The sequence below is a fragment of the Melanaphis sacchari genome, unplaced genomic scaffold, assembly GCF_002803265.2.
Source record: "Melanaphis sacchari strain LSU unplaced genomic scaffold, SCAv2.0 Contig1_pilon_pilon, whole genome shotgun sequence".
NCBI classification, from domain to species: Eukaryota; Metazoa; Arthropoda; class Insecta; order Hemiptera; family Aphididae; genus Melanaphis; species Melanaphis sacchari.
This window is the reverse complement of record NW_020270976.1, coordinates 1,072,783-1,216,961: the sequence shown is the minus strand read 5'-3', so window position 1 is coordinate 1,216,961 and position 144,179 is coordinate 1,072,783. Positions and strand designations below refer to the sequence as shown.

The 144,179-nt window shown below is 25.8% G+C and overlaps 8 protein-coding genes and 1 long non-coding RNA gene across 15 annotated transcripts; 5 read left to right on the top strand and 4 right to left on the bottom strand.

Annotated features, from left to right (window-relative positions):
* Window positions 1-34,360: 34,360 nt before the first annotated feature.
* On the bottom strand, window positions 34,361-60,216 carry LOC112593191 (nuclear migration protein nudC). Its single transcript, XM_025337532.1, has 7 exons — window positions 59,984-60,216; window positions 58,763-58,843; window positions 58,486-58,677; window positions 53,813-53,986; window positions 41,226-41,420; window positions 34,489-34,691; window positions 34,361-34,433 (listed from the first exon to the last, which is right to left on the bottom strand). The coding sequence occupies exons 1-7, from the start codon at window positions 60,059-60,061 to the stop codon at window positions 34,382-34,384; spliced, it is 975 nt and encodes a 324-aa protein (XP_025193317.1). The 5' UTR covers window positions 60,062-60,216; the 3' UTR covers window positions 34,361-34,381.
* LOC112593192 lies at window positions 47,198-53,509 on the top strand. The gene is made up of 4 exons (XM_025337533.1): window positions 47,198-47,396; window positions 51,568-51,678; window positions 52,477-52,744; window positions 53,346-53,509. The coding sequence occupies exons 1-4, from the start codon at window positions 47,346-47,348 to the stop codon at window positions 53,378-53,380; spliced, it is 465 nt and encodes a 154-aa protein (XP_025193318.1). The 5' UTR covers window positions 47,198-47,345; the 3' UTR covers window positions 53,381-53,509.
* A 2,628-nt stretch (window positions 60,217-62,844) lies between the features above and the next one.
* Window positions 62,845-67,952, bottom strand: LOC112593329 (zinc finger protein 354A-like). Of its 4 annotated transcripts, none has more exons than XM_025337711.1 (11): window positions 67,816-67,952; window positions 66,082-66,414; window positions 65,496-66,015; window positions 65,261-65,415; window positions 64,921-65,091; window positions 64,612-64,853; window positions 64,161-64,341; window positions 63,855-64,092; window positions 63,475-63,771; window positions 63,273-63,407; window positions 62,889-63,200 (listed from the first exon to the last, which is right to left on the bottom strand). In XM_025337711.1, the coding sequence occupies exons 2-11, from the start codon at window positions 66,387-66,389 to the stop codon at window positions 62,889-62,891; spliced, it is 2,559 nt and encodes an 852-aa protein (XP_025193496.1). In that variant the 5' UTR covers window positions 66,390-66,414; window positions 67,816-67,952. The 4 variants fall into 4 exon arrangements, with proteins under 4 accessions (XP_025193500.1, XP_025193496.1, XP_025193499.1 ...); XM_025337714.1 differs by lacking the exon at window positions 67,816-67,952 and adding an exon at window positions 67,229-67,630; XM_025337712.1 differs by lacking the exon at window positions 67,816-67,952 and adding an exon at window positions 67,244-67,630.
* Window positions 67,953-68,196: 244 nt separating this feature from the next.
* On the top strand, window positions 68,197-70,468 carry LOC112593330 (transcription factor Dp-1-like). Its single transcript, XM_025337716.1, has 2 exons — window positions 68,197-68,465; window positions 68,925-70,468. The coding sequence occupies exon 2, from the start codon at window positions 68,951-68,953 to the stop codon at window positions 70,352-70,354; it is 1,404 nt and encodes a 467-aa protein (XP_025193501.1). The 5' UTR covers window positions 68,197-68,465; window positions 68,925-68,950; the 3' UTR covers window positions 70,355-70,468.
* Window positions 70,469-71,620: 1,152 nt separating this feature from the next.
* Window positions 71,621-72,753, bottom strand: LOC112593331 (cytochrome c oxidase assembly factor 7 homolog). Its single transcript, XM_025337717.1, has 4 exons — window positions 72,549-72,753; window positions 72,299-72,468; window positions 72,051-72,179; window positions 71,621-71,984 (listed from the first exon to the last, which is right to left on the bottom strand). Exons 1-4 carry the CDS (start codon window positions 72,646-72,648, stop codon window positions 71,685-71,687), a joined length of 699 nt encoding a protein of 232 aa, XP_025193502.1. The 5' UTR covers window positions 72,649-72,753; the 3' UTR covers window positions 71,621-71,684.
* Window positions 72,754-74,394: 1,641 nt separating this feature from the next.
* Window positions 74,395-87,396, top strand: LOC112593089 (uncharacterized protein CG7065). Of its 4 annotated transcripts, XM_025337355.1 has the most exons (12): window positions 74,395-74,647; window positions 76,220-76,283; window positions 78,917-79,220; window positions 82,044-82,287; window positions 82,364-82,632; window positions 82,700-82,908; window positions 83,788-83,867; window positions 83,983-84,055; window positions 84,140-84,279; window positions 84,354-84,540; window positions 84,608-84,847; window positions 84,983-87,329. In XM_025337355.1, the coding sequence occupies exons 3-12, from the start codon at window positions 79,077-79,079 to the stop codon at window positions 87,327-87,329; spliced, it is 3,933 nt and encodes a 1,310-aa protein (XP_025193140.1). In that variant the 5' UTR covers window positions 74,395-74,647; window positions 76,220-76,283; window positions 78,917-79,076. The 4 variants fall into 4 exon arrangements, with proteins under 4 accessions (XP_025193140.1, XP_025193142.1, XP_025193139.1 ...); XM_025337357.1 differs by lacking the exon at window positions 76,220-76,283 and having other exon boundaries at window positions 84,611-84,847; window positions 84,983-87,396; XM_025337354.1 differs by lacking the exon at window positions 76,220-76,283.
* A 20,460-nt stretch (window positions 87,397-107,856) lies between these two features.
* LOC112593178 (F-box only protein 33) lies at window positions 107,857-111,323 on the top strand. Its single transcript, XM_025337513.1, has 7 exons — window positions 107,857-108,594; window positions 108,688-108,952; window positions 109,037-109,185; window positions 109,270-109,390; window positions 109,496-109,697; window positions 109,918-110,054; window positions 111,132-111,323. Exons 1-7 carry the CDS (start codon window positions 108,218-108,220, stop codon window positions 111,258-111,260), a joined length of 1,380 nt encoding a protein of 459 aa, XP_025193298.1. The 5' UTR covers window positions 107,857-108,217; the 3' UTR covers window positions 111,261-111,323.
* Window positions 111,324-126,173: 14,850 nt separating this feature from the next.
* On the top strand, window positions 126,174-133,158 carry LOC112593130 (transcriptional repressor p66-beta). The gene is made up of 8 exons (XM_025337432.1): window positions 126,174-127,134; window positions 130,003-130,058; window positions 130,570-130,744; window positions 130,811-131,095; window positions 131,157-131,378; window positions 131,460-131,555; window positions 131,632-131,842; window positions 131,918-133,158. The coding sequence occupies exons 2-8, from the start codon at window positions 130,006-130,008 to the stop codon at window positions 132,505-132,507; spliced, it is 1,632 nt and encodes a 543-aa protein (XP_025193217.1). The 5' UTR covers window positions 126,174-127,134; window positions 130,003-130,005; the 3' UTR covers window positions 132,508-133,158.
* A 208-nt stretch (window positions 133,159-133,366) lies between these two features.
* LOC112593129 lies at window positions 133,367-137,870 on the bottom strand. Its single transcript, XR_003114581.1, has 2 exons — window positions 137,395-137,870; window positions 133,367-133,876 (listed from the first exon to the last, which is right to left on the bottom strand). It is a non-coding gene; the product is annotated as an uncharacterized LOC112593129 (long non-coding RNA).
* Between the last annotated feature and the right edge of the window lie 6,309 nt (window positions 137,871-144,179).

Below are 144,179 nucleotides of genomic sequence, written 5' to 3'. Positions count from 1 at the left end.
AGCATGCAACACAATAAAATGTCTATTCATAAACCATATTCATGGTAAACTATAAAGGATTACAAAGGTTTCGTTTTGTCACCGCATATACAGTCAAGATAGTAATCTCAAATCTCCGGACAACCTTTGTGAGGCCTTTCTATAATAACCGTTTATTTAACATTATTGACAAATCGATACGACATTTAGATGAATCTATAAAAGCTACCGGTTATTGCGTGTAAGTCATAATATTATCATCGTTGAAGGAAAAATATTCGTTAATCATGAGTTAAACAACAAAATCTATTAACTGATATTTACATTATCTAAAAACAACTTTTCCAAATGTTATTAAAATTAACTCAAGTAACGGTGGTTATTTTTGAAACTACCGACTCGTGAAACTTGGTATATGTGAAATTGCTAAAATAAACCACGGTTTATACGATATATCAGTGACATAATAATAGTAATCATTTTTAATATAATTAACAGTACATATAATATTATTTTGCATCGTCAGACTGTTGTGCAGCTGAATAAATTACAAGGAAAAAATAATAATGATAACAAATACCTACCTACTTGAATATTGACGTGTCACAGAGTTGTGTCTATATACGTATACATATTGCAAATAGACTCATCGATGATTTATTTTTATTTACATGTCCTGTGCAATGAAAACACGGACGGACTGCGTGCCGCCGCTTCTTGTTAAGTGTACTCGATGACCTCCTCCCATCCACTCACGGATAGGATTGGTGCTCATCCAAACAATGACAGTATTATTACGCGATTGACGACAAAAAGGTAATGAGTCCTATTACTCTTTGTTCATCCGCGTTAAGCGGAGGGCAAACAACAATGAACGGATTGATGGATGGATCGTATTTCCGAAACGAATGTGCGGCGCCGAGTTTTATCTGGACAAAGGACATTCGTCCTATGCAAACGGATTGATCGATTGAAATTGTACGCGTTCCGTTTTCGAGCAAAGATATATTCCGAAAAGTATATCTTGTTCACACAAAAAAGGTTAGCGATATAGCTAGTTAATTTTCTAACGCTCGAAACCTTTAGCAATACGCAAAAACATTATAAACCGCGGTAGCCACCTGCGTTACTGCACCAAGTATACGGATAATAACCAATTATAGAGGCGAATGATAATTATGCAATAGGTACCGAGTTCCGAATGCATACGTAAATAATAATATTATTTTATGTGCACTTGTCCTGAAACATAAAACAAATTACGCAAGTTTACTATTATTTTGATGAGCACTAAGCTGTAATATACTTTCAGCAGACACGAGATTACGTCGTGTATTTTATTATCCAAACTGTGAATTGTTTTTATATTTACACGACATATTCAAACGACTATCATAAAATAAATGTGATTATTTAAACCATTTTGAATTAATATTTAAGATAGACGATCAAACGTGCAATACAGATAACGCGTTGAAAGACGGATTTTGAGCGTTAGACTTACATAAAGGTCGCGGCGTTTTACATTTTAGTTAAGCCACAACAAACGTTACAATTAAACGCCGGATAAGTACGATTGCTCACAATTTATCATATTATTACAATATTATTAATATTCATATTATACATTTTAACTCTCGTTACAAGATTGAAGCTACAAGTATTGTGTAATAACAATAATATAGACTTAAATCAATAATCTTTAATCTTTATATCATTTAAATGGAAATAAATATAAATATAAAAGCATTCTTTAGACTTCTAACTGAAATAACGCTTTTAAATTACGTTGTGTTTATACTTTCAACATCAAAATAATTATACATTCATAATCCACACGAGTGGTGTCTACACAATTATATGATAACTGATTCTTAATACGCGCTTATAACGACTTCATATGCACTACAAATTGCAACCTAACCTTTTATCCATGCATTTTACATGTCAATGATTGGTTGTATTTTCAATTTTCTTACTCGGTGGTGCCGTCGATATGCTCAATAATTAATCGATAATACCCATCAAATTATTTTATGCCATGGCACGTAGGGTAAGTCACAGAGTAAACATAATTGTATTTAGTGTAAATTAGCAAAATTAAAAGCATCATTATAATTTATAGAACACGACACTCATTTAATTAATATTTTTTTTCGTGATTTAACTTATGCATTCATTTTTTTAGAAAAATCTTGTTTAATGTGAACAAAATAAATAATGTAATTTAAATTACTATATTGTATGTTCAAATAAGAAATACCATCTTCTTATTTTATCGCCGTATTATCAAGGCATAAATAATTCCACCGTATGCATAAACAATTGTTAAACTTTATTAACCAATGATATTTTTTTAATATTTGACGAGTTATTTATACATTTATAACCTAACGATTAATTTAAAAATAAATACATCTAAATATTATTATATCAAACCTGAAATTTAATTTATTTGAATCATCCAAAATCATACAAAAAATTAGTTTCAAAACTTTTAGTTCATTGCTTAAGTTTTCTTCCTTTGGCCTTTATTGACATTTAATATCAATCACTCGTACTTACTCGAATGATTTCAACAAATTTTGTAGAAACATTACCGCATTTATTTTACTTCAGTTAACACAAATAATATAACTGTAACAAGAAACTTAAGAAAGATTTTTAATAATACGTCATTACCTATACATTACATTTAACATTTAAATAAATAAAGTAACGAAAAGTACCTAAGGGATTTAAGTGTTATTAAATTTAGGGATGCATTTCGTAAACTTAAAAATTCAATATTATAAATTTAAAGAAAAAAATGTATTTAATTCTACAAACAATTATATTATAAATACATCTATGCCATGCAATAATGTAGGCATAATATCATTCATACTTTTAAATTGTTTATGTGTACTAGTATACTACAGAATATCTTACAACGTTATGTAATCGTAATTTAATTATTAAAATAAATTAAAAAAAAAAAAAAATTGTATTGTGAAATATTGTGAAAATAGCCCTAGTCGGTAATATGCGTAGCTAAATAGCCTATTTAAGACGCCGTGAGTTCTTAATTTTACTCTCAACATAAATAACAATATTACCTATACATGACGTGTCTTACGTAGGAACAAAATCCAAAATTGTACATTTCGCTATGTTTACAGTAAATATTTTTCACATTCTAAAATGTAAAATATTTCTTTACAAAGTATATAATTTTACAAATTATATTTTAATCTCATTGAACAGTTTTTCGAAGCATAAAAAAGAAATAAACATTTTTTTTTTTTAAATACCCATGAATATTTTTATTTTACAAATTTAAGAGTAATTTAATATAAATGTGCACCAATTTTCATTACAAGACGACTATATGTCAATTAAATTCACTTGTAGCAGGCATTTATTTCATTAAAGACCATAAGTTTTATAATTACATATTTTTTTTTTCAAACACGTTTTACAACTATTTAATAATGATTGAATAATAAATTAACATAATCATTTTATAATATATAAATCATTTTATACAGTCCAACACGCTATATTTTTTTTTTTTTTGTTTTTTTTTTTTTTTTAATTATCTATCAAACATTTTATGATTATGTACATAGTATTTAATTTTATTATTTTTGGATCTATGTCGTGAATGAAAAAATTTAAATGTCTACGGTCCAATTACATTTTATTTTACCAATGTAAATATATAATTTATAATGAGTACCTGCTTCTTTAAATATATTATTTTAAAATATTTACAAATTTGACAAAAGAAATACTTCAAAACAATAACAAATAACTCGTAAAATTTTCAATAAAGCATTACTGAAAAAAAAATGAATAATTAAAAATTAAAAACTATAACAATTAATTCTATGTAATAAAGAAAATATATATATTTGAAGGATATATATATTTAGGTACTATATCAATATATTATAACGTACATGCTTATAGGACAAGGAACTATTTGAAGATATCTTAAAAGGACACGAGAACAGGAAATTATCTATTAAATATTAACGAATAAGAAAGAATTCATATAAAACCATTCAATTCTATTGTTGTCAAAAATATATATTATGTATGGAAATTGTATAAAATGATTTAAGTATTTTATATTTATAAACATATTATATACATTATATACATATTATAATAAACTTTAAAATATGTGTGTACCTAACAAATAATATGAAATATCCAGACGGAATAAAGTATAATAATTACGTATTAATACTTTTCTCGCTTTACTCGCCTTGACTTAAGGTAAAAAATTATCACATTTGGAAAAATAAATATTTAGTAGAGTTTAGTATTTTTAGTATTTTTTATAGTATCTATAGATACTATAAAAAATAATTTCAAAATGTTTTCGACATTTTTAATAACATGTAAAACAGTTTATGACTTTCAACATACTATATTTTATAAAATTATGTTATACTTATATTGTTGACTTATATATATATATATATTTTTTTTTTTTGTATGTTCATATTTATTGCTAAACCAATTACGAATAAATATTAATTATATACTAATAAAATATAATATTAATTTTAATTTATTAAAAATAAATTTACTATTTTTATTTTACAATTTATAATTTTAGGCTTTTAAAATATATTTTTAATTAATTCAATAAAAATTTAGTTTAATTCCATACATTTTCAAACAATTTTTAATTTTAAATATTATTTTTTTTTTTTTTGAAATTTTTAGGTCGTAAATGTATTTTTTTAATACATCCATAACAATCTCTAATAATGAGTATAGGATACAATTTTTTATAAAATAATACTATGTTTCATTTTTATTTTCCAAAAATGGAAAAAATATATTATAAAAAACATATACTAACTTCTTAATACAATAGGTTTTTTGTTATAAATCTATCAATCTTCATATTTAATTTGATAATATTAAATAAATAAATTAGTTAAATTTATATTTATGTATAAGATGAAAAAATACTATCAATGTCATGCTGAAAAATATATTTTATGAAAAATTTAAATTATCAATTTTACAATATCGTATATTTGTGAATGTATTATATTAATATTGTTAATATCATTATTTTATTAACAATTTTAAATTTTTCGGTTTTAAAAACATGTTTTTTAGCATTATACTAACCAAATTATTATAAATCTGACATTTAGTTAATATGATTAAGGCTTTTTTATCAATGTATCTATACAACTATATCAATTGAACTTTTCAATATTTTATTGAACGTTGGTCAATATAACCGATTAAGCCATTTAATAATACCAAATTACACAACAAAAGTATATTACCTATGCGATAAAATTTAAAATTTATAATTAAAATTATTAGAATTTTCTAATTTTGTATGACACTGTAAAAAATGAGTATATTGTGATCCATAGGATTCATTTTTACTCTGTGTGACATACTGATATACTAAAAACATTTTTTTTAATTAATATTAATATTTCCTTGAAATATGAATATTTTAATATACAAAACATCTTGTAATTAGAACTTCCCGTTGTAATAATAGCCTCAGTCAATGCATAAATCAAACCCAATGGTAAACTATTATGTTATATATACTAGAATTTCTATGATGAAGAGATATACTCAGTCTTACATAAACGTAACTACTAACTATTGTTTTACATAATAATTTAGTTTCAAAGTAACCCAACATTGCATATAGTTAAAATAATATATAATTATATCACTAGGTACAATTAACGAGTGTCAAATACGAAAACATTTAAACACTTAAGACTTGACTGAATAATATGCATATCGTGTAGCTAGATATACGTATTGCATAATGATGGAGAGGATAGTTATAAAAAATAAGGATAATAGACAAAATAAAGCATAACATACATATTATTTAACATAAATATTTATATTTTCAAGAATAATTAGCATTAATTAATAGCTATATTGTAAAAGAACATATTTTTTACCATTTTATATTATATACTTATAAAAAAAACCCATAGTACCTGGTGTAACTACATCTGAAACACCGCCGATTTCTTCATGGCTACGCCAAAAGCACATATAATAATATAATATTATAATAATACTATATGTAAAAATATATGACCTTGATAAAATCAAAATAATAATTTAAATTTCAAGCTATTTTTACAAATATATTTTTTAACAAAAACTATTATACTACTGAGAAAAATACTCAAGCACTTGAAATTAATGTAACACTTATTTTTATCAGAATTTTTTTTTTAACGAGTCACTGTTTGAATTTATGAAAGGACCAAGGATTGAAATACAGTGTATTTTATATATTTTAAACTTTTTAAAGCATTTTATACACTTATATTTATATAATTTTAGAACATCTTATTTCAGTATAATTGTAAATCTCTTACAATTATATTTTTTTTCAATTTAAAATAACAACTTCTAACTTAATATTTTTATAATAAATAATAAATTTATTGGTACATTTGATAATATACAAAGCATCTTTCAAATTTCTATGTATATTATATAGTTTCATATTTATTATACGTGGACTGTTTTTATGAATTATAAATACTGATAGATTAATATATCATATAAGTAACATTTTTAAATTACCATAATCCCTTTATATTCCAAACCCATTAATTTTAATATATATTATCCTTAGTGCACAAAGTTAAAGAACTCAAAAATTATTCATTTAAATTTTGATTTTGATGGATCAACATTTTTGGTAAAATTTTTTGCTAAATAATTTTCAATGCAAAATCAGTGTTTGTACTCCTTAGGTAATACCAAAATTTTCATTAATTTAAAAACGTAGTCTTAAAATATACTTAAAAATATTACAAAAATCAAATTGTGAATTCATGTATTATTATTTAAGAAGAGAAAGGAAAAATAAACATGGGCGATAAATCACTCTGTATTCTATATAAAATAACTAAAATATAATTTTTGTTCCATTTATTATTTCATCTAAGAAAAATAAACCTTTTAAAAAAATAACATTCACAATAAGTACTAATGTTCTAAAATTAAAATTAATGTGTTAAACTTAGATTATTTAAGTTGAATAATATTTAGTTTTTATTAAACTTTGTTAATTTTTATTGAAAAATACCTAGGTACCTAGTTTAACATTTTGAATAAAAGTAATTTTTAGATAAAAATAACAAAATAATCATATACTATAATAGGTTAATCGTGCACATTCGTATTTAATTATATCTATATACATTATACATACAAGTATACAACCACTCTTTTATGGTTTTAAAATATTATCTGGTGTATATTCTTTCATAGGCACAATGCCAACATTTCAAAGATACCTATAAACATAAATTGTTTTTGCCAAAGTAAAATATACATATAATATATTTTTATACATAAACAATAAACATAATACCTACATAAAATATATAGGTAATTTTGACGCTTACAAAATATTTTATACTTATAAATAAACTTAAAATATAGAAGAACATATTATATTTTACTTATAAAAATAAGTACCACTTAATGAAAATATAAATTAATTGTAATTCAGACTAAGATTTTTTGACGGCTAATGTAAAATCTTTAATATTCACTGTACATACATACTCATATATACTGAAGAGCTTAGTATTTCACTACATTTAAAATTACATATATTTAATAAATAGTTAAGTGTATAATTATTTAAAATGCGCTATTATAATTATTGTGTTGTATACTTTACCCGTTAAATATGAAAATTAAATATCGAAAATCGACTTAATATATGACATTACCACTACACTATATTGCACAAGTATTATATCGACTGGTGTTAATTACTATAATTATTAAAATATTTAAAAATATTATCAACAATTTATTATTAACAATTTAAAAATTGAATACTGAACGTCTAAACGCATTATATTATATATAATATGTTACCGGAAAAGATGATCATCTAGGAATTGTCGTCATTCCCTTTTCATTGTTGAAAATTACTGGTTATGCTTGGCGTTGTTGAATATTTTGTAGTTGTATCTACATTTCTATATTATTTTAAGGAATTTTGTAAATTGATACGGCTGATAAAACAAACTATAGATAATCGTAACTCGGTTTTATGTTTACGACTTCTCGATATTTATTTTTATTGCGCATCATAATTGATTATTGTATATCAAACTCTGTGTATCGTTTCTTTCTAAACAGTCTATGAAAACAATGATAATGACAGTGATGTTTGTGCAGTGTTTAAGAAAAGTATTAATTTATATTTTCAAAAATAGATTTAAATTAAATGCAATTAAAATTTGACAACCAATTTCATTATTAATTGGAAAAAAAAACGTAATGAAAGTAACTTTTTTTTTCAATAATAACGAATATTAAGAACGAATCGCAGAAAAAAAGCAGTTTAAAATAACGCTATTCATAGTCGGAAAACAGAAGTATACAAAAAATTATAATAATATATGTAAGTATGACGTTATTTTTATCAGTCAGCTGCCTTAAACGGCATTTCTGGATCACAAGGTTTTACAAGATGCAACTGTAAAACACACATAATGTACAACTAATAGATGTACTTGTCGTGCCTCTAAATATTATATAACTCTAAGTGTCATAATAGTTTACCCTAATATAATAAATAATTATGAATTTATTTAAAATTTTAATATTATTTCAATATTTAGCATCATTGCCTTTTGTTTTTACGGACTAACGTCAATTACTAGTCATTTATGACAATTCCTTGCTAAATCAGGCATTGTGACGTTGTTAACTAGTCATTGTCGACATTAACTGATTATCATCTTTTCCGGTAACAATTTTAATGCTAACAAGACAACATGCTAATATTAAAATTTTAAAAAATAAGAACTAAATAATTTAAGTAAAACACTAATTTATAATGTTTGAACTGTAAAGAATTAAAATGTTTTAATCGCATTGCTATTCTACAATTTCTAGCATATTATCAGAGTTCAATGTAAGGGATACAAACTTAAAATAATTATTATAATATGTACAACGCATGCATAGTCTACATTAAAATATAAAATCGATAAATAAATAAGATTAAGCCAGTATATTAAAAACAAATAATTATAATCCTATTTTTATAACCTTATCGTTCAATAATGTTTAATTATTTTGAAAGTGATCTAAAAAGTATTTAAAATATTCTAGGTGAAAAAAATCATTTTAAGACTCAAAAATTCGGAGAAAGATATATTTAAAAAAATATAATTTATGTTCAACTTATCACACTTTAAATGATAAAATTTAATAAATGTAAATTTTAAAAATATATTGAATTTAAATGTTGTTGATTTTTAATTTACAAAAAAATGATGACAATATTCACTATGAATAAAATATATAAAAATGCATACTTATTAAAGATAACTGGGATCTAGCTTTAAAAATTAAAATTATGGAAGTTAATTGATTACCATAAATACTAGTCATATACATACTAGTTTTTGGTTAAAATCAATATGGAATTAGTAGTTAATTAATATTTTTTAAATACCTAAACTATAAAAATTCTGTACGATGAACATATATGCGAAAAGAAAAATAATAATTAACTATTCTAATATATAATATAATATACAGCTATAAGGACGTAGAAATATGAGGAGAGAAGTCACCCAGCAGTAACACTCAAATACGAACAATGACGTGATTAGGCTATATCATATATCATGTAAATTGTACGTACATATATATATATATATATATATATATATTACTGCTTTAATTTAAAGAGTCAAGTCACGACATCAGCGCCTTTTGAGCCTTCTTGGTGGATTTTCAGGGATGTTAGCTGAATTAAGTGCAGAAATCAATGGATTAGGATGGTTTGCTAGACGACAGCGGAAGCGCTTATAGTAGGATGAGGCCACTTCGGTGACGGTCGGTACATCGAGATCTGAATGCAGTGTATGATTTGTTACATAAAAGGGCACATTAGTAATTAATAATTATTCGTAGAGTTATAGATTGAAACGTTTGTATTTTATAAGCGTTGGATTTTTTTGCGGCGCCCCATTGTTGTGAAAACAATATGATATGAAAATATTAAAGTATTTAGGTATACTGCGTATACGAAGTTAAATAATTGCAAAAACTATTTATAACTATTATAAATATGCTTTTAAGCTTCTAGAAATTGAAGAAGAATAGATACCCATAAAATTATTTTTATTTTTTTAATGTCGGGAATCCTGCAGGTTAAATCATTTTTATGATTAGAAGCTTTTCCTGTTTAATTTAGCAAATATTATTGTTATATTATTATACTTCGTTCTTTATAATATTATAAATCATAAACAATAACTTATATTTTGTGCTCCTTCAATAATTCAATAAGTAATAAGTACCTTGCTATTAATATATAATATTGAATTTCAATAGTTAAGTAAAATTACAAATTCCAATGGAAAAAATAATAAAAGTATCATGGGCATCCCCAGGGGGGGGGGGGTCAAGACGGGGCACTTAGTATAGATGCAATTTATAATTTTGTATTAATACCTAAATTTATTTGTAAACTGTAATTTAAGTTTTAAACAGTCATACAATTGCAAATTGCAATTTCCAGAGTATATATTATTTAGAATAGCATATATTAAACTTAACCTTGAAAATTTTAAGTTTTCAAAATTAAAATTTTAATTAATGGTATGAAAGCATATTGCTATACAAATGATCGCGATAGTATGATTATAGGTATAGGTACGTAGTAATTTCCACGACAATCTTATAATGTGTTCAAATTATAAATATTATTATAAAAACGGAAAAAGTGGCTTGTATTACGACAAATACTGATTAACTTAAAGAAAAAAAATCCTCCATTGTACATAACTGATTCAAGCTATAAAAAAAAACCGTTTGACAAGGGATGGTAAACTATAAACATTATTGCAAACTCGGTATTAAATTCTATTTTTAAATATAATGATAGATAATTGATACATACACGAACAAACGGAATGTGCAAGTCGAGTATTTAACTCAACATACGAATGCTCCCACTCTAACAATCATGTGGGTGTGGATATTATTAATATTACAATATATATTTTTTTATTTACATTTTTTGTTCATAACCCAACATTTTATGAATTTACTTAAATGGTTTAATGATCTTTGATGATATAATTATAAACTATAATATTTTAATATCGATGAAAATCGTTGGTATTTATACAAAAGGTAATATTTATATTATACACATAATGCATGCATACAGTATAGTACCTACATAAATAGTGTTAAATATTATGTTTCGACATTCTCCAAACAAAACAAATTAGTTAATTTATTTATTTTAACAATCATACGACCAACATCAACATTTAGGTACCTATATACATTTAAATGTTGAGACATTTTTTAATAAAAAATCGAGAATTCTAAAATTGATTACAGTTTGCAAGTTACACTACTGTTGTGTCGATAAATAATGTAATAAAAATAAAATTATTTTCTGTCGCAACACTTCGTAATACAGATTCACTAAAGTTTTTTTTTATTTTTTCACTTTAATTTTAAAATAATTATTTTTAAATTGTACGTATACGTCATAAAAATAATTAGCTTACTAATATTCCTATAACAATATGAGTTTGTAATATCATACAATGATCAATAATCAACGAGGGTGAATATTATGATAGTTTTACACCTGGAAAATCAAAGACAGTATTTAAATGAATTTATTCAAATATTTTACAAAATAGTGTGGTATGTTTAGCTATATAATATTATAATTTCCATCTTAAAGAGAAGACCACAATAATCATTACTGCCTAATACCTAATGAAATAATAATTACATTTCGAAACTAATATTGTTATTCGACCTCAAAGTGTTCTGACTCTTATAGTCCTACGTAATATAATATTATATACTGTATAATAATATACAGAAATTAAACATTTATGACATTTAATCATAAACTTGTAGGACTAATAAATTGTAATTTCTATCGTAAAATTTTAAATATATAAGTAGGTATATGAATATAACCAATTTTCATATAGTGTGATTTTCAAAATGTATTTACGATGAAAGTATTATAATATGCGTTGTATAGGTATTAAGCTTATTATTATTAATTTTTTTTTTTTTTTTAGACACTTATATTATCTTTGAATTTGCATTTCCATCACGTTTCTCGACACGCGTGTTATTAAATCAATACTCGTATATTTTAATCAAATAAGCTATGCAAATTATTTGTTATACGATCCTATAGAAATGTAATCATTATTATGTTAGTCTATCTTTATATTATATAGACATTACCTAGGTATAATCAAACAATGCGTAGGTAATTAAATTTCAAACTTTAACGTTCATTGCTATAGACACATGGTGATTGGGTAATAATTTCTTATCTTCGAATTAAACTGTATTAATTTAAAGTTGAAATTACGGAGATTAAATACAGTTCGTTAAATAATTTATTCCCACTTTTACAGCGTACAGAATTTATTTCAAGATAGAATATCTTGTCATATTTCATCGCAATTAATAATAATAATAATAATAATGATAAAAAAAATGATATACATATTAGTTCGGTTTTTGAGTCGAAGAATGGAAAAGTTAATAAAATCCTCTCAAATTATTCAGCTCAATACAGCAGCTCACGCGCGATCAGTCACCAACAAATTCATACGATCTTGCACATTTTAATTCGATAACACAACAATAATAAAATTGTCTACCCGTGGTATAGTGTTTGTCAGAAACTGGATAGTTTATCTTTATTGTACTGAAAAACTATTATTTCATTGAAATAAAATGCAATTAAAATTAGATATAATACGAACAGAGATCGACAAAACACGGTTCCTAGAATTTCCGATTTATTGAGAATTAGCTACCCATTTTATGGTTTAAAATTTAATACAACAATAATTATTGACATTTTACGGATGCACTTAAGAACATATTGTATTCAATTAATTTTCTCGAATACGTTACGCCATTTGTAATCTAGAGTAATATTTATATTTATAATTTATAAATACCACGTATGTGTGTGCACTGTACGCGCATCTATTTTCTTGTAAAATATTAAATAATGAATACACACAACACACGACTTACAAACATCCATTAAATTAACTAATAAATAATAATTGTTAAATGCTATCAGTGTAAATTGAATAATATATGTGTCTATAATATAATCATTGGTTCAACTAGAAAAGGCTAGGGGATAAGAGGTCATAGGCTCCAATTAATGTATTTCAAGCAATCCTAAGAAAAAGTTCTCACAGAAATTTGGGGACTTACGTGAATCTAAATTTATTTGAGCGACTTTATCAAAATATATAAGTAAGATAATAGTCTTTATAATAACTATTATGATAAGAGATAGATTTAGTTATTTATCCATTTTAAACATTGAAACTCGAAAAAAATTCATCTAACAAAATTGAAAACTACAATATTTTAAATATATTTTCAGACATTCATATTAACTCGCAGTTATAATTAATATTAAATAAAATGCATTATGTTCAATATAATGTAATAACATTATCAAACATAATTTAAATTTAAAACAAAATGTAACATCTATTTGACATTTATTTTTTTAATTCTGTGGAAAAACTTAATTTATAGAATTATTTTTATATTTATATGTTTGTATGAATTGTTCTGGTCAATGGGTGAATCATTATTCTATAACATAATATCATGTTCAAAATTCAACATTCTAAAAAGATTTTAAAAAAAAAATAATAAAATCAATTATAAAATTTGTATATTATTATAGTATAAAATATTGTCAAGCATTCAGCGGTATTAAAGTTGCGGAAATATAACAATAACGTGCGAGTACATAAACGAAAATAGAATAGGATGTGTCACTAGGGCTTGGGGTGTTTTAAGGGTGTTGGGTGTTGTAGAGTTACAGGGCAGACGGAAGCGCGACTGGACATAAATCTGCAATGACCATAGAGCTTCTGGGTTACATAGCATGCTACGCGCGTATTATTGTTTTCGACGTCGACGTAGTGGAAAAAAATATTGCATGTTTGTTCTAGCACAAATTTAATTCCCTGGAACTTGTGCATGATCGTTGAAAGTTTAAGCTGGGACGGGACGGTGATTCAGGTCTTACCCGGTATAATATAGCATAATAAGTTTAATATAAGCAGGGTGTAGGACTTACATACCTAGCAGTTGTTACAGTTTATTATACGTATTATTATATTTGTATTTAGTTTCCGTAGATTAATATTTTACGAATACGTATATTAAAGTACTGAGAATTCTAATACGAAATTTTATTTTGCATATTAAAGAATTTTTCACGCTGGGTTAATAAGATACATATTTATTAGTTTATTTTGTTTTTGTTTTTTTTTTTTTTTTCATCGCATATTTATCTACGTGATATTATTTAATTAATTAAAAAATGAAATATTTTTATATTCTGTGCACGATGGATTAAAAATATTATAGGTATTAATCAGTCTTAAGGAAAATCTATGCAAAAAAATCTATGATCTTAACTAATATAGCTGTTTGGGTGGTTTTTTTCGCATATTGGAGTGAGTGCTAAATGCCAAAATAATATATAGAGCCAAGCCGTGTACTCTTAAGTTCTCTTCCGAATCAAATATTGCTGAAAACAGACAAAACAACGAATAAATAATTGCACAAACGTATGCAACATTTACGATGCTTGGACATATTTATTACGCCATGTTAACTAACGTAGCAATACCACTCAATATTCAAACTTCACAAATTGCAACCAATGAGTAGGTATAATATTACAGAAATAATAATGAGATCGCCGCAGGCAATACCACTGCATGTTCTGGTAGTGCCGTTGACATGTATTCTACATGTTTATTTTGTGTTTATTTAATGTATATATTAGTTTGTGTCGATTTTGAATGGCTGTTTGAAATTCGTCGGCATTAAGTAACATTATATTATACAAATAATATTATACCAACGGCACTAAAAACACATGTTTATGGCTAGTCAGTAGTCACTAAGTTGAGTCCATTGATGAGCTTCACAAAAAAAAAAGTACTCGATATGTTATAGATTTAGAAATATTTGAATTATCTAAATACTAAAATCTAAATATTGATAAAAAAAATTTAACTAAAAATGCAATCAAGACTTTACGGATTTTTATGAATTTTTTATTATTTAAAGTTCATCAATGCTAAAATTGGACCAAAATTATTATCATGTTCAACTATATTATGATCTTAACTCTCAATTCAAATAAAAGTTATTTAGTAAATCAGGGTAATAATAGATCAGAAATGCAAGAAAAACCCAATGTTGCGATCATCTTCTACCAAAACATCTTTCCCTTCCACTAAATTTGAAAATTTACTCAAATAATCAATTTAATATCTTTACTACCATATCAAAAATTACAACTTAATTTAGTATGTAATTAAATTTTTCCTGACCAAAAACCATGAAGCTTAAAATACGCCTATATATGATGATGATATAATTATATTTTCTTACAAAACTCACATGAATACAAATTTTTATAGTACGATATTTTTTATAAAAAGATCATCTCCGATATAATATATTTTAACTATTCCTTATCAAGTAGATCATTAGTTTAAGTCAATGAGTTGTAATTTATTATGAGATTTAAGTTTTTACAATTATGACTATATTAACTATACACTAATAGTGACATAAATTTTTTATTTTTTCATTCTTAATATCAGATAAATTGTTAAAATTATGAATACGATAAATAAAGAATTTATTCATACATTTTTTATTAACATTATCAGTTAAAATTTTCAAAATATTCTTTAAGTTGCATTATTTTTAATACCTATTGAGATATGCTATGTTATTGGCTTATAGCTAGAATATATAAAGTAATGATCATGCATAATTTCTTCGAGTGCATACAATATTTTTAAAACTTGGATCCCCGATAATATCAAAATTATTGGAATTCCAGGATCTAATAGTTCATCTTTATTACGAAAATTAATTTCAATACAATAATCATTATCAATATTATATTTATAATAAATGCGCATGTACAACAAAGTAGGTAAAATATATATCAAATTTATGTAAAAATGTCTAATAAAGAATACTACTATAATTTATGGAAAATGTATTAATACATAATAGTTGAATAAACCAATTACTTAATAACATGACAGACACGGACTGTTTAGTATTTTCATAACGAATTTCTAGTTCAAGTTCACAACAAAATATCATAACGTAATGAGAGCACGTGGTCGTTAATAGATACGACAATATGCCATGTAAATAATGTTGTCTATATAAGGTCTCTTCAACACGCTATAAAAAAAAAAAGTGTAGGTATATTTATTATATTGCATAAAACAATTAAAACATTATTATACAATATCTATATTTCTAAGTTCCAATCATTACTTCATAGTCTATTTTAAAACATGTATTACAATTATCATAGTTTGAAAAAAATACGAAATACTATTAATGTTGTTCTTTTCTGTTAATAGACTGTCGATAAATAATTTATACCCCAATCGGCATTATTATATATTATATAACATCCCTAACGTAATTTGTACCAAACTCTGTGACCTAAAGCCTAGTTTTTGATAATATAAATGGAATACAATCAAAATTTAAACGAGATATTTTGTTTTTGTAAAATTAACATACACGATAATTATTATTGTACAAAGAGACCATTTTATACATACGTGTTAACGCCTAATCGAGAACTCATTTTACAATACAATAAATCTTCCTGAAAACCATGTTTGAGTTAACGCTTAAATTATTTAGAATATATAACTAACTGGCATGAAAATCTATTTACAAACAGCACCGCAGTGGCCAATGATATTGCAGATAATACAAATCATTGATTTTAGTATTAGACGGCATTTCCTATAGGTATTCGACTCTCAAATAAATTCCGGAAAAGTCAATCAAGGGGCATTTTAATACCAAACAAATAGAATTTTCGTTGATACAAACAATAGATTTACAATCTGGTTTAGATAAAATAATTATTGAATATAAACACCGCACGGTATCCTAAAATGTCAATCATACAATCAACAAAATATATTTTCATAAAAAAATCCGCCTCCCCACCACACCCCACTAACCCTTGTAAAGGTTGAAACAAATATGACTTGAAATAATTGTTGGCCTTGGTGCAGGTAATTGACGAATTCAATCTGCTGACAATAGATGTATACATATACGTTTTAGACGTCCATAATAATTATAAATGTTTCGCCGACACGACAATATAATATTATATTATACTTCTCTGAACAGTTCTATAGTAATGTATTTAGGATTTTCTCGTAAGACGAGGAGGTAAAAAATACGGTAAATGTAATATAATATACTTACATACACAAGATACGAGTATAACAAGATCAATAGCGTAGAAGACAGTGATAAGACATCTACAACATCTTCGGGTGACACCAATATAATGTTATTAAGTTTACTCAGTATCTCATGAAATGTGAATTTTTGTCACTTATAATAAAATATATAATTTATAGATACACATAAATGGTCACGAGATTAAACAACTTTAGATATTATAATATAACGCACTTGGTACGTATATTTTAATAACTGTGGATGTTTTCTCATCCGTCAGTATATTGTAATAGTATATTTTTATGGCAAACAATGAGTTATATTCAATACAAGAGTGCATTTGTACGTTTACCGCTTAATAAAATATTGAAAAACACCCACTCATTTATCAAGACGTTTAATAAACGTTGAAAAATAACTTGGCGAAATTATTTTATCAAACCATTTTTTTGTTTCATTTAAATACCGATTAACGTCAATGTCGAACTCGATTTAGTGCCACATTTAATACTATATGCTGTTCGCTCAAACCCCTTTATTTACTCGTCGTGCTCAATAATTTAAATGTTCTAAACATCAAAACGTGTCCCATAATCTATAGACTTGCCGTGACCTGTGTAACCTACTCAAATAAATAACTATCGAGTAAATTGGAATAATAAATAATGAAGCAGAGCTACAAACCATCAAAATGATATCTTTCCCTATTTGACCAAATTTAAAAAAATTGGCTCGATTGACCAATTTCTTTTTCTACTAAATCAAAATTCGCAACTTAATATAATGTGAAATTATTTTTTGCCTTGCCAGTTCTTGATTATGAAGGTCCAAATACTCGTGAGCCGTGTATATTAATAAAATTATAGGTAAATTGCTAAAAAAACTACATGAACGTGATACAACAAATTTGATAATTTTTAAACTACGACATTTTTTATTATAATTTCATTCGAAATGATAGAAAATTATTACTGTGTTAAAAGTTTTAAGCGTAATGATTTTATTTTTAACAATTAGTTAAAAAATTATTTCTTATAAATTTGATCATACACTTCATTTTTTAACTGTTAATTATTTGTGATCAATATTAAGTTTGAGCTTTTATAAATAGGTATGAAGTGTAAGCTAATAACAGGTAAAATCACATATATTGATACAATTATATTTCCTAATGTATTTTTAATTAAATTTAGAAAAATAAAATACCATGAATTAAGAAAAAAAATTAGAATTTTAAATAACAGAACTGATAATATTTTTATTTTTTAAAATTATTTCAAATACATGTTTATTTTACAGATTTAGTTAAATAAAGATTGGTCTTTTTTTAAATTTCATCTTAAACATAAATGTACCAAAAAATGAATATACCCAAGACGATTATTCATTTAAGATTTTATTTTTTATTAAGTTTGTTTTAAATCAATATATTTATTTTTCACATCAAGAAACTACTGAATGCCATATTCTTATGTTTTTGTACATAAAAATAAACCCCGTATTTAAATTTTAAAATAACTCGATCGGTTCCATAGCATACCATTAAGGTTTTTTTTTAAACCCGAATATTATTCTCTTTTTATAAAGCATGTGTTCGACAGATTTATATCGTAAATTGAAAATAATAGTACCTACGGATACAAATATATGAATTTATTGATAATTATTTCAATCAAGATTTTATAAAATTTAAAATTTGAATATCACATTTTAATAATAAACCACTAGAGAAAATCGCGTCATTATTGTGTAATTGATGTTCTAGTTTAATATTATTATAAAATAAAAATATATTTACCGAATAAATCCATGCACATTCAAAATCAAGTGAAGTATAAAACAACAATAAATAATATTTAATGATTATAAGATATTTTAAGAATTAAAAATCTGAAATGGCACGCATTTATATCGAAAAGTGTTTGAAAACTTTTATTTCTAAAAGTTTAGATTAAAATATTTTTCTAAACTTGATAAGATTATATTTTTAAATTAACTATCATATACTGATAAAGAAAATGGACGGTCGCATGCAATTCCGCAATTATAACAATTAACAATAGTCAATATTTAGGTACTTATATAAAAAATGTTTTGGTTGATAATTTTAGCAGTAAATACACATTTCTAGGCTAAAATTTTTGAATAGTTTTCGAAGAGAAAAAATCAGAAAACTGTATAAAAACTAAAAGATATGTAATTAATCTAAAATGTCTAATCACTATCGACGGTATTAACTAAAATAAAATAAACATAATATGTAACATAGTATATTAACATAATCACACTTGAATAAAGAACTATATATATATTTAATAACTAGATTATTATTATTTTTTTTTTTTTTTTTGCAAAACATATATTGATTAAAAACGAGTTCATGATGTATAGTGAATGATTATAGTTAAACTACAGTGAAGGACGAAGGCTAACGAGATTGAAATACGACCCATTAACGTTGAATTCCATATTTGAATTAACTCAAAATTAAATAATGAAATAAAATCATAAATTATTATTAGTCTGTTATATTCTATGACATTATACGTACACTTAAAATATGCATTAAGAACCCTGCATTCAAGTATGCATCAAATACAAAGCTAAATTTTATTTTCGCATGATGAATTTAATTTAATTTAATAAATAATATAAACTTAATAATGTATATAATATTTAGAAATATTTATAAACTAAATAGGTAATTTAATGTTTTTGATTTAACCGTGGGAGGTAATTAATTATTATGCATGAGTTTCCTACTCACTAATTAAAAACTCTATTAACAGTAATAATATCATTTAGGTATATTTTGACGTATGAACGTTTAACCATATTTAACAGTGAAACAATTGGAAATTATATCATGGGTAACGCGAGTTAACTAACTCATAAATCATAATAAATAACGATAAATAATTATATATGGTTCAATACATTTTCATTATTTAATTTTAGAAAAATTATAAAAATCTATACATTTAATTAGCATTATGTTTTCTTTGTAAAATTTCAATCGTAACTTTTCCAAAAAAAAAAAAAAAATAAAAATAAAAATAAAAAAATATATTTTAGTTTTTAAGCTTCTAGTTATTAAACATATTTTTACCATTATTATTTTAGTGACATTCATATATTTTACATGTTTTTATCATATTATTCATATTCGTGCAAAATGCAACTTAATTTAGGTAGGTATATATTGTTTAAACTTTACTTTACTATTTCTTAAAATGTACTTCTGATGTATTCAAAACAAGGTATTACGTTCTATTATCATATCAATTTGAAATATGTATCTACTTATGTAAATGATACATATATATATTCTATTGGTGGAAAACAAAGAGAGATATTGTTATCGAATTCAATTGAAAAACCTAAAAAGAAGTCAAGTTTTAAATTGAGTTCGCGTCGTATTTCTAACTTCGAATAGTTCACACAACCGAACAAATTTAGATAGATATATATAATAAAATGAACTGAAAAAGTATTGATTTGTTGACGTTCCTCAACACCATAAGGTTTTTTCAATCAAAAGTAATTATTTTAGATTTAGCAGTGACTAAAAAAGTACTAATCCATGAAAAAAAAAAAAAAATTAACACATATGGCAGTACAGAATATAGTACGAAATAATACATCTTTCGCTCTACGAATAGAAGTGAACATAAAACATACATTATAATAATGTTGTATGTTATCCTAAGGACCCAAATTACATTGCAATCATGATAATAATTAAGTTGGATAAAGTATCTATGTATAGAACAGCAGCGAGGCGGAGGTGCAATTATTATCGTCTAGCGATAACGAATAAATAATGGATACGGCACGCCCCCGTCCATTAATTTTTGATCCCATATGTACCCCCGTGTTGTTGCGGCCTTAACCGTAACGATAATTGAGAAGAAAAAACATCCAATCGGTTTATATAGTATTATAATGAACATATTATATGTGTAGATCATTATTATAATAATTATTATGACGATGACGCGTGACGCGTCCACGACCCGGTGGAGAGGGTTTGATATTAAAATGCGGTGTGCATAATGTATAATATACATATAATGTGTATAATGAAGTTTGGTTACACTGTAAAGCTGGGTTATTACTTGTACCTACACTCACGTTAACGACTGTTTTTTTAGCGTTATAAAAATCAATCCTGTTATATTTACGTTGATTTTTCTGTTTGCACCCATTTGCCAATCTCAATTATTATCCGCTATTATGCAATATTACGTATTATGTGTTTATGTGACAATCGAACAAAAGAGGTGTGATAGGTTTTCGCACTAAACAAACTCGCTTTAATTTTACTGACACACGGTGAACAGAAACTCGATTACTGTTCGATGTCTCCACTATAAAATAGAGCATATTTAGTGAATCATTATGTATACTTATATATAGGTACAGGTGCAGTATATATATATTAAAAGCGGCCAAAAGGAAGTTCTCGTGACGTGTTGTATACTTCTACCCTTACTTTCTACTAGCCATAGTAAACTTTATTTTTCAATTGGATCAATCAAAAAGTAATCATACATTCATGATATTCGTAAATAAAGATGTGTACATAGATAATATTATGTCGTATTATACCTATCTCGTATTTTAATTGTTATAATTTATTATTTATGTACGGAAATAAATCCAATTTATTGATGATTGTATACATTTTTTACATTTTTCGTGGGTAGAGAGGAGTTAAAAAATCTATAAAATTCTTACATAATAAGCTTATAAGAGGTTAATTATATTTAGCTTAGTATACTGAGGAGAAAACCCGCCCACTGATGACACTCCTGGGGTGTGATTATAAGGTTAAGAACGGTTTACGGGAATAAGGTCGCGACACCATTTCCTTTTTAGTCTTTTGGGAGGATTGCCAGGATTTAGTCAAATTTTTTGTAAGAATATTTGTAATCAGAGTGTGAATTGTTGAATGTGTATGGTTTGATAGCAATTTCTAATAATTTATTCTTGAATTTTTATGTAGAATGTTTAATTTAAAATTTAGAAGAGGACCTTTTTTATAAAACGAAAATGCTAACAAATCCGTCTTTAATCGATTTGGGCTATAACAACATATTTTAATTTTAACGGTTCAAAAAACAATGATTTTGAAATTTCTCGACGTTTGTATCGATTATTTAATATTATGTTAGCCGAAAAATAATTTCTGAAACATTTTCATGAACAACATATTATTTTAAATAATATTTGTAGTTTTTTCAATCTTATAACCTAAATCTGTATAAATACAGAAATTATAGATAAAAATTTATGTTAAAACCTCTGTGTAAAGGAAAATCATTATCTATTTTTTATTAAATCTTATAACCTAAGTCCTAAACGTGTGTCGGTTAAAATCTAACTGCAATATGAGGATTTTATCTGTTAATAAATATTATATAGCAGGTAGTCGAAAAATGAAAAAAAAAGCAGGGACTATGCATACGGATATTTGTTTTACAACCCGTTTTCTGTATTAGATATCGAGTTTTGTTGAAAATGAAATTCGATTTATTTGACAGCAGTCGATGACGAAAAAAATGCAGTCTAAAAATAACCACCGTGATGGTTTATCTTTTTACATATGAAACATGAATGATACCTTTATATTTCTTTTCACAATTTTATACGATAATACAAATCGACTTGGTGATGTTTACAATCTTTTTCTCAAGAATAAGATTAGAGAAAAACTCAAAACTTGGTAGGCTATTATTTTAAGTATAATGTACAATGTTGAATACACACACTGGTAAAACTAGGACTTGTTTTTGAATTTAATAAATAAAATAACAAAAATATTCATAAATTATATAATTTAATACAAAACATTCTAATTTTTCCACTGTTGTTCTTTTTTCTTTTATTTTATTTTAAAAAAAAGACAAATTAACAAGTTCTTTTATTGTTTATTTATTTTGAATTTTAACTTTAAAATAATAATAATAATAATAATAATAAGCGATACATAAAATTTTTAATTTTATTATACAGCTATGTTTTATAGGTCTTAACTAAGAGTCTATGAGCCCATGTTCATTGATCAGCATCACAATGGTATGTTATATTTTAAACCATAATTAATAGGTATAATATTATATCATGTATACTATGTATTATATATAGTAATATATATTATAGTATATACTTTGCATACCAAGTTGCATGAAAATCGATACATAAAATTATAATTATTATTATTAAAATTATTTTATGGGTTCGATAAAATTTAATAGACCAATATCACGATTCATGAACCATTAAATCATGTTTAAGGGACCACTATATAACTCTGCACTATTAATTTAGGTACCTATTAAATGATTCTTCATTTAACCCAGAAATAATAGACTTTACCTATTATAAGCCCGTAGTATCGAAGCGTATCTATACAAACAGCGTATCAAAATAAATAATAACAAATGGTCATATTTTTTTTTATTTTTTTTTTTTTTATCTGAAAAACACAAAATTTGAATTTAAAATCGGAAAGATTTTTAAAATCAAATAAGACCCAATACATCTGTAATCTGCCGACAAACGAACGAAATGACGGTGAGTAGAGGGATTCGGCGAAATGCCCGTGACCCACTCTATCTGGGGCTATAGCCTATATTATGTACCATGGTATATAGACGCCGACGACAATCACGGTGTTATTGTGCGCGCCGATCACGTTCGCGGCTGTAGTGACAGTGGCGGCGGCAACAACAGCAGCAGCTCCGGAAGAGGAATAATAATAATAATAATAATAATAATAATGATGGTCGACACGGTAGAGAGATGCGTATACCGCCGGCCGCCCACCCACCACCCTCTGCGGATTTCTCCGCGCTGAAATTGGTCAGAAGTTTTCCCGGGCGCGAGGTAGAGACTGCCACTGAATCGGCAATGACCCGCGTGCCAAATCCTAAACAGCCCCATAACACACACACACACACATATATATATATATATATATACGTATATAGGGTGTACCTGTGCCGCAAGGTGTCCAATAATGATTTCAGGAACGTTTCGTACATATAACATGCTAGGTATTACCTAGTAGGTATACATTATATTATTGTGTACGCGTAGAATGTTTCCGAACATTAGAGCAACACTATGTACAGAGCGCTTGCGACTCGTTTGACTCGATTCGGACAGCATATTTTTCGTGGCCAAGTACCTACCTATAAAAAACATATTATTGTTATTGATATCGCCGTTTGATAGTAGTTACTATATATACAGTTGCAGTTTGAACGGTTCAAAATAAATTTTTACGGCCGTGCAGTGATACGTTGTCACCGGTCGCAGTTGGTTGTTACTTGTTACGAGTGAGTACACCGACTAAACGATATCGTATTGAAAACGCATCAGACATGTCGACACAGATAGACCGTTACTGTTTCTATTACGATTTCAGTGCTTAAACACTTGTTCTGGAAATGAAAACTTAGTAAGTTTTAGACAGCATCTCGTATTAGGTTTTCGCTACCTATGTTGTACATATATACCTCTATAATGTTACTCGTGATTTTCTAAATAATGTGTATGTATATTTTTGCTTTTAATCAATTCTTTGACTTTTGTTAAAATAATTTTCCAAAGTAAGCTCTAGAGACACTTTCCATAATGCTGTCGTCTTGGTTCTCGTAATAAGTTTTTCGTCACTGTAACATAACTCTAAAAGCAGTTATAGACTTAAATCCGATCATATAATATGTCATCTTGTTTACGTATACCGAAAATAATTTGTCAACGAGGCGTCCTCTCAAGCACATAATAATAATATCATAATACAAATAATATTATTTTTAGTGGAGGATGGGGATAATGATTTATTTTTAACCGTGTAAAATAAATACTTTAATGTTCGACCTAAAAATTTAAAATGGTTCCAAAAATCCAAATGGTATTGTCCGATTTAAAAGAATCGCTCTGTATAATAAAATCGTGTGTACACCGCACGCTAGAGAAATGTTTTGAGAGGAGAACACAATTATATTACTGCGATGGCCTCTCATGACACTCTCGCTTTATACGGCACACGCATAGTTGTGAGTAAATTGAATATTATGTATATTATTTTATTATGTAGTCGACGGAGCGAGACGAGTACGACATTCTATACACAATATAATATATATATATGTATATAATGTTCTCTGCGTATTAGTGTTAATACGCCCTGTACGTATGTATATATAAATGAAATATTATTATTATTATTATTATTATTATTATTATTATTGCGCATGAAACGTAATAGTCACGTAAAAAGTTGAAAAACAAAGACTGTTTCACGGGAATTAAACTTTACTTTCCTTTTTTTTTTCTCCCTGAAGACTATACGAAAGTTCATGTCCTGTCGCCGTCCTACGTTGCTCGGACAAACGGCCACATTATGAGTGTAATATAATAATAGCATGCTACAAAGTTGAACTGGCTAGGAGTGTTAGGGAAATATATCTCACTAAACAGGTAAAAGTAATAAGATTTTAGGCCGTGCCATTATTTGAGAAAACATTTATTAAAGTATTTTTCTTAAAATTTATGTTTACGTTAGTAAAATATAAAAACAGATCACTTTCATCTAACTCGATTGTAACGCTAACTTTTTTTATAAAAATCGCTTAAAGATTAAAACAAAAACTTTTGAAAATTTAATTAAATTCTGTCCAATGGGCGGCCTACTTACTAATTTTTGCTCCAAGGTGTGACCTATACATAGCTATTGACCTGCGTTAAATTATTAATGATGAAAACTTATACACACTTTTTATCCCGAGAATCATACTTACGTATCGTTGCATTAGCAGGTAATATTACATTCCGAAGTTCTTCATCAGAGAATTTTAATTCCGCAATTCCGAGGAACTGTTGTAACGTACTTATTAGAAGACGGAGATATTCGAATAATTCATAAATGACACCAACGATCCAGTAACTGTTATTTTATTTTCCATCTTTTATGTAGTTGAGTATTAACTATTAATTCTAATCTAACTTATTATTATTAATATAATTAAATGCATGAATAAAATTATGACGCGTATTGTAAAAATTTAAAAAATAAAACTCAACTAAGAAAATATATCATGTATAAAATCGTCAACAAAATATAAAAATAATCATTTATTACATTTCCGCTATCTCTCCCCTAAAAATAGCGTCAATATTACACAGCTGCGTAATTACGAAAACTTTTATCGTTGGAAAACAAAATATTGACGGTAGATACTTGTCAAACTGCATAATGATATTATTGTACACTCGCGTTCCCCTATATAGCGAGTTGTTAATTCCAAACTTCCCAAGCGAAAAACTCGATTTGGGCTCACTGCCATCAAACGTCATAATATTAGGTAACATCATCGTTACGATATAACAAGTTGTTATCATTTCATTAAAATATCATGCACACTGTTATAATATAGGTATATATGCGTAAATATCGTTATTCAATTTTCGCATTTGGCTGTCGGAGAGGCTATGATATCAATCGTATCCGCACCTATTGTTTTAAATTTTTTATTATTAAACATGCTACTATTTTAGTATTTATTTATTTTTTTTACATACAACAACAACCTGCATCGGCATAAAACAACAATAATTATTATATTGATTAATAAGTTGTACGTACGCGATAAACGATAAAATATATGTTGTGGTGACCATAAAATACTGTCGTGTACAATATACGCCACATATACGTTCGACGTCGGACCATTATAAATTTACGAAACAATAGAAAACGCACGTGCTTTATTTATTATATAATATAAAGTTATAAACCAATAGCTCGATGTTCGACAATCCGCGTCATCGTGTCGTCGTACAATAACCATGAGTAGTGGTATAGAGCACCAGCAACACACAGGTTACACACCTATTACAATACCCATTACTCTGTTTTATAATACGAGGTGATTTACCAATTAAGCACGTATTCACATTTATCTTTATGATTCGTATTTATTTAAATTTTAAATTTGAGAATTTTGAAGTATGCTTCAGACCATATTTTTAAATACTTTAAGATTTGTATATCATTTAAGGATAGTGACCAATAGCTAAATTTCTGTGGTGATAGAAACTACTGTAATTACCCAAATACCTACTCCTACTACTTAACCTAACCTTCATAGCTTTATTATGACCAATACCTTCAATAAAATCACTTTCTTAATAATTCACACTAAATAAGAATAGTTCTCTTCTAAATATATATATATATCAATTTATTGAGTTTCTTATTTTAATCATTATTAAGTCTTTGAAAATGTGGTTTTCAGTTAAAAATTTCAAAAATATAAATTTTAATTTATTCATTCTAAGGAGGTTAAAGTTGATTAAGGTCAGTGAATTAAGGTATACCTATACATATTATATAATATATGGTATATTATATTATATTGTATTATGTACGTGTAAATCTAACTTAATGTATATTATACGTGTCACACAACACTGAACGGCCAACGCGCGCAAACGGTTTTCGCAGTATAGTAAAAAATAAGACAAAGATAAGTGAGTGCACTTTCAAAACAAACTGTGTACTAATCTCGTCCCTTTGTGTCGCTTAGTTTTCACAATTTTGCGCCAAGACTCCGAGGATCCTGGTCGCACACGTTCATTTTGTTTATTATGCATCTAAACACTCACACTAGATAGTAGATACATATATAATACAATATATAGATGAAAGCGCATGGTCGATAATACATGCAAAACAACATCGTGTGAAGTACATATACCTAATACGACAATACGTAATATGTATATAAGTGTGTGTGTATAATGGATATATATGATATATCGGTGCAATTTTCTAAATGAAACTTTATAGCGGATTTCTTGGTCCGTTCACACCACTATATCGTTATGAATATTTATAGCAGGGTCTACCGAATGACACGTGTCGCGTTTTGCCAAAAAAGGCAACATTTCCGTTTACGAATACATTACCAACGATTTAACGAAACGTTCACAAACTAAATAGCATACATATTTATTTATACATAGTTTATAAAAGGTATATATATATTATTATAATACGTTCGGTTGCATCTTATTCTAAATTACAAAACACGATTTTCGGTTTAATCTGGTAAAAAGGGATGGAGAGCGCATATAAAATTATGAATACATGCATGTTTATCTATACAATAATATTGTAAACAGTGTCATGCAAAAATCCATAAAAATATACTTAAAGTATATTCTTGGAAAATATCAATATATTTAAATGTGATTTTTTCAACAATAATCTATAGATTAGGAATAATGGCACGCAATAATTTAATAATTATTGCTTTTTGAAATATAGGTGTGCAATTAAATTGTATTTATTTATGGATTACTGCTGAGCATCCCACACTTGGATGAATTGATTTTCATAATTTATGTGATATTAGACTATTGGGGCATACTTCATTTTATGACTTATAACATGAATAAATGTGTATCGTAAATTGCAATTCTAGGTACTTGCATTGAGCTTTAAAAAGATATATGAAACTGAATCGTTTTCGGCCAAATCCTGTCAAAATATTTATTGCCTTATATCTTTTTATGTGTTTATCCCTTTATTATTATTTTACAAATATTTGATATTTTACTAAATCTCAAATAATATTTTATTAAACACATTTTTCTGTTCGACTAATTACCGTCCAATGATGATATTATCATAGGTGATAAACCTATAATACGAGTCATGCAATACCTACCTCTTAAACTCATTTAATATTTTTTTTTCTATGGTAAGCTCGCAAGCTTATTTGAAATCTAACTTAAATGTGATTCAGTCACTTTTTTTATTCCGAAAACTTCGCCAAGTACTTACAGGTCCATTCGCTGTACGACCGGTCTCCAATGTAATCCAATTCGACAAACATATATTTTAACCCTCCGGTATTTTAGATTATACACGAAATACCTTACATGTATACTGTAAGGTTCCTGTGCGCGCATTGGTATTTAATTATTCGAATAGATGAACAATAATTTTGTCTACAACGATATTTATAGTAATTATGTAAATTTATGTTACCGACCCTAGTATAAATAACGAATATTTTCGTAGTTTTTAATTTTACCATCATGTCATACTAATAATAATGTGTATAACGTTGAACGATGAGAACATCGCAACACTGTAATTATTGAGCGTACGGCGTGCACACAATATTATAATTACGATCACTCGTCGTAATAATAATTCTTATTGTATTAAACAATATCGTCGATTATGTTGAGATTCAATCACATCGGAAAATCGCACTATGCTGCAGGTCTACAGCTCGCAGCTGCGACGGCCGCCCAGTTTGTTGACGTCTGTTGAAATGTTTCCGCGTACGTCGGAGCCACAATGTCGTGCCACTATGCCAGCTGTACTAACAATATACTTATACACCTCTTAATATTGTATAACGTACACACACCCGCACTAAGGACACAAAATCGCATTTTTCCGTAAAAGCAGACACGTGCGGATTCGTCTTGTCAGCCATTTCCCGATGTTAAGCCCACCATAAGCTTATACTAAAATCAAGGGAAAACCCTGAAAACACGCGCGCGCATAAACATCGTTATTATTTGCCACCTTAACGTGTTAGCTGTCAAGTCAGATTTCTCGTTACACCCATAAAGATTTTTCTCACATCTTTACCGGTGAAGCGACGCGTGCGTACGTGTACCGGAGTAGTCTGCGACTCGAATATTTCCATCGAAAATCGATATTTTCTACACTCTACATAATGTATACAGCTGTTACCTATATAGTACATACATATGTTACACATGGCGACATATCGTCTTCTATTTCCTTTACACGTGTATATTGAACAATGATACATTTTCAAATATTTTAATGCACAGCAGCGTTTAGCGTTATACCTACATTTGGAACGAGTGCGTAGTGGAGAAACAATAATACGAAACGCTGGAGGAACGTGACTAAGGGGAGGACCTGGGGCCCAAAGTCTACCCAATGAAAGTATTTTTAAATTTTTAATTAAATTATGATTTATGACTATTTTAAAACTATAGTACTCCAAAAGCACATAAAAATCCATTATTTAGCGTAAGTATACAAATATGAGTACTCATATTTTGTTTTATTCTTTTGATTTAATACTTTGTTAATTATCATTTATTAGCTTATGCACAGATATCACTATAATAATAACCTATTGTTTATAGATAGTTTATAGATTCACTTTCAGAAAAGGTATTGAAATTGAAAATTGCAGCATTTTTCTACTCCGAAAGGTCACGACAGATCTGATTATTGAATATTATTAGAAGTCAGTCTTCTGCTGCTTTATACGCGTTTACCAATATCCTCCGATTCTTTTTCACGTTTATGAAAAACTCTCTTGCAATTACTTTTCAAGTCAAATTTGTGTAAATAACAGGTGAGTTAATTTAGGTATTACAAATTGAAATTTTAATTCAAGAATACTCGCATAGTCTAATTAAATTTATCAAGCATGTCTGTATTCAAAAAAAGTTTAAAATATAATTTTTAAATAAATTACCAAAAAAACATTCAAACGTGAAGCTGACAACTTTAAAATCATGATTAACTGCAGTTAGCTTTGAATTACAACTAAAAAACAAAATCAATTTTGAAAAAAACTTGTATTATTGTTTACGCAAATATTCTTGTTATTCATAATTTTTTTTTTTTTTAATTTATAAATTTTTGGAAAATTTCTACTTTTAACCTTCTAAAGTACAAACAAGATCCAATTTTCTATCAGAAACTTTCCTTGATCGAATCATTTTTTCTACAGCATCAAATGTTTTCAAACTCAAAATATACACTTAATAGTCAAATCATTACATTTATCGCTCCACTCAAAATCTAATATTATTTTAAGAGACTTGAAAAACACTTCAGGAGGCTTAACGTTTAGATTTAGGTTTAGTCTGATTCTTGCAAAAAAAAAAAAAAAAAATGTATACTAATGCGGAAATACAAAACACTCCTATTAAATAGTTTTTTTAAAAAAACCAGTTATGTAATATAAAATATACTATAATATAGTACATTGTCCATAGATGATCTTTCTGTATTCCAAAAATCAGAATTTTAAATGTCTTTATTAAATTTTAAAAAGGAGTGCATCATATGATGTAATAACCCTTTACATAATATACATATCAATATATTCAAACAGTGTTGGTGTATCTACAAATTCCCTGATTTAAATTCATGTGTCATATATTTTCTTAATTATAAAAGTGTTAATTAGAATAACGCGTGTTGATTTTAATAAAAAAAACATGGTATATTAATTATGTCGATAAATCAAAAATAATTTACAAGATATTTTATTTATTTATTTATTTTTTAATTAGGAGCTGAGCAACACGCTATTTGTGTCAATATCGACGGGGCAAGTGCATCAAAAATATTTTATTATTTCTACACCGGTGCCTCAAAATTTTAATAACGCAATCAATACATACCTACATAAAAATAAAGTAGATCCAAAAAAAAAATGTCAAGTATAACTAAAACAAACAAACGAAACAAGTTCAATAGTTATATTTATATATTATATCGACCGATAGCTGTGAGATTTATTCCATATGTATACATGGCGTTTTTAACAGTATGTAAGGTTAGTAGTAGGTAACTAATATTATAACAATGTGCGTCATAATCTATCGGCGCTATTGCCTAGGTATGGACAATATCTAAAACATTTTCGATTTTCGTACCCAATTTATATCCATCGAAATGCCATTTTCTGTTGATTCATTTAGTGATTTTCCCGTTGGCACGCCAAGCGGGTATAATAATGTGTGCTCGTAAATAGTAAAAACAATTTCAGATTTCCGTTTTTTGATATTGTCATGAACTTTTCACATGTATAGCGTGACGCATAACTGAACACAATTCGATTGCAGGCACGCGATTTCATTTCGTATAGAGGACAAACTGTTGACGGACCCGATATACCTACGCATAGTACTTCCATAAAAGGGATAAAAACATGTAATAAAAGTAATAATACGATGTTACACAAACGAGTTATTTATTATATTGTCATATTGACCGTTGACGTATCAATTCAATCTGCATTTATTAATATTTTATACTATATAGTGTTATAGTATACCATATCCAGTATAATAATTAAAGACTCATTTATAGATCAGCAGTATAGATAGTCAACATAAACGAACAATTATATTTGTGACGTAGCTCGTAGATATTGCTGTATAGTGTATAGCAAGTACTGTTTAGTGTCTACTCGATAGTGTTTAATTAGACTATAACCTTTACAGTAAACATTATTATTATCTCGTTGATGAATACGTTACGTTGACGGTAGAATATAATTCCGTAAACGATTTTCCGTTTGTAGAAGTCAAAAACAAAGTATAATATTATATTGTGCTGTTCGTCTCGTCTTCGGGCGAATTATTTTTTTATTTTTATGCTTTTATTAAATGTACACTTCCGCTGTACAACAACAAATTAAAACACGTTTCATTTTTTGAATAAAAAGTCAATTCGCACGATCTCTAGGCGTAGTTACGACTTATAGTTTAAAGAATATCATAATCTTTATGGATATAGTCGTGTGTTCGTGATCGGAATATCGGGTTAGCGAAATACAGCACAACCTACTACAATCATTGACAATAACATATATAGGTGTGATAAAAACTAATTGATAATCAATGCTACTAAATAGCCAAACGATATAAATTTAACCTTGTGGAAAGTCAAGATTTCGTTACGTTAAACGTATAAGTTATTTATCTCGATAATGAATACTTAATTTATTCACAGAACGCGGCGTTGGCTGTAATTCAAATTTGCAGATCACTTGGTCAATCATTTTACTCAATCAGTGATAAATGTGTTCATTAGCGTTGATCTAATTTGGCCAAATAAATTCCGATTATTATATATAGAACACCGCAGCTGTGTAATTTTCAAACAAACTAAGCTTTTAGTCCTCTGAGTAACGACACATTGACATTAACCATGCCTTATTATACTTATTATGGGTATAGGTATGTTAATTTCTTAAGCACAGAATTCACGTCGTTAGTAATGCATAGACACGGAAACGCCACACGCTATCAAATTGAAACTAGCGTTGAGTTTCAATTAAAAATCGCGTAAACTTAACAGTGATTTATCTTAGCTTTATATAACATTTACCAAACACAAGTAAAATAAAAAGCTATGTGTCTATAAGTTTGTTCTTACTTTTAAGCAACATTTTTTTTCTTATAAAAATCATTTTTAAATAAATCATGTACAGATAATAAGTATATTCAAATTTTTTTTATAAATATAACAAGAATATAATTTTATAAAATCCATTCAAATTATACATACTTATATTGCCTAATGAAAAAAATAAATTCTTAATCAAAATGACAAGGATATAATATTTATTGTTGACAATGTTTCATATTATTTACTCTTCAATAAGCATTTGCAAATTTCACATCAATAACCTTTTTTCATTAATAAGTACTTCAAATTACTTAAGTTTTATCTTTGGTTATTAATTGAGTTCATTTGATTTAAATTTTTTTTTAAGTATTGATTAATGATTGACCAACACTGAAAATATTTTACATATTATACTCGAGATCATACCTAATCTTATCTTCATTTTTGTATCGTTAAATTAATAAGCTTAACTAAAATAAATTATATTTACCAACGAAACGAAATGTGATTAATTTGGGATTAAAATACCAATGAGCAGCATTAAACCAAGATGCTTTTTGATGGTTCGGATGGCTGGCAGATAACGTCCAACGATTTAATATAATGCAGTAATCAGGTAGCGCATTATTTTAGAATTCGGTTGAAAAACATAAAACCACAATTAAATTTACAATACTTTTATTTTAATCCAAAAACTTTTGAATTCATCTAAAGAAACTGTAAGTGATAACATTATTTTTATTATTTCAATTCTCGTTTAATGCTTTTCTTTATATATATTTATATATATTATTTTTTTGGTTTTGAGCGGGTTTAATTGAATTTACACTTGGAAAAGTCCATCTCGGGATGTTGTTCCATAAACCTGTAAAAATATTAACAGTTAAAACAACGAAAGTAAAAACATAAAATAAACTTACTTTTGGAGAACGTTCTGTTTTTTCTGCTCGTCCGACGTAGGTAAACCCATATTCTTTTGTTGTTGATCATACATCATCTTCTCCACCATGGACCTGGTTTCGCCCTCGAGGTCGGAAAGCTTGGAAGGTTCTGGGTTTATCTTTTTGGTGGATATTTCGGTATCTGAAACCACCAGTTTAGACCACCATTCCATTTTATTCACCTATAAAACACACTTAAATTAAATACTAGTAGTTTCAACCCTAAAAAGAGAACAATTTTAAGTTAACACTCTGATATACAATAGGAGTCAAATATAACCTTGTCATTGAATAGGTAACTATAATAGATATGTTAAATTTGAATTCAATGATAAATCATTATCTACAAAAAACAATTTAATCAAAGACTTTCTGTCAACCTATATTACATATCTATACTCTATAGGTAATATAAATTATGTATAATCTATTTTATCATATATTTATATTGTTAATATTCAATTATTTTATTTATTTTACTATTAGTAATACATAGGTTATAAATAGGCAGTAGTTTAAAACGAATCTAAATTATTTAAAAATGTCATTGCGTACAGAAAAAACGAATATACATAAACACTTTAAGTTCACACAAATATTTTTAAATTATATCAAAACAATCAAAATAATTATTCTTTATTTAAGTATTCAATTTCTTTCAATATGAAAAAAAAAACTATGTTTATATTATATTTGTTTAGGTTTTTAGTTTTCAGTAAGAACTAGTAACATGGAATTTTCAATAACATTTCCAAACCTTAACTCTATAAATTTAACATTTTCCATCGAATTTCATTCAAAATCCTAACTTCAAATACTCATATTGAATTATAGTAGATTTACAATCAACTTTTTATTTATTTACAGTTTAAATAACTTATGAAGTACCTTGTGTATTACATTTTTAAGCTTTATAGCTCAGAGAAAATTTATTTATCGACATTTATGGAAAAAAAACTTGACTAAAATTTATCGTTGAGATAAAAATAATATCTAGCTAAAATCTTCATTTCTAACATAAAAAAATAAAATATTAATAGTAATATTTGGTGAAAGCTCTAATACACGCGATTATTGTTTTTGAATAACGACAAAATAAGAAAATTGATTTTTTCAAAAAACTAGTTTTGCGTAAAAACTTTTGTTTTGTTCGATTAAGAAAAAAAATTATAAACTTTGACTTTTAGCCTAAAGTACTACCAAGATTCGATCTGTTACTATAAATCACCCAGTATATTGAAAACTTAAGCATTTTTATTTCACAAATAGGTGATAACTAATAAAAAATTAAAAACACATTCTCACATCCATGCTCTAAAATTAGTTCAGAACACATAACCGTATTTTTTGACCATTAAAACCTAAATTATAACAATTTGCAACACATACAATTTTACAAATTTTAACTCTTCATTATTCATATTTTTATAGATACAACTAAAATTATATAATAAAAAATATAAGATCAATCATATTCTAACAAAATCTACAACAAATAATAAGTTGATAACTTAATAATTTACAAATTTATAAATAAATATAATGCAATTTGCAGGTTTGAGTTGATGTTTTAGTACAAGGTTATTTACAAAATATACATAAATCACATCATTTCTATATATAATATGTCAGTATATTTAATATTTTTATGTACAATTACGATTTAAAAATAATATATGTATAGTAAGCCGAACTACGCTCAAATCGTTTTTCGAATGATACAGTTCAAATATAATATAATAATAAGAAAAATAAGAGTGCACCTACGTCCACTAGCTTGTATTCAAGAGAGCTCTTCGAAACGAAGGTCTAGTGTCTATAGATTGTGTAGTATACTCTTTTTGATTCCAAGACAAAATAGAGTGTGATAATATAGTTTATGACTTTGTAAATCGTTTAAATTTTAAAATGACAACGTGAGATACGTGTACAACATTTTAATGACTGTTTTACTTTATAATAGTTGTAATAAAATAACCACACCAATTAAACTGCGTGAATTCGCAAGTCTTATTGTAATACTAACTACAAAAGAAAATTATGAGTATTATATTTGATCTGTTGCTATTAATATTTTATTTTATAAGTTTTTATTACAATAATATAAATATACTTAGGTAAAATTAATGCATACAAGTTATATAAAATATGCGACACACTTGAATAAGATTACAATTTGATAAAAGTATTACCTTATTGTGAAATTAAATTATTATTCATTTATTTATTTATTTACGTGGTTTCTTAACAAATTCACCGAGTTTATCCAATTCAATGAATAGGTTAAACATATTTTTATAAAGTACCATTTCATTTTAAAAAACTGATATTTTAAATGCCAAATATGAGCCATGAGGTATTATGAACCTATGGAGCACAATAAGAAATTCACAAAACGAAATTTCATTTTTAACACATTACAGCGTATAATTACACAATACAGATAAAATTTAACCTAACTTTACACGAAACGGACACGAAACTTGTTCCGTAATATGTACGCCCACATAACTAAATTATCAATAATACATATTAAATTTAAAAAAATAAATAAATTCTTATAATTACTGAGAAAGCATAGGTATCGATATTATGAAATTGAACAATATTTATGTTAACATAAAATAATGAATATTTTTTGAAAATTATTTTCATGTAATTTAATATTGAAATAAATAACAGGCATATATTTTAATATTATACAAGTACCTTAGTAAGATAATTATTGTTCGAGTTTTAACAGAATAACCTAAATCAAAATCGTTAAGACTGAGTAAACCATAAACGTCAATATTTGTGTCTATTTAAAAAATCAAAAAATTATCCCTCTTAATTAGAGAATAGATAAATAGTTAATAATATATATTATATATCAATCGATTTTAGGTCTGTAGATAAATATATATTTTATACTAATCAGTATCATCCTATTAAACAAAATGTTAATAAATAAAACTAAAAAAAAAACAACAAATAAATAATTCTAACAAAATCGCCACATTATAAAACTAATAAATTCTTTGTTAAAATGTAATAGATATTTTAAGAATCAAACTAGTTATTATCGCAATATTATGTCATTAAGATTCATAAAAAAATATTTTACTAATATTTTCAAATCATTAAGGCTATATGTATTAAGTAGCAATAATTAAATAACATTAATTTTATTAATGTAAATATATCTTATTAATTTAAATAAAAATTAATAATTTAATTTGCACATTTTTAAATAATATACATCAATAAAAGAAATAATAGACATAATATGTCTGTTTAATATTATTAAAAATTATAATTTATAATATAAATAATATTAAAAAGGGAATTTATCAATAAAAAATATGGCTAGCTTCAAAGATCAATAAAAAGATAGCTTAACTTGAAATCGTATAGTAATGGTACAACATTACATCTGTTCACATAATAAGGTTATATAGGTAATAACTCCCTAAACCCTAGCTTGCACGACCACAATACCTCAGAATATTTATAAATATTATAATATAAAAATATTTCAATTATTAACACTATACTTATAAAACATAACTTACTTAGATTTCTATAAAAAAAACAATGCATTTATAAAGTTTGTTTTATTACAATATTGGTATGATAATATATTTTGAAATATTATTTAAATATAAAATTACGATCAAACATCGAATAGGTACGATATAATATTATTATGTACATAATTATTGAACATACCTAGTTATAAACTAATAAGTTTTATTAAAAAAAAAACACTAACTTAAATATTATCACTATTATAATGCGAAATTATTAGATAGGTATTAAAGTTTCTGTACTCTATCAATTTTTGATAACAAAACGTATATCAAAAATTGTTGGTACTTTTCACAAGTTTTCTTTGATGTCCTAAACTCCCAAGTAATTTCGCAAAACAATTTCAATTCTTATTGTGTTATAAATGATTTAACACTATCTCTTGGAATTTAAAAACAAATAAATAATAGTTAACAAAATAAAATCTTTTATAAAAAGATGCAAGCAGTTCACAATACATAAATTGTATACACAAAAGCTAGAAATGTATGTTATAGATTATTAAGTCATAAAATAGACGTCGCTATCATTCAAATAACTTTACCAATCAATTGCAAATTGCAGACCAATTATATTGATCGATTCATTTTTTTAAACAAATATAATGTTTAAAAAGGTATTTAGTATTTGTTAAAATTATAACTTAAATTCTATTTAATGTATTAATAATATTTATAAGCTGTTCAAATATGCTCATCATTAAAAATTAAATACAAAGATAATCTAAAATGCAGTTTATAAGATTTAAGATATTAACATTTAAAAATAGTTGTACCATAGAAGTTTTTTTTTGTTATTTTTAAGATAGCTACGTCAAATATTCTTACCTATTCTTTATCGAATTAATCGAGCAATATACTGAGAAATGCATTTTTAATTAATATAAATTAACTTATTATAAACTATAAACAAAATTTCTATTTATATTTCACAAAAATATGTAAAATGTTATTAGCTAAACTTTTTCAAAGGTTTAACCTATAATATAGATCATGGGATAAGGGTTCCAAGCTACTCGGAATAGAAATTTTCTATTTAAATATTTAATATGATAAACCTCCTATTCAAATTTAAAGTCTTCGGAGTTAAAATTGGACATTTCTACAATAAAAATGAGATATTAGATTATTCAATTATAAATATATAATGTGAGCTTTGTATTAAGTTATATATATATATACTTTATTTGCTTGAAAACTGCTGGTGGATTACAGTTTAAAAAATCTGTGTCGACTTCAAGTTCTATAATCTCAGCTTAATTAACAACCTACATGTATTCAGAAATACAAAGATTTTTTATGGTTTCAAAAATGTATTCTTTTCTCTACGGCCATAATTATATAATTTAAAAGCTGTGTTTTTATTAATAATATTATAATTTATAATATAATGCATCATATCATTCGAGAAAGGTTTATGGAAAATCCTTATGGCTCTTCCCTAAAGATAGGCCACTAAATTTATTTATTACACGGTTGTAAAAAATTAGAAATGTAGAGACTTTTGTTGTGAATGTTGTAATAAGTAAATTTATCTATTTAAAAAATTGATCAAACCACGGCATTTAAATACTAAATAATTAATTGGGTGATCGTTAAAATAAAAAATAATAATAATAAAATTAATTTCAATGAATATAATCTACATGCATAATACGTAAATATTATTTATAAATAAATTGGTATATATCCGAAATTAATAAACCGTTTAAATAAAATTATTTTAATAGATTTCTAAAAACTCGAAGGGTCTTCGTAGGCTTTTCAATCCCTATAGATAACTATAAAGTGATTCACACATCAATTTAGTTTTGACTTATAAAATAGAAAATATTTTTTAGTTTATATTGCTATTGGTTGCAGTGTATATTACTTTACGTGAAAATAATTAACAAATAGATAAAATAAGTTAAATTAAATAAATGGCACAATTCCTTTCAAAAATTTATACAGAAAATTTTTGAGTTTATTTGTTGTAATCGCACTAAAGCGAGCTAAATATCAGTGTAGTTTAAATTTAACGAAATTTAAAACTGGGTAAATCCACGTGCAAGAAAGTACACAAGGACACCAAATATAATATATAATATAATCTTAATATTAATTCTAATTAAATTTAAGTAGCTAATCAGCGCCACAAATATGATAACAATAATTATTCCGTTAAATTTTTATTTAAAATTAGTATGAAAAATAAAACCGTTAGAGGCGTTAGGCGATGAAAACTAAGTTTTTAGTATTCATTTTACTGCTAATAAGTGTGTTTTAATATTTAATTTGAAATCAATAATAAATCTTTGCAATCAAGGATTAATTATGAGCTGAACTCAGTAAAAGCTACGGTTGTTAATATTTCATTCAACAAGATTAAGAAAATATGTAGCGCATATTTAGATATGGGCAATCAAATTGTAATTTGAAACTTAATTTAAAATTAAAGTGTCCATGTATTGCAGTACCTATAATAAAAATCAAAACTATTTAACTCTCAATATCGGAATGCTCTTCTACAACTACTTAAATTAATATAGATAAATAGGTATACGTAATTTTAATGATATTTTATTGCTAATATATTATCAAAATATTAAACAGAATACTCAGGATCCGACATTTACAGCATAAAAATTGACTTATAGTAATATTAATTACTTATAAAAAAAATAATGTTTAATCAAAAATTTTTAAATTAAAAAAAAATAATAACAGAGGTTACACTCTTACATTTTCTTATATGTTACTATTTAATAATTAAACTATAGGTACCGAATATATTTTTATTTTTTTATAAAATAAGCTAAATAATAAACCTATATTCAAATTAATGATTACACAAAAAGAATAAATAAGTCAAATTCAACTTTAGAATCTGAAGGAAAGAATGTATTAAGTTTTTAATGACGTTTTTCTTTTAATGTTATAAGACTGACTTTTTTAGTAAAAAATTAAATCTAGTTGGTACTTTGGAGGTTAAAAATAAAAATTATCCACCACATTTTTTTATTATCTGAGGGGGAGGGTGAAAATAGGAATAACACACGCTACAGCAATGAATTCGAAATGGAAAATTTTTAATTCTTTGGGTAGTAAGTTCAATTTGTTAAAAGAAGCAAACTTTAATAATTCAATATATTAAATTTCCTTTACCTTCTCTATATTAATAAGGAATGTTTTTCCGTCTTCAAGTAGCCACGTGGTTTCTTCGAGTTTGATTTCATGCTGTAGTTCATCATCCAATATCGGCGGTTGTCCCTTAATACCAACGAAAATGTGTTTCTTTTTTAAATTCACAATAACATCACGTGGTCTTAACTTGAATGCTGCTTTAGATGGAATTTTAAGCTGCGAAAAAAAAATACAAAATTAAAGTAACTGACCCTCTATAAAATAATTATTAATAATATAATGTGTATAAATAATCTTATAAACTCTAAAATATATGATTTAGACATGATTCTTACAAAACATTTCAAGGTTAATATATAGAACATATTATATTTATTGTATAGGTGCCTATATCGCAAATGTATCTTCGTCATTGTTACTTAACACTTGATACATATATATGATCATTAATCAGTAATGACAAATGACTGTCGGGATTTGATAAGAAAAAATATTAGAATTCAATTTAAAGTTCAATTGTTACGTGAATGCGTTGGACAAAATAATTAAACAATACTAAAGTATTAATGTAGTAGGCACCTAATCTTAACAAATTACAACATTGTCCTTTATGTATAACAATTTTCAACGCTTTTTGTAATAAATGTTATTTTTATTTTTATTTTTGCGAGTCAATACTCAGACGAACATTTTCAATTACATGTATTTTATTTTAACGCTTAAATATAAAGTACCTAAAGACAAATGATATTTTCTCTTTGTCAAGAAGTCTCAACAATTTTAATAATAAATAATTAAATATAATAATTAAACATTTCCCTTAGTAAAAATAAATAAATAAAACATTATGTATAATATTGTAAGATAAGTACTAATAGGCATTAAGTAAGATTTAATTCATTTCTAAATAGAACATATAGTTTGATAAAGAAAAAAAAATCATATATAATTTATATCATATTTAAGATTAATATTACGTTTTTGCTTTTATTAATTTATTATGTATCCAATAACTATGATAAATAAACTTCTAGATGAAAATAAGAACCATAAATAACCTAAACTAACCTACAGAAATACAAATTTAAAACTATGCTTATAATTTAACACCTAAATATACCATATATTTACAATTACTTTTCAAAAACAACCAATACAATTTTTTTTTATTATTAGCATAATTTAAGAAGGGCCACAGCAATAATTTATTTACAGTTAGTATTTAGTCTTAAATTTATTCTAGTACCTACCTATTTCAAGTTATAATAATTATTACGCTATTACAAGCTATCGAATAATCACTTATATCAATGAAGGTAGCTTAAAATGCATTTAAAATAATTAGTAAACAAATAATTTTCACTTTAAAAAATTAAACTATTCAAAAAAGTGTTCACGTAAAAAATTTTTACAATTAAATTAGTTCACAAAAAGTTAATCAAACAAACATGAATCAATAAATAATTATTAATGTAAAAAAAAAGTAATGTTTATACTTTATAGCCTAAAAATAAAAAAATATTAAAGCGAACATGACAATTATTTTTAAGATATAGTTAGTAAAACAATAACCAATCAAACATAATAAATGAAAGGTATTTAAAAAATCAGATAATTTGTAAATAGTAGTAGATACAAAATCTGTATATTGTAGCGTGTACATAGTTTATATTTAACCTGCACGTGCAATAAATAAAACAATAGCAGTATGAATAATTCATTCATTCAATTTGAACAAAAATGCCTATTAGCTATCATATTTTTTTTTTAATAAAATTACATTAAAATAGAATAACTTTTATAAAGAATTATTATTATCATTATTATTATTTACCATTCATAAAACATTATTAACATATTTTTTTAAATAACTTATCTTTTATGATAAATTATAAAGTATATATATATTAATTGTACATCTGTTAAAGATCAGTATTGAGATCTAGCATTCCCAAATAGACTTTGTCTGAACATTATAAAACCCAACGTCACAACCAAAATAAAAAAGTCGTGACCAATAAAGAATGTATTTTTGAAAGATAGCAACAAACGTCTTGACAGTTTTTTCGCGACCTTGGTCAAGATGAGGGATTTCCATAACGATCATGAAAAATCCATAGACGATTAACTGTAAGACCAATGAATGACAAACAAAACGTATATACCTATAACATAATGTATCTAAAATTCTCAACTTGACTTTAACTCACATGCATGTTATTTAAACCATGGTTTAAACATCATACATGGGTAAATATTCGTTTTATATTCATAAAATATAAACACGATCTATATAGAACGCGTGTCAATTATTAAAACAAAATAAATTAAGCATTTAAATATTTGATACTATTTGTAATTTATTAATTATGAATTGTCACACTATTGATAATTGACAATAACGTAAACTATGTATGATGTCGGTACAACATTGTTACAAGGACATTTAATGCATAATATATAGTTTGATATTATTGTAGTAGATTGAGGAGTTATAAATTACTTAACAATGATCAATGATTAATCAATAATATAATCAATGTAATAATAATACCGGACACAGACCGGTACAAAAATAATATTATTATTAATTATTAAAGATTGGTAGTATTATAAAACCACTTTGTCGATAAACAAAAAGGTGTAACCAAATAAAAACCATCATATAATTTATACCGCCCTATACATATCTACAAGGTGATCATAACTCCCAAAACAGTTCCGATGAGTATCTCTTTATATAAATTGTGTTATTAAACGTATTACAATTACAAGACAAAAATGTATATATAAACAATATTAATAAATGGTTTTGTTTTTTTTAATATTTGCAGCAACCAAATCAATAAAAGATAAACTTACGAGTTCCTTTGAAAAATAAAACCCGATTGGTGAAAATGAACGACCAGCTAAAATTAATAACGTGACCAGAGTTTAATAATTACAAAAAACAAACGGTCCTAAACAAACAAAAACGCATCTATACATAAATGTCACGTTTCCCTTTTGGATCACGTTCTTTTGACGTGCAAAAACTTGGCGAAATGTAATTACAATACTTTATTCGCATATAATAATACATTTAGAAAAAATTATTTTCCTAATCGTTTACAGAAAATATGAATTGTTTACATAAATGCACTGAATATTTTTGGAAGTTTTTTATGCGCATTTTAACAGAAACTTGAGGTCAAAGTAAAATTAGTAAATAATTATTGGTTAGAATCTGGATGATTCGATCGTTAATAAGATAAACATATTATCCAGTCTATCTAATTTTATTATGTTTAATACATTAATAACATAATTATTTACATTTTTAATACTAAAAAGTTAAAAATTATAATTTTAAACTTCATATTAGGTATAATGTCTTTAATTTGAATAACACGTTGCAGATCTACACTTATTAATATTTATTCAATATCCTTAATTAACTTAGATATTATAATATATCTATATAAATATCTTACCCTTTGTTGATAATTTTCATAAAAATAGATTTAAAAAAATTACAATGAAGAAAAAATCACAACTAAATCTTTTAAAATAAAAAATTTACATCAATAATTTTAACAGTTTCTCATAAATTATAATATTATAATTTCATTATACAAATGTCTTTTTTAAATTAAAATTATTATCTATTGTATAGAAGCTATGACGTTACATGGCACTTTTACTAAATTTGAATAATTCTCAAAAAAAAACATACTTAACTATAAAATATATAATTATTTTTAATTTAATGAAACTCTTAAAATAATCGGCTGTGTTGGGCACGGTTTATAAAATATGTTGACTTATGTTATTTTTATTAATAAAACAGTAAATTTACTATCAATACATAATATATAAATAGTACGTTACATAAAAGTAGTTTAAATTAAACCTGTCTTTTATATTTAATTTTTTATTGTTTTAAATTATCTCTTATCTTGAATCACATTTTTGCATGTATATACAATATAACGCAAAAATATGATCCAAGAGATAAGGAAAGTCGCTCATATGGTAAATTTTAAGAAGATATATATGTTCCATTTTAAGCAATATACATTACTTAGTATTAATTAACTATGATAATGTGTTTAAATAATAATTATTTAAACACATTAAAAAAAAATTTAAAAAAAAATTAAACACATTTACTAAAATTTTGTTATTGGTTAATTATTAACCAATAACAAAATTTTAGTTATTAATTTAAGTAATTAAATTTTTATTTTTAAATTATCACTAAAATTAATGTTAACAATATTGCCAAATTGTATAATGGAGATTCTAATTTTTAATAAGATAAGAACAATATTCGAAATTTTAATAAAATTATCACACAATAAAGAAAATTTCTCCTTTAACATGATTTGCATCATTTAACTTAAATAACATCTAAATCTAATTTAAAATTAAGTAAATATGCACTTATATGTTTATCCCAATATAATACTACCTTATAAAATAATAAAAAACAGTTTTTGAAAACTATTATATAAATACATGAAAATTACCACTAAATTCTATAGTATTTTAATAGATATAAAATAATAATAATAATTGTTTTTTGTTAAGAGATCACTTTTTTTAAATTCAAATTTTTATAATTGACCCCATTTTTTAATATGATACACTAAAGTGCAATTTTTATAAGATTGATTTTAAAAAGTTTATTTTTATAAAATGTTTGAAAGCACTTTTTTAAACAATTTAAACATTAAACAATACATGATAAAATTTGTTTTTATAATATGAGTTATAATGCAAAAAGTTCTGTAGTACGATAGGCAACAACTCATATCGGAATACTAGAATGAGCTGTATAAAAACCCATTTAATTAAAATAAAATAAATTTTATATTCATCTACCAAGCATGTTCACCTACTTTTTTCCCTTCAATAATTCAGAAATTTAAAATCTGATTTTTGGAATTTATAAATAGGAGTTACCATGTTTTTAAATAAAAAGTTTGAATCAACACAGGACACTTCTTAACTACAATATAAATTTGAAAAATTTGAAAACATGGTCTCACGTGTATATTTAAAAATTCCTAAATCAAAATTTAAATAAATCATTATTTATGTAGCAAAAAAATTTAAATAATTTCATAGATACAATATTTTTAAAAAGATTTCCACAGGTGAACACAGGAAGTGTATTATTAAGATTTTGCTAAAAAAGGATTATTCTGTTTAAAAATCAAATGTTAATATTTCTATTTATAAACATTTGAAATGGTCTAATTTTTTAATTTGTTTTTGATTAATGTTTTTAATTTTTTAAAGCTTGAAATTTGGTAGGTATGAGGTCTTTCAAAATCATTTGAACAACAATTAAAAATAAGAATTAGGTATAGACATACATTTTTACGATTTACAAATTATTATTTCCTATACAAATTTAATTATTTAAGACTAATTATAAGCTATTTATGCTAAAAACTAATTCACCATTATTATACATTTATACGGTACGTAGGTACATCAATTGTACCTGTGATTTAGAAAAAAATTAGTCGAACTTACCGAATTAATATATATAATACATACACAAAATAATACATAAAAATACAATCAATATTATAATATAACATGCTAACTATACCCCTAAAAAGAGTTACTGATCCGACCGTCTGCTTAGCTCAGAATTATTTTTCAAATAAAATAAATTACCCTATGACGCCATGACCAAACCTTTACAACAAATGCAAATTCACATATTATATAATTTTAAACAATGATTTATTCGGAAAAAAAATATGAAATTGAAATATATGTATATACTATTTATATTAAACATCATTCAAAACAATACGTATGGTACAGTGGTATACACTCTTGGCAAATATTTTCGGTCGTATAGAACACCGAGAGTTCGAGAATTTGAAGTTCAATAACGAGATCAACTAATATTCCCACTCCACCGAGATGACTTGGTTATTATTATTATTATTATTATTGTTATGGAAGTAATATAAAATACTCGTGCGCTGTGTTAAGCGGTGCATGTGATGTTTCACCGGCCACGAGAAATTATCAACATCATCGGTAACGAATATCTAGTGATGTGCGAGCATAGTTTATTTTAAAAAGAAAAGACCAGCACCCTAAGAGCCAGGAAGTTTTCTTTTACAAATAACTATGAGTCCGAAATTAGATAGCGTTATTGATATTGACAACATTATTATTGATGTAAGTACACTTCTTTTAAATATTGTCATACTATTCATTAAAATTAAACCAATACACCTATATCACTCAATGAATAATACAAAAATGTATGAGATTTTTTTTATTTAGTCTAGCTTGATTAAATATCATGATTTTAAGTTTTAATTATAAAAAAATATATTCAAATACAATTAAATTTATTAAATATATAAGAGAAAATTTTATCAGACTACCAAATAAATTTTACTGTTACACGTGATTTAACACTATAATTTAAAAACGTAATAATAATTAAAATAAGCCTAATTAAATTTTAAAATAGCTACTATAAAACTAATTTAATCATTATACTATAATACAAGTATTGATAATTACATTCAAACAATATTTAAGATTTTAATATTATAATAAAAAAATAAATATAATAATATTAAACGTACCGACCAATTATGCTATAAGATAGTTAGTAATTTTATCATTTATTTCCGAAAAAATACTATTACTTGTTTTGATCTTATAGGTATACAGATGTATTACAATGATCTAACACATCCAATTTAATTGTAATGTAAAATTGTCATATCACTTTGATTAACAGTGCATACAATAAAGCACTTTGAGTTAGAATAATTGTTGTAGTTTTAAATTTATTCTTATTTGAATTAGTTACGTACTTACGTATAATAATATATTATAATGCATTTAAATGAAGAAAATCAAAATATCCAACACTTAGAAAAAATACAATATAAAAATGAAATTACTTACAAATCAATACAACTTTTAAAATAATTTCTTCTTTTTTGATAACTAAAAAACAAACCATTTGACCATCGCTGAATTTAAAAATTATTTTATTTTATTCAGTACTCCTAAATACTGATTGAGTTACAAAATTTCGTTGTTTCTATGATTGTATACAAAGAAGTTTTCTCTTTTTCAAATTTTTAAATTAAATGATATTCAAGTATTGAAACTTGGGTAATTTATTTAACTTACTCTACTCAAAATACATAATAATAAAATTAAAATTTTTAATTTCTAACTATGAATTTATATACTTATATATAAATTAATTTTACATATACATAGACTATAGACAACAGTAAATTATTAAAAATATTTTATAGTATAACATTTATATATGATTAAATCAACAAATTATAACTCAAATGATCTTTATAAATTCAATTCTATAGAATTAAATATTTTTTTTAATAAAAATACATTATGCAGAAAAATATTTTAAAAAATGCACAAAATGTAATAATACATAATTAATCCACTTGAAATAACCGTTACTTAAAACAAATTTAATTCAATTAACATATAACTGATCAGTTGATTTTGGAATTTTACAAATATTAGGTATTGTAAATGTTGCTTTAAGGTAATTTAAAAACTTAATAGTATATTAAGTATACGTTTGAGTATAATTTAATTTTAATATATTTTTAAAAATAAAACTAACGTACTTATTCATTTACGCATGACTGAGAAAACCTTGATACCACATGTACCACGATTTTTATAAAATTATGTACAGAAAAATCATTAACCAAGAAATAATCCATAAATTATATAGAAATATTTCACAAAAATTTCAATAAAATTCAATTTTCAATTGAGATCAGTAATGTAATACCTAGTTATAATAATAATAATGACGGTACACTTATGTCTAAATTGACATGATCTTAGAAAATAAATTGTGAAGTATATTATTACAAAAAAAAAAAAAAAAAAAAATAGAAGTTTAAAAATAAATGACCTTGCCCCGAAACCAGATCTCTTGAACTTTATCGATCCGCCTTCATATCCGGATTTGTATCCGTGTTCTTAGAGCCTAAATAACCACATATACCGTGTGTGACGTGTACCTTAGAGAATTTTGCATATTCCAAGACTATATGACATGACTCCAGGGTAGGTAAGATGTATAAATTACGTAGATACACACATTTTCATTGTTATTATATACATAATATATATCATATACCACCTACTACTTTAATAATAATGCATTACTCAAGTATAAATATTAAACTCAAATGTAATATATTATTAAGTATATTATTATACAAAACAGTGTAGTATATACATAATCTTTAATCATAGTCATATAAATAAAGACAGCGGTTCCTCGTAAAATTCTTCTTTCTTCTTACCCCCTCTAAAATATTGTCAAAATATTTTTACAACATATCATATCAATAATTTTGTATGTAATCTAAAAACATCAGAGCATTTATATACAATATCCAAATAAAATCCGTTTATATACACCTCATTTCTACACATATATTATTAAGAAGTTTCTAAATATTAAAAATTCGATGATGTATTACATAAATCGTAAACAAAATAAGTTCTTAAATGATTTAACAAAGAAAAAACTATTATCAAAATTTAAATATTAATATTATCAATTATAAAATAAACAATAACTAATGTTTCGTTTTAAGTAGAGCTAATAATAATATTTTTAACATGAATAGTAATTGTTCCAAAATTATAATTCAATAGTAAAACGTACTACGTGGTACTTTATGGAGAAATTTAACATAACAAATATGATATCTACGTAAATAGGTAATAAAAGTGTATTAAGATGAAATAAAATATGAGATTCTCACATTTTTCTATTCAATGGTTTATTTTATTGTACATATTATTATAGTTAAAAATTACTATATAATATATAGTAACTTATATTATCTTTTATTAATACGTAGTATCTAGCAATAATATACTAATTATATTTTATTTTTTTACTGATTATTGATTAACTGATAATAGGTATATTAGAAGTTATGACTAAAATTTAACAACAAGACAATAATCTTGTGTACGTTTATTTAGAATAAAAATAAATGTCAACCATTAGCAATGACACATTATTTGAATTATCCTTATGTTAAAAAGACAATGGTCAAATAAACCCCTTTCATTCCATAACAGTGTTGTTATCTATCTACAGTATTATTATTATATAAGCAACTCGTTAATGGCATAGCCTCAAATTTATCGTTGCTATATAATATTGTAAATATAAACCTGTATGATAAATTGATAACTGTTAATCACAACTCAACATTAAATTATTGTACAACATATTAATAATTTAAGCAAATAAAAATATTTATTTATAAACATGATATTTTTGTTGTTATTATTATTATTATTACTACCTAGTAACTGCTATACAAATTAGTGGATTAGTTGATTTCATCAATTAAGAGAGTATCCGTGACTAAAAAAATATAATTTTTGAGAGGAACAAACATTTTACAATATACAAGGAATGCAATCATAAAATATTTGTATTAAATTAAATTAGTATTTATCAAGCATTTAAAGTAAAAAAATCACAAAAAATAAGTTATATAATGTGTAAATGTGCAATTTCGTAATTAATAATAATTAAATTTCATGAAGCATTATATTTAACTGCAGTTATTCATTTTGTAATGTTATAAAATATAACATGGCATTTTAATGATCTTTTTTAAAAATTACTAATGTCCAATATTTGAAAAAATAAAAATAATCTTAAATTACTTTTAAAGACAATATTTAATGTAATAAATCAAAATATAAGTAACAATAACATTTCTAATTTAAACACTCTTTAAAAAGAAAAATAACTAAGATCAAAAATTACGACAATATTATACGTATTTATTTTAAATACGTACTATCGTGATTAAAAAGCAATATTAACTTACTAAAGACATAACAAAGCAACTGTTAAAATTCCATACGTGTAACGAGTTATACAATTTATATTTATTTATCAAAAAAATTAAATAATAGAAATATTCTCTTTACACATTATCAGAAAATAACATTAAAACTGGATAAAAATGTATACCCGGAGGCGTTAAAAAATTAGATTACATAGTCCTGAAAATTGCAATACATGACCCGGACCTTGAAACATGACTGAAAAAAATCCGGTTCAAATATTACATAATTCGTATCTAAGCTTTATTACTTTTTATTACAAATATCCTATGAGCGGGTATCGCGACGAGGTGTATTGTTTTAGACGACGCCCAATAACCTTGATCTTCAATAATCATAAAATTATATCTTTCATTTGTACATAGGTAGTAGGTACTAGGTATTATATTTTAATATACAATAAAACAACATAGTATATTAATTCATGCTCTATTATACCATACAGGTTAATAGATGGTCTATACCAAGACCATCGTTTTCGTCATCTAGACAAGACGATTCTAGCGACAAATCGCAACCTGACTCATCCACATCGCCTAAACAACTAAGCATAAAGGTAAACTATTTATAAATAACTGAATTATTTATAGAAAATTATAGGTTTTATTTAATTATTTATGTTTATATTAAGCTAAAAATTATAATGACCAATGTTGTCAAAATTATTAAAACTCAATAAAAAATACGATAATAATTTTGTAACATTTTTATGATTATTATAATTTGTATAACAAAAAAAAATAACTTATTTTTTTGAATTTTTGAATATTTTAAATACACATATTTAATTATCATAAAAACTATTATTTATCCCAATTACTTTTATTCGCTGCATAAAGTTTAAAATTATCTTAAGTTTTATCGTTCATTAAACCTTAGAATAATTATATTTTATACATCGAAATTTAGATAAAGATTTGAATCCATTCTTATTTTGTTTATTGGAGCTTTATAAAAACATAAAAAATCAATTATAAAAGTAGTTTCATATTTTAAGCAATATTGTGTGATAATTATTTAATTAAACTATTTATTTTATTGTAATGACACTTTTAAAAAAGGGTTAATTTTACTAAATTATCTAACTAAACTGAAAAATGTTAGTAAATTATTTAAATTATACTATTTTTTTGATAAAATAAAAATATCAAAATATATACTATTTCCACGATAATTATTTTAAATTGTTTTATAAATATTTTTTTGTAACCAGATAAATTTAAATACTCTTACAGCATACTTCTTTATAACTTTAAATTTGCCTGAATGTTATTATTAGAAAAAGATAACACATTTTATTTTTGATTAAATGTTTAAAAACATGTTTTTAATTCTATTTTATTTTTAATTATAGAGTAAATCATCTACAACTTCAATGCTACTTTTATGTGCTGAAAACTTAGATGCCCATAATGAATACATTGATCAAAACAATGATTTAGATACATTATCAGTAGCATCGTCAAATAATTTTACAATTGTTAATGGCATAGGGCATAACCGACATAAGTCTAAAAAGCCTATCACGTGTTGTTGTGAACGACATCAGCTTACTGTATTGGTGATTTCTATGACAATAGTTTTCTTCCTAACAATTGTATACTGCGTCTACTATGTTCACAGTAAGTTATTAAGAATAAAAAATATTAAGCTAAAAATAAATAAACCATTAAAAATATTAACTTTATAAAATATATATGATTGAAAGTACCTATATCTTAAAAAAATGTTCACTATTCTATAAAATAAAAAATTTAGTACATTTCTAACATATATTTGAAGAAAAAAACTATGAATTCAAATCAAATTTCAAAATTATAAGTATATTATGCATATTTCTCTTCCTTATTACAATAAATATAAATATAAAAAGAAAACAACTACTTTCTTCAACACTATCAATTGAGAGAAAACTTGAATACTTCAGCTTAGGAAAAAATACTTTTTGTACAATTATCTTTTTATTCTTGATAAATTTTACACCACCATGAAAATTATATTTATAATGCTTAAGAAATTATTATGATAATAATAATAATAATAATATTTACATTTTAACCACATCATATTATAAAAAAAAATGCTTATACACCTAAAATAATAATTATTAGCTATTAACTATAATATAGCTGCTTATTTTCAAAGGCAACATTTTGTATTAGTACATTACTATTTAGATAATAATGAATAATATATATATATTTTTTTTATTTTTTTTTTTAGGACGAGCAATAAATAGTACAAACAACTTTGCTTAAAAACTAAGTCATTCACTTTATCAACATTACAAAGATTCCAAAGAAATACGGACTAATATAATAAAATGAAATTTATAATTTATAAATTATGTAGTATACAAGAAAACAAAAAGCATAAATGTATGTTTAATATACCTACCTTAAGATTTTATTTAAATTATTGTATTAAATAAATTGATATGAATTAAATCTTAAAATTGGTTTTTTAATCATTATGATATAATGCATAAATGATCTCCTGATATTATAAATAAGTAAAATATTCATCTAATTAATGAGAATATTTAATATATACTTTCAAAATATAATTAAAATTAGACTAAAATAGTAGGGAAAAATACGAAAACACCTAATATAATATTTTATAAGACAAAAAAAAAGTTTATCTGCAAAATGAGTAAACTAAAAAAGTAAAATAAAATAAAAACTTACTTCGATATCAGATAGTGTTTGAGTCCATCTATAATTAGGTAAATCACAACCATTGCCTGCATTAGGTTTCAATTTTCCTTTTTCTTTTGGATCATCTTCATCTTCTTCAATTGGTTGAGATAATTCATTTGTTTCAACAGAATTTTTAGAATCTTCAACTTTTAAATTTTTTTTTTATAACATACCATTAAAAAAACAATATTAACAAGATACATTAAATTTTAGCAAAGTTTTTATAAGAACATTGATATAATTTTTAGTAATTATAATTTATTATTTCACAATGCTAGTATTTTGAAAAATGAGGTTAAGATATGAGTTAATTTTAAATTCATTAGTAAAACACATGGTCCAATTAAATTAAATGCTTAATTTTTTTTCCCTTTATGGGCTATTAATTATACTTAATTAAACATAATTTTATTTTCTTTCGTAATCTAAAAAAATATTAACAAAGTTAAAATTTAATCAACCGTAGAAAACTTTTTTAAACCTTACTTAACCTGAAAAAAAATATAAAAACTACAAATTTAATTTTTAGTCCAAATTATTTTATACATTTAAATTATGTATAAATAGATACAGATATTTATATCTTTTTACATTAAAAATATAAAATGATCAATAATGATATCTAATTAAATTTTAAATTCAATTTTAGATCTATAATAATGAGATGCAGGTTTTACAAATTGCATCATCATAAATTTTTTTTTTTGTAAATAATAAAATGATAGTTTTTAAATATTGTAGACATATTTTGAGGTTATTAGATTTACTAATGCTGTTTAATTTAACGTAAGCAAATATTTGAAATTGTAATAAAGCTGTTTTAACGGAGTGCAGCCCCTAAAATTATATGTAATATTGTAATGTACACTTTGTGTGCTACGAAAAGTGAAGTGTGCAGTACAAAATTTATAAGTATACTTTAAACAATATTTATTTTGGTAAATATAAAAAAAATATCACATAAATATTTTAAAATCATTGATTTATTTGTATAAATAAACTAGAATGTTATAATAAAACATATAATACAATATGTAAGTTTACATATTAATTAATAACAATTTAATTTTGATCACAGTTATAAAATAATATATTTATATATATATATATATTGTTATTTAATATATATTAGGCGTTTTTGATTAAAGAAATCTAAAAGCGTTAGTGCTAGTTTTTAGAGCATTGATTTTTTATTTAGATTTGGCCAATTCAGGGTGTGTAGTACAAAAATTTGGATATTTTAGCGGCTGTAATAATGTACATTTGGATGTATATTATAAAAGGATTGAGCTAGATGCAAATGAAATGACTCATGGGCATTAGTGGTTAAATTTGCAGTTGCTATGCAGCTATACTAAAAATAGTTGTAATTGAAAAAGTTAATCATCAATGGGATTTATTTCATTTTTTCAGGTAAAAGAAAAATATTGATAAAATTTACATGTAATAAATTCAAGTAATTCGACCCTAAAATTGATACAATTTACAATTGCCTAGTTTATCATCTATTAAAAATAGCACAAGTCACACATACAACAGAATAATAGAGGTCTAACAATAAATATTTTTCATATCATAGAATTACTTGAAAAATTATTAAGCATCAAACTTACAACATTCAAAATTTTCAAAGCATGATTATAAATTAATTAATAAATAAACGATTAATAAATACTTTCCATTTACTTTTAAATAATCATTTTTTTTTTTTTTTTAATTTAAAAAAAAATTAAATCAGTACAAAATATATTATAATTTGTCAATAGTGGAGATCAAGTGTACAAAATTATTTTAACAGACTACCATAAAATTAAAATTATACAAAACTTACACAATTATACATTATATATTAATAAAAATATTGATTGAATAAAACTTTTTTGTTAATACTTTTTATGTAAATTATACTTTATACAACATAATAAGTCTACAATAACTAAATACATATTACAATTAAAACCCCTATATTTTATGAATGACTGAATCATATTTTACATATATAACAGGAATAAAAAATTATATCTTTATTAATAACAGTTATAACATTTTTTGTTTAATACGTTATTTTATTTAAAGACATTACTTTGTTACTTTTCATTTAAAATAATTAGATGTCCAAGCCAATTACAATAACACTAAATATATGACTGAGATAGAACATTGTTTATTATGCTACCTGAATAGTGTATACATACTTTTTTAAATTTAAAAATATAAATTTTATACTATTATTTAAATATCAACTTCCTTAGTAACAATTTTATTATATTCACAAAGCATAGTAATAAAAATAAATAAATAAAAAAATTCTTCCACTATATTCTATACTAGCCAACCCGTTACATTATTGCACATGAATGGTTTATTTTGACTACGAACAATAATATATTAATAAGTAGAAATTTTTATTCAAATTTTATTGTTTAATAATGTGGTATTAAGTATTTAATATAATCTTTTGAAAAAATATTGGAAAAATGTTAAATAGTGTTGTCAGAAAATTAGAACATTTAAATATAAATAATACAATACACCCTCTCAAGATAAAAAAAAAAAGATTAAAAATCAGGTGATGTGACATTAAGAAGGGTATTTGGAACAAATCTGTATAAAAAAAAATGGAAAAAAGATAAATAGTGTTGTCACAAAATGAGAACATAAAAAATACCTGTTCTTGCAGACCTCGCAGAAAGGCCCCAAAAATGAACTTTGTTTTTTAATTTTTCAAAAACTTTATTATAAACTTTTGAATTAATTAAATCTTACCATAAAACAGTGTGAACAAATGTATGGTATAAATAAATAGATAATATCTTTAAATTAATTTAGATGATTTTAAAATTGCATTCAGTATAATTATTAATTTATAACAACTCTTATAACATAAGTATTTTAATGGTAACCGTGGTTACAAAACAATAATTTTAATAATATTATTGGATATGCGTAAAAATTCCGATTTTTCTTCTTACTTTATTTTATTTTTATATTAAAAAAAGTGAAACTAAAACCTTCAACAGATTATCAGGTATAAAAGTAAAATTTCAGCCAAATCGGTTCAGTAGTTTTCTCGGTTAACATGATCGTAGAAAACCCCTCACAATTTTATATAGTAGTATAGATATAGATAATATTCAGCAAGTGACATTGTAATCAAAAGAAATTAACTGATCCATTAAAAAAAGAACAATTTCACAATTTTAAACTGAGACAACTTAAGAAAACATTCAAATTGATTAATATGTTTTAAAAATTCATGTTGTTGTTTTTGTTAAGGTTTATTTTTTTTTATTTTTTAAAGTAATATAAATTGTAAATGTGCTTCTTGCATCAAGTTTTAAATACTTCATGTATATAAACTAAAATTTCAAACCAATTATAACATATTACACAAATTAAAACCACAAATTGATTAAACTATAATAACTATAATTAAACAGATAATAGCTACTAAATCATTAATAAACCACTTCCTGAAACATTTTCAAATATAATGATTAATATTTTTATTTTTTTTTTTTAATGATAATAGAATAAATAACTTAAAGCATCTAAGAGAAATTCAATACAGATCATTTTATTTTATTTACAAAAACATATTAGCTTTTTGACCACCATACCAATAACATTAATGATAAAATGATAAATCTAAAATTTATCCCACCTTTTTAAATTTCAACATGTGTGTATGGATTATAATTGCTTTTACATTAAGATCATACACTAATAATCACTTACTACACATGCATTTAAATGAAACATTTATATATTTATAAAATTTTTTATATAGAACTCCTTAAAAGGATACTACCCTCTTTGCATGTTTTTTCTCCACCTTTCATATGCATAACATAGAAAATTTGTATTCAATAAAATCATTTGAATGTTCTTAGCTTTAATATTACTATAAATAGTTTTATTATTAAAATTAAAAGTAAGAACATTATCTCTGCTTAAGAATTGGCATTTTCCAGTATTTTAATATAATAATGTTTTTATTTATAACTTTTTCATAAAGTAAATACTGACACATAAATTATAACATAAATATAATACTAAATTATTTTAATGTTTATTGTTTATATTCATATAAATAACAGGCAGAGCTGAATAATTGATAGAATAAGCATCTCTAAAATAAATGTTGATGAATATAATTTTAATTTACTATTAATAGTAATAGAATAAACAATGTTAAAAGATAGCCATATTTTTTTCTTTTCATTACTAGTAAATACCTTTTAAATGGTACTATATAATATGTTAAAATTAGTTTAAAAAAATATCAAAATTATCAAGTTGTCAAAAACCCCATTAAAAAATTAATATATTAGAATATACTATGTAATGATTTTAACATAACATACTTACTCAAGACTGTATTAAATACTAAATATTTATGAAATTATGATGATCAGCATTAGTGAAATCTTTTCTATAGACAGTTTTTGTAAATTTGATGGACTATTAAAATACTAAGAAAAATAAATTCTACTGTTTGAAAGCATATAAAATATAAATAATACACCGCATTTAAATTAAAACCATGAAAATATTATTAATTCTGGTAATTATTGTAGTAAATCAATGAAAATAATAATATAAGAAATTTTAAAAAAACATAAAATAAAATATGCATCTATTTTTTCTAAATTTCTCACCAAATCTAACTCTTTTTGGAGCTGCTCAGCTTCTTCATCAGTTAATTCTTTTAGTTTAGGTTTAGTCTCTAATTCTTTCTCCTTTTGTGATTTTTGTAATCTTTTTAATGCTTCCAATTTTCGTTTTTCATCTAGTGCACGTTTTTCTTTCAAAGCAATATCACGATGTCTATTAAATACAGACATTAACATCTAAAATACAAACATAATATAAATATAGGTAGGTATGTTAATTTTATATTGAATGCTTTTTTTTTTGTTTTATAAATATATATACTTGTTCAGAAGCTTTTTCATCTGGACTTCCAATAAAGAAATCAGTTTTTCGACCCAGAAAACTGAAAAATGTATCCAAAAGCTAAAACAAAAAAATAAATTAATCTACAAAAAGTTTTCTAAGCAAAGTAATGTAATGACCATTTTTAAATGAAACAATATTAAAATCTAACCATTAAGTATTTTGATGAATAAAAATTGTAATTTGGACAAGTTATTATTAAGTTATAAATATGTAAGTAATAAGTTATAAGCAAAATTCGGAACTACAAGCATTTGTTTATTTTTTACACTTAACGTAATATCTAGTAGAGCACTAGGGAAACTAATGTCATATATAATGATTCAAAATATGAAATTAAAAGTGCTCTATTTTGCTTATTTCAATGGTTTCTTAGACAAATTGATTTTTACTAATTTGTTGGATAATTTCTGCTTTTTTACATACCTCTGCTTAATTATAACATGGGCCAAATCTCTAGAACTTTTAGTTATTGTTGATTTATATATGTGTATTTACAGTAAAATTAGGACTAAAAATAACTTTTCTATTTAATAAAATATGGTGCCACAGAAAAAAATTGTAATAATTGTTTTTGTTGAGCTATTTTTTATTTATTTTAATACTTTTATAATATGCTTATTTAAATGCTTATAACACATAATTCAAGCACTTTTTTAAACCGCTTATTTTGACAATTATATATGTGCTATAAGTCCCGAATTCTGGTTATAAGTTATGGTTATAGCGGAATGGAGTGGTACCCTGTACCACACAAAATATTGGTCTACTGAATTTATCTCTCATAGTACAAATAATATATTGTACGATAAATTGCTTAAACATAAATTGGATATGTTTTTCTAATTATAAGCTTTTAACCATATTAAATAATATGTTACTATAGCAACAACAGTATTGAATTAACAATAGAAAAATCAATAATAGATTATTACATCCACGTAATGAAATAATAATAAAAATTTAAGTAAAGAAGTTTCATTATCACAAATTCCTATGTAAAGAAATACTATATCATACAGATATCTAAGTTAAATAAATAAAAACATTTAATTAGGTACCATTTAAAAATATAATATCAAATTTGAAAACTTTGGCCAAACTATTAATTAATGTAAATGTATTCGTATCTTTTCGCAGCAACAAAAAAAAAAAAAATAGTCGACTAATCAATAGATTTATTATTTATTTTTTAATTACTTGTTCTACTCCTTTCTCGTGCTGCTGAGCCAATGCCAGAAGCATTGAATCAAACTTTTCTTCATTCCCATACGACATGATGCAATATTTAAGAAATTATTTTATACTAATTTATAAGTCAAAGACTAAATATTATAATTTCACGATTAACAACGAGAAACGCTGGACAGAAAAGCCAATGTAGTAACACGCGCGACACAGTTACAAAACAAAATTAATAAATGGTATGGTAATTCCCTTATCGTTATCACTTAACATCGCGCTACTCACGAGGCATTCGCAGTTGTAGCACACAAATATACAATATACTATATAGTATTGGTGGGAAACAAATAACGAACCTCCGTTCCCAGGCGATTATCGCTGTAATCAACTATCGTACTTTACGATATTCGTAATAATCTGCTATCGATCTATTTTGTTTAGTGATTTAAATACTGTAAAAATTAACAACTAACGCGGAAATATTACAGAATACAGAGTAGTAGTAAGACGTGTTTTAGAGCTAAGCTAACAACTTAGTACTTACTGAGTCTGTACATGCCCATTAAAATCGCACCATTACACCAATATAACAGCTATACATTATTACTTGGAATAAACAATACATCACAATATCACTGACCGCCAAATGTAATTATTACATTTTGTATTTAAATTTTTATTTTTCGTTTAATATTATGATACACGATTTGTATATTATTCGTTGACAGTCTCGAATTTAGCATAAATGCTGCCATAGGCCTCAATATAATTTCCTCCGCCCCCTACCCCACTCCATCATCACGGCTGTGAAAAAAAGATACATTTGAATTAGGTACCTAGATATTGATAATTTGCTTTAATAGGTATATTGAAAATAAATTAAACTTGAAGTGCCTACCTACATAATTTAACTATTGAAATAATTAAATACCTATATAAATAAAATCACATATTAGGTATTGGTAATCAATGTAACAAATAAATTAATGATTATTATTTATTTAATATGATATAATATTTATAATATAATATAATAATATTATATATGATATAATCGCAAAAGATGCTAAATAAAATTTCTAATAGAGTTTTCTGTATCTTGAAACACTTTTTTAACTTACTCTGTTACATTTTAAGCATCTCCTAAGAAATATGCAAATATTATAAAATCTTGACCCTGTAGCAATAAAGCAATCCCGATTCCCGTCATATTATTGGAAAGCGGAATCAGCTACGGTGCACATCCACGGTCGCTAACAAAACCATCGGTTGGTTTGTTAATTTTAGTGGCGTGCTTAGAAATTTCCAGAGATAAATTAATTTAAATTAAATAATATATTACATACTTGTACACTGTTACCTATGTGTCAGGTTAAATATTTTCGTGTTTTAAATGATGAAAAAACGGTGATGATAGAGTTAATACGCTGTTGTCAATATATTTTTCAATATCGGATGATACCTATGTAATTTATCGAGTGTAGATAGAGATATAGACACAATATTAAACTAATGTTATATCGTTAATAATAAACAATAATATACTTATTATATTTTTTTTAATTCCTGCATAACGTACAGAACATTATGATAATTTAGTGACGAACTGGTTTTCTGCTGACTATTTTATGTGTAAAATTTAAGCTCGATTTTTTTTTAAATGTAAATAATTATATTTAAAAAATTATAACGGTTAAGTAAAGGGGATTTTCGCCGATTAGTTTCTATTTGCACAATAAACTCGTTTTCGTTTGTTTGACCAATAACAATTCAATGATGATAATGACTTACAAACACATTTAAATACTTATCTCGAAAAAACGTTTTGTCATATTTCCAGTGTCTAAACCCTATGAACCCTTTTCGGATAAAACAAATCATATTAAATATTGTATATAAAATTGTCTTCTTTTTTAATACTAATAAGTCATAATTATTTGACAAAACTATTTTTCATTACTGTAACACGTTTTTGTTTGTTTGCACAAAATCCTTGAACCACAAATGTTTTGCTAGTGGGCGTGTAATGATGTTTAATAAATTATTGATAATTAAAATAATATAAGGTTATATTCAGTATTCAATAAATTATATTTGTATGCAGTATAATTAAAATTGAACAGTTTTTTACATTCAGTCATTCATTATAAATGTAATATTTTATTCCAAAGCATTCAACCATTACATTAGAAAACAAATACATAATTGTATTAAAATTAAGTTCTAAAGAATTATATTCATAGTGAATACAACCAAATTGAAATATACTTTTTCTTTATTTTTCAAAAGATTACATATTAGCATACAACTAAATCATTATAATGACATTTCAATGTTCATCTAAATTAAAACAATTTTTAAGTTAATAATTTTTTTTTTTTAATTTACAATCAATATTAAACATATGATTGCAGATTCTAATAAAAAAAATAATAGGTAATATAAATTATAAATAAATAAAAAATATTTCTGACATTAGTATAAAATTGAACAAAATAACTTTATTTCTAAGTTATTAAAATTGTATTACAATTAAAAAAAAAGGAAAGTAAAGGAGGTTATATCACAAAAAGTTAACTTTAAGTGTAATAGTAAATCAGGTTCATCTTAAAATAATATAAAATCTTAAAATGAACCTAAAGTCAACCAACTATAATTCCATAGTATAATGATTAACAAATTAAATTCATAAATACAGAAAACATATTTGATGTTAACAATATGAACATAAAATAAAAATCATTAAATTACATAAGCTAAAACTTAATTAAAATTAAAATAAATATTAAGACTTGAAAAATTAGTTTTCTGACCATCATCATATATAAATAAATATATATATATATGTAATAGAATTAAAATACATACTTAACAATAGTCTTAAATAATTAAAATTTTACAGTATTTAAAAATCTTTTTGTTATCCTTGTTGTGGTTGAATAATATTAAACCAATGTTTTTGGTCTTCTCCGTCATCATCCTGTATTTGAATCTGTACTATTTGAACATTTTCACCATTTATAGTAGCATGTTCAGCAAATGCTGCAGCATCACTTTCATTCAATGTAATATGGCGAGTGGCTGGCACTATTAATTGACGATGTTCTTGCCCACCAACACTAACAGTAACAGTCTCCAAGTGTCCAACATCTACATCACCGTCATCCCCATGATGATCCATATTCAACATTGTATGAACATCACCATGTTGATCAGTTGTTGTGTATTGGATCTATAACACAGGATATTAATAATGGATAAATTATTTAAACAACAAAAACTTGGATAGCAAATGGTTTATTACTTGATATTTGTTATCAACAAGTATTTGCTCAACAGTATTTAAATCATTTCCAAGATCTTCTTGTTTGCCAGGTAAAAGTATGTGCTCTTTTAATTCTCCGGTAAACAATTTTCTTTCTTCATCAGTCATGTCTCGCTAAATTTTTATTTTTTTTATAGTAAATTAATTATTGTTATTTAATTAAATTAATTTTAATACTAACCAGTGCTGTTTGGTTTCCCTCAGCATCAACCACCATAGCCAATTCCATTTCAGAATCTGTACCTGGCATTTGAATGTCTTCTTGAATTTCTTGTATGGTTACAGGGCTAGATGCTAGCCGTGGTTGATTAACAACAATGGTATCATTCAAATGTCCTGCTTGAGTCATATGATTATAAAGTAATGGTTTACGCATGAATCCAGCACCACAAACTAAGCATTCATAGGGTTTTTTGTCACTATGTACAAAACGATGAGCATTTCTATTATCTCTACTGTTGAATGCTTTACCACAAACCTTAATTTGATAAATTAAATTAGAAAACATTAATAAAGTTTAATTGAATAGAAATATTTTTCACTCAAGTTTTAATTTCTTACTTCGCATAAATAAGGCTTTTCTCCTGTATGAATACGTGCATGTTTTTTAAAATGTTCTGGGTAAATAAAAGATGCTTGGCAAACTTCACATTTGAATGGTCTTTCTCCAGTATGGGCAGCCTTCATATGGTAATCTAATAAACGGCGTCTTTTAAATCCTTTACCACAATCTGTACATTTATAACGCTTATCGTCATAATGGGTAGCTCGTTTATGAGATTGCAAGTTGCTTCTTTGACTGTAAGCGTAAACATTAAAATTTGAAAATTATTTGATAAAAAATAATTCATAATTTAAAAATTATACCTGAATGTTGCTCCACAAAATTCACACTGATATGGTTTTTCACCAGTATGAATGCGCTCATGATCCCTAATCTCAGCTTTTCTAGCAAATGCTTTGCCACACATACGACAAATAAATGGTTTGTACCCTGTGTGTACAACATAATGCACTTCTAAATTGCGTGCAGTGCCAAAAGCTTTGCCTAAAATTAATGAAACAATATTACAATCATAATTATTAAAATTTATGAATAAAATAAAATAATATAATATGATCAGTATTCAGTATTAATACATCAATAAAATTTAATTCCTAAATCAATAAAAAAAAAATATATATGTAAATAAAAATGATAGTTAGATTACACATTAAGTAATCAATAGTATATAAGAAATGATTAAAATAGGTAATTATTATTTTTAGATTAGTTTTATTTAAGAACAAAAATATATATCATTAATTGTACACTTACCACATTTTTGGCATACATAATTTTTAAGCCCTGAATGTGTTCGTTCATGATGTATCAGATTTTGCTCAGTAAGAAAAGCTTTACCACAATTAATACAAGTAAAGTTTCTCTCACGATTGGTATGTACCTTTTCGTGGGCTTTAAATGTATACTTGGAAGTAAAATCTTTACCACAAATATCACAACGATATGGACGCACTCCTGTATGTGTATTATTATGTTCTTCCAATGTATTGCGAGATCTATAAAATAATTAATTTTTATAAAAATTGTTGGAAATAAATAAATATAATCAATAACTTTACTTACGCAAATTGTCGGCCACAAGTTTCACAAGTATGATTTTTAGATTGTGGCATATGCATTTTTTTATGTACCCTGAACATACGCACATTGGTAAATACTCGCGTACAAATGTCACAAACAAAGTTACCATCTTCACTATTTGCATGATGTTCTAGATGTTTCATCAGTTCAGGTCTAAAACAAAACATGCATCATTTAAAACAAATCTAAGAAAATATTAGATTAACTAAAAACAAACAAACATAATAAATTTAAACTTGTAAATTGTTAATTACAAAATTGTGTTATACAAACATTAGAGATGATATGTAGTTCAGTATAATTACTATTATTTCTAAATTACCTTTTAAGGAACTCTTGACCACATATATCGCAAATAAACAACTTAATCTGATGCACATTTTTTGCATGAACCACAATACCTCTAGCATCTGCAGTAAATTTATTATCAACACTGCACAACAGGCAAGTGTAAATTTCTCCATCATGATGAACCAACTATACAAAAGATATAAATAGTTATTTTCCAAATATTTCCATGAAAAAAAAAAAAATGTACATAAAAATATGTAACTTACCATTTGCGGTATGAGAATTTCAGGAGTTTTTTTCTTTAGGATATTCTTAGTCATTTTTGATTTTTTTGGACTACTAGACTCAGCACCATCATTTTTAGAATCATCATTTCCTTCATAATCTGAATCATCATCATCATCAAGTATTGCGCCATCATCTAGATCATCATCTTCATCAATATTATCTAATTCTGGGATTATAGCTTCCTGTTTAATATCGGCAGGTTGAATCAGTTTTTGAGAGCAGTCTTCTTCAATATCAAGGGACACATCATTATTATCCTTACAATCATCTTCTAACATCTCTATTAAATTATCTACTGATGAACACTTTTGCTGCTTTTCCATCTCTTTGATGTCAATATCATCTTGTAAAGCATCTTCGTTAGAAATAGGTACATCAATAGTTTCTTCCTTAATCTTAGGACGTCGTCCTCGTTTTTTGACTGGCTTAGGAGTGTCAATTTCATGTTCTGTATCAATACTGTCTATTGTATGTATATCTACACATTCAGATTTACTCCTAAAATTTAAAATTGTTTATTATAGAACGTAATATACTTAAAAATGATTTTATAAAACTTATTACTTGAGTGTACGTTGATACTGAGAGGTAAGCTCTAATTTAATGTCAGCTAACCGATCTTCAAGTTCATCCACTTCATTCAAAGATTTAAAACATCGACGGCATACAACAACGGAATGTACATCTTCAGAAGAAAGGACTATACCAAGGACACCGTCAATTACCTTAACTACAGTACGATCTGAAGATGATACACGGTGCTGAAATATAGAGATAGCATTTCGAGCAGACACTCCTGTGCTACCATCACAAATTAGACATGTATTTGATGTCGCTGTTGAGGACCTGTCATGTTCTAGATCAGTTGCCATAATAACTTGAAAAGTAGTCAAATTTCTAAAAAAAATTTAAGAAATTCAATTAGTTAAACTATACTATTCTAATCAGGATCATTAGAGATAAATTGCATTGAATTTAGGTACCTAAATAGTATCTATTTATTTATACTTTCATTAATATTAAATAGTTGAAAATCCTAAGATTTGACCAATGAGAATAAATTTTAATAATAGTTCGATGTATAATAATTAATACAAATTATAATTTGATTTAAAATATAAAATACATAAATAATAATTTATTTTCCGATTTCTGATAATTCAATAAAAAAAAAAAAATGCTTAAACTTGAAAAATTAAAACTAGAACCGAATTAAATAAATCGAGATAGTACACGATAGCACGAGACGAAAATTTTAAGAAATTATAATTTGTCCAAAAAATAATAATACAATATACTTTTGGAGGGAAAAAAATGGTCAAAACTCTTTAATCGCTAACAATAAAAGCCAAACAGAATTTTTTGATTATATCATTGGAAGAAATCGCACGAGATCGTTTATACACGACCGCACGATGAAGACGATGATGATAATAATAATAATAATGTTATTTTTTCACGGTTAATAATTTTAATAAAAAATGATGGATTGGGTGCCATCATAAATCGATCCGACACCTTACGCGTGTAAGCAATATAAACTACGAGGGAATATGAAATATTATCAAATAACGCGACCCAGGTTATTAGGACAGCATCGTTTACATTGACGACGTCACTACGTATTGTGATATAAAATATATTGCGTTCACATTTCTGGAAGCGACGACGACGAAAGAATAGCAATAAAAAAAAAAAAGCAAAAAACAACCCTCAGACGTATTACGATTTTTCGAAAAGACGCCGTCTCGAATAGACTTCACATCGTACGCTGAGCACGTAACGTCGTCACCGACCTCCGAACGACTTGCCGCCGTCAACGGACAACGGGCACCCCGAGTCGTCGGCGGGAAATGGAAAATGATTAATCACGAGTGCGGGGACATGCCGTGGGGAAAACAAACGGGAAAATCGGAAAATCGTCGGGAATCGTAGACGTCGCGTTCGTCGTCCGAAAATTATCGGCCGGAATCACGACGGCCGCCCCGGGAAAGCTCAGCGCCGATGGCGCGGATGGCGCGGTCGGGCGACACCGAACGCGTTGCGAAATTCGCATTCAGTGATCTACGGGCGCAACGAAACGTTATTGGCGGCACGGGCGAGTAAAAATAACGTCCGTCCGTGTCTGCCGAAAAATGGACAACCTGTAACGGTCGTAACCAAAGTTGCCAATATGAAAAAACATTTGCCCGTACAGCATTGTCGTCCCAGTGTTGGCCGACGGTCCCCATACCAACCAAAAAAATAACGCCGGTGACCGGAAAACGGCAGATGCGGTAGCGAACAGGTTGTACTCACCACCACTGTACTGGTACGTCGTGCTCGGTGCTTTGGTGTTTCTCGCGTTCTACGAACGGCTTGCAAAGCTCACTGTGCGTAATGTCCCGACGAAAAAACCGACTGCAGAATCGTCGTGAACGTACGGCGGTCGGCCATTTTAGGTTTCGGTTTTATGTGGCAGGCGGCGTACTGGTAGCGCCCGTTCTCCCCTCCCCCGTCATAGTGTCTGGCCGGCGCTTGTGCGTGCGCGCGACGTGTCCGACCAACGTTAGCGGTACGCGGCGTAAACAACAACAACGACAACAACAACAATAATAACATCGGCGACTCGCGCGCGGCATCATGATATTATTATATTTTCGGGCAGGCTGATAACGGCGGGTTCCCCCGGGCCCATAGATAGCCGCTGTGATAACGGCCCGCGCCCGTCGTGGTTACCGGTGTTACTGTTCCATGAAATGCGAGGAAATTTGTTTGCACGTTCGTAATTCGCCGCCGTCCGGGTTCGGGATCCGATCTGACTTCCGTGTCGATATTCCGAGTTTTGCGACAGTCCCGACCTTTCGTCGCCGATCCGTCGCAACACGCAACGGTCCGAGTGTCTTTGAATACCGGACGAAGTCAATGTGCACCCGGGCTATGCAGTCAATCCGTCACATCGCATGCAAGTAAGTCGAAACCGGCGCCAGACATCGTTTCGGGTGGGCTGATCGCGTGCTTTTTTTCGAATTCGATCGTCAAGTCTTCTGGCTCGACCCGCCTAAATTTTATAGCCGCTTGTGTTCCCAGATATACATTCATATCCACAATAATTAGTCTCTCCATATATTTGTTAGTGTTCAAAGCAGGCTATATATATATACTTGTATATAGACCACTTCATTATGTTTTTGGCATGCGCGATATTAATCACTCTAAATAAGTCATAAAAAACCAAACCGTGATTACCACCAACATAGAATCCCACAATTAACTCTATTATAGAAATTTTTTTTACAAACTTAAGAATTATTGAGAACTGTATACCCAATATGTGGTTCAATAAGAACTCAAAATCAAAAATTTTATCTTAGACTAAATCTATTAATGTTGTTTAATTATTTTACATTTTTTTTTTTTTTTTACAGATTTTTTATTCAGTCAAATTGACAATATGTCAAACACAGTAAAGTATGTGGTAAAAAACTCTTGTACTAACTCTCAAGTTAATCGTTTGCCAACCAGAAAACATATTGTAAATAATGGCTATGGAAAACCAGAAGTGAAGGATTTTATTAATAAAAAACAGAAACCAATGAGAAAAATTATTAGAATGAGCGATTTAAAAGAAAACAATACTGAAATCATTACTGTTTCTCCTGAGTTTTTAGATGATAGTTCATCAGAGATAAAAGATGATTGTATGTCAGATTCAAGTTATGATGATTTGGAAGAAAATTGTGAATACCAAGATGATCCAGAGGTTATTGTTGTCTGTGGTGATGATTTAGATCAATCTAGTGATAGCGATTTAGAATACATAGAAGACATAAAACATGAAGAACCTAGTAAAAGTAAAAGTAAATTGCATAATGATGTCAATTCTTCTGATGTTGTTGTGAGAACTGATATTTTAAATGATTTATTAGAAGGACGTATGACTAAAACTACTAAAAAGCTTCTTGATTCTACCAAGATTTCTTATTTACCTATGCAACTAACTCCAAATGAATTTCGTTCTACATATACTAATGAAAAGAGCCCATTTAAAGTTCGACCTATTAAAGCTAACAAAGGTTTGAGGCATTTCTCCAAAAGAGTATGTGATAAGGTTAAGACTAAAATGGTTACCACTTATAAAGAAGTAGCCGATGAATTAGTTGCTGAATGTGTTGGCAATAGTGATAGCCCAACTTTTTTATATGATCAAAAAAATATTAGGCGCCGTGTGTATGATGCCTTGAATGTATTAATGGCCTTAGATATAATTGCAAAGAATAAAAAAGATATAACTTGGAAAGGGTTACCAACTGGATCCATACAAAACAGTGTATATCTTGTTCAAGAAAAAGAAAACCGCCTTAATAGTGTAAAAAGAAAACTTTTAGCTCTTCAAGAAATCATTATGCAAGAAGTAGCTATAAAACGTTTAGTAAAACGTAATCAAGATGTAGAAAATGAATTTGGTCCTCCACCTCATAACACATTTGTCAATTTACCTTTTATGGCTATTAGTGCAAATGAAGATACATCTGTTGAAATAGAAATATCAGAAGATCAAAAACAATATGAAATGAGTTTCAATGATAAATTCAGTATGGTTGATGACACTGAAATTTTAAAAACTATGGGTTTCACTTTAGGATTGGATCGTGGTGAAGTAAGTAATGAAAATTTAAAGATTTTGAAAACATTAGTACCCAAAGCTTTTGAGAAACACATTGTTATGATGGCTACTAAAAATGGAGAAATGTTTAATGATATCTGTAAGGAATTCGATGAAAAAATTAAGTCTGCTGAAATTGAACAAACTTCATCAAGGCCCAATATTATTAATAGAAGGAAGAATAAGAGATAAATAAAAATTGTTAGCAATGTTTTTTTTTAATATTTTGTTATTATCATGACAATCATCAAAATGACTATGTTAAATATGTATACTTTTTTGTAAATAATTGAATGTTGATTAGTTTTAACTTGTATAGATTTAACTATTTTATAAATAATATAAATATATATTTACATATATTCATCATTAAATTACAATAATAAATTTGTTTTAACTCATTTTCATTATAATTGATAGTTTTTTATAATCTGTTGTTATTATTTTAACTTTAAGCCAAATTACTATTTTTTTCCTTATTAATGAATAACGTTTGATTTATTATAAGGTTATAATTTTATAATTTGTGACTTATTAAGTTAAAATAAGTTTATAAATAAAAATTTGAAACAATAAAATCAAAATACATTAAATTTTAAGTGTTAAAATCATGGTATTGTGTTATAGTGTTAACAAATATATCCATAATTTTTTTGTCAACATTTTAAATTCAAATTTGGTTTAAATTAGTTATCCAAACAAAGAATGATAGTTTTAGTTATTTATTTTATGGTAATTCAAAATTATTTTCAGTGGGGATTTGAAAAATGAAAGTTATATATATATATATATAAAACATTTAGATTGGGGAGCCCCTTGGCAGTTATATTTTAAAGGCCTAATATCAGGTGTTAAATTATGTTTACAAAAAAAATATGAAGCATTTTGGGTCCTCTTCCAAAAACATGTCCTAGACTCGCTGCTGATTTAGTATAATTACCTATTTTCACCACAAACTTATTCATACCATTATACAAAAAGTTAGAGTATTGACTCAAAATTCAATAATATAATTATGTACTAAAATACATTTCTGTAATAATAATATAAACATATTGTAAGATACTCTTATTATAGGCTGATACCTTGTTTGCTCAGAATCATTTTTAACACACAATAATTTATGAATGAATTTAAATGTAACACACATTACAATTATTCAATCAATGATGACATATACTCAACAGAGCTGTCATCTACTTGGGGCAATAGATTTTATAAAACTATAACCATAATGATTGAATTTCTTATATATACAATCATACAAAAATGTATAGTTATACTTGTTACATTTTGATAGGTATTTTATCATAAAATTAATCAAATGGTATTTGTTTTTCAAACTAAAATAACATTATCTTCAAAAACAATATTTAATAAACAGTAGATAAACCATTTTCTAATATGAATAACAATAATCAATGAGCAATGCCATATTCATTAAATTCAAATACATAATTCAACTATTTGTTTTTTAATGATAACTAACAGCAATTATAAAAAAAAATCATAATAAAATAATTTAACTAAACTTTATGCCTTTTTCTTCTTTGATTTGTCTTTGTATGTCTAATGCTCGTTCTTTATATTTTTGAGCAAGATTCAAATCCTTGGGTACACCATCTCCTTTTTTAAATATAATTGATGCATTAACACAACCTTTTAATTCGTTTTGATCACAAGCTTTTATTGAATATTCTAAGACTTTAGGCATATTAGGCGCCAATCCAATTTCTTCAATGCCAGCAAAATGAATATTACTGGCTACATAACATGCTTCTGAATGTTTGTTGTTACATGCTTTTTCTAAGTATTGCAGACTCTAAAAAAGATAGGTTTTATTATTTATAAAATTGTATTTCAATTAAGTATTGCCAAAAAAACTTGCCTCAAGTAAACTTTTTGATCTTTCGTCGACGTCAGTAATTGAGTCACTGTGATAACGGAGTTTCATTCCTGCAGCAAAACATCCATCAGACCAGTTATATTCACAGCCTTTCTTAAAATATCGTATCATCTATAAAAATAAAAAGTTATATTTTCATAGTTATAATGTTCAATAACAAATAAAACATCAAGAAAATTTTTATTGAATAGTTATATAATATTATTCACTAAAATAAGTATTCTCAATACCTCAGGAAGTACTGGTTTGAGATTTTTCAAGTTATTTTTTTCCATGTAGGAAGCATACTTGTAACAACTACGACCAAAATTCCGTTCATCACAATTTTCTTTAAATATTTTGGCTGCTTTATCCGGATTGTTTTCTATAGTCTCTAAATAATCACCAAGTAACTGGCATACTACAAATCATTCAATAAAACAAACCTTAATACTGCAAATATTAAAAAAATAAGAACAAAATGCCAATTTTTAAATTTACTTTGTGCATCTTTTTCACTGAAACAGCCAAATCTATACTCAATTCCTAAGTTTTTAATATATTCCTTAACATCTTCTTCTTTCTTGAAATCATAAGACATTTTTGTGATAAGTTTATTGGTTACGATCTATCTATTAAAATTAACTTAATAAAATAATTGATTAAAATGTCTTAACTTAAAATACTTTGAAAAATAAGTCAATTTTAAAATGTCTATTAATAATTAATATTTAATTTATAGTCATTTTAATTATTCAGCTGTTATCATTTTAATATTATTATCATTTTGATAGCATCATGCACAACAATAAATCTGTGTTGTTGCTTACTGGTTGGATCTATCTTAAGACTGTGATACTCAATACTCATTGATAATAAACCTTTGCAAACACCCTTGTCAGTAGGTGTCACAACTCGCGGTTTACGAATAAACCTATTATTTTTTATAGTAAAGTATAGTATACACTACTATACTAAATTGTATAGAAGTATAGTCACTATTCATTATATAGTCATTAGTCAGTATTCTCTGTGGACTATAGAGTAATGATGTAAATTGCGATTTTTTATGAGTAGCAGTCTCAAGTCTCAACTATGATTGCTACTTTATGTGCACCTATCACATAATATACTTTAGTAGCAACTAACAATCACAGTTGTGAGTTATGACTGCTACTTCTAAAAATCGCAATTTAGGATCGGAATAATTTAGGTAATTAACTAAAATTTATCTCCTAGACCGTATGGTCTACCAATGAATGTGGTTTACCGTGGTAAAAATCATAGTTTGGTACGTGACCTACCTACGTTTAAAAAAAAAAGATACAAATAATTGATCAGAAAACTTTTTTTATTTTTTCTCGATCTATGATACAGTTTTTCTTCATTGTCACATGTATGGCACCGCGTTATACAAGGTAGCTGACCATAATCTTGTAAGTATTCGACTGTAGATTCTTCAGTCAAAAGAGTAATATAAAATTTTATTCTTCTGCGAGTATTTTAAAAAGTTACCCATCAATTAAAATCTACAATGTTATTTATTTCTATACACCAAAAATAACACTAAACCATCTAAACTACTTTAATGGTGGAAGAGAACAGTAAACTCTCGCCTCGACACGGCTCGCTTGACGCTTATGATTAGTGGCGTAGATCGAGTAGATTACATTTAATTAGTTTAATTGATAGTTTTATCGGCATGAAGACATTGGGAATTACAAAGATAAAATGTATAAATGGTATAAAATACCAATACTAGAATTTTATCTATGGTAAGACATAATACATTAGTAAACTACAATACTATTTATTATGCTGATATTTATAACTTCAAGCTTGGTAGAACACAAAACGACGGTAGACCGCATATTGCGGAATAGTCCGACCTTTGAAAAAGTTGAACAGAACATAATAAAAGTATTAAGAGTTAAATCAGTTCATTAGGTCGGTTTATAAACCGTGAATTGTCAACTTAAAATTTAAATCATTGAAAATTTTAAATTTTAAATAATAAATATTATTATTTATTTGCCAAAAACTGATAATCGCGATGATCGTTTTGATGAGTTATACCAACTTTTAAATATAATATTGTAGTTGTTTTAAATCGTAGTTGGTATGAACTCCTGAAACGTTTATCACTATAATTCGTTAGGTCGCCCGTGCCATAATTGATATTTGATATATCACAGATAAATACAATACATATATTTATCTGTGGATATTAGTATATTACACAGTTTTTCAATATTACCATTTGGCATTTTCCAAAAAATGCTTACTTACAGTGTGTAGTACGAGTTACAACTTTACAAAAATTTTAATGCTTTTAAATTTAATATTTATCAGATTAATTCAAATACAATGACATATTTTTGTGTGTTTATTAATTGATTTCAATTGCTTATTATGAAAAATGCTTTATATTTCACTGGTTGACAATAAACAATCATTACAGATTTGAGATTTTTTTTTTTATATCTATTACGTTTAAATATTACATACTCATGAGTAACAATATCAGTCAATTTAACGTCAAAGAGTGAAAACCATTGTGCATACCTATTTTTTGACCAGAAGTAAACTTAACTAGCAAAGTAAGTAAAACTAATTATATTTTTTTTCAAAGTTTAATCAAGTGAAATGCAATACGTTTTTCAACGTTTTAGACATTGAATAGCTTGGTAAATACACTGTTAAATTAATTTAAGATATTGAGAACCTCAAATAACAATTGGTTAAACTACCAAAAAAAATTAAACCATTCAGTTTCACAGTAAATTAAAAATAAATATGATACCTAGTTGAAATAGTAGCATATGAGCTATATAAAACATACACAATTTAAATTGTATTTGAAAAAAAAATTATTGTAACTATTTCACCCTAGGTATTTAATATGTGTCCTAACACATTAAGATACTTATTGTCAAGTTATACGTAAATTAAGTAGTTCAGCAACAGATGTTGACTTTATTCTGTAGATCTAAAATTACATATCTTAATATTATGAAATTTTATATTTTGTATATTAATATAAAATCTAAATAATTTATCTCAATTTATGTTCTATAAAAAACAAAATACAATATATTGAAGCTATATGATGGATGTATATAATTATGCATTATTAGCAACATTAGTTAAAGTCACATAATAATCAATAAATTGTTATTCATATTACATATTGAAAATTTTTTATAAATTTAATAAAATAATAAACTGGTTATTTTTATTATATACTCATACAGTAAAATTTTTCTTAACAAACACCTTTAAAAAGTAGATACTGCCAAGTAATGGACATATTTACGGGATCAGAGATATATTTATTAATAACATATAGAAAAACTTATACCTATGGTACTTTAACTTTTGATTATTTAAATCGTAAATTTAGAATAAAAGTGGCAGCAATGTAAGGTATATGCAGATATATTTTTTCTATCAATTTACAGAATTATACTTCATTATTCTCCAGCATAGTCAAATTAAAAAATGTCTTGACATACAAAATTGTTTTGTGTTAAAGTCTTAAACAAAATACAATTACTGATTTTTTTCATAGTTTTAAATTTTGACCTTAAAATATTTATTTTTTTTTTTACTTTTTATAAAATTTTCAATAATAAATATATTTATGCATACATAAATAATATTAAATAACAATACTTGCACAAAATTATATAATTTATAACATACTATGTTGTAAACATATTACATAGAATGATTCTAATTTAAATCTATTCTATAAAGAGTTTTATATTATTTGTTTATACATTTTTATTAAAATAGGTAAAGTTATTTCATATTTTTACTTGGTATGCAAATTTTCTTCATAACTATGGTCAATTATGTGAAATTATATACAAATGAAAATTGTATTAAACAATTTCTTTTTAAAGTTATGATTTTTTTTAAATTCTGTGTAACATAGGTGATAACTTAAAAATTAGATGCAGCTATTTTTATTCTTTGTTCGATTCATGATAAATTATATTGTATTATTTCCTGCTTTATTATAAATATATTTTGGAATAAAACTTGACAAAGATAAATATAATTATTGGTATTTTACTAATGATGAGTATAAAAAATAAAAATGTTTTTCTTAAATCAAAAAAGTACTTGGTTACTTTGTTTTTTTTTTTTTAATTATTTTTATCAAGATTTTTGGAAATGATCAGTTAATAATTGGTATTAAAGAAGTTTTGGAGATCAACTTTATGTAAGGTAAGTAAACGGTTAATTCATACTATCTGATACACATAGGGTATATCTAGTTTATTACATTTTGACTCTGGTTAATTTTAATATGTCTTTGAACAATATGAATATATGTACTAAAATTACTTGTTGTACTTACCTGTTTAAATTTATTAAAATTAAAAAAAAAAAAACTTATGGGTTCTTTTGTATTTAAATAACTATAGTGAAATATCATGCTTATTACAATTAAATTTATCAATCTCTAGAATAGTGTTAAATTTAAATTTTTTGAATAATATCATATTAATTTATTTTTTTTGTATTTCATAGGGAATGGTGTTGTTATTTTAATAAAACACTTTATAAATTTAAATGTATGATGTATGTATTTAAAATTTTAATTATTTATCCATTAAAAACAAATTATCAATATATTATAAAAATATTATTGGATAATATGTTAACTTTAGGCTTACTGTTTTTCCACATTCTGATATCCTGCAACTTCATTATAGATATTATTATTATCATCATTATAAATTTTAAAATATTTTCTATTTTTCTAAACTATAATTCTAACCAACTCAAGTCTTTAAACTAATCAAGATTTTTTTATATTATCAATAATTATAAGTTCTATAATCAATGATATTATTTATTGGTTAAAAATATTTTTAATCTATTTTGAATCTATTTTTATTTATTGAGAAAAATTGATATAAGTATAAATATAATTAACATGAATTTTTTTTTTTTTTTACTATTAAAGTATAGCTTTTGAATGATTAAGTTTTAGTTGATGTTGAATATAGCAAGAAAAAGAAATGATATAATTACTTATAGCAAAACGTTTCACGCTCACTGCATATCCTATTAAAGTTATATTCATTGTGACATTAAGAAAAAAAAATTAAAATATCAAGGTATAATTTACACATAATAATACTTTTAGGGAACACAAAACAAAATCTAATATTCGAATTGTGACGCTAACCAAATTATAATATGTTTAATAACGAGGTACATGATTGATGCCAATTGGTTTCATTCAGTATTTGCAAACGATGTTAATTGATGCCATTTGTTTTCATCTTTGTTAACATGTTAATAAGTTTTTTAATTTATTATGAAATATTTTTTTATTGGTGGAGATTTTACAGGTAGCAGTAGTTATTTATATATTCATGAATAGATTAGTTTATGATTTAAATTTAAGTTAATAAGAATGTACTGTATTAATACTGTACAATTAATAAGTGATTATATATGGTAACCTATGTATAATTTATTACTTTAGGGTTTATTTTATTCCAGATAATTAATTTTTGAGTATATTATATACTAGTTTTATTTAATATGTTTTTATATTAAATATTATTATTTTAATAAAAATTAAAAATGAAGTGATTTAAACTTGTTAATATCCTTACAATGCATTACATTATACCACTTTGGATATTAAATAAAGGTAAGTATAAAAAAGACACAGAACATTAATTTATCAATGTATGGTATGTATTTTGCATAAACATTGTGAATTTATATTTCATGTTTCTGTGTCCAATTAAAAATAATAAATTTTTAAATATTTTATGCTTAAAATAATGTAAATTTAAATTTTGTTTTTAAAAATTCTCTTTTGAGACATTTGACAAAGTTAATTTGAGAATTAAAATAATATTTAATCATATACATTAGAACTTAAAAAAAATCATTTCTTAAAGTTGTATAAGTATTAATTATTAAGTGTAAATAAATAAACAAACATAATATATATTTACTTGTCTTTTTTAATAAAATAAATAATATAATTGAGTAGAGTTTTATAAATTTATCATTATACATTGTAATGCAAATTTATAAATTAAATCAAGTCTTAGGTATCATATACAATAAATATTACTTATTAATGTCATACCTATAGAGGGAGGGTTGAAGATTTTATCCTCTCATTTTAAAATTAGTTCTGAGTACAGCCTTATTAGTTTTATAGTCTTAATACTATTTTTATTAGGTATTACTATTTACATTTATAAACAATGCATGTCTATGGACATTACTTACTAATTTAATTTTAATTATATATATAAGGTAATAAAGTCTAAAATGCCCTAATTATCTTGATTATTTTTATGATTTAATTTTATTTGAAGTATTTATTCAATTTTGGAAAACAATATAAAATATTTTTTTCCATCATAGTAAATGATTTTACTTCTTTTTTAAGTGATAACCTATAATTTTAATTTCATGTCTTTCAAAAAATTCATTTTTAAAAATGTTGATATTCAAACATTGAATTTATAATAATTTGGTATTATTTATATGAATGAAAATAAAGTATTTTTGTTCAATATTTATATTTTAAAATATTTAGGAAAATATCTAATTCTTGAATATTAATTTAAGATAATAGATTATCTCTTAAAAACAGTAAAAATTAATCAAAAATTGATTTATTATAGTTATAAATTCTTCAAACTACAAACAATTATTTTATATTAAAATCAGAATATTAATATTTAAATTAATCTGACTCATCGATCTTTATATATATATAATAAGAAACTTATCCATAGGAACTGATTAAATGATAAATTATAGTTAATTTATTTTTTATTAAATTATAAACAGTAAAATATATTGTTATTTTTCAGTTCTCTAAAATCAGCCACATAAGAAACATTCTTCCATTGAAGTGACTAGAAGAGCATGCGTTCTGATAAAATTTGATCTTGAGTGCAGTGATTAAATTACATAAATTATTTATTTTTTTTGTTTTTTATCGAGTGTTTATTTTACGACATTGCTATTTCAATGCATTATCAAAATTTTAATGATTTTGATATTGAGTCAAGTTTTCAAGAAGATGAGAATCTTGTCATTGATATTGATAAACCTTTTATTCCTGCCAAACCTCCAAAAGCAGCATCTCCGCCACCAGTGCGTTCAGCATTTAAGGTAATGAATGTTTGTTTATTTAAATTAGTTGCGTGTATATTTTCTACATAAAATATTGATATATTTAGTTTAATATTTTATTACATTACATTTTTCTATTTTACTATTATTATTTCAGAATTGTTACTTTTATAAATGTAAAAATATTATAATAATATTTCATTTTAAATGTAATTTATGTACTCACTTTTTCACATACTTGCTATGTTAAATCATTGAAAAAGTATTTTTCAGTAATAATTGGATAAAATTAATTTAGTTATTAATTAATTTAAATTCTTATTTTGAATTATCAAACAAGTTTTTGAATTCTGTTTTTTTAATTTATTAGCCTGGAATAATTACTTAAAATTGATTTTTCCAATAAATTTAATTTAATAGACTTACTATTTATAATTGTTAGTGTGAATAATATGATAAATAACCATTGTACTAATTATTGGTTGCTTAAAACAATATATCAAAAATTATACATGATAAATGATAATACATTTAGTTTGATTGTGTGTATAATGTTTTGTCTGTACCTATTTGTTTTACTAAAGAATGTTATTGTTTTTAATAATGTGTTTAATATATATACATATTTTTTTTATGGATTTGTACAATTTAAACTAAAAACTTAGTCTTTTATTATATTAGATTTATATTAAGAAAATTTACCTCACAATAACATTTTTTAAGGAATTTTTTAGTTATCTCATTTATGATCTGGATTAATATAAGAAAATGTTTTTAAGCTAAATTGTTAGTTCTATTATAAGTATTATATACTTACATTTTTAAACATAATATATAAGTTATAAATAATAGATGGAATTAAGTTCCTTAAAATATCCAAGCCATGTTGAAATTGATAGTAAAAGTATCTATATTACTTACATTATTGGACTTCTGCTCAAACTGAAGAAATTGTTATGAAATAAGGGAATATCTTCTATATATTTTGACAACAGTGAAAAAAGTGTTTTTACATTGAAACATGCAATTAAAACATAAAATTTACAAATTCTCAAGATTCAAGAATAATTGCTATTGATTTTTTTTAATTATTACAATATTTTTTTTTTGTAACTAAATTGTTTTGTTATTAAAAATGCCCGTTATATTTAATTTTTTAGTGAAATGTATTTATTCTAAAGCAAAAGTATAATTATTGTATGATTTAACATGAACAGTATTCTGCTTATTTTTTCTTAAATAAGTATAATTTAATATATATTTTTTTTATCAAATAACTCAGCTTCTTTAATTCAAAATACAAATTATTATTCATGTTACATTGATAGAGTTATTAATAATTCAATATTGTGTTTTATTTTTGGTGAATAGGAATGTTCATTTATTATTAAAGATTTATTTTTGAAATATAATAAATCTTGTAATTTTTTCCAATAATCCAAAATAATTCTTAAAATCCTTTTATAATTTTTGTTCTATTTCTATTTGTATAATCTTCTGTATATATTTTTGTTTTAGAGTTTTATATTCCCATCTTATTTATTTTTACCCATGATTATATTTTTTAGTTAAATTCTAACAGCATTAATGTAAGAATTATAGATCTTACCAGTTACCACTGATAAAATAATTAGGAAAACTATTTATCATATAATTTATGTATATACTATTATACTGCTGTAATATTCTTTCTGAAGACAAAATGTTTGAGATTGATTTAAATGTGAATATTTTTTTATTTAGATTTATTTAAATCAGTCAAATCTTACTGTGTTAATGGAGTATGCACAGTGATTTTTTTTAACTGCAGTCACAATATGATAATGTTGCACATTAAATTGTTATGTTTGTCTACATATTGATGTTTGTAATATTTAGATCTAAATGTTTCTAAATAAATTGAAATTTTATTCTTTCATTATTAAAACAAAATTAATTCAATATACTATATTGATATAAATTTTCTACCTAACTTGGTACTATCTATAATCTTAGTATAGCATTACAAAAAAAATTTAATTTTCCATATTCCTATTGAATAGGCATTTTTGTCTTCATTGATCAAACCATACAGGTAATTCTAATTTAATCCTCTCCAGTCCTATAATACATTTAGTAGGGTAATTATTTTTTATAATTTTATATGTGATTTTATTATAAGTTTAATTTTGCCTGATCTTATCCTCTTCTGTGTTCCCCTTCTTGTATATAACTTATTTAAGTTACATTTAAATTGTACTTTTTATTTAATGCATTATTCAACATAAAAATAAGATATACATACCTATACATGTTATATCATGTAGATATGACCATTTTATATTAAAACTGCATATGAATGTGTCAGACCACTGCGATATATTCTATATATTATTATTATATTTTTGTATACATATTGTACTTGACCTAGTTATTATTTAGAAAAATAAATAGTACATGATTTTATTGTATTAATACGTGAGAAAACATTTTAGTGTCTGTTGCTAACATTTTTGATGGATTTCAAAATAAAATGTTTGAATCGTCAGTTAATTTATTAACTTTTAAGTTACTAGTTATATAGATAAACAATTTTAAATTGTTTTACCTATTGTATTTATGCTTAATGTTTATTTATAATTATTGAACTATAATTGTATAATATAGAAAGCTATAAAAAAAATATACAATTATTATATTAACATTAATAATTGTTATTTCGGTATAAATTTAATTAAGGTACTTTGCAATGTGGGGAATTTTGGTTTGACCACTGATAAGAATGGTTTAAACAAATTAATAAAATTGAGCAATAGTTACATTTATTCAGTTAATTTCTATTAAAATTTAAATAAATATAATTTAAAATCTTAAATTTTTTAGGCACCCACAGGTCTTTCTCGAGAAGAACAGTTGTTATCCACAGTTGTTCATTTAGATAACGGTACAACTGGCTATTTAATAACTTTAAATAAAACAACAGGATCATGGTCATGTCATGCTTGTTATCCATTCAAAGTTCCATCTTTGTCATTGCTCGAAGAGCATTTAACCAACAAAATGCATTTATTAGAAATGGGAAAGTCTTGTTTTCCGGCAAAAAACTTTATAAGAGCATGTTCAGAAAGTAAATATGGTTTTTTTGTACTAACGAAAGCATTCTTTGTACTGTATTTAAAATATTTATGGTGGTATTAAAATAGCTGGAATAAGTGTTGGTATGCCATCAATGGTATCGGGTGAACCAATACCACCAGGAATGGAAGATGAAGTAGATAATGTGTTGGCCCGTATTCAAGCTACATTGGATTCAATTTTTATACCTTTAATAGGTATAGAATTTATTCTAGAATTATTGCCATCTGAACCAACCGAAGAACCTAGGTATATGTGTGCATTGTGTGATAAACGAGGTGATCCGAGAACTTTTCCTAATCATTTGCGAAGCTTTAATCATCACATGGCATACTTGGTAAGTACTATTTTTATAAATTTTCAATATTCATTGTAAAGTTAAAATTTTTTATTTTAAACTCTAGCGAAGATATTTTAGAACATTAGCCAGTGCTTTGGAAAAATTAAACAAAGTGTCTTCTAAAGGATTTCAAGAACTAGTATTTCATGTTATTGGAAAAATAGAAGAAACATATGGCCGTATGAAACCAATAGTGGTTGATGCGAGTCTATTTGATGTATCTACTGAAAAAATAAAAATCTTAAGACAAGTAAATAATGGAAAACATATCATGTAAGTAAATTGTATGTAATTTAGATAAATATTAGATATGTTGAACTGTTTTAAGTATATTATATAAATAAGTTTTAGTAATAAATCCATTTAAAAATGTATATAAAAATATTATACCTATCTGTAATATGTTTTACCCTTTTTAAAAACTGTTTGGTTGTGTTACAAGTATAAAATGTGCAATACCAAAATAACATTTTTAAATATATTATAATTATTTTTTTTCTAACTTCTATGCTGTTTATCGATGTAATATTGCTTATCAGAACTCACAAATTTTGATTTCTAATCATTACATTATTTTGGATGTATTTTGTCATCATGACATCTGTCTGCCATAAGCTATATATATAATGTACTCATTTTTAGATAGTATTAGTGTGTTTTCACTTTTTATTATATACTAATCTATTGTCTTTAATATTATAATACATCTACTTTTTTATCATGATAAATCTTATCCTTTAATTATTCTTGTGTACATTTCTACTAACAAGAGCACAGTATTTTTCATGTTTTGTATATTTGTGATTTAATCATGTCCTATAGAAATAACTCCATACCTGTAATCAATAGTTATAGCTGTTATAGGCACTATTTAAAAGTATTACTCAGTCAAAAGCTTTGATTTATGTCGTGATTTGTATACAAATAAGTTGGAAAAAAAACATTATTTTTTTGTCAGTTTTGTTTACATACTTGAAGACAATCATTAATTTCTTACTAATAAAATTTTAAGATTAAAATTTATCTGGATAACACAAGAAAAAACAACTGCAAACTACACATTTAAAAAAAAACACGTCTTACAAACTTGAGAAAAATAAAAAAAAAATATTGAATATTTTTAGTACATTATGTTTATTATCTTTGATACAGGGAAAGTCCAGAAGACCTATGGATGTTAGATATGATAAAATCAGAATTTGTTGAAAATCCTTCTCTTTTACAAGAAAAATGTAAGTCATATTTTATTTTTAACTATTTCAATGTCATTACTTGGTTATTAAGCATAATTTTATTATTTTCTTTTCAAATGTTTAATGTTGCCAAATTTGAATTATTTATTTTAAGTTCCTTTAAAAAAAATAACTGAGAAAAATAAACGTGATGAAGAAGAAAAACAAAAAGCTATTAAAGCTGAAACGTAAGTAAAATTGAAATAAATGATTTTTACATTTTTCAATTATATCCTTAATTCATTAATATTCCAAAAATGAATATATTTTAGGTCATTTAATAAAAATCCAAGAATTGCTGTTAACAAATCCCAATTGCGTTCAAAGAATGATAAAGAAGAAAGTGATTCTGATGTAGAATTTGTTGACATTAAAACAAATACTGAATCTAAACCAAGAAAGCGTGTATCAAGTAAATTTGTCAATTATTATAAAATAATTATAATAAAATATTTTATGGTAAAATAAATTACTGTTTATTTTCAGGTAGAGAATCTAGAGATAGAAGACGTAGATCACCACCTAGAAGACATCATCGTTCTAGAAGTCCATATCGTCATAAATCACGTACTCGTTCAAAAACCCCTGTAACGAGACAAAGATCTCGTTCACGTTCTCGATCAAGATCTCGTTCGCCTTATTACAATCGTAATAATAAATATTCTAGTCATCGGTAATATAATAATACAAAAAAAAAAAGAAGCTTTTGTTAGTCTATATTTATTTATTTATTATACCAGAAGGCGTTATAGAAGCAGAGAAAGAGATGAATCATATAGAAGACGACTTTCCCCTACAACTAACGTGCATTCTATGCATTCTATGTCGGGTTATGTCTCAGGACATCCACATCCTAGAATGTTTTATGCTGCACCTTATATGTCTTTCCCTAGGCCATTTATGAGATATCCTCCACCTAGTAGACCTAGGTTCTACTCTCCAGATATATATTCAGCTGAATATCATACACAAAAAGAAAGGTATATTATATTATTGATAAAAATATTAATTATATTTATAGTAAGTTTCATTATTATTCATTTGAATTATGTTTAAAATAAATTTATATAATATAAATATAAATATATATATTTATAATAAGTTTTGATTTTCAGGAATACTAGTAAAAGAAAAAGATTAATACAAGAATACGAAAAAGCTGTAGAAGAAATGAAAATTGAAATGGAGAAAAAGTTAAGTTATCATGAAAAAAATCCTGAAAAACATCCATTATATCCAGATGAATGGAAAAAGTTCTGGAATCGACGTTTTAAAGAATTGCAAATGGAAGGTAAAGATCCAAATACTTATGATTTTAAACCTGAGTGGATTCTTTCATGGAGTAAACGCACACAGGAAATGCATGATGAAGAAGTTAATGAAAAAATGGAAAAACTAAAAGCTAAAATACTGGGTGATATAAACATGGATAAAAGTTCTTCGGAATCACCTTCAAGAGATTCTCCTCCTTTAAAAGACAAAAAGTCGTCAATAGATTTAAAACATAGTTGGCATAATATTCCAGTATCTGAAGTATTAGAAAGAGACTCTGATATTGTAGCCAACAAACCGACTAATGATAAAAAACCTAGAGTTGCTGGAGCATCTCCTATTAATTCAGATTCAGAAGATTCAATAAATGAAATCAATGATCATAATAAACCTAGAGAAAAAATTAAAATTGAAAATCCTTTAAATGTTATTACTGTATTGAGACAATTGAGCGTTTTGGAAAGTCAATTAGGTCTATTAGCACCTAAAATAGTTGATTTGTTGTCTAAAGGTCTTGTAATGGAAAAAATTGAACCTAAATCATCAATTAAATTATTGACTCCAGACAATTGTGTGATGTTTGAAACAGTAAAAGAAAAACTCAAAGGACAACTTTTAGCAGGAGTTGTCAAAAGGAGTTTAGTAAATGCTACAATGTTCTCTATTCGCAACATTGAAAAATTGATGCAGTTAGCACCCAAGTTTATACCTACATCGAGCATGTTAAATTCTACACCTACTTCCATACCTTTATCCACTTCTGTACTTACACCTGTATCTAAAACTGCTCCAATTATAGTGCCTGGGGTTGGTGTTATTGATAAAATGGCTATTGCTCAGCAAATAACTCAAGCATTACTAGCTCAAGGTAAAGTGGATGTGTCACAAAACGATTTAGAAACTCTCATAAATGCTGTTGTAGGTATGGCACAATCTGGAGATAATATTCAAGGAGCTAAAAACTTATTAGCAAACATAAATAATGGCGGAGATGTGTTGAAAACTGCTTATGAAGAAGTTAATAAAAAAGAAGAAGTCGAAAAGATGAATTTAGACCAATTATCTCAGGGTGACATAATTAACTTATTGAAAAATTTCAGAGATTTGAATACTGATGAACAAGATGGACTAATAACTTATTTGAAAAAGTTAGGAGAAAAAAAACCAGAAGAAGTGAAAAAATTGAGAAGGTACATTGATATGGGACCATCTAAATTAAAAGAAGTTACTTCTATTTTTAAAGATGATAACGATGATGATGATGATGATAATTATGAACTATCAGAAGTTTGTAAGGCTGTCAAGGAAAAAGTTAGTGAACAGAAAGACGAAAACGTGAAAAACATGACTGTTAATTTTGAAATCACTGAAGAGCAACAAAAACTTTTAAGTAGCTTAAAAAACTTTTTACCAGGTATAAAATCTGATTATGGTTTGGGATTTACCGACACTCAATTGAAAACTACTCCTAACCAATCATTTTACAAAAATTCTAATAATGAACCTCATACCAATTTATATTCCTTAGATCCATATTCATCAAAAAAAAATGACACTAATTATTCTCCACAACCATCAACATCCACTACATTTTTAGTTGACCAATCTGATAAATACAATATTCCTCAAGAGAAGCCTAATCAATTCAATAAACCACAAGAACAGCCTAATAAATACAGTCAACCACAAGATCAGCTTAAAAAATACAATAAAAAGCAAGAGCAACTCAATAAATACAATATACCTGAAGAACAACCTAATACATACAATATATCACAAGAGCCATCCAATAAATACAATTTATCTCAAGATCCGACTAACAAATATTTGTCTCAAGAACTGGAAAATAATTATAATATACCTCTAGAGGAACTTAATGAATATCATACTTCTGAAGATCAATCTAATGAATATAATATATCTCCAGAGAAACCTGATCCGTATTCAGCTAACCAAGTGGATAATTACAATGATCCTTACTCACAAAATCGTACTAATAATTATTATCAAGGGCAGCAACAGGATTCTTTTAATAAATATCATCAAAATTCTTCAAATTATTATAAAGGTAAAAATACATATAAAACTAATAATACTTATTCTGACACATACCAAGGAACGTCTAGAGAAAATAATAGGAATCATCGATTTAATCGCGGTCAAAATAAACGATATCAAAGTAGACGGTAAATTGAATATAATTTGATTTTATATTATTTAATTAAATTGATAGTTTTATAGTCCTATTAAGGTTTTATATATTTACTAAAAATGAAATCACATTTTATGTCTTAAGTATTTAAATATTTTATTATATAAAAATCAATGATTTTTCTTAGTAATTTAATTTTTATTTTAATGAAATGTTTCATTATTGAATTTATATATATATATATATATATACATATAAATATATATATATATATTTATAACTAGACTCAAAACTGAAAACCCAACGTAAGAAATGTTAAGTGTAACACTTTTTTCCTAGTGTTTTATATGATATTTAGACATAATATATTAAAATAAAAAATTGCATGATAAATATGATAGTATTTTTTAAGTATTAATACAACTTGATAAAATTATTATGTTATACTATATGTATTATACTTTTTAAGTATACCTGTAACCGCATATTTTGATTATTTTACATTTTTACCTATAACTGATAAGCTATTGTATTACTGTTTATAAATATTTTAATTGAATACATATGATTACTAATTTGATTATTTTATTGTTGATAATGTTGTGTATATCTAATATTATTATGCATAATAATACATCAATTTATGTTTCTACTAGGCAGTTAGTAGTCAATAAATTTATTTTTAATTTTTATAGGTTTTAGGTTTTTGTAGGCATATTGTTGATTTATATATGCTAAGTACCAACTATTACAGTAAAATAAATTTTAATGGTTTTGATAAAAATGTTACAGTGTGCAAAGAACACCACTTCCAAGTGTGCAAAGAATGCTATATTACGATTTATGTATATTAAATGTGAAATGTAAAACATAGTCTCTTTTTAGTGCCATCAAGATGAAACACGTAGGTCATACTTGTTAAAATAATGAAGTATTTTAAATAAATAAATATTCAAGTAGGTACTGATAATATTTCTGAAAAATATTTTAATACAAATTATGAAATAACCGTCTGATGAAATTTAACTTGCTCCATGAGTAAGAAACAATAAATAACTGATAAGATGTGTAACATTGTATAATGAGGCAGATTTAATAATCATAAAAACAACTTGCAGCTATTCTTCAGTGCTATGTTCAATACTGCTTATAAACTTGTATTATATTTAAATATACAAAGCTGAACGCAAATTAATGGAAATATTTAACAAACAATAAAATTGGTTCTTAAGTCATAATGTTCAAAATTAATATAGAAAACTGATTATCTCAACTCACTTTATAAACAATGTATCTAATTTTTTAATTTAAAAAAAAAATGGATCACATAAAGAATATTTTGTACCTTGCTATATTTAGATTATATTATTTCATAAAAATAAATTTAACAGGAATTATAATATTGTTAGTTATTAGCAGGGCTAAGATTTATATGCAATAAAAAATTGTAAAGTGTGCATTTGGTTTATTAAAAATATGCAATTAATATTATACACCAAAAAAATGAGAAATATACACTTAAAAAAATTATACGTTTTAAAATTAATTAAATAATATTCTTAACTATTCACGCTATTCAAATGTATTATACAAAACAATTACATGGTGTTTTAAATTTTTAAAACTGGACGGTCTTCTGTTAGACCTTAATATAAATACACCTTCAATAGGTATTTTTGAACAGCGTCAATACACACTGTCGTATGATAAAAACGTCTAGTCACAAAATATACCATAAAATATGCATTTCGTCAAAAATATGCAAAATAAAATCACCATTGTTAATTTTATCATGAGGTGATTCGTGGACATTAGGTAATAGGTACTTACAAAAACAATACCTAATCAGAAATCGCAAAAATAATATAATGTTACATATATATCCTAGTCTTAGTTGTTAGTGATGATACTACTATTATAATATTAGATTATTTTTATTCAAAACCATGTATTTAGTAATTAATATATAATACTATTAAAACTAAAAATTTCAAAAACCATTTATAATTTTAACTTCTGGATTATTCTTGAATCAATTAAAAAATCAATCGATAAGCACAGTAAAAAAAAATCATCACGACCTTAAAAAATTGACAATTAACGAGAAGCAGTTTCATTTTAAAGAAATCTAGAAGTGAAAAATCATTGTCGGATCAACTAATTATTTATGTAGACATGTAGTTATTGTAGTTGTAATATTATTATCGTAAACTTGTAACCGTCCTTCAATGCTAGTGCATTTGATAAAAATAGATTAAAAAATTGGTAACTGACGAAAAAATAAGAACGTATCATATTATAGTCTTTGTAAAGATAGATACATAATAAATAATAATATTTGTCGTTTCTGTTGCAATGGCTACCTACAATGTGTCGAACCACTACATAAACACATTTAAGTATATATAATTAGTGTAGGTATTACGCTATGGTGGATTATGGATACGTGTTGTAATATATTAATCGACATTCATAGGTAACACCATTGATTATAGAATTCTATAATCAATGGTAACACTAATAGCTATACGTTTAGGCGTAAAAATTATAAAAACGCACGTGAAAAAGTATGGCTATTGGACTAATATATTATTCTATTGATTTTAAAGACCGAGAAAAAATATAAATTTAATAATTAAAAACAAATTATCCGTCAACAAAAAAGTGTACCTACATAAAATATCAATGGAAATAATATCACGTGCTCTATTATTAAGGGACACAAAGTTTTGAGTGTCATGCGCATTCGCTATATAGGTTTCTGTATAAATCTCTGTCGAATAATCTTTGTAATATTAATAAGTTTCTCTGTATATAGGAACATGGTTGTAAAATAACATATGTAGGTAAATATTACCAAGCGTGTACAGTGTACACTGTACAAATACGTCGATACAACCGATAATCGGAGTCTAGTGTCTACGTTTGGAACTCACTCCCTCGTAAGTATACATATTCCAATATGTCGGCATAGGTCAGGGGTCGGGAACCTTTTCGTAGAAAAGAGCCATTTTTTCAAAAAATTACAAAACTATGATATCCAGGGAGCCGCACAGGTTTAATCAACCTTTTTTTGGTAGGCAATAAAAACATAATAATGCGTCTTAAATTTAGAAAATATAGAAAAACTTTATTTTATTAATTCATTATTATTATTATTATTATTATTGTTTATACAAATAATATAATATTATTTAATGAAACACAATAAAACGCATCTGCATAATATTAGTGGGATTTTTGACACTGAATTATCTAAAGAGCTGCAGGTTGCATGTTAAAGAGCCGCAGGTTTCCGATCCCTGGCATAGGTAGATATCGCTAATATTTGTATACTTTTTAGACATATCGTGACTAGGTTGTAAATGGCTGTAAAGATTGAGCGCGTCTGATCGCTCGCAGTCCCATTATACACGAAATTCACCACTGAACAATTGAATAAAAAGTAATACCTGACTATTAAGTGCACAACTCCTCATTGCATCCCGCGGGCGTTCGCAGAACGCTGTTATATTGATGGACACTTTTAGGTACCCATACACCACTTCGCAAAAACGTAATATGGTTACAATTGTGATTTTTTGTGAAAGTGGAGGTAGGTATGATATTATTATGAATGTTACGAAAAAAAAAAAAAACTGTACATAATATAAACATTTCTCAATTAAAAAAAAAACCCTATTTGTTGTGTGATGTCTTAAATCGTCCACTGTATTTCGTTTGCGAGGGTACCTATATAGAAAAATTTGGGGATTAGATAACCGCTTTGGCTTCTGCCCTACTTATGTATAGGTATGAATAATGTTAGATGTTTATCGAACCCGTGTTTGATTTTATCGGCAGTAAGTAGCGTATAATTTACTGGGTGAGGGTGACAGATATTTCATATGGATGTCCCCCCTCCCGCGCGCCCTATGATGTTTGTTTATTAGTGGTACTCACCATATTAGTGTATTACCAATTACCAGTTACCGCTATTTTATACATGTATCATATATATGTATATTATCATAGATCACCAGTAACAATAAGTGTTCGGCCTTCGGCACACAACAGCAACGTCCACGTCGTTTGGGGGTTCACCAAAAGCTTCGTGTGATCTTCGTGGACACTGAAAACTGCAGTCAGAGTCGACGGAACTCGCCCAAGCAGCTTTACCCCAAATTTATATACAGTATAGAATCTCAATTATCCGTGTTTGCGATTAACCGTGCCCACTCTTCAGAAAATTTTTAAACATAATACTCGATATCGACAATCGTATTAATCACATTTTTGACGATAATAATATGAAGATAAGCAATATTGTACATCGATTATTATATTTATTATATTTCTAATTATAATCGAATCAAAATTTTTAAAATTTCATTATTATGAAATTGTACCTATGTATTTCTAATTATAATTAAATAAAAAATGTCATTATTATAAAAAGTCCTGATTAACCGTGATTTTCATTTATCCGTGTGACTCTCTCCCCATCATTACCCCGGATAATTGAGGTTCTACTGTACCATAATAACAAAGCAGCAGTTCTCAAACTAGGGTACGCGTACTCCTAAGGACATGATCTCGAGGGGTATATGAAAAAATTGGCTAATGACGGAAAATGTTGAATTTGTTTATTTAAAATAATTCGTTTTGAAACTATTCATTATATGTTATTAAAAATGAAAATTTGTGTTACAAATTAAAACTTAACCGTCGACTTATCTAATAAATATTATTACTATAGAGTTATGATTAAATTCAAATTTAATATAAAAATTCATTGAACAATAATTGATTGACAAAGATTACTATTAGTAATCTTTAATTTTTAAATAAGATTCTAATGCAAATAATTTAGTTCTTTAAAAATTTAATAGGGTATCCAAAAAAATTGGAGAAATTCTTTGATTTCTTTAAAGATAACTCGTATTTTGTAAATTGTATCATGTATAAATATTAAATACTCTTTATTTGATATATGTACTAAGTACATAAAATATAGAAAATATGGACTTATAAAAATTATTTTTTTATTTTTAGGATTTTGTAACGGTAATATTTTTAATTAGTTATTAGTAAATAATTTATAAAATATAAATTATTATTAAAATTATTAGTAGATTAATATATTATGTTTTGGATTTTTAAATGATGGCTTATATTAAAGATTGTTGACCCATTTCACGAAAACAATAATCTTGAATCTATTTTTGATTGACGTTGATTTAATTTTAAATCACCTTGTATATTCATAAACTATTATAGCTACTTATTATAAATGTTTATTATTTATGTTCAATAGTATTGTGTTTGTAATTTTAAGATAAGCATAGTTTCCTTATGTCGATTTTTAATATTTTGCAAATACTAAAACGTAAGTAGGTAATGTTTAACGAAATAATATTGGGAAAAGAACGTATTCTATTTTTAAATACAATTTATGTTAATCGTCATTCTTAAAAAAGTATCTATTCGGTATATATTTTACTAGACAATTATACTAGAGGATTTTATTGGTGTTATTATTTTATCAATGATATTCATGGTTTGAATAAATTCAAAAAGTAAAAAACATTTTATGATTTTCGCAATAAATTTTGTGAAGTTAGGTTATTTCTTTTTTATTGATTTTAGATACATTAACTACGCAATCATTAGTATATTTATTTTATAGATATAATATAAAACTCATATTAAATTATATAGGTAATTCAGATTTTTTATGAAATGAAAATAAGTTGATTATCTTGATGGTCGGGTACTTAAATTTTTATTTATTTGTTTTCGAATTTGATTCTAAGTTAATTATTGAACTTAAATAAAATTACTGATAGTAAACAATAGTTTGAATTTTTTTAAATATACTGGTAAATTTTTTTTAGTTTTTTATATTTAATTAACTCTATTTGTCAGTATCTACCAGTTAGGCCAATATCAAATTGTATAAACGCTATAAGCAATCATTAAATATTTAACGAATTATTGACAAGCTAATAATTCTTAGAACGACTTATATTGTATATATATACAATGTGACATTTCCCATTTATGGTTCATTTAATGTAAGCTATCCATTTAATTAAAATGTTTTAAGCTTTTCATGAATATTTTTAAATAATTAATTAATTTAATAGCAACACTAACCCAATATATTGGATTTAAAGGTAAGTAATGGCAACACACAAATAAGTAATTTTACTGTTCATACATTTTTTTTCAAATTGTATGAATAAAATTTATAGTTTATAATAAATTACTTCCATGATCTTTAAAGATAACTTAAGTTACTTTAATTTTATTTGTTTAGATTTTCGGTCATAATAAATGCTAATAGTTATACATGAATACATAATTGATATGTATTTATTTTTTTTTTGCGTATTATTTTCTAACAAAAAACAAAATACATGCTGTTTTTAAGTGCTGAGATACTGTTATTTTTAGATCGAAAGGGGTGGTTAATATGTTATACAAATTGTATTAAATAATAATGCATATTACACCAGTATAATTAAATTTCAGGATCAAAAACAATTGATTTAAGTTACAATTTTGAAAGTATGTATCTTAACCTACATAAAAATAAATAAATAAAATTTAAAGTATGATTTAGTGTAGTTGTATACATATATTACAAACAAAGTTGTATTTATTTTATGAAATCAAAATGAACCTATATATATTATATATATTTTATTGTGAATAATTGTTTATATTTATTTTTAGTTGGTATTGGTAAGTATTTTCTTTATTTTTACTGTCAATAATATTATTGAGTTTCTGATTAAAATATGATCTTATACAGCCGTATATACTGATTTCTAGATTAGGACGTGACTAAATAGATATTATAAACATTCTATACATAAATATAGGCGATAGTTACTCAGTTGAAAAAGTATATACGTCTATACACGCGGTTGGAATGTTGATTAACTTGGTGCGACAGTAATGATTTCTCGAGTGCATTTATTTGTTATCATGATAATTATTTATTATACTTAACGTCAAACGACATTATTGGAAGATTTCACATACAAGTAAATGATTATTAAAATATATTTATTCAAAATATATGAGAGCGAACATAGTAGATAACTATTAATAAATGACCAAGTATTAAGTCATAGTTAACACAATAAATCTGTCATCATCGGACGGTCCGACATAGAATTCTTTATGAAACATTGAGCCAAAAGATTGTCTAATCAAATTTCCTATTTCAGATGACACATTATTATTAACGTCTAATAAATACAATTTTATATTTAAACACATAAAAACCAAGCTTGAATGGAATGGAATCTGAAAATTGTATGCTTAGTACATTTAACAAATTATTTCTATATTATCTAAATCGCTCACTTCACCACTTAGCCAGTGCACAAACTCTGGTTTCGCCGTAATCGATTTGATTGATGTTTTTCATCGTCACCGCTATTTTATTCAACAATATATAACCCTCCTCGACATAATATCATCAAATACTCTTGTGGTTTTAAATTAAGCAGAGGAGGTACTGTAGGTGTGTTTCGAAGCATTTTGATAGTGTGAAACGGTCAAACGGCGATATAGTTTAATACAGAAATAAAACTATTAGCCCTAACAGAAATATTATTAATATTTGGAAATTTACACCTTCGAGAGCCGCCACTGTCATAGCGTCTACTGTTCTTATTGTTGTTTTCCCGAACATCTGGGCGATAAATTAGGATTAATCTATACATTCTACGCTAAAGTTGGCTTTATCTTTGTCATGGTTAAAAATATTGTAAACGTAGATAACTCTTATTCTTAATCTGACACTATCACATAAATTAATGATCTAAATATTATGTCATTATATACTACAGAAATAAGAAAGAATTACTTCAAAAAATTAAGAGGTATGTAATTATTCAATTTTTAATTGTATAGCTTTTTTAAAATAATATATTATGTGATATATTTTTATACTTACTTATATTTATCATTTATTATTTCCACCATTGCTATAATACATTTACGAAAAAACAAGATACAATATGAATGAAAACGATAATATCTATTGCATGTCTATCATTTTTTTTTCTTTTTAATGTAATATCCGATTTTTACAATAAAATGCTTACCACTTATTTTTTAATAATACAATAGTGACTAATTATAATAATGGACGTCTAACTTATGTTAATTCTATACAAATTTTTTTTGTTATAATCGTTTAAAAAAAAAAAAAATGCTTTTAATTATTCAGCTTCAGTTTATTGGTACCTCTATTAAAAATTCATAATACAGCTTTAGTTTAATCGTTAATTTTCTTATGTGTTTTTCTAGAATTGTTTCGTATGTACATTTTTGTTTTGTTATTAAAATATAATAATCTATAAGTAAAATATAAAACGAAGAATTATATTCATTAACAATAAACATTGTAGCTCAAAATATTAGAATAAATATGTAATATAGTTTAAAAAGATTGTTCTGAATGAAATATTAATTTATATTGTAACTCCAATTTAAATTAAGTACTGGTTTATTTAATCATATAATTAATTTTTATGATACACCATGTTTTATTTTTTTATAGAATACATTTGTAAGTATCTTTTATATTTATTGTGGTACTTCACTTGTGATACTTTCAATATTTTTTTCTCCTCTTTTTTTCATGACCTAATGACAAATAAAATATTATTTTCTATATTATACCATATAATGATATTACTTAAAACGCCATAAAGAATAAGAGAAGATAATTAATATTTTATATTGTTAGTTATTGTAAATTGTGTAAAAACCTAAAAGCATTGTTTTCGAATCTAACTTTTTACTTTAACAATAAAATAAGCAAATAACGATTGATCTATTTATATAAAATATAATTTATATAATTATAAATTAATTAAACTCTATCGTTTACAGTGGATAACCGTACGTACCAATTTTTTTTAAGATAATCATTTAAATATTATTTTGTGTAAAATGTATTTTTTGAATTGTATATTCTGACTGAAACTATAAATTTGTTGGTGTTAAAAGACTATGTTTATTTCATTTTTTACTTTCAAACTTCAAAACAGTTTTATTTACAACCATCATGATAGTTTACTTGGCAATCGTATTGTATAACACTGGTACTTTTAAAAATTTTAAATAATTAGAAAAAAATAGAAAAAAAATCAAATCAAACTGAAATATTTAGAAAATTTGAGTTTTTAATAACACGTTTTTTTCTAAATTATAAAAAAGTTAATGCATTTAAAATATTTTAAATGTTAGAAACAATGATAAACTGCCAATTAAGTATGTGTTACAAAAAATATGTGATAGTAATATTATAAATAGTCGAGGGTGATCGAGATTAGTAACCAATGATTACTTAATATCAAAAATAATTTTCTAATGAATATCTTAAAATCTTTATAACTAATTATACACCCTAATTAATATTAAAAACATATTATTAACAATTATAATAAATTTTTCTTCTAGAGTATATATGTAAGTTATTAAAAAACAATAGTGATAAAAATAAAATGATAATTATGTATAGTTAAAAATAAAATTTATCTTGACAAAAGGTATATGATTGGAACCGAAAGGTTGGGTATATTTTATTTAGCTTCCAGTGAATTTGATATTTGAAGATATCTTTTTTTCTTTAAATCCCTTGAAATACTATTTAAGCCAAATAATTAAAGACCCGAATGTGTATTCTAATAAATTTAATATTTCAAAATATATTATTTTTGTTGTATCAATTAACTTTTATGACATGATTATTAATGATATTTATAAAAAATATGTCTTACAATGATTGTATTAATATATATAACATAAGAATTATCTACCTTTTTTTTAAGTCAGCCTATTAAATCCACGATTTGCTATTCCATAAAAAAATTATATGATTAATATTTATTATTTATTTATTAATTTCCAGGTGGTATGGAACATTGTTTGTAAATTTTTAGTTCATATAAATTAATTAAATAATATTTACATTTTTTTTTTAAAAAAAAATGTACGTACGCTACATATTTACTTCTCAATATTGTTTGGTAATCAATTAGAATTGTAAAAAAATAATGAATATTGGACGAAGTCTAAATGTACCCATTATAAAATACATTTTAATTAGCTCATCTTATTTGTGGTTATAATTTTATATGTCTGATTTGATCTATTAACGTAATTTAGATAACATGTATGATAAGTTATAACAATTTTGAGCATTAACTTACAATTTTTACCTTAAACAGTTTTTGATCTTTCATATTTTTTTTTTTTTTTGTTTATGTGCATTAAGAATGATGCTTAAATAATAAAATAAATATAGCAACTTTTATTATAATGAATTATGAAATGATTGTGATAGTTGAGTTTTACAAAATAGGAAAAAATATACAATAAATAACCAATAAACACCTAACTTCTTAATACAATATGATTTATTATTTGAAAATAATATCTTGTTTATTAATTATTATTTTTTTTATTATTTTTCAGGTGGTAAGGAATATTGTATAAATATTCTTAGCTTATAGATATTTAAATTTAATTAACTTAATAGTTTAATCAGTAAATTTACATAAGTATTATTTTTTTAAATACATTTTGTTTTAGATGTGATAGGAAATTACATAAAAACCCGAATAGTAGACAGACCATAAATGGTCTAATATTTTTTAACCTTTTGTTTTTAGCAACTGGGGAGTTCTTGTAATATTTAATGAGCTACAATAATATAATATTAGTTTATGAATTAAGATCAAATATTTATTTTTTTTTACTTCTTTCAAAAACTATTACATTTTAAAGTTAGTTTACCACCATTCGCTTATAAATTTATTGGGAGTATTTTTTTCAAAATTTCATCAGGTTTTACAATACTATCATAACTGTTACACACAAATATTTAATTATTTCTCTTAATACTTAAAAATAACTAATGGATTTTTTTTTCTAGTTGAAATCAGTAAGTATTTATTTTTAATATACTTTTATAATTTTATACGATAAAACATTAAATATTAATTTTTCTAAATGTTATATTAAATAAAAGACTTTTGTGTGTTTGCATATTTATAATATAATATTAATGATTAAAATAAACTTATTTGAATAGTAACAATTAATTTTAAAATTCTTAAAAAAAAATAAATACAGATAGCTATTATCAATTTTTAATATTACAGTCGACTCTCAATAATTCGAAGTTGACAGGACTGCTGAAAAACTTCGAATTACCGAGAGTTTGAATTGTTCAGTAGTTCGAAATAACGAGAAAGCAAAGAAAAAATTTTTCTTTTTTATTATTGTACAATGTACATATTAATTATTTCAGTAAATTAGGTGGTACATATTAGAGTTATTTATTGTTTTTAAATTTTAAATGAAACTATATAATAATTATACTATGTAAATTAAATTATTATTATAACCGACCAAACGAAACTAAAATAAAATTACATTTGGCTGACGGGTATCCACGACTTGGCGAATTAAATTACGATTAATATAATATAAGAATATAATTATAAGAGAATAATAAGCTAAATTTTTACACGATTATATAGTAAATTATTAACAAAAAGATTATAAGAATACAGATAAAATACATTTGGTGAATATACTTCGAATTTCCGAGCGTTGAACGAATGGTACTTCGAATTGTCAAGTGTTAGTGGCTAATTTTCCCAAAATTTAATTTTGAACTGCTGAATGTAGAATATTTGAGATCACGTATAGATAAATTATATTCTGTGATCTTATTAGAGAACAAAAACTATAAATACTTTTAAAATATTTACTTCTATTTTTATTTTATTTCAGTTACAGATGGTGAGTAACGATTTTTACATGTTCTTTATTTTTTTTTTTTAATTTAGTTTTTAGTCAACGTGAAGTAACTTTAAAACCACTGCTGATATAATGCAATATTGTTGGCATTTAAAAAATGTGTATTATAAAGTTTATTTTAATCAGAGATATTACTGATATGAGTTTTAAAATTAACTATAAAAACATTGAAAACTTACTTTGATAAATTGTATGTATTTCAAAAATAAGTCTTTATTATTTAAGACACTATAAATAGACGTATTAAATATGAGTTAAATGATAAAATAATTACTCTCCAACGGAAAACTTTTGAACCATTATTTATAATCTATTACTGATAACTGTTTGCACGAATAACTTATTATGAACCTTGTATTAATTGTTCAAATATGTTAAGTTATAAATATATCATCAACAAATTAATTGAAAAAGCGAAAAATCGAAGATATTTTAGTTGCTTAAAAAAAAAACCTCATTATTTTGAAAATTGTATGGTAAAGTAAAAAAATTATAAAATTTGATTAATTCTAACATATATATTTGGTAAAAACACAATTCTCAATTATTTTTCATTTTTTATTACAGCAATAAAAATGTAAAATGTTTGAAAAACGATAAAAATAATCGTTTGATGCATTCTATGATTCAATATGATAGTTTACCAAATATTTTGTAACGCGTTATAATATCATTCTTACAATAGAGATGTGCAAACGATGTTCTAAAAGCTGTTAGTCCTCCTTCTAGTAAATTATTGTAAAAAACTAAATAAATAGTATAATATATTCTGTACAAAGAAAATATTATGATAATAAGTTATTTCTGTTCTTCAATTATTGTATAATTAAGTCATAATGTATAATAGTATTTATTAATTTGTTTATAATTTGTGTTTTAGACAGTTTGAGTAAGTGTATTTTTTTATCTTCATTTTTTCTATCATACAAAATTTTATTATTAAATTTACATGATTTGAGTATCATAAGTTTTATAATCATAACTATTCTCAAATCTTTTTTTATTTACTATGAACCATAAGTATGAAATGTTCAAGTTAGACCTTTTTAAATGTTATTATTTTTTCTAAATTTTAAGCTTGCTTTGGTTTATAATTGAATATTTTAAATGCGTGTTTATATCATTTTAAAATATATATCAATGATTTTATAGTAGGGCTTATGTATAATCATATTTTTTTTTATTTTATTTTAAACGAAATATACAACTATACAATTAAGCACAACAAGTAATAATGATGATGAGGTTTACATAGCATGAAAATAGCACGATGTAGGAGGGCTCCCAATGGAGCTACCTATTTGGATATTAATTAATGGAGTAGGTCTCTAACCCATTTACGTTTAAGTCTTCGTGGGGGGTTGTCAGGGTTATGATGTGAAGCAAGATAACTAATGTTGGAGTTACTTTGAGAGCAAAATTTTCTGTGAAGTTTTTGGTAAGCGGTTATAGTGACTTGGTTTACGAAATTAATTTTTAGATCTGAGTGAAGGGTTTTGTTACTAACATACCTGGGGGGTTTTGTAATAGTGCGAAGGCAGATGGATTGAAATGATTAAATTTTGTATGTTACTTGGAACGGCATTACCCCAAATTTCTATGCCATAATACCATAGAGGAAAGATCAACATTTTGTAAATAAGGATTTTGAGTTTCAAGTTTAATTTTGATCGTAAGAGAGGACGTAGTAAATTAACATAAAACTTGATTTGTACCTAGTGTACAATCAACTAATAACTAGTTGTAATCAACGATTAATGTTTGTCTTGACGATTATGCTATCGCATACAACATATTGTGTACGATGTACCTATTATCGTTATTATTGCCTAATCATATTATTATCATGTTACTCGTATACACGGTAAAGTTTGCAACACACCTATCCGTTTAATAAAACAAAGCGGCTTTTGATATTTATATCTAATTCTATCCAGTTAAGGAGTAGTTGGTTAGCTATTTCCACTACACGAACCGGTCTTAAAGACCTGATACAAATAAAATTTTCTAAGTTATATTTTATAGGTCCTAAAAACTTATGACCTGCGCTCATAAATAACACAATAGAAACGATATTATAGCAACGTATTATAAGGTTTATTTAAATGACTCAATATTAATATAATTACACAATACACTATCACCTGAGTAACCCTGTTCTTGAGGGTAGTATTTGAAGATCACAGGTGTAGCGGAGTACGAGTTGAAGCGATTGAATAAATTATGATTTATCTATAAGGTAGGTTATTTTACCTATAGTAAATCAAATTAAAAATATTACTTAAAAAAACTTGAAATTTCAAAAAAAAAAACGATTAAATATATTCTACTGTCTTATATAATCATATACCGCGAATCCGCGACTGGATGCCTAGATTTAGGTATCCGACGCGTATATCCCGGTTAATTCCAAATGTACCTAAAGTTTAGTTGGTTTTCAAATTATATATTTTCTAGATTGTTTTCATAAATTATTTCAAATTAGTATTTTACTACTTTTGTTGGACGGTCCTGACTCCTGATGGTGGAGACGGGAGGTAAAATAAAACTAACCGACATAATAAAACCAAAATATAAATGTAGGTACCTAGTTAACTAATTAGTTATATACCTTGTATTAGGCTAGTAACACAGTGCACTACATATTTATACAATAATACTCATTTCACGAACAAAATTATTCTATATTGTCATTGTGAAATCCCAGAGATGAGGTTTGGTCGGGTCGTTTTAATCACACAGCAGGCTATTTTTGAAGTTACAGAAACAAATACATTAATCACGTTAATTACCTATTATAAAGCTTAATAGTACAGTGATTACCGATTGAGGATTTTATCTCGATTCATATGGATCGTATCCCTACGTTTACATCATCATGATTCATAGGAATTTAAATTAAAATTTTCAAACGCTGTAGGTACCTAAAAACCGTCTTTTACTTATGGAAATTTAAGCGCTTGAAGCAATTTTTAATCCTCATCGACCCTCGTAATACAAAGGCGTCAGCTATAGTGATTTGTTTTCCACCTTATGCGGTTCAACTGAATCGTATGACGTATATGCATAATTATTAATTTATTACATAAAAGTACAATGAAGTAGGTACAACTTTACTACTATACCTATATATAATACATAGGTATTAGAATCGATCAATCATGAGACATTTTAAATGCCAATTCTATATAGAAGCAACAGCACATGGCACATTAAATACCACTTATATACACTTTATAGCTCTTTTTTAATTAATAAATCTTTTATAATTTATATTGTATATATAGAAATTGTTTTTATTTCATTAAATAATATTATCATTCAATACTTTAAAGTGTAAATTATAAATATAATATAATGTTCTTAGTTGAGATTTAAATAAATAGGTAAATATCATATAGGTTTACATTAATATTATGTTGTTATAATCACATATTTTAACCATTAGGTATTGTGTAATATTTATTTGTGTATTGTATTTAAATTTTTTCCGTAGTTTTCATTATTGTTCCATTTTATTTGTTTATGATATTGTGTATAAACTCTATTTGAATACTGTTTAAACAATATATGTAGGTATTTATTATTGATTATTATATATTTATTTATTATATAGTTATAACTTATATTGTCTATTGACTATTGAGCTACTTATGATATTGATTTCAGAGAAACTATAATCATTAAATTTAAATTATTAATAATTAAGCATATTGGCTCACAGCTATATTATGTAGGTTAATGTACCTAAATAGTTTATACCAATAGAGTAATACGACGCCTATAGGTACATATTAAAATGTAAAACTATTAGGAATTTAAGACTGTAGAAACAACCTTAGCGATTATGATTTTAAATGTATAATGTGTGACATAATATGTTGTTATATTGAATAGGTACCCACATTTTTATAAATTTTAAATGTTCGTCTAATGGTTATATAGTTTATGAAAACAAATAACAATATTAGTATAAAGTATACACTATAAAAACCAGGGCCTAGGAGGTAACTTTATGACTATATAATCATAAAATTAATAATTATAATAATAATAAATTATTACATAACGTTAAACGTTCAACGGTACGTTATAATTTTATGAAAAAAGTAGTAAACTAGTAAATATTAGTTTAACATAGAATTTAATTCAGTATTCACTTTTAAAATGTATAGCTATACTGCTATAGCCACATCGAACTAGGTATCGACACTCAACAGTCAGATTCTAGGTTCACTAAAATATAAGGAATAATAATAAATAGCATTTTAATTATCAGCTGTGTATCAACTGCAGTGTAATTTTAATAGTTAAATTTAATTTAAAAAATGATATTTCAAATTTATTTATTTTTTAAAATTTTAAATTCGTATTACTATAGAGTATTTTCTATAGGTACTTATATGAAGTCGTGAAATATAAATATAATTGTATGGTGTACTGATAATCAATTACCTACGACCTACGTACATCTACAAACCTAAATCTAATTTGTAAATTAAATTAGATGTGAACATATTATTGAGTTGTATTCGAATAAATGCACGTAAGTATTAGTATGTAATACGTATATGCATATCTAAAGATTAAAATATTAAAATATGTAATATAGTATTCACTATTCAGTACGTCGGTCAGGCTTGATCCCAGTACAATAATATTCAATAGGTCCTTCAAGTTCACATACTTCGATTTTTAATTTTCAACAGATGCAAATAAGATTAGTATTAAATACCTATGTTATACTAACATGTGAACGGTTAATTTAATTCGAATAAAAAATTAAAATATTTAAGAACATTTTTATTCGACATTTATTTTTAACATTTTAATCAGATAAAAAACAAACGAACGAGTCTAACTTATTATAGTCACCATAATAATAGATTCTAAACAGAAATAACAAATATTTATCTATTTTATCTTATTTATTACCTACCACGTTCTTTGTTACGATTTACTATAATAAACAGATTAAACATATTTTTCACATAATAATGATAATAAATATTTTCAATATAAGAATTAGCTAAATATAAAAAAAAAAAAAAAATTATTTAACAAAATATTCAAATATATAAAACTCATTGAAAAAATATTTAAGAAAATGCAATTACTTCATTATTTGCGAAAAACATGAATACGTTTTATTTTATTAGGCCTTAAGAGTTAAGGTATTATATAAAGTAATAATTTTTAATCAGAATTAATGAATCTGTATCAACAAAATTATGTATTTAGGTACATAAAAATGTATACTATAATTTATAATTAGGTACCTAGTCAAGTAAAATACTTATATTTATATATAAAGTACAAACTGTAACGATATATATGTTACTGACTCGTCATTTATGCCGCACTCTGTGATTTTGCTTAGGTCAGAAGAACACAGGAACGTAGAGTACGAGTATATACAAGTCATTTTTAATATAGCTAGTTAGTCGAGTTTGGTTCGTGATTAGAGACAACAGCAGTCTCTATATTTTTAAGTAACATTTTTAATTTGATTTACTATAGGTATAATAACCTACCTTATAAATAAATCATAATTTATTCAATCGTTTCAACTTGTACTCCGCTACACCTGTGATCTTCAAAATACTACTCTCAAGAACAGGGTTACTCAGGTGATAGTGTATTGTATAAATGTATAGTTATATTGATATTAGTCTTATAAATAAACCTTGTAATACGTTGCTATAATATTGTTTCTATTGTGTTAGTTTATGAGCGCAGGTCATAAGTTTCTAGGACCTGTAAAATATAACTTAGAAAAGTTTATTTGTATCAATTCAACAACCCGGTTCTCAAGACCGGCTCGTGTAGTGGAAATAGCTAACCAACTACTCCTTAACTGGATAGAATTAGATATAAATATCGACAGCTACTTAGTTTTAATAAACGAGTAGGTGTGTTGCAATACATTTAGGTTTTCAATGAAAATATAAATTAAAATTACTAAAACTAAAACTAAGTAGGTACCTACCTAAAAAACAAGTAAATACCTATGACTAGTAAGTAGGTAGGTATTAAGTAGTATTTTATGTATTATTCATATTTTAATGTTATTATTATTTTAAATATAGATATAGTAGATACCTATATTATTATTATGAATATTTAATTATAACTTAAGCTACGTTTTTTGGTGCATTATTATTTATGAACTTTTCAAAATGTAATATTGTAATACCTATTTATACTCGTAACTCGCTTAACGAATAAAATAGGTATCGCCGAAACCAATATAAAAACATAAATAATGTTCATTTAAGTTTGATATCAAATTATAATAATTAATACGCTAATGCCTAATTAATTCTGATATTAACCTTAACAACAAAAAATTGTTTCAGCTGAACGTGAATTTGCAATTTTGAAGGCGCTACACAAAAGTGAGTCTTTGTTTTACTAACGAACGACATGACAAATTTGTGTTTAATAGTTCTAATTTTGTGTGATAAGTAATAACCTTTCATAATAAAGAAATTGACCAATTATAAAACTTAAACGTATGTAAATAATTATCTGAGCTTTTACGAAGTTATTTTTACAATATTTTAATGCTTAAGAGTTAAGAACACTTTTAAGAATTGTTGAGAAAAATTAAGTTTAAGTACAGATAATTATTATTAATGTCCTAACCTTCAAGTTTAACAATTGATCAATTCGCTTTAATATTTAAACTAAGAAAACAAAATTGGTGCTACTGAAAATGAATTCAAAATAGATATGTTGTACCTTTGTAAGACGATGACAACACATGCATCACAGTGGTGTAGTGGAGCTTATACGCGGATATACGGCGTATACTTACTTCTCGTTTTTCTGTAAGTGCGTATACTTATAGAATAACACATGTAACGCGGGTATAGGAATGCATTTATTTTATAAACCAATTCGATAAATAATATTTAATAATTAATAAATAAAATGTCGAAAAAACCATATCAATTTGACGGTTTCTATAATCAAAACGGTTGCTAATATTAAAGGTATTCATAGTATTTTGGTGAAACCCAAAAGCGCAAATTCATTTTGCACTTTTGTACCTTAGTAGTGTGATAAAAGCGCAAAAATAAATATTATACCCGTTATACTATAAGTTTAACTTTAAAATTATTAATTATTAAATTAAATCATTCATTTTAATTAAATATATATATATTTTTATAATTCAAAAAAACATCAACAATTATAGAGTTCAGTATAAGTTTTTTATGATCGTAACGAATTACGGCGAAAGTTGATAATTATTTAAAATAACTACACAATATATAATATAAACTTATACCTAACTTATAAAATACACTTTATTTTTGTAAAATTTATTTGCGCTTATGATTTATTAAAAAGGTATTTCTTTCGCACTTATGAGCTACAGCCTAGTATTTTTTAGTATAAAATATGACAGTACAAAACTGTAATTAGACCAATACCTATTGTACAGTATAGGTTTACTGAACAGAATTATTTAGATACATTTTGAGAAAACGTATTATATGCACCTAACTGATAAAATGCTAACAGATCTCAAAAAGTTGCACGGATAGAATTAAATGAAGAAAAAGCTAGTCAATGAAAAATGTTATTATTTATTTATTTGTTTATATGTTTTTTTAATTTTCATTTGCTTATTATTTTATAAGCTAAGCATGTTAGATGCCTATATAGATACCAAATTTATTAAATTTGGTATCTAAACATAGTAGCTCAACATACCTGTAGTGATTTCAAAGAGTATGAGATATATTTTATTTTGTATTTCAATATTTTCCTCTAATTTTTTTTTTTTTATTATTTTTATTAATTAATAAAAACATGTATAATTAAAACTTAAAAATCCTATTTGATTATTTCATTATAACTATTTAAAAATGAATATTAATTATTTTCTAGGTAATCATAAAAAATTAAAACGTATAATATGTTTCTAGGAGTATGATTGTAGACTGTAGAGACTCAATTGCGGCATGGTAGTATTAAAATGACATAATGTATCTATGTAATTATAAATATAAAAATAATAATAATGTAGTATATCAAGGTGGTACGGGGGGGCGAAGCCCCCAATGTTTTCACGTCAAGCACATTTAAGGGTATACTCATTAAAAAAATTACGACTTTATGATTGCATGCATGGGTATATAGAGATTAATGTTCTGTCATTTTAAGAATTCTTACAAATTATAAAGCTAAGTTAGCTTACGTAGATACTAAATATACTCACTGACCACTGTATAGACTTTTGTATATCACAATATGCAATTATCGTTTAAAAAATTGTGCCCTCTCCTTCCACACACACACAGCTGTAGTTGTTTTTGGACGTTTGAATTGGTTATTTTTTATTAATAGAATAATACAATAGACTACAAGAAAAATTAGAATTAAAAGAAACAGACACGATTGTAATAAAAATGTTATTGAAAAAAACCACTTTTATTTAAAAAAAAAACATACTTAACAATTTTTCAGAAATTTTGAAAATACAGGGTTGAATCTTTAAAATAGTTAAAACCCTTCCTAGTGTACGCGCTTGAAACGAGTTAAAGGTAGTACAGTTACATAACAGGCTTGTACATATTTTATTACAGTTTGAGTGTACGGTTTTCCGATATTTTTTATACATGTCTCGTGCACACTGTTAGTCATATGGTCCACAGTATTTACTATTTAGTACTTACATATTACAGTTTACAATTTATAACAGCTGCAGCTGTTGATCGGGTACGGTGTCTTGTGTTGGTGTGTTTCGTTCCCTCAGCTGCTGACTTTCGAGTGTTGACATAACTCGGAAATCAAAATGTCTTCGAACTAGAACAACTTGTTTGATAAATTACAAACTCTATGTCATAGTTTTTAGTACACCCTGAGACTGTAACCGTGCAGTATTTTTATATTATTATCTTACACTCACATCGTTATCGTTGCTCATAAAGGGCTACATATCTACCTATTACAGGAAAGTTCATATTATATTCTCATTTCCCAGAAACCGAAATCGAAAATGTGATTTGTCAAATGTCTGTGAACTGTAGCGCGTCAGATCGTTGTCACGATACACCAATTTTTTGTCGTCGAAATGGAAATTGTCAATTGGAACTCTCTGCCCAGCCTAGCTCTTCACCAGGTGTTCACCCACCTATCGCCTGAATCCAGAGTGGCCGCTTCATCCACTTGCAAACACTGGAGGACCGCCTTATACCATCCACAGTTCTGGCATAGTCTGGTGTTAGATATATCATCTGCTGGAACTTCGTTTGCTGAAGTCAAGTCCAAAGTAAAGCATGCCAATAAGAATCTAGTGACATTGGTACGTGACATCCACCTTGCATTTGATTCCCGGAGCACACAATGCTTTGAATTAGCTTCGTCTGTTATCAAGGCATTAATGGGCAATCAACTGTTGAGGAACGTTGACATTGAACTCAATCACTGTGAGCTGGCAAAGGATGAAATGTAAGTTATTGGCCATCTTAAAAAGACAAAAATATATAGGGTTTAGAGTTTAAAACTCTTTTTACTTTTTTATTTACCACAAAATTTAATCAGATTTCAGTACAGGTGGTCAATTCAAAACTATTTTGAGTTTGCCATTCTCAATGTTGTGCAGAAAGGAAATATTGAAGGATTTAGTTTTGGATATTTTATGTTTTACTATTGGAATGCTTTGATTCATATGCTATCTAAGTACAGTTGTGATAGCTTACAACGTTTGGAACTAGCTGGATTGGGACCATCAGTTTTTAATGAAGAGAGCAAAACAACATGTTTTAACTCTACTTTTGATAGTATGTCGTCACTAATCAATTTAAAGGTCAGTTATTTTATTCTTCTCCCAAATTAATTGTATTTTATTCATCTAATAATGATAATAATAATAAAAATAAATTTTTTTTAGAAATTAAGTTTAGACCTAAATTCCAATACGTGCAAATTGCTTCCAGCATTGTGTTCAATGTCTCAATTGGAAATCCTTGTTTTACATGTTCATAACGAGTTGGATATAGATATAAGTGATGATATCTGGGCAGATATTAAAAAATATTGGTAATTATTGACATGATGTATTTATAATTGTTCATGTTATATCTAACTATTATCAAGTACAATTAAATGTAATTATTATTATAGCCCTAAACTTGAATTAAGATTGACAATAATCAACTGTCATATTGTTGCTAAGCACCTTCATACTAAGTTACTTCGTCCATCGATGCCATTAACACATCTCAAAGTTCTTTTTTGTAATGTGGTAAGTTAATTATGCTACATTTTTTTTAAATATTATTATAATAATTATTAACTATTAGAAATTTAAATATAATGAAGTTATTTATTATATGTTATAAATCCATAGATAAATATTGAAGCATTACATAGATTAGTGGACTATAGAAATACATTTCAATCATTAATTTGGGTTGATGAACAATCAATGAACCCTACTGGCTTACTTAGAGGACATTGGCATTTTGAACCATCTGCAGACGACATTGAAACTAATCCGTTGATTATATTATCGTGGGTTTGCAGCAAAATCACAGAACTTGTTGTATTGGGTATATTTGTAAAATTATCAGTATAATAGTTTATAATAATATAATTTAATGATATTTCAAGTTTTACATTTACAAATTGTGACAAAATATTTAGATTAAAATTTAAATCTTAATCAAAATTGCATACTAAAGATATGTATTTAGTACTTCTAACTTTTCATTTAAATTGTTATAAAAATGTTGTCATTAAAATGTAGTAAATAATAATCAATTATTTTAGGATATTTTATTGAACCAGTGGACGTATGTGGAATTGCAAGACTGAGAGGTTCTAATTTAAAAAGGTATGAATTATTGGAAGAAGATATTTGCTTTCATCAACCACAAAGCGAAATGATTTATGATGAAATTGTTTTAGTGAGTATTTTAAATTCAACTATTAATGTTTAATTATTTAAATTTTAAGGTTTAGTAATAAATATTAATGGTATCAGTACTTTAAGGTTTATGTGTAATATAAAAATCCATCTGTGTTTGTAGTATCATTTTAGTTGTTAATTTTACAAAATGTTTGATCAAATGTTGAACAGATTAAATGATTTATATATTTTTTTTTTTTAATAAAAATTTTAAAGTATTATTTATTTTATAATATAATATTTTTTTTGAAGACAATTTGTTCTGTTGTTTCAAAATATGTCTTCTTTTATAAAAATTTTCTATTAAATCATTTATTTCTATCTTACAACTTGCACAGATGTATAAAGGGCTAGTTGTATTTTATTTTTGTGACAAATAATTAATATTATACCACAACATATTATAGCTATAATATTTTTCAAGTTTTTTTAATAATATACCATAAATATTATAAACTACATACTTTTAAATTATTTAAACTACTAAAATTGAACTATTAAAAATATCTTTTAGTAAAACACAGATTATAGTATTCTTTAATAATGTCTGTTTTAATAGATTATGATCTCTTAGTATTAACTATAGTTCGTTCCAAATAAGATGACTTTCGTTCGCATACGGTGGCAATGGCTAACGAGTCGCAGGCCAAACACGTCAGTTAGGAAGCACGACGCGGCGACCGGTTTCGCAATGCAGGTGGTGGCAAGCGATCTACTCCAATTCAAACTGAACATAATTCAGTTGTTTGCACACAAGTCATCTTATTTGGAACAGAGTATATGTATTAATGAGCAATTCCACTACATTACACATGATAAAACCAAAAAGTTTGGTCTAAAATTGACAAATTTTGCTTTTGTGTTATAAAAGAGAAAAAGATCATTATTATTAAAGTATTGACTTTAATATGTTTGTTGATTAAATGTATTTATTAGCTTATTAGACAAAAAAAATATTCTTATCTGGCATAAATGGGGAAATATGTCTTGCATATTTTATGAAGACTTTATTTATGTTAAATACTAGTTGTATTATAAAAAAAATTAAAAAACTGTATTTTCTAATTGCTTTCAGGATGTATCAAATTGGATGGAAACAAATTGGAAACCTTTGAATAAAAATAATTTATTTGTAAGTCATTCACATTATATATTGCAGTGTATTTCAAAAGATTTAACAACAGTCAATAAAACTAGACATTAATTAATATTTACCACAAAAATAACTTAAAATATCAATTTTAAATCTTTAAATTACATAATATTTGCGGTCATTATTAATAAATTACAATAAAAAAAAAGGTTTTTCTTACAAAATTAAATATACACTTTTAAAAATCTTAGAAATATTACTCGCAGTATGAAATTAGTACAGACTATAATTTTATATAGCGGTTGTGTAGTCAAAAAATTACTGTTGCAAATAATATATAAGTAATATGGAAGTATCTATATAGAATTATGATTGAAAAATTTTATTAGTAAACAAATGTAAAGCATTATAAAATATTCAAATTTAAATAGGAAAAAAAATACTTCACCAATAATTTACTACCACATCCTAATATACTCTAAAAACAAAAATGTTGAATTATAGATATTATTTAAAAAAAAAACCATTTTCAATCTAGTCCTATTTTATTTTTATTCATTTTTTTTTTTTTAAGTCATTGTTTAATTATTTATATCTATTATTCATGGCAATCTTATACAATTTTTCTGTTATTGATTTGTTTTTAATGATTTTTTTTACCATTAGAGTTTGTTTAATTAATTTAAAATAATTTTAAAAAGACAAAATATTATAATTTCTTGGTTATTTTACAAAATAGAAAAAATCTTTTAAAAGACAATTTTTAAATTTTTACTTAGTTATTACTTATGACATATATATTTTTTACACTAATTTTATGATATGTGAAATGTTCAGTTTATTTTTGTTTAAATAAGTCTAATAATTATATTAAAAAAAGAGAAATGTTATTAAAGCATATTTAAAAATCTAATAACAAAAAAAAAAAAAAAAAAAAAATCATCGAAAGTTACCAAGGTACATTTTTAATTTACTTTATTTATTGATTATTATGTTACAATATTAGTGATATACACTATTTCATTTATTTTTCTATTTCATCCATACTTAATTAAAAGATTAAACATAATAAAACAATTTTAACATAATAGTATTTGCCTATTTCAATATGTATTTTTATTCAATAATAAACCACTAAGATCAATTTTTTATGCAATGATCAATCCAATTGCTTCAAAAAAAAACATTAGTTTTCAATAACTATGAAAACAAAATATTTATAATGTATTAAATTAGCAAAAGTGTTCCTACCACAAACTTTATAACTATGTGGTTCTACTTATATGACAAGTGCAACTCAAAAAAGCACATTTTACTGATTAGACTACTGTGATAACATCTGTTAAAATATGTACAACATTATAGTGTTTAGGCAATTAGAACTGGCCGTAACTAGAACGGACCATCAAAGAGTTGTTAATATTGTTAAAATAATATTGTTGTTGAAATGTGTCTATTAAAATATTTATATATATTATAATACCATAAATGTAAAAGAACGTGATTTTAGAAATATTTGATTAATTAAGATCTAAACGACTGTGATGTTTAAAAAGATCATTTCTTATGTTGTTAATGTAGGTTAATTATCTATAACCATTTTATGAAAGAATTAAGAACTGTAACATTTGTTTTGTTAATAATTTAAAATTGTTACAATGTATTTGTGTGAATATTTTTCAACAGTAACACAAATAATACAAATAAAACTATGACTGAACGAATAGAATAAAAACATTCGTGATAAGACTATACTTGTTATCGTAAAATTATTTTTTTTATTCTGTGATCGATAAAAAAAAAATTTAAAAGTATTTATTTAAAATCTTAAATTTAAATCTTTTGTTTTCAAAAACTCTAATTCATTGAAACAAAAAAAATACGCACTGATTTTGAATTTCTTTTATTTCTTTTTATTATATTGTTATCCAACGTTCATATTGGATTTTAGTGAATTAATTATTATTTTATTTATAGTCCATTTGTTGATATGATTTAAAAATATATTAATTTATAGCCAAGAAATGGAATAAAAATTGTCATTTTTATTTTATATTTAAAACTATAAAACTTTAAAATATGCTAATTGGCTTTTGATTGATTAAAATATACTTATATTTATATTACCTATATGAGTATGTAACCTTTATCTTTATAGAAAGTTAATAACCAAAATATTGTTACAAAGTATTTACTTTCAGCCAAGTATTATACACTTAATATCCTAGTTATGGTAAAAACTGTATTTATGTATTCACTCATGAATTTGTATGCTTATGTTTATTATTATATTTTTAGCTAATTATGTTGCATATAATACTATACTAATGTATTGTTAACAGAAAAAAAATAATCATATTATATAATCATTTTTTATAACAAATGCAGTGTTAAAACTATGTGGAGGAAATACAAATTTATATTATATTATAATTTGTATATATCTTGTTAATCAGATTTTGTTGGAATTTGGTTACTTTTAAATTGTATTTTAAAAAAATTCTGTTTAGTTATCTATTATCCTATTAAATTAAATTTTAGTGTACACTCATAAAGTTATATTTGTGTTTAAAAATTGTTTATGTAGTTAATTTTTTTTTTTTCTATTAACCAAATTTCCAATTTTATTATTAGTTTAACCAAATTATTAATGTAGTATAAACTACTGCTTATATATCAAAATATAATTATCAACTAAAACAAATTTGATAAAATACTATAACATGTTTTTTAACTAAATGTTAGAATTTTAATCCATTTTTATTGATGTTATTATAATATTTAAGTTGTAATTTTATTATTATTATTTAATTATATCTTATTTTTGCTGTATTAGATCTTGATCTTATAATCTACAATTGTTAATTTTTATTAAACTTATATTTATGGCCTTATGTGATCATGGTTAAGTTGATCATGATTAAATATAAATGGTCAACGTATTGTATTATTCAAAAATAATTTACATATTTAAGTGTATTCATTATAAATTATGTTAAATAGAAAAAAATGAATAAAATATGTATTACGATTCTAATCAAACCTTCTATTTTTTTCACTAATACATAGATACATAGTTGTAAGTTATATACACTCGTTTGTCCATTTTATAAATATTTGTTTAAGATTACCACCTCAAGCTCTCCAGAACGCATAGTTCAAGTTCTGAAATGTATTGAAAAATTGTTTTTATTGGCTATTCATCAGTGAGTGCCTTTAAACACACTTCGTGTGTTGGAAATTCAAACAATTTGAACTTAATACATTAAACATGTTAACAATTTCTTTTACATTTTGAACTTCCAGCCTCTAAAACATGATATATACCTACCTAACATCCTATTTCCCAACACTATAACGGCAATAACTTATAGTACGTGAAGAGAAAAGTGAGCCGCAATCGTCACGTGTGTCAAGCTGCTGATTTTCATCAGGGCTACTCTAACTGTTTTTCTACGTAAAATAATTACAAACGATGTAATTTAGGCTATTTTAAACATTTTTTTTTTTTTTTTTTTTTTTTAATTTAATAATAGTAATAATATTAATACTTATTAAAATAATAATAATAATAATAATAAAAAAAATTATACAAATAATATCAAAGTAATTTCATCTTCATCGGTAGAACTATCGTCGGGATTAATTGTGTTTAATAATAGGCTTCAGAATTTCATCTCTTAAACCTTCCTTTATTTCGTTGCACTGTTCGCCACATTTTGCACAATCCTCTATTGTAATTGTATCAAAAGCACTATTTCTCAACACTTCTATACTTACCATTGTGAAAGTGTTATTTTTCATGCAACGCTGTCAATATTTTCTCATTAGTAGAATGAACGTTATCATAAAAACTATGAATTGTTCTTCTAATCTTCTGACAACTTCATTGTCAAAATCGTCTAAGTTGTGTTATATGTTTGACTCGTTTATAAGTTTTCCTAAGAGACTTAAATGAAGAAGGATGGGAATTTACTTATTTTTCATCCACATATAATTTTTTCCCTTCAGCACAAACTCGTTCAACACAAGCAACACTTACGTCACATGCTTAAGAGGACAATGGACATCGCACCTGCATGTTTTATCTCTGTTTTACATGCATATGACAGTACATTTTTGTTCACCAGTTTCAACTTTCAATAGTGTGTTTTTAGTTTTGGTATTAGAGTAATTTGACCTTTTATCAAATTTTTAGATTAGAACATTATCTCTCGTTGGTTTTTTACGATATTTTAATTTTTAAGTGAATTATGAGCATTTTAAAATATTTATATTTTTCATACTCATAACTCATATAGAAGTTAAAATATCGTAAAAAAACCAACAAGAGAACACAGATAATATTCTTATCTAAAAGTTTGATAATAGGTCAATTCACTTTAATATCAAAACTAAAAGCACACTTCTGAAACTGTTGAACGAGAATTTACTATGCCGTACGTGCGTAAGACGAAGACAACACATGCGGGTGCGACCTCCCTCCACTTAAGCAGTCATTTCATATGTTTGACTGAAATAAGTTACTGAGTTCTGGCTTACCTTTATCACCAGTCAATGTTTCGAAATAATTTTAAACATTAAAAATTACTGAGAATGTGTGTCTTGTTGATACGCCGTTTTAAAAAATATTTTTACATAACTATTGAAGAAATTATTAAAATACAAAAAACATTTAAACTTTAAAAGCGCGCACTATTAAAACAAACGATTTCATTCGCGGAAGTATTACGACCGTAACACACGTATTATTATAGATTACCTATGTTCAAAACTTCAAATTCGTATATCACGAATGACGTACCAAACGTTAACGAAATATTGTGGAATTTAACAACTTTTTTGACAGCAAATGAAAATGTGTTTCCAAAATTCAATAAATAGTACAAAAATTACCATCTACCGTTTTTAAAATGTGCGTCAGATATTTCCATTTCTGTCAAACGTAGACCCACCGATAACAGAAATAACGACTGATTGGGTGTGTCTGACATCGTGTCACTTGTTCGCTTTTTGGTCCGTGTTCCTGACCTGCGTGGACACCGGGGGTTGATCGCTTCTTCCTTTGGTGAGCTTATGCTTGTCCACGACAGCTTATTCGTCTATCTCAAATGTGTATCTTATTTCATGGTTATCTTGCATATCTGCAGAGTTTTTCTATAGTTTTACCAGATTAGATATAATGTGTTTTGGATACAGGATATTTTAATTACAACGGGGTTTTTTACCTCATGCCTATAGTTGAACACAAACATTATGATTTATGACTAAGTAAGTACTAGTATACTTTAAGTAGGTATTTTAGTATAATAAATACCATATTTTAGTTTTTTTAAATTTTTTTATCCCGAATTTCGGCATATAATAGATGTTTGTTTAGTTTCATATACAAAAACAACTAAGTTTTAATGAGTCAATTATTATTACTTTTTTCTATTAGTCAACCGTGTTTATTGAGGTACTATTTTGAAACTAAAACAAAAATTATATTTTGATAACATTAAATGTTTATTGTAGTATACGTTTTTATTTTACAATAATTTTTTTTTTTTTTAAGCTCACTGTTTTAAATTAATAAAAACGTAGGTAAGTATTAAAAATAATCTGAGGAATTTTTTTGCTGTACCTATGCCTGTATAGAAATTATCGAGTGTACCCATACCTCTTCATTGAATGAGACACTTTGGTCTATGATAGTGTGATGGGGTGTGTTAAATTTAAGTTCGATAATAAATCGTTGCATAAGAAAAAATATTATTATCGGAAATGATCTGTCAACCTATATTTCTATTTTCTAAAGATATTTTATTATATATGTATATTGCTATAAAAAATCCAAGTTTTTAAAATTAACCATTTTTGAATTACAACAAAAATATAAAATTGATTTTGCTACAAAATATAATTTTGGGTAAAAAAATCAAGTTTTCTTATTGTTTTATCTACAGATAAAATAAATATTCACTCGATCAAAAAGCCTGAAATTTTAACACAAAATTTTTCATAATTTAATGTTTGTATAAAAGATACTATTACATTTTGTTGCACGCAAAGACGTTTTAAAAATATTTAAATTTATTTAAAACCTATTTATACCATATAATTCCTACACTGTATTCCTAATAGTAAAATAAATTACTATAATAGCAACATAAATGTATCATAAAACATAGGTACTTAATAATATAGGCTGACCGTCTTCGCTCAGAATCTTTATTTTTATACAATGATATATCATTGTATTCAAATTTTTCATATACATTATCGTTGTGTCCTCACTATAATAATATAATAGTGACTTACTCAATGACGAGGTACATTGGACAGTCACTATACAGCAGAGTATGTAGCTACCTACTTCCACCTTTTTTCTTAAATCTATAAAAACAATTTAACAATCCCGAATATGACGATAAACTATGATTATTCTATTATTTTATCGTCTTATCATTTAATATACTATAAGGTCGAGTCCTGATAACTCAAACTTTGATAACTATTAACCTTGATTATTATTTTTTTCTTTTGCCTTGAAATAGTTAGGTATCTAGTTATAATAACTTGAAATTAAGTTGTATTTGTATAACTCTTAAATTAAAATATAGGTCAATTTTTTTTTTTTTTTTATGTCCGTCTTGAAATTTGAGTTTTTAAGACTTAACTCTGTTTGTATTGTAAAAACTAATAAAATAAAAACCTTAAAAAATGCATTTAAAATTGTCAAGTCATAGTAATATTAAGAAATATATTCCACGTTCACATTTCATTTTAAAAAATTAAACAAAGATTATTTCATTTATTTAGGCAGGTGCTTACAATTGATGAAAATTTATACCTACACAGCCTGTTGATTAAATAATAAAATAAAATATGTGTTAAAATAAGTTAAACGAAAATTGTTCAAAAAAATGTCGTAAAATACGATTAAAGAATAACCTAAAAAGACAAAAATGTCTGAGTAGTAAAAAAAAAAACTTATATTCATGTATTAATATTTAATACATACTCCCTCCACTATTTAACATTTTTGTGTACGATTCGGCACTAATGCATTTTCTTTCATATCATTCTATCGATAACGCCGATCTTTTGGTGCGTATAATAAACGCAAACACCTTTAACACCACATTGAGCTACGTCTGACCTTGTTTTTTGTGTTCATGGTTACCAAAAGTTGGTACAATCAAAACATTCGTGTTCGACCAACAACCGCTTACTTTAATTTTTTATCAATTTCTAGAAAAAATGGCGTTCGTTCAAACATGTTGCATAAGTAGTTATATATTCTATGTTATTGTCACCATATAACACAGTATCTATATATCTACGATATATTATTACGATTATTATTTTTTTTTTTTTTTTTAAGCAAGTATTGGATATAAGAGTCAGCATTAAATTTTTCTTGCATGACGCAATTATACTGCAGTACATATTGATAAACATTTCTGGAGAGGAACATATAATAATATATTATATTATATACATCGTTCTAAATTCTAAGAATTAATATTATATCAATCATCATCACGTCATAGGCCTCATAGCATATTACTGCGGCGTAACAGTAGATTTTCGGGGTTGTTAATGTTAATAATCATAATCTCACATCGTGCACAACGCAATTTCTTCTCTTCAGAACATCAGCAAACAAATCTCGGTGTATATAAATTTCGGAAAATGTATTTTTCCATAAATTCATGCTTCTTGTTATAAACTATGCAACACTAGTTTATATCATGACTTTAATAATTAATCATTAAGACGCTATGTCTGAATAGATAATATATTAATATCAGTATACAATACGCATTATTGGATGTCTATGATAGCCGATGGGTACATTTAAATACTCTGTTCATACACATATGTGATATGTGGCTTATTACTATACAAACAATAATTTGCTTAGTAGGTACATGAATACGTTTTTTTATACATATTAACACATACCTAATATAATATGTACATCATAATTATTACAATGACATACGAATAAAGGGGTTAAGACGCTTAAGTCTTTTAATTTCATTAAAACTAACTGTAATAAATATAAAATTTTAACAAATAATATAATCGCTAAGAACATTAAAAAAAAAGTTTTATGATTTATTTATAACCTATATATATATATATTTATTAAAATCTCTCTTAGCAGGCATTTCTGAATATAGTAGACACGATTTCAATAACTGATATAGTATTCGGTATTTAGAGTTTTCATAGTAGTAATAAAAAAAAAAATACCTACTATTTTAAAAACCAAGGAAATTGCTTTGCTGTATTACGTGTATTTGCGTATGTTGAGCGCACTTACTCCATTGGACGTGTTAAATTTGATTTTAAGGATATATCATTGAATGTGATGAAAAAAAATCTTAGTAGAAAAAGTCTGTTTGGTTGTCTAAAGTAGTTTACTAAATATTACACGAATTTGAATAATTTTACAAATATTTAAAACTCGAACGTTCATAAAAAAAAAAAAAAATGAAAAAGTATTACACATAATTTAATAATTTATCTTTGGTTGAGATATGTTAATATTTGTTAAATCATCCATTTGTTCTACTATTGTTATAAAAAATATTAATTGTTCTATTGTCTTCTACTCATCGATATTATATGTGTTAGTACTTAGTATGTATCGTTTATATATATTATATTAAATTATATTAGCTATTATATATTATATGTTAGATACGTATTATTATAAATCGTTTTATATATGCATAACAGTAAATAATTTTTAAAGCACAAAAATAGTTTTTCCATTATACTTGACTATAAATATTTGCAATTCAATAGCGTAACAAATTTTTTATTCAGACAAATATATTCGATTTGTAAGGTTTTAAATTTTAAAATAATACAATTAGGTAGGTATGACTATTATTTTTGAAATTGTTAAATAAAACAGCTGCAAAATCTGCAATAAAAACACGTATTTTGTGTATGCATAATTTTAAACTCATATTTTACCAATTTTGTATATAGGTGCATTTACTAAGGAAAAAACCATTGGCGTTTTGATACAATATTCATTATTCACTTATACAGCGATTGATTCAACAAATATTCTTAACAAATCTGAATTCATTACCATGTATTTTACACTTTATTAAAATAAAATATACTTATCTATTATAATTGCGCTGTTTACAACATCAATTTATTATGACACAACACACATACCTACCTATAAGTAAGAATTTTTTACAAACGCACGTTTTTAAATATTTTAATCCTCAATAAATGTAATTTATTATTTATTTAGTTATCATGATTCGTGGGTTTCATATTTAATTTACAATACATAGCTCATAGTGTTTGAACTCCTACAATTTCAATTTTTTTCTTAATCATCATTTATCTGCAATAGATTAGTTCGAAATTTACTATAGATAAATCATATAACAATTAATTAATTATATTTTACAAAAGAATAATTAATGGAACTTTCATTTCGTACTATCTACGTATAGCCATTATAGGTATTAATTTAAATAATTAAACTTTTGTTTGGGAAATATTATACATACGGCTATAATTATTAGCTCTAATAATATTTTGTATTTTATTAGTAACTATTATAATTAATTTGATATCATTAAATGACAATTGATTATTTAAACAAAATATTTTTGTAATCATTATAAATATTATAAAATTGAAATTAGTTGTAAATATAAATTAAATTTCAATATTTTTATTATTATACTTAAATGTTTAAGAAAACATTTTAAGAATTAAGAAAAAGAAAAAAGTGTCATGTAGGTATATTTTGAATAAAAAGAAGGTCTGTACTATTATTATATAAACATTAATACACTGTTTAAAATAATTGAGAAAACATATTACAAATTAATTTAGAAAACAAATTATAAATAATATTTACGCAAAACCAACTTTTAACAAAATTAATTTAGTTTTTGTTGTTTTTAATTCAAAAAATAATTTTTATAGGGAATCAAAATTTTTTTCTATTATTATTATTATTATTATTTATTATTTAACATTATGTATTATTTTTATGAAACTTTATAGAAAACATTAGTTCGATCTACCATATTAACGTACTACGTATACGTATATATATACTAATAGAAAAATAAATTATTGGATAAAATGAATATCTTATTAGTTCTTAGACATATTGGCCAACACATTATCTTAGCTCGGAATCGTGTTTTGTATGTAATAATTTATCATTAATATAAAACTTACCTACCTATTAAACAACCTAACCGATAACTAGGTATACTAATGTAATTCAGTACTATAAACAGTTGAACGACTTCCTTTATTTTTAATTAAAAATAACGTCATAAATTCTAATGAAAATTAAATAGTTATATTAAATAATAAAACAATCTTAGTTCAATACAGGAACTTTTTATTTACAAGGTCGATGAAATTTAATGGGAGAGACTGATAGAGGGTTGAAAAAATATTGACCCACCTAATATATATAATTCATGAATACGTATCGTAATCACATATAACCAACATACAAATTATAGGCGATCATTAATAATTAATAAGTAAAAAAAATATCAAACTTACAAAATATTTGAAAATAATAGATATTTAATATTATTAAAATATGAAATATTTTATAGTACATATTAACTTCATAGATTTTTTTTTTAAAAACATGCGTTAATTTTTGATTTTGATTAATATTTTTATACAGCAATTAAACTGTGAATGGAATAGGTAACGATTTTATGAATAAAATATTATATTAACTCAGTAAATATCAAAAATATTATATCCTATAATATAAATTTATATCAGTTATTAAAAAATCATAAGTATCTATATAGTAACATATAAACATTTAATTGCAGAATAGAGGATAACATATAATTACTAATTATTATTGCAAATAATACATTATATACTCAATAATAGCACCCAGGAAAGCTTACATGTCATGACATATATGACCTTTATATAAATTTGAAGTTACTCCGTAAAAATAAACTTACAACATGATTTTTTGCAGTCTTATATACCCAGAACTTGACCAGGAATATTTACCATCGAAAAAACTTGCCAGTAGATTTAAATTCGGATAGTAAACTATAACCCACAAATAAATCTTCATATAACTATCAAAATATATAGCCTTGTGAAATAAAACAAAATAGATATTTATTATTATAGTGTCGACATTGAAATGAATACAACTAAATTATATAAATTTATATAAAATATAAAATTAATAAAATGTTATTTGTAAAATTAAATAAAATGTGCAATATTAAAATATGAAGTTATAAAAATGGATAAATTGTTCTTAAAATGACTTGGAAGTAAATCGAGCTAACTAATATTTACATATAAAATAAAGTATATTTTTTATTTCATTTTATTAGTTAGTTTCTTTAAAAATCACGGTACCAGTTCCTTTTAAGACTACGCCTAGGGTTACCAGGTAATGTAAGAGTAGACAGGTTTTTATGAGTAAATTTTGGTGTGTTTGGAGATGGGTATGAATGTTTTTGTAGAAGCGTACAGGTTCTTTAGTTACAGTTTTCATTGAGAGGTCATTAGGCATGTAGAATTTAATAAGATGCATAGGGTAGGTTAGGTAAGATAATAGGGTATTCGTTATCTTCCTAAGGACAATATTCTGGAATTGTTGGTATTAGAAACTTTTGCAGTACTCGATAGTTGAAGACTATAGGTCCAGAGTGGTTTAAGTAAAGTTTTTTACATAAAAACTTTAACTTTAAGTTGGTATGTTAATTGTTTGAAAGTAATAGTCGAAACTTGCGGAGACGTGCGTTTGGCAGTCTCTTGATACGGATATGACTATTCTATAAGTGAGGCGTTTATCCAAGTTAACAGTTAACATGATAATGGCATATCGAAGTATTTAATTTAAAACACTAAACCAAAAAATGACATGGGTAACTATTTGATTTGCCCATGTATTTATGGTTATATAGCTTAACGTCATACTGTGTATTATATACAAAACGATAATAAAGATTGGATATTATTAAAAATATAATGTTATGTTTGTGGTTATACATTTAACGTTGATAATTATTGTAAATGTGTGGGTAGTGGAAACATATTATTTTTTTTATATAATAACATTGACATTTTAAGTCTGATAACAAATTATGGTATTGACGGTATTGTAATAAAAAATCACTACAGTTTAAATAATTATTAATTACCCATACGTGATTTACTATGATAAATTGTCAAAATTAAATTTTTATTAATAATTAATATAATTATTTTTTATTTCATTAGCTGCTTTATAAAAATAAAAATATATTTATTTTAAAACTTTTAAAATAAAAAATTTAGTCTTACATTTTGATATTTTAAAACAAGAAAATTTACTTATACTTGGAAATAGCGAATGATAAATGTTCGATTTTTAGTAATTTACGTTTATACTGTTTATAGTAAATTCAAGTTATTCGACTTGATTTAATTTGTAAAAACAAGAGTAAATTGCATGCTTAAAAAAATAAACAAGTAAGGTAACCGCTCCACAATATATTATGTGTCGACGTGTTGAGTGTACTTTGTCATTGAGTAAGTCACTGATATGAATGTGTTAAATTTAAATTCAATGATAAATCATTGCAAACGAAAAAGGATATTGAGCGAGAACTCGTTAACCTAATATTAATATTTTTCATGATACGTTTTTTTGAATTTACTAATATTTAGATAATCAATTTTACTAATGGTATTGCTCATTTTCAAGTTGATTTAATTTTTATCAAAAACATATTAACATCTTTATTACTATAGTTATATATATATATAAGATGTATTTGTATTGCTATTATAGTAATTTATTTTAGGTTCTACCTAAGTGGAGTGATGAATATATTTTAATTTTACAATGATGTATTATTTTTTGTTTGACATCGTCTTTTAAAGCAGCTAGTAGGTACTCGTATATACAAATGCTTCGAATTTTAACTTTGATGTTAAGAGAAGTCAAAGGTATAAGATTCCTTTTTCTCAATATTTCTCAAAATTTTGGAAAAAAATAAAAAAATAAAATTAAGGAAAATAGGAATTTTTAAGCTGAACCGGTACCTATTCAATAATATCGATTTTTTTTTCGATGTCTTATTCAATACCGGATACCTAATCGTTTAAATACTTCAAATATTTACACCAAAAGGTTATATTATTTTCTATACATGATAAAATTCAAAAAATATTTCGACTCTTATTGAGCTATTTATAAACATTTGAAATTTGAAATTTTCAAATTGTTATAAATAACTTCAAATTAATATAAATATATTGAAAATATAATTGAGTACAAAAAATTTAAAAAAATTAAAAATGCTTGACGATAAATAGTTATTTTACTGGGTGAATATTCAACGTCATCCGATTGTTAACTTCAAAGGCTCATAAATAATAATTGTGATATTAAGCTTAAATTTTTATTCCGACTCATTTTCATTAGACCCTGTGTGTGGCAATTAGTTAGGTATCTTAAATCTTAATAGTTAATAGTGTGCTGATATACACTTGGGTATGACGTACAAACGCATTGGATTGATGTAATTTGTATATACATTTTTTTTTAGGGGTAAACTTTGAACTGACTTACCGATCCAACTGATCCAATAACGGTGAAAAGGTTGTGATTTTTCTTGTCATTGCATATAACATATTACTAAATATCAAATAGCACTATTTCACGCTATTGGTGCATATAAATAATTAGCATTAACTGTAAATACTAATATTTATTCAATCTTCTACTAAATTTAACTTTTGTCAAGAAACTTAGTTTTAGTTTTCGTGGTTCTGACGTCTATTGTTAATTTTTTCATTTCGGTCTTAACCGTGGAATACGTTTCGTACGACGTTATTGAATACACATCTGACATACCTATAATAATGTATGTATTTGTTCGTGATATTGATTTTTGAATACGACTACAGAAGCGATGTTCGTTTTATTGTCCGAGTTTCAAATTAATATGGAAATAGTGACCAGTAAACGTTATGAATAAAACACGGCGTAGTGTTGAACGATGGGTGTTAGTCTCGGATGTATTAGGTACGGTTTCAGCTAAATTTTGGATACTCATAAAAAGCGTATACCATTCATCGTCTAGGTTTTCTATTGATTTTAAAACCATATCGTGATCGATCGTTCATTCAGTACATTGATGGCGGGATTACATCATCATTTGTTGGTTAAAAAGTGATTAAAATCGGGTCGGAATTATTTTTGGCAGAGACCGTGAACCGATGAACCAACAGGACCTCGACAGTGTTGTCGTATAGTCGTCGATACATATATCGTGCGTGATGCAGACGGCGATTGAATTAGTCGACGCGGGCTCGTCGTCGTCGGTTTAACCATTACCGCAGTCGTCGTCATTAGCGGTATACCGGGGAGCGGGTATATAGTATATTATATTTTATACAACATCACGTACATACCACAATAATATTATAATATGCATAATACCATTGACGTGTGCATAATGGTAATAGTAATAGTAATAATAGTAATAGTAATAATAGTAATAGTAATAATAATAATAATAATAATTTAATAACGGACCGCGGCGACACGACGCGGCCGAAGGAAGGGTGTGCGCGCCGGAAGGTCGACGGGCGGGTGGTCGGGGGAGGTCGCGTGTGGCTTCGGCGGCGGAGCTCGCGGGCCACGGTGGTTTAGCTGCAGCGTCGTCGTTGGAGGTGGTCGCCGTCGGTCGGGGACGGCGGCGCGCGGTACGTAATGACGAGATGGGTGTTTGCGCGTGTGTGAGTGTACGAGTGTGACCGACTGCGGGACATTGATACACACAGTCGTCGGCGGCGGTGGTGGCCGGGTCGCGACTATAGAGTCATGGGGTTGACGGTGGGGATGACGGGGAGGACGGAGCGCGGGGGGGGGGGGGGGGCCCGATCGGTGTACGAAAACGAAGAAGAATCGGTGGAAAAACAACACACGGGCAGCGCCGGTCGCACGCACGCACGCCGCCGCGCGCGCACACCGACACAAACCCGCGCGCACACACACGACGGTCTCGCGCATTAATAAGCGTATAATACACACGCACACACACGCAAACTCGCGCGCGACGCGCCATATTGAATCCGACGTCCGTATATGTGTGTGTGTGTGTGTGCGCGCGTTAATTTTCGCGTATCCGGCCATTACCGGATTACCCGAGCTCGACGAGTGTGTGTGTGTGTGTGTGGTGCGCGCGCGTGTGTGTGAAGTGCTACGACTCCGGCCAAGAGCAAAATTTTTTTTACTCGAATCGTGGAAATTGATCTCGCCCGATCGGCCGGCTATTCCGTCGTCGTGAGACACCGCCGCTACCGTCGTCGTACGCTGTTGCTGCCGCTGCCGCCGTCCCACGCTGCCCGCACGGCAAGTGCCTACGCCGCGAGCGTCGTTTGTTCGAACGGCGGCGATCGACACCCGCTGTCGTCTCGCGTCACGTATTTACGCCAAACGTCGGCGGCAAGAATATTGCGATTCGCGATATCGCGCGTCCGCTCAGAGGGACCCGTCCGTCGCCCGATCCCTCGTCCCGTCGGCCGGGACGCCGTCGTCGTCGTCGTCGTCCGGATGACCGTAGGTTTTCCGACTTGGTCGCGGTCCGCGCGTCTCTCGCGATCCGTTGCTGTTGCTGTCGCTGTTGCTCGTGCCGCGGTCGCGCCACAACGGCGCGATGGCCGATGACGACCGCCGGGCCGCCGCCGCTACTGCAACAATAATAACAAGTACGTTGTCGACGATGCCGCTGCCGCTGTTATCAATCCGTCGTTACAGTGTTGTTGCGATGTCGGAATCACACTTTGTCGTGTAGCCGTCGCTGTCGCCGGACACAACGACCGAAAAACGTATTACGGATAATATTGTAATTATTATAATATCGTCGTCGTCGTCTTTTGTTACCGTCGTCATCAACTCCGCCGCCGCCGCCGCCGCTGCCGTCGATCGACGACTTACTGCGTAAGTATCTATGTCGTTATTATTATTGTTGTTGTTGTTGTTGTTATTGTTATTGTTATTATTATTATTTATTATTATTATTATTATTATAACTTAGTGCTTATTGCTTGGTATTGTTATTGTTATTGTTTTTGTTGTACTCAAGCAAAAACCGATTTCGTTCGATATTTTTATTACGTTTTTGTCAATATTTATTATTCGTCCGTCCGTCCGTGTGTATGTAAATTTGTGTGTGTGTGTGTGCGTGCGTGCGTGCGTGTGTGTGTTTGTGGTAAAAAAACTTGACGGCGAAAAGTCTTGTACCTGCGTCATGGCCGCCGCCGCGTTTGTCGTTTTCCCGTCACCTTGACACGAATACACTATGTACATTACATGTTTTGCCCGAACGATGGACCTGTCACCGAATAATTTCGACTGCAATCGTGTCGTGTGATAATGATAATAATATAATTTACGAGCTCGTTCGTGGACCGAAAGTTTTCTCCTTCTGGGTTTGTTCGCACTTGTTTAACTGGCCGACTAGCCGTTTTGTCCCGACCACACGTCTATGCCAATCATAATCTCCTCTCGGCCGTTGTCCATATGGTATGTCGCCATCTATTTTAGTTATGAAACGGTCAAAAACTTAAAATCTCCTCTTGACTGAGTACTTAAAGATCAGACCGTTAAGATATTGGTCTCTACGTCGACCTATGTCACACAGACAAGAACAACTCTTTAAATTGATTTCATCCGATACATTTCATGGTCGTTTCAAGCATTATATTGAAAGTTATCAGTCCATAACTCTATTTGGTTAGAGATAACTACTTCCAACGCTGAATCTACACTTGTAAACCGTAATATTAACAAACAAATCTTGGCGATAGTTAACTGATTGCCTTTATAGAAGCTGATGAATAATTAGTATGTAAATTAATCATAATTTGAAATTGTTTTGACTAATACCTATAGGTAATAAAAATGAAAATACTTACACTTTTCTTTATTTAAAAGTAATCTTGATTCTATATTTTTCTTTATTCATAGTTATGAAGTTAAAATACTAAAAATTCAATCAAGGTTCTTTTAATTGTTATACATCTTGAAGACCCATTGTGATCTTTAGTTTCTTATCAGAAGTATAACTTAAAAGCTCTGCTATCAATCTATGTTGCTGTGGTCAGCAAGGTACTTGCTTGATTCAATTACTTAACTTCCTGGTGTATTTTATTGTTTACATTCAGTTTCTTCTATTTTGTATGCCCATCTGCCAATTAACTCATACCTATCCATTATAATTATTTAGTTAAAATTATTATTTGTTTTATATTTTTTCTAATCATTGTCTTGTATACTTATGTGTATATTATTTCAATTTCATTTTTATTGTTCATTATTTACATTAGTTTGTTAAATGTGCCTACCTACATGGACTTACAATTTTTCTTTTCTTCTCATATACAAAGTTTAGCAATTAATACTAGGTACATACTTGATTCATTTTCAAATTCTATAAATAATTATAGAATATTACGATATTTATTTTTTATTCAATAAAAGTTAAGATGGTAGATAGGAATTATTTTGTATTTGTGAAAATATGTGCTAGATATGAATAAAAGATAATAGTTTTGGTATCTAAATTCCTAATGTTTGTTTGTCCAATTTAGTTAATTAGATATTAATTATTGTTTTGATAAATACATACATACATACATAAATGGTGTTAGGTAAATCTGTATACCTATTTTTAACTAATATTTTATTACAAGTAAATTTACTATTGTCACATGTTTTTAGTTTTAAAAAATAAAACTATCTACAGCTGTGCATGCATTTCACATAACATATATTATATGTAACTCATTTGGAAAATAGTTAACCTTTAGGTTAAACTGTTATAAAACATTTTATAAATGAAATTTCATAAGATTTTAAATTATTTTTACAATAATAACTAGTTGCCTTTCATTTTTAAGCTGACTTAGTATTTTATATGTACTCTGTAAACTTAATTTTTCTTTAGACACAGCAGACATTTACTTAACAGCAAAATACCTAATTGAGTTGGTCTTTTTATGTTTGAGTTTTTGTTTAGATGTTTTTAACAGTTATAACTTGTCACACTTTCTGAAAAAGGGTTGTTGTTTATTGATGGACAAATATAGTTTAACTGTGGCTCTTATTTAATTAATAAAAATTGTGGAGTATATATCTTATACATATATGTCGGTACAAAATATTGCTATTAGTTCGTAAATATACTTAAAATAAAAACAATTTTTAATTGCTGGTGTATAAAACCACATTACCCACTTCTTTTGTATATGCTATTTTTTTTTTATTTTTTTATTTAATACTTATTGTCTAGATCACAAGCCGAACAAAATAATTATTATTTTTCATGGACCTATAAACATAATACAATTATTATTATGTGCATTCATTAATAGGTACTGTCTAACTCATAATTTGAAATAAAACAATCTAAAAAATGGTATAAACATACATATTATGTATGAAGGTAGATAAACCTACTTATTATTAGTTCTATAATACTGTGGATTAATTAACAGAATTTCCCAAAGAGAGAATTTAATTTTTAGTTTAAAATTAAAATAAAGTATGTAATTAACTATAGAAGTAGGTACCTACTTATTTTAAGAAATTATTGATTCATTAAATATTATGTTAGGTATGTATATTATATAAAATAGTTTCAGATTAACAACTCATAATAAAAAATTAGGTACTTAATCAGTATTATAGTCAACTATTGAATCAATTCAATGTACATAATTTATATTTATTCATTATAAATTAATGCAATTTATAACTAAGAAAGACCCAGACTAATAAATTTAATTTTTTTATTAAATGTTTCAGATAATGGCATCTCAAATGGAAATTGACGATGATGTCGTCGATTTAAGTATATCAAGGTAATTAAAAAAAAAACATATTTTATATTTTTTCAACTAATTATATTTAGATAATATGTATGGTAAATACTTTATAATTAAAGAGGATATTAAAAATAAAAAAAAAGCATTAACTTAGGTACCTATATAAACACTCATTTTTTTTTAAATTCTTTTTTTGTTATAGAAATCAAAATTGAATTTATTATTTTCTTAGTCCATTTTTTATATATTTAGTTTTCTAATTACATATTTATTATAATTTAATAAATATATATAACATAAGATATTGCATAAATAAATTAGAGTTTTTAAAAGTTAATTTTTATTTGACTGCAAAATTTAATTCAGGAAAATATGATGTATGAACATTCTTTATTTCTAATATTATATTAAATAATGCATTAATATTAATAGTACAGTATATATTTAAATAGGTACATTTTTACATATAACTTTCAATTAAAAAATAAAATTCAACAACTACTTTAAACTTTTATCTATATTACCTATTTTTATTTTTCATGTTTAGTAGTCGTACGAATCAATCATTAAGAGATGAACCACTTTCTTTAAAATGTAATCAACCAGATGAAGCTCATATCCATATGAATGGGCATTTGGTTAATGGCTTCAATACAATTGGCAATGATTCATCAGAGGAAAGTGATGATGATATGCCACTTGAACTTCCACCATCCCCTAAGGTATAACATTTTTGTAGAATTATTTAATTTTATTTTACTAATAAATTAATTTATAACTATTTATAGGATATGACACCACCTGAAGAGGTGAGTGAAAGAGAAAAACTTGTCAGAGTTTTGAAGGAGAATCTTCGAACAGAAGAAATGACTTTGGTGTTGTTGAAAAAATTGCAACAATCTCAACAAATTAACCAAATTGCTCAGAGCGTTACTATCACGCCTCAAGCAGCTCATACTAAAGATCATTCTAATTTGTTGTCATCCCAATTGCCGACGGGGAAGTCAGCTCAACCACCAATGCCTCATGTACCTCATCATGCAAAACCACCACCGCCCCCATTAAATCGCTTGGTAAATTTAAACATATTTAATGTTGTATTTACATTGTTTTCAACCAACAATTATTTTATAGCCATCATCGTCAAGATCTAATGCCCATCAATCTCACCAGTCTATGTCTTCAAATCCCTTAATGGGTTCAAGTAGATTACCTCCTTCTAATGGACTGCAAAATTTGCAGAGGTCATCCAATGGTGGTCGATCATCACATTCTGCACATTCAACACATTCATCACCTTCAATTACACTTGAACGAGTAATAAAAGATCACCATTCCTCTAATACTTCTCATTCGGTATTAATGCATTATTTGAAATAAAATATTATTTATTTGATTCTCTTTTTTGTATATTTAATAATTTTTAATTATTTCTAGGAACGTTTGAGAAATGATGATGGTCAAACACCTGCTCAGAGACAAGCTGCTGCTAAATTGGCGCTTAGAAAACAATTAGAGAAAACGCTATTACAAGTAATTAATTTAGTTTTATATTTAATTTTATCTTTCAGATTTTTAATACATATCTTACTGAAACGTCAATATTTAGATTCCACCACCAAAACCTCCACCACCTGAAATGCATTTTATTCCAAATCCATCAAATACAGAATTTATTTATTTACTGGGATTGGAACATGTTGTTGACTTCATAACAAATGGTGAAATGATCGAAGCTAGTATACCTAAAGAACCATATAAATGTTCTCAGTGTGATTCAAACTTTACACCAGTTTGGAAATTGGAAAAACCATCCAGAAGTATGTGTCTTATTAAATGTAAAATATATATTTAAAAAAAAAAAATATTAAAATTGTTGCTTTTTACATTTACAGATAAAGAATCTAAAATAATATGTGAATTGTGCGTCACCAGCAATGTAAAGAAATCTCTTAAAGCGGAACATACAAATCGACTGAAGACTGCATTTGTGAAAGCTCTTCAACAGGAGCAAGAAATAGAACAAAGGTTGGCTCAAGCATCGCCACCATCTTCTGTTTCCCCAGCGCCAGTTCATCCAATTCATATAAATCCACCAATGCCGTCCGTGCCCAAGCCAGCTCCTGCACCAAAACGTAACCCTACACCTCCACAACCGCACAAGATGCATCCTTCGGATCCGACTGGCGGTAAATTTAATGCAGCTGCAGCTCACCTTGCTCTCCAACAACAAATGCTCAGAGGGTTATCACCTCATCCAGCTGCTGCCATGTTGCAGTTTGCACCACTTCTGTATCCATACCAATTAGCCATGGCACAAGCTAGTGGAAAGAATTCGGCTGCTGCGGTAGCCGCAAACCTTGCCGAACTACAAAGACAGGCAGTTGATTTGCAACGACAGTATTTAATGGAGATGATGCCCCAACAAGGCCAATCACGGTCTGCATCACAAACACCCACGTCTGCACACAATTGGAAATCATGATTCCCTATGATTTATGTATACTAAAATATACGTTCTATTGGTTTTCCAGTGGCGTGTAACTATCAACATTATTATTATATATAATTGCACCTGAGATGTCTGTGCAGATGTTTTTTACTTGCACACTTGACGTGTTGCATGTTTACTTGGCAGATCTTTATAGCTATTAAGATTGCCAGTTATCAATCAATGCATTCCAACACGTTAGCATACATACTATGTGGATTATTTAGCTGTTGTGCCGTATCAACATCATCGTTATATTAAGACTAGTAAAATGCATAGCATATAAATGACACAATATGTGTAGTTGCTGCTTTCTACAGTCAATGCGTTGTGTATGATATTATATCCAAGAAAAGGATATTATGAATAAAAAAACAATAATATACTGACAAGTCTGTACATGTACACTTAATTAATTCATCATTACTACTCAGTCATTGTGCCGGACTCAACTTTATTATTTTTTATTTTATATTTTAACTTACAATTATTATTAGTTATTATTATTATTATTATTATTATTATTACGTTTTGGAGAAAACATTTGTAACAATACGTTTGTGTTTGTACAAATTTTGTACAAAATCATCTTGTATCAAACCTATTGTTTATATTGTTCAATTATTTTGTAAATAATCCAAGTATAAAATTAACCATTTGAAATCTATGAAAATTTAAAAATTGTATAAACAAGAGCCATGTTATTAATGTGTCTGATCCAATATTTTTATTGGTTTCATAATATTTTATTTGGTAATTTTTTGTTTATGTATGGAACCATGTCTTTTTTTATGAATGTATGTATGAATAATGTCTGAATGTATTTTTACTCATATAATAAAACCGTTGTACGTTTTTTTTTTTTTAGTCAAATTATGTTCCCATTTTGTTTTTACCTGGATCTTGTAAACTTGTAAATAATAAGCCGATGGAATATTAGTTGTGCAAATTAATTTTTTTAAATAAATAAAATATTTACATCTTATATTTTAAATGTGTGTTATATTCTAATGCATAAATTGTGTTATCTTGTGTTTCAATTAATTTTTTGATTTTTATGTATTGTAATTATTTTTCTTATCCGTTTAAATGTTCAGTCAATTACTGTGGTTTTGAATGACATCTGTTTCTATACTGATATTCAGCAGCTCAAGTCTTAGAAACTGTACCTGCTCGTCAGTCGTTACTAGTAGAAGAATTTTAATTTCACTATTTCAGTAGGTACCTGTATCAGCATTTTTAAAACATTGCTTAACATTTTCCACTCATGAACACATATAATGATGGTCATAGATACTTGTTATTGAAAAAAATAGTTTGCATAATGCCCCATGTACAGTGAAACAGCGACGTGAAAGAATTTCTGTGAAACAAATCATTATTGTTTAACAGTTAAAATGTGATGATGAAATATGGAGAAAGTGGTGGATATCTATTAAACTATTTTTTTAGATACCTAGGTATATTAAACAATTTAGGTTCCTACAATATTTAATAATTTATTAGAATCAAGATGATTATTTATACTAATTTATTGGGTTACAACTTACAGTTATTAAATAATTTCATCAATACAACTATCAATATCGATCCGAATTCAATTTAATATTATTAGGGTTAAGATTTATATGCATTAACATGTTTTGTTTTGCAACCTCTCATTTCTACTTTTGTTTATTGTGTCAAAAAATCACGTAACGTTGGAAAAAATGGTTATTTCGCATATTTCAACTATTTACACTTAAAATGCACATTTTAAACGAATTTTTATCCTATGCCGCCCCTGACCTAAAGTATAAATTAATAAGTATAGGTACTGTAAAATATACTTTATATCTGTGTTAACAACACTGAAAATATGATGTAGAACATATACTCATGTCCATATGAAGTTTTGTAACTGAGTACTTAGAATTGAGATTGATTTCTTGAAGAACGAAAAGGAACTCTATAGGGTATAGCGGTGAGGAGTTCGGGAACGTCCAAGGAACCATTAAAAATTTTAAGTCTGTTACATTAAAACAAGAAGAAGAATATTTAGGAATATTTAGAGCCTGTTTAGTATTGGAATAACCGCGAGGTTAATGATGAATATTCATTTTCAAAACAATAAATCTTAAACATTTATTTTCGATAATATTTAATAAAAATTTACGATTCGTAAACTTAGATAAGCTTAAAAATAATCCTACTATCGGCGTGCGTAAAAGTGATAAACATATTAGAGTAGGTATACTGAGTACACACCAATAAAGAGAAAAGTAGGGGTAGATTGTTAAAATTAAAAAGGGGGAAGAATTGATGACCGTTCAGCTGTACAGTGTAGTCGAGTATATCTACCACATTCTGTGTATCTACTTCGGTATTAAATAAACGTTCAAGATGATACGTAAATTTATAAATTATAATGAATGTGTTAGATTCGAATTTATTGTATAGATACGATGTAAAAATGCTTGAAGTGAAAACAGTTTAATATTTTAGTAACCAAATTTACCAATTTTAATAAATGTTTATTAATATATTTTTTTAAGTTTTACCCGGTTATTTTAAATAAGTACCTAATCGCCATTGGATCATTACTATTTTCCCTGCATTAAAATTGATATACTTACTATAGTTTATACGTTTAATAAGCTATTTGATGAAATATTTTTATGACGCCAGTAATAACACAGCAGACTGCAATAGTGCAATGTCATACTTCATACAGATCATATAAGAAGACTAATAATGAAATAGTTTATGACTATAAATATTAACAATAATGATTATTTAACATACCTACTTTAGTACATATGGAATAAATATTATAATAATGAGATTTTATTTTGTATTCCCAACAGACATTTGTCTGTTGGATAATAGTCAACATGCAAACTTTATGCTTTAACTTTAAATTAAATTTATTATGCATTAAGTGATTCCAATGTTATCAGTCATTTATTTGTGAACAATTGATGAGAACCTATTGGTTCTGGACTATGGTTGGGTACTTGGGTCAATCAATAATGATAATTTTTTTTTCTACTCGTCTGATCCCTGCAGTCATGTTTTCACTTTTTAATTATTATACTTTTTTTTTTAATATTTAGTAATTTTTTAATTTAACTACATTTTATAATGTTATTAAATGATTTTGTATGTTTTAAATAAAATACTATTTAATACAATATCAAGAAGTTCTAAAAAAATACTTATATTTCATCATTTAATAATTCTATTATATAGGTAATACTATTGTCCTTGGAAATGTTTAATATTCTACAAATCATAAACAAATTAAATTGACAAGGATCACGAGTGCATATTATGTGAGGATCACGTGTCGATAAATAGATTTATTTGATTATCGCGAGTGGTAGAGTATATTCGCCTATAATTTTGTACAGGTGTAATATTTACATAGATTATACAATTATATATAACCCTGTACCTATGTACCTTCATATTATATTTATTAAAAACCTAAAACCATATATATACTAATGTAAGTATTTGTTTTCAATATAATATATACATATAATGTATCATAAATATTAGAAACATTATCTATACTATATTATATTTGTTAATGTATTAATGAATATTTTTCAATAACTTTTGATGAATTCAAAAATATCGAAACGTAAATATTGTTATGGTATTACCTATATGTATTAATGTATCGAGCCTTGTACTAAATAAGTCCTAAGTCAATTGTTGAGTGTAGGATTTTATATCTGTTCGATATACCTACTTTGTAATTCTGTTATAAATCATAAATTATGGCGGATTTGTTTTTATTTACACTTTTTAATTGGAATAAGGTTTAACGATAAAATTATACACCTATTGGCTATTTGTTTAGTAATTATTAAATTATATCATAGGTAATCTCTTGAAAATTGAAATATTTTGCTTTAAAGTTACATATTAATTATGGAGTGAAGGTATATTATATTATTATTGTCATGATTTAAGATAATAGATTACCTAATAGAGTATCCTCCTTAAAATCCTAAATCCTAATATATAACACCGATTACGGACGGTAAAATCATACCTAGCGAGCAAGCGACATTAATCATTAACGTAATTAAATATTTTGTATCATGTCTTTTTGTAACACAACAAAATCAGTTCAACGGTATGTTAATTGAGCATTTGTCAATCAAATTGATTTCTTTAATTATTATCTCTGACATATAATGGGATATTAAATCATCCACTAATTTAAATAAATGTTTAAAACACGAATAGAAAAAATATTAAAGCTTAAAGTTAAACAAACCTCTAACGTGGTCGCTTAAGATGTATAGTAGTTAGTTAATAAACAACGAATCTCTTTTCTCATTAAAATAGTTATGCTCTTACAAAATCGTACTTACTTATCTATTATCTATCTTTAACTTCATAATAAATATTATCTACGTATTTATAAGTATATACATTTAAAGTAAACTTAAATATTTTCTAACAAACCTCAACGCAGATATTATGTGTTGGAAAAATGTATAGAATGGCGACTTCTTTCAGCCTTAGCTATCGAAAAATAGTTTCATAAAAAAAAAAAAGGGATATACAAAAATATTTTGTATTATAATATACAAACATACAATTTAAGTTTTCTTATGTGTTATTTACAAACGTGAGACTTTCTATTTAAAATAATGCCAAGTTTTTCCCCTGCGGATTTTGATTATTTTGAGGGATAATAAATTGATTGGTTTGTAATTAGGCACATAATATTTATCGGATACCGTCACCGGCGTCATCAATACTCAAAGAATAAAATTAAAATAAGATTTTCAGATTTTTATATCATAATCATAATAATAGTTTAATACGGTAAATAAAATAAATATGTATTTTAGTCTTTAGATTATAAAATATACACACCTAGAGCGCTAGTTGTAATCCTTTCTGTGCTGAACAGCTGATTTTTGATGATAAAAGGTGTGTTTCTGGTTTCACTCTGTAGATGACTGATGACGAATTAAAAGGAAAATATTATATAATAAATAATACTGTGCATGTGCTAAATCATACTGGTTAATTATTTTAACAGCTTAAAGCTTAAAGTAATAATAAGTATAAACACTCGTTATTTCGGAAAGTATTGACGTCTTACACAATTCATATTTTTTTACATAATTTGAAGCCACATTATCAAACAACATTTTTAAATATAAATTAGTAATTACCTATAACACATACAGCGGTAGCCGGTAGTATGTTATTGCCATTAGCTGGTTGTTTTGACAAAATAGTAAAATAGTAAAACCCATCAAGGTCGTAACCGCGGTCCTTGTTCAGAATAGCATCCCTGAAACGGTATTACACTGCACTCATATTTCTGTGTGATAAATGTTACATGGGTTAAGGTATACCATACACGACACCAATAAATCACTCATGTAATTATAGATAACTACTGTTGTAGGTAGTACCTTAGACGTAGGCTTTATGTACAAAACGCTAATCTTAATACCCTCACAAAAGCATTATGATCAGTGTAATCCCGATTACCGGCTTAACCGGACAAAAAAGTAAGATCTATATTAAACAATGGCTGTCTACGTCGCCACGGAGTCCTTATCCCGAATTTGTTTACTGATAGTTGCTTGTATTGTGTCTGATATATTAGTGTATCTGAAAAGACGTCGAGTACTACACATTATTATTCATTTTATTACTCGTAACGGGTATCTATCTATTAGGTATAAACACAATAATCCTTATCTTTGTCGCAATAATGATAACGTCTTTAATCGTTTTTATTTGTAAACAACATTTTTAAGTACACATTGTATGAATTTAATATTTTATAACCACTGCAGCTCGTGAACGTACGCTAAATATTACACGTACGTAAAAATACGTAATTAACAGGTAAGTCGAAGGCGCAACACCTATACTGAAATCCGCGTAGTTGTAAATCTCATTTATTTTTATTAAATTATGTTTTCCACATAATAAATAAATAAATGTAATCGTACCAAAATAATTTTTTTTCGTATTCATTTTCACAATCTATTTATATTTAAACAGGTAGGTTATATCAGAAATACTTGGATTAAATAGGTACATTAACGTTTTCCATAAGCTATAGGTTAAATTGGTTAAAATATATTAATAACGGATATTACGTTATTTTTATTATGCTATCGTTAAATAAAAAATATCGTCTATTTTTAGCAGGACGGTCATGGTAAAGAAATGGGATTTATAGGAATACCCGAATGGCGAATACATTGAACACCGTCGATTACGAATATACAATGATTGAAACATAATTACCAGCCACAATAGAAACTAGGTGTAAAGATATATAGCTAATAGTTATTAGTTTATAAAACTGTTTTTGATGATAAAACATGTACTTATTATTACTCATTAGCCAAACAAACTTTATTTATGTTGTTTTTTTACGAAAACAATACATCTAATACAAGTCTTGTTTGGATTACCTTAATCCGGGCTTAATAGTGACATTTGGAATGGACAGTGGTCAACTTGACTCAAGCCCTAAGCCTTTTATCATCCATTAGGTGGGATAGATATTTTCAAAAGAATTTAATTCAGAATTGACTATCTGGTCGGTGGCGTTGGACGTCTTTAACACGTTAAATCGTTAGGTAATATTATAAATATATAACCTATATTACAACATAAGTACACATTTATAAAGAAATTATTTTAAAGGTAATTAGTAACCATTAATAATACTGAAAGTTTTAATGCTTAAAAAAATTGTTTACAAAACGTTAATACTGTACAAAAAAATAAGTGTACCTATTTAATATTAATATTATATTAACATTAATAACCATTACTATTACCAATTACTATGGCTTTACGAAGGTAGACATTAACAACATGCACCATGCAACTAACTAGTACACTGTTCCATGCTGACTGTGTTAAGAAAGAGAGCACAGAAGATAAATTTTAAAAATAAATCATTTGCGTCATTACGTTATTTAATTGATTTTTGTTAATTTTAAATGTTCGTATATTCTTTTATAAATACGATAATACATTAAACGGCGGTATGGTATTCATTATCTAAAATTATTTTAAATATAATACAGGGCATCATAGATAGGCAATCAAACGTACACGATCATCATTAGTCCATTTTTTTGGTGTACGAGATGTACCACAATAATCTTTCGTGAGATTTCAGAACATTTTCACAATGATGTTAAAATCACCGGAATTGATTAAAGAAAATGAGTATATTGAAATATATGAATTATAGTTGTACTCGTAACCTTAGCCCTTAATAATAATGATCAATAAAATATTTGCACATCGTATGGTAAAAAAAAAATCAATCTTTAATAGTGTAAGAATGAAAACTGTTTTCGAGTGCCAAGTTATCACTTATTATCGTCCATGGTTAGGGTGCGATTAGGTTTAGGCTTAGTTGTACTTCACTATTCACGAACAAAGTTAATTGAAGTAAGAATATCATTAACGCTTTGATGGAGCGAATTTTACTTGGTTTAATTTGTCTTGGTAAAATTTGTATGGTATAAGACCATTTCTTGATAGTGTTTTGTAACTTTGATGAAGTGGACTCCAAGTTGAATTTTTATTTAAAATTAATCATTGTCTTATTTTTAAGCTTATAATAAAAGATAATATAGATTTTATTTCTTTTAAAATAATGTATGCAAAAAAAAATAAATAAAAATTAATATCAAGTAATACGACTGGGGAATAGTATAATTAATTGGAGAAAAAATGTACTTAACGTAACTAGAAAATCAATTAACTGGTTAATAATTGTTTATATAACTACTACATATTGAACTTACTAAGTTAGAAGTTACTTTAAAAAAAGTAACTAGTTACATATAGCTTGATTAAAAGTAACTTATAGTTTTACATTTTTAATTCAATAATGCCAAGTGCCCAAGTCGTATTAGTAGTTATTATGTACTTATAATTTACGATATATACGGCGTAGCGTATAAATCACTACTCGTTTTAATCTAAACTTAAGTTTTTATTTTAACCCAAAGTATACTCATCACTTTTAAAACCAATTAATCATCAACAGTGACGAGTCTCATGCCATTCGGAGTAGTATTAGTCTGTGCAAATACCTTAGTAGAATTTTATTTTCTCTTCGCGTGTCACAAGACATTGCTCTTGAAAATGCACGACTCCCCCAACAAAATATAGACACTATAATATAAAGTATTTAAAATATCATATTACTCGAATAATATCATTTCCTATTCGTTTTATGCTTTTCTAGTTCTATATCGTAATGTAATACGCTTGTGATACATATACTTATAAACGCTAGTAACTGATAATTTAATTTAATTCGTGATTAATTCAATTATATATATATTAATACCCCACTATAATACTATAATATGTTCATTCAATTCATTTTTTATCAAATAAAGTGACAACATTGACAATAAATATAAGGTTTTAAACAAATCAACTGTAATTTTATTTGAAATGGCTGTGTTTATATTTCTCAATACGCATTAATAAAATAAAAGACTATACATATAAGTAATAATCACCCAGTTTTAACATAATCTGAACCATTTTTTTTGCCAATCCTTTTGGTTAAAAATATTAATAAAATACTCTTTCAAGTCAGTGTCCCAGTTAGCTCTCTTATCTTAATTATTTTAAACATTTTTAGAGAGACAAAAAAATATTTCTTGAAAGTTCTATTAATGAACGAATAAATGTTTTATTAATTATATAAGTTTAGATAAAAAAATTAATATTTATGGATAAATAACCAATGTTATTTGAAAAAAATTAAAAGTCATCTAAAATTCGAAATCCATTAAAAGGATAACAATATTGAAAAAAAGGTTTTAAATATTTTATTGAGTAATACCATACAATAAAAATGTTAATATTTTAAAAATATTGTTGCAGGGAACAATAACTAATGGGTCTGTTTTAAAAATAATGGGTTATTTTCTATAACTATTATAAAGAATTAGACCATAGTTTGTAATGGCAATGCAGTATTATTACACATAAGAATCATTAGTTAAATCTTAACATACATTATCCTATACAGATATTTTGTCGGAAATGTTATTATTTTAATTGAACCAATCAAGTTATTCAAACAATAACTGAAATCGAAAAATAAATTAAGCTCAATGTTTTCAGCTAGCATGCATAGATACAAATAAGATAATAACGTGTTGTTTGAAAAATCAGAAAACAATAGTGTAATATATTATTTTTTTAAAATAGACATTAATTTAGTGACCCTGAGATAGTGTTAACGATGCATGTTCCTAATTATTTACGTTCTACTAAGACTTGTTAAAAATTAGTTATCGCATAAATGGATAATTGTCGATCATAAACGTGGCAGGTATTCTTAGCTAAAACGATTTATGGTATTGATTATTGTAAAATATTAAACAATATTATGATTAAATCGTAGGAGGTCACGTCAGTCAAATTAATACATATAAAAACAAGAGTATAATAGATAGATACGGTACCTATGTTAAAAGTTTCCATACAAATTTCATAAATATGTTGTAACACATTTATGGGATTGTAAATAGGTGTACAATTATTGTATTACAATTATTTATTTGTATACGATAGGGCTGGAGCCCTATCATAAACATGAACACTGTACTTACATAATATTGAAAAGATTATAAAATACCCAATAATAACAAAAATATGAATAAGATAATGATAATTGATAATACAACGAAACATCATAAAATAAGTGTTTATAATGAAGAGTAAATAAGCTATAGACTAAGAGTCCTCTATAAATTGCTATACTCATAAGATGGAATAAAAGAGCGATGGTGAATAAAGTGGAATAGAAAATGAGAGCAGAATAAATCTTGAGTGACGTAACAGAACTATGAAATTAACTTGAGACAAAAATGTGGGCGACTCAATTGAACTTAATTAAGCTTTAGAAATGTCCAAATTTGAACAGACCGTGAAGAAATATTGGCCTGAAAAAACCTTCAAATTTATAGCCTTTGAAATATTTTATTTTTATTTTTACACAAACTTTAGAAAAAATAAATAAATATGAATTATTTTTATTTTTAATTTCTTGCACGTAAAAAGACAGTACTATGTCATCGCATTACTTTAGTAACCAAACGCATTGATCGAAGTGGGGTCACCATACTGTTCACACCCTAGACTCATAACAATAGAATATTGTAATTTTAATAAATCAATAAATGAATTTATCTATGAACAATAATTCACGTATACATCTTTTTAATCATTGATTATACTTTTTCATATTATTCATATTATAATGCATCTGTTCATATTATTATTAATGTAAATGTTTAAAATGAAAAAAAAAACCAACCATTAATATTATTTTGTCGTTTTTGTAGAATTTGTTTCTTTTGTTTAATCGTAGAAGAACACGTGTGAAATTCATTTTTATTTTTAAAATTTGACATTTATATGGACGGCAAAAAAAAAATTTGCTCTGGGGTTCGTATTATCCGCTAAAGATTTGTTTTGAATTTTGTCGCACCATACTCGTTCGTACTGGGCACTATTGTATTATCAAATGTACTCGTGCGAACAAAAAAGTGGAAATGGCGTTTGATTAAAAATCTAACGGCACGAGAAGACATGTCAGATACGTTTTTTTAAGTTACTTACCGACAGAAAAGTACATTTTCATGATTAACCGCGTTTGGTATAGTGTAAACCATATACAGATATAATAATTCATGACTTCGACCTACCAATATTCATATTTTTTATGGTGCCCTAGGAGTTTTTTTGGGCCAAGAGCCCGAGTGGCTTATTGCTTCTATTTGCGTCACTGTCGCTACAAGGATATGACCTTTTTCCGTACAGATGACAGTAAATGTTTTTTTTTTCTATCAACTACAGCGTTCGAAAAAGTTATTGTCCTAATCAGATTCATATAATATACATCGACGTATCGATACATTTTGCCATTTTATTTCATACATCAAATATTAACTGGGTGATGGATTATTACAGTTCTGTCTTATGAAACAGTTTAGTAAATTTAGGTACCTACGGAGAATATAGATATGGCTTCAGAAGTGTGACAATAATACTATTAGTGACTCGTGTGGAATGAGAATTTTAATTTTGGTTGAAATGTAGTCCTGTAGAAGATTTTTTTTTCATAACGTGCTTAAAATTTTAAAATGCGGGTAATAATAGTAAGTACTCGTATAAGTCACCCGATCATACGAGGCCCCTTAAACGAGGATGACATCCCAATGACAACGTTGCATAGTTTCACTGTTGAGTTTACTTTTATATGACGTAATATAATATCTACCTATTGCTTCATTATTTAGGCGTTTCATGGTATTGCAAATACATATTTCTGAAATAATATTATCTTTATTAAATCGATAAAAACTAATAGACGGTTAACGACTTACTAACGTAGGTCAACTTAAACTATTTGATATTTTATACATTATACAAGTTTAAAATATTGCAAGGTTCGTATAAATAAATACTAATTTTTTTTTAAGTAATTTATACATTCCTTTGTATCAAGTATATAATTACCTACACGTATCCTTCATATCCTTTGTATTAAAAAAAAGCCATCTAAACTAAATAATATTACTGTAATAATATTATTGGACTGTATATTTGGTTCGTTTAAATGATTCGAAAAT

Coding starts and splice junctions, on each gene's coding strand:
- LOC112593192 (XM_025337533.1), top strand. CDS start 47,346: ATGAGTCCGAAATTAGATAGCGTTATTGATATTGACAACATTATTATT. Junction 47,397..51,567: donor TTGACAACATTATTATTGAT/GTAAGTACACTT, acceptor TATACCATACAG/GTTAATAGATGGTCTATACC. Junction 52,745..53,345: donor CTGCGTCTACTATGTTCACA/GTAAGTTATTAA, acceptor TTTTTTTTTTAG/GACGAGCAATAAATAGTACA.
- LOC112593331 (XM_025337717.1), bottom strand. CDS start 72,648: ATGTCTTATGATTTCAAGAAAGAAGAAGATGTTAAGGAATATATTAAA. Junction 72,469..72,548: donor CAGTGAAAAAGATGCACAAA/GTAAATTTAAAA, acceptor AATGATTTGTAG/TATGCCAGTTACTTGGTGAT. Junction 71,985..72,050: donor GATCAAAAAGTTTACTTGAG/GCAAGTTTTTTT, acceptor TATCTTTTTTAG/AGTCTGCAATACTTAGAAAA.
- LOC112593329 (XM_025337711.1), bottom strand. CDS start 66,389: ATGGCAACTGATCTAGAACATGACAGGTCCTCAACAGCGACATCAAAT. Junction 66,016..66,081: donor CAGTATCAACGTACACTCAA/GTAATAAGTTTT, acceptor TTTAAATTTTAG/GAGTAAATCTGAATGTGTAG. Junction 64,342..64,611: donor TTATGTATGCCAAAAATGTG/GTAAGTGTACAA, acceptor CATTAATTTTAG/GCAAAGCTTTTGGCACTGCA.
- LOC112593130 (XM_025337432.1), top strand. CDS start 130,006: ATGGCATCTCAAATGGAAATTGACGATGATGTCGTCGATTTAAGTATA. Junction 130,059..130,569: donor GTCGATTTAAGTATATCAAG/GTAATTAAAAAA, acceptor TTTCATGTTTAG/TAGTCGTACGAATCAATCAT. Junction 131,096..131,156: donor CGCCCCCATTAAATCGCTTG/GTAAATTTAAAC, acceptor ATTATTTTATAG/CCATCATCGTCAAGATCTAA.
- LOC112593191 (XM_025337532.1), bottom strand. CDS start 60,061: ATGTCGTATGGGAATGAAGAAAAGTTTGATTCAATGCTTCTGGCATTG. Junction 58,844..59,983: donor ACGAGAAAGGAGTAGAACAA/GTAATTAAAAAA, acceptor TTTTTGTTTTAG/CTTTTGGATACATTTTTCAG. Junction 41,421..53,812: donor AAACACTATCTGATATCGAA/GTAAGTTTTTAT, acceptor TTTTTTTCGCAG/CTTAAAATTCCATCTAAAGC.
- LOC112593330 (XM_025337716.1), top strand. CDS start 68,951: ATGTCAAACACAGTAAAGTATGTGGTAAAAAACTCTTGTACTAACTCT.
- LOC112593089 (XM_025337356.1), top strand. CDS start 79,077: ATGCATTATCAAAATTTTAATGATTTTGATATTGAGTCAAGTTTTCAA. Junction 84,280..84,353: donor ACCAAGAAAGCGTGTATCAA/GTAAATTTGTCA, acceptor GTTTATTTTCAG/GTAGAGAATCTAGAGATAGA. Junction 84,848..84,982: donor TATCATACACAAAAAGAAAG/GTATATTATATT, acceptor TTTGATTTTCAG/GAATACTAGTAAAAGAAAAA.
- LOC112593178 (XM_025337513.1), top strand. CDS start 108,218: ATGGAAATTGTCAATTGGAACTCTCTGCCCAGCCTAGCTCTTCACCAG. Junction 108,595..108,687: donor GAGCTGGCAAAGGATGAAAT/GTAAGTTATTGG, acceptor AAATTTAATCAG/ATTTCAGTACAGGTGGTCAA. Junction 108,953..109,036: donor CGTCACTAATCAATTTAAAG/GTCAGTTATTTT, acceptor AATTTTTTTTAG/AAATTAAGTTTAGACCTAAA.